We start from the raw sequence: 121,373 nt of genomic DNA, 5'->3' as shown, positions 1-121,373 counted from the left end.
GACTTCTCCCCCCAGCACCCTCTTTGTTGAGACCCACTCTCTCTCCTTGCTTGAAAATTGCTAACGTAGCTTGGGTGTGTGAGCTGGGAGAAGAAATCAGCCCACCCCTCTGCTCCCCAGGGGCACAGGCTGCTGGGAGAACGGGCACAGGCAGCTTGCAGAAACATGGCTGGGTGGAATAGCTGCCCACTCAGCAATGCCCAGGTCAGGGGAGGAGGGGGTTGCTGTGTTCTGAAGCCAGAGCCATTGAACCAATGGGCTGATCCGGTCCGGCAAACGCTATGTTCTTATGGCGGAGCGGGGGCCTGGTTGTGACAGACCACACACCTGGGTGCTCAGCTCTGCAGAATGATGTGTGCTCGCTCTGCACAGGAGGGAACAGGAGATGACTTTTTCTAGCGATCCACCCCGAGGGGGTAGGTTGTCCCTGCGGGTCACACAGCTCCCGTGGTGGAGCATTCAGACAGGCATTGGCCCGACTTCCCTTCCCAGTGAATTCACTTGCCAAATACCCGTTTGGGCACAAAGCCAGTCGGGTGTTTGCCCGCAGTGAAGGGCAGCCAGAGGAAGCAGCATGCCTGATCCAAGCTTTACCTTCCCCTCTAGGGCCCGGCAAAGCTGCGGGAATGAGGCTGCAGCTTCCCTGCTCCTGCAGCATATGTCAGGTGTGTAAAGTTCCCGGCTTAGTTTCCAGTAATTGCTTTCACTCTTCTCCTGTCCTGGCGGTGGCTTTTAGCAAAGCCAGGGATCCTCAGCCTGACGTACACAGGTAGGGTGCGGCTTTTTCTGCAGCTGTCCTGTGAGAATAATCTGCAGCTCAGAGACAGGGACACGAGAACATGTGGCTGGGGGATATTGAGCTTGGCACCAACTGGTGCAAGCCAATGGCTTCCAAAATAACACGGGGAAAGAACTCCACCCTCTGCGAGAGAAACCCGGCGCGCCCGGGACTGCTGCCACCTCCCAATGGCACAGGCGCACGCAGCACGGCCCCTTGTGCTGCTCGTCCGGCCGCAGCACCCGTTCTGGCACAGAGTCCGACACCCCAGGCAGAGGAAAAGCAGATTCGCTCTCCTCTCTCCCTTCTCAGCACCGACACCCCCACCAAGCCTTCGGAGAGTGTTGTTATATAAACTATGGGGCTTGGCCCAGTGCATGGAAATGGGACCAAACCCAGCGCGGGTCTAGAAGGCTGCACAGAGCCTGGGCTTGATGACCAGGTGGAAAACCGGGAGCTCACCTGGCATTTGAGTTCCTGGGATACGTTGTCAGCTTCAGAGCTAACAGGATGTCCGTGTTAACGCTGGAGGGCAGGGCTGGCACGGGGGCACCAGACCTCTTTGCCTCCAGGTCACTGGGCCATATTTGGAGCTGCTGGGGCTCAGGAGTCCGTCTGGGGACCTCAGCTCAGCTTCTGGCAGCCAGGTGTCCCCATCACAAAAGCCACTTCTGGGGCCAGGCCTCTTGTCAGCAGCCTCAGCAGAGGGGCCAAGCCCTGATGAGCATGGAGGATGAACACCCCTCTCCCACCCAAGGAGGAGGAGTCATGCTGGCAGAGGGACTAGGCAAAGGGAGTTTGCCCTGGCGTTGTCCCATCATGCCGCAAGGAGTTCAGACTCCAGCCCCATACTCGCCACAGCTGAAAGGGGCGTGGCTGCTGCACGGCGGAGACAGGCGCCTTCCAGCCACCTCCTCTTGACCTAACCCTGGGGCACCATGTGGGAGTCCGACGTGGGCTGAGAATACAAACTCCCAGCCCTTCATGGAGAGCTGGTCCCTAGAGCTCAGGGATTGTACACACCACGCAGGGTCTTATCAGGGTGACATTTCTGTGGCCCCTGCTGCCGGTGCCGGCCCTGCTCTTTGACGGCCCGCTCTAATGAAGCAACCTAATCTATTTTCCGATGTGTTCGGCTGCCAGCTGGGCAGTCACTCTCCTAGGGGATGAGGTCACGAATCAAAGGGAACGCTGCTCTGCTGAGCGCTCCACTCTCGCTTATTAGCTCCAGCCCGTGCTGCCAGAACCCACCTCCTCTGAGCTCAGAGTTCATGGCAGGGAGACGGAGGGGCTGCAAAGGGGCTGAGCAGGGAGGAGGACTGAGCACCTACTGAACTCAGCGCCTCTCAGCATCTGGTCATGGTCCCCAGGCCTCCCCTGCGCAAGACTGGGTCGCACGTTTCAATCAACTACACGCTCTGGGGAACCATATATCTGGCTGGACTGGCGCTGGCAGGGTAGCATCCTGGGCTTGCCCCAGCCTCTGCACATATGGGGAAGGCTTTGGGCCCTGCCGTGTGTATCTTGGGGTGGACAGATCCCATTAAAAACTCAAAATTAACCACACTGCTGAGAAGGGCCTCAAATCCCAGGGCTCAGCTGAACCCTTTCACAAGGCAGATGGAGCAGAACAGCACAAGACTCAGGATGTCAGGAGAACTGGGCACGATCAGAAAAATTCAAGAAGGTCCCAGCTGCGCAGCACATCCACAGCAGAGTCACTCGCCTACCCAGGCAACATGCAGTGTCATGCCTGCCTCATGCCACTGCTTCCTGGCAGGGCGTGCTCCCTGCTCTGCGCTAGGGGCATGGTGATGCCACCCCCTGCTTGAGAGGAGTCCCAGAGCCCTGAGTTCCTGACAAGGATAGTAACTTGTTAGTCGCTAAGGTGCCACAAGTACTCCTTTTCTTTTTAAGGGAACCATGTGTTTTCAGTGACCTGGTTGCGGGAGTTCTCAGCTTCCTGTTCTCAGCTCCTGGTGTGATGCAGGTCACTTTCCTCCTGGAGCTCCAGTCCTAATCTTATGTACAATCAGTCCCCCAAAGCACACGTACCCAGACTCAGGGCTCCCCAGAGACAAGGGGTCAGAATTGATCAAACTGAAACGACACCGACGACATTTAAAAAAAAGCCCCAAGCTTCTTTCCTCCCCCATGAGCAGGTCTGAGCTGGGTGTGCATGGCCTGATAGTGCCCTTATCTCAGCCCAGGGCCCCTTACGCTCCACCTTCCCCAGGCCAATTAGCCTGTAATCAGTTTTCACAGTAACAGCCGTGTTAGTCTGTATTCGCAAAAAGAAAAGGAATACTTGTGGCACCTTAGAGACTAACCAATTTATTTGAGCATGAGCTTTCGTGAGCTACAGCTCACTTCATCGGATGCATACCGTGGAAACTGCAGAAAACATAATCTGTAATCAGTGTGACCAGCTGCAGCTGTGATCTCAGATCTGCAGGGCACCTGATCAGCTCAGAGAGACCTGCCTAACCCCAACCCTTGGCGCAGTAGCAGAGCCTCCGCTGGAATCTGACAAGCCACTGCCCTGGGAGCGTCCAAAGGGCCAGCCAGGGCTCAGTGCGGGAGCAGTGCACCCTCCTGGCTGGGACAGTGCCCCACAGTAGTGAGCTGTAGCTCACAAAAGCTCATGCTCAAATAAATTGGTTAGTCTCTAAGGTGCCACAAGTACTCCTTTTCTTTTTGCGAATACAGACTAACACGGCTGTTCCTCTGAAAAGTGTGAACAGGGAGGCTCCAAACAGGCCCCACACAGCTGAGTCTCAGTGTGGGGCCCCTATCCCAGGTGGCTGCTGCTGCAGAGTGGGAGTCCAGACTCCTGTGTCACTACAGTGGGAATGGGTGAAACCTGATCCCACTGCTTCTCCTACCCGGCAACCATCCCCCACACCCACCCAGCAGGCTCCGCACAGCTGGGCTTTGCACAGGTCCCTGCCTCGGTGTCAGCCACTGAACCCCTGTGCACGCAGAGTACCCTCCTGCCATGGACCAGCGGGGAGGTCTCCTTTCCATCTTGTCTCAACTACAACTGAGTGTAGGTTTCCGAAGCAGGGCTGTTGGAACTGGCTGCCTGTTATCTGCCTGCTCCAGGTTCTCTTTTCTAGCCCAGGGAAGCAGAAGCCTCTTTGGGCAACTTTCTGACACTTTTCTGGCAAAGCCCAAGGTGAAAGCGCTGTGATTCTTCAAGCTTCACTCTTTCCTTCTTCCCGCTCCATTTGACAGCACCCCCCAACTTGTGCTTTATTCCCAACCCTGGCCTGCAGCACACACACGGCAGTTCTCCTTCCTCCGAGCTGAGGGGCGGAGGTTGTACTTTCCATGTGTACCAATTCCTTTGCTTTACATACAGAAGATCTTTGGAGTTCTTCCTTGGCTGTGAAGAAATATGAAGGGGAGGGAGTGGAGTCTTTTGGTTAGAGCCGGTCCAGAGCGTCAGGACGCCTGGGTTCTGTTCCCTCCCGTGTGACCATGGGCTAGCCTCTGCTCTCCAGGCCCTCTCTGGAAATGACAATGATGTTTTCCATAGATGTGAAGGCTAGAGGGGACCATCTAGTCTCACCTCCTGTGTAACCCAGGCCAGAGAACAACCCACGTCAATCCAGCTGGCGGGAGTGGTATCCCCTGAGAACCCCAGGCAAGAATCAGGGCCCCATTGTGCTGTGTGTGGCACAGACCACTCCTGCCCCAGACAGCTTGCAGTCTGGTGTCAGACACAGCACAGAAGGTGGAGAAAACAGGTAGCCGGGGAAGCCAAACGCCGGTCTCACCCCTGGCTTGGCTGAGTGGCTCAGCTGCTGTTTGCGAGGCGCTCCGGAGACACGGCTCTCACCTAGCTAACGGCCCGGCAATCACAGCTATTTCCCTCCTGGCACTTGTACAAGAACCCCTCCAGCTCCACACAGCACCTCAGGGCTTCCAACCCAGAATGGCTCAAGCGCAAGCAACTCCAACCCACACAAGCCAGCCTGCTTCTGATGTCACTGCCAAGCCACGCACGCTACGCAGATAAGGATGCCAAACAATGTCTGATGACAATAAAAAGCCTGGTTATTACCCCTCCCGATGCCGGCGCCATTTGCATTGCCATGGCTGGCAGTCGCGCCGTTGGGATCCTGCAAGGACAGGCAGTGGCCAGCAAGGCTCTTTGGGCTCTGGTGGACATGGCGGCACCAGCTGGCCGCAGCAGTTTTAGTCACAAGACCACACCATGCACAATGTTGCTCTACCTGGCCCCTTCAGACAGTCCAGTCCTTCCTCCACAGGACGGGCAGCTGGTCGCAATATGGACATTTCCATACAGCCCCCCACTGGGCAGGGCCTTGATGAGAGAATACAGACAGTCCCTGCCCCAAGGAACTCGCCATCCAGGTTAGAGCTGACTGGATGTGATGGAGGGGAAGCTCCCGCTCCCCCAAGGCTGTGAGGTGGCCTGGTTACTTTGTCATCCTGGGAGGGAAAAAAAGGGATGTTGTTCCTCCTCCTCCTCCCACAGAGCAACTAGCTAGCTGGGAGACTGGACCCGGGCAGGGAAGGGGTGTCAGAGCACTCCGGGCAAAAGGTAATACAGTGTGCTGGCTACAGGGTTATCTAAAGCCACATCAGCTCTTTCCTGAGGCAGCAGCATGTTTAATTAAGAACATATACTCAGTCATGGAGAGCAAGGGTACATATCGGGAAGGCAACTCTAGCAGGAATGCAAGGCCCAGAGCAGGTCTGAGCCACGTGAACAGGAAAGACACACAAACACCCTGGGCCTGTTTGTTAAAGACTCACAGCTCAGGGTCACAGACAAGAAGGTTTGTAACACTGCTGGTACCATCCCCACTACTGGCATGTGGGTTAGCCGGGGCTGTCCATGCACAGAGCCACCAAGGAAGAGAACCTTTGCTGCAGTGTGTGGAAGGGAGCGGAGAGAGGAGGGCACAGGGGCTGGAGAGGGGAAGGGTAGAGGAGCTACAGCATGAGCTGTGAGGACAGAGAGGGCAAACAGCAGAGACTGGTAGGAGCCTGGATGTGAGGGGAGAACAGGGAGGAACCAAAGCCGACCCTGAAGTAGAGATCTTCACTGGCACACATCTGGTCTGCAGACAGCATGGGAGAGGGCTGGAAGCCAATGAGAAAACGTGTTGAACCAAAGAATAGTGAGCTGGGGCACTGTCCTAGGGCAGTGCGCGGCTGGAGGCACTGGTTGAGGGATACAGGCTCCGCAGGGAGTGCACTGGCTCCCTCTGCTGGGACAAACAAACCAGACTTGTTCAATTGATGCTCTAGAGCACAACCACCCACTGCCGCTCTGTCCAGACGGGAGCCAGAGACGCCAACACAGGGCGCCAGCCCCCAGCACAGTGACTCTTGGTGCGGTTCACAGACGAGGGTGGGCTCAGGTCTGTTTTTCTTACCCATTCATTACCAGGCTCCGGCTGAAGGGTAACTATTTTTGCTCAGTATTTGCGTCACCTGCGGGGAGATGGAAACTGTGAGCACTTAGGGAAACAGACCAAGAGGTTTCCTAGCCTCAGCTGCCTCTCTGTCAGTTTCAGGGGAGATGTGATGGGGTGGGTGGCAAGTCACATGAGAGCACCATGCCCACACATCAGTGCCTTAAATAAGGAGTCACAATCCACTTTGTCGAAACAGCCAGTCAAAACCCCCGACATGAGAGAGGAACAACGAGGCAGCACTGGGAAGCAAAGGGTTACGGTTATGGCTCGTCAAACCAATTGTTTAAGACTTTAATTGTCAAAAAAACAAGCCATCCTGGCTGCTGGGGGCGGGGGACGTCAGGGCACTGTGTTATCCTGCTCTTTATTCGCAGCCCAGTAAAGTCCTTGCAGAGAGATGATCAGCTCCAGACAGGACTGGAGACCACATTAGCCCTGTGTAAACCGGCCCGGCTTGGTGCAGAGGAATGAGGCCAGAGCTATTTCCTCTGAGCCTAGGTTACAGGAGCCAGACCTCCTACCAGCAAAGCAGCACTCAGGACAGCAGTAAAATACAGCCCCAGAGCCGAGGTGTCACACCACAGCCCCCTGTGAGGAGGACAGCACGTGCACTGAGGGCGCGTGTACCACTGACTCCAAGTAACGAGTTCCCTTTACAAGGCAGAAGGGTTTTCTCTCCACCAGCCCCACAAACTCAGGCTGGGCTCTAGCACCTTGTCAGCACTGAAAATTACCTGCTGTTGACAATGGGTGTCAGCGAGGGCTGCAGCTGAATCAGTGCCCAACACCGCTTAGACAAGGGCAGGGAAGGACAAACTGTCCCGTGCTGCCCCAGAAAATACAGCTAAGACTTGTCAAGCAGAATCAAGCTGAGCTCTTGCTGTTTCACCCATCGTCACCAGGGCAGAGGGTCTGAACACCGAACTGTTCCCTCCCACTACCCATCACTGCTACAGAGCAGCCCTGTCACACCTGCTCAATCCCTCTAGCCACAGGCTGCACACCCTAGGACACAGGCTGGAAGAGCCCAGACTGTTTGTGGGGCTGGCAGTTAGAAGAGACATCTTTTCACTTACAAAGACAGACCACGAGAGAGACTTGCTGGGAATCCTTCCCCTCTCCCCAGAAGGCTGCCATCTTCACAGCCTTTTCAACGCAGAATTACAATGTAAGGCCACTAACCTGACAGAAAAGCAACCCTCAGTTTCATTAGCAATGAAGCAAAAAAAACAACCCAGTGCTGCTCTATAAATACACCTTCTTTTAATTATGCCAAATTAATTCCCAGGCACCCACCCCCACCACACCCGGTGCTGCCTGCTTCACAGTGAGCACCTCTCGTTCTTCTGCTGAGATATTTTATAACTCAAAAGCTGTTACCGGTTCAGTGGTTCTGCTCATCGCACTCTGCAGGCTGCAGAGCCTGACTCTGTGACCGGAACAGGGGTGAAAGATCTGCCCTTTGAAAGCCAAACTCAACTAACCAGCCACCAGCTGAAGAGCCATGCGATTGGCTTGCCAGTGCCTGCTCTTCAGCTACTTTCAAGGGAACTAGGGTCAATAACTGGAGTGGTTCTGCATCAGTCCTGGAGTGGTTCCCCTTGAATCTACCCAGAGCTGCTTTAACCCCTCAGATAAACAGAATCAACAGGAAGAAGAGAAAGACAGAAGATCTCTGAAGATTTCTAAGAAAAAGTCATGTCTTCAGAAGGCTTCACAGCTTCTCCTTGCCTTAAGAAAGCCAGAATACGCAGCTGCTTCCAGTCACTGCTCGATTCCAGGCCTCAAGACTGAACCTTTCAAGCTAGAAACACTTTAACAGTCAGAGGAGATGGGAAGGGAGGGTGTGCCTGTTAAAAGAACTTGACGCCTCGGCCGTCGTCGAGTGTGATAATTTCAGCCCTGTGCTCTTGTTGTAAGGCTTGCAGGGCACGAAGCAACATGGACTCTTCCAAGCCATGGAACTCTAGGGAAGGATGAAACATTCTCAGTCAATAGAAGCCACAAGAATCACACCTCAAAACCAACACAGTCTGCAACTTATGATGGCAAACTAGGAGGTGCCTTACGGAGCACCTTTCACAGACCCAAGAGCGTAACAAAGAGCACAATTAATCCAAGCTACTGCTGCCATGTCAGAAAGAGAGAAGCTGGGTGCTGTTAAACAGAGAAGGAACAGATAATGCAGCTTTCAGCAGAGACCTGAAAGCTGCAAGGGAGTCAGGCAGATCTCACAAGGAAGAAAAAACAACCCCCCTGGAGCCAGAGGAACACGAGGACAGAGCTTTGCTATGGTGAAGGGAGAGAGGCTCGGTGACAGGCAGGGATAACACATTAATGATACGGAGATCTTGGGGTGGGTAGCGAAAAAACCTTACAGCCCTGCTTCTCAGTGGTGATCAGTGTGAGCCCCAAAATACAGAGATAGCATGCAGCAACTACAAGCAATTGTAAAGAATTTCACCATTAAAATTGTCACCTGGCAGTACAAATTATTTATTCTTATAGTACTGTTGTGCTCTGGAAAGCAGCCCCAGAACACATGTGATGTGAGTTACCTTCATTCTGTGTGTCATCTCCATTGGATAGCTCGTAGAGTGTGAATACAGAGTTGGTCAGGCCGTTCTTAGACACCTGGAAAAGCAAGAGCAACGTAGAGAATTTCACTTGTGTGTCTTACAAACAGTTAATATTCCCAGCACTGATCTCTGCCAGATCTTCATTTCAATGGAGTAGAACCCAGTCAGTATTTACTGGGCACAAAAACTAACTCCTCAAACAAGGAGATTTGACTGTGGAGAAAGCAGTCTAACCCCTGTCGCTGTCCCACCATCCTTTATTCCTTCTCTCTGACGATGAGTTTTACAACGAGAACTTGTGTCATGAAGGGGACTGCAACAGCAGCTTTGTCCTCACTACTGAACTCTCACCCACACTCACAAGGAGATGGGTGTGAACAGTGTATTCACTTGCAAATCACAGCTTTTTACACAATGTAAGGTGTGCACCACTGCAGCGATCCCTACACCCCTCTGCAGCAGAGGGAAATGGGACCCACAAAGTTAAAGGCAGTGGGAAATCAGGGCCCCAACATTTGACAGTTGCATTTTTCACAAATCACAAGCCAGACTGTCTGGCAGCGTCCATCCGCCTGTGGGACTGGCAGTTAGAAAGGGTTGGTTGCGGGTGAGACGTCAAATCAGCAACTCAGTTCAGATCCTTTTGCGGCGAGTCTGAAATGACAGCTGCCCCCCACACACAGAAATTGGGCCATGGTATCAAAGCTTCTGTGGCCTCACCCACTGATAGATGAGCTTTCCCCATTCTTCTGGTCTTCGCCACATGATCAGGAAACTGGATTTGTTCTTGTCTAACCATTCTAGGTTCCCTGAAACGCAATGGAAAGGGTGTATTTACCACAGGGCCCCAAATCAAGAATGACACCTCATTACAGGTGGATGCTATGTATGTATGTAGCTCCATCTCTACCCCATCCTGTCACTCACACCAGCTTCCTACCTACCCCCACATTCAAATAAAAAATCTTTCCTGCCTCTGGGCCTGACTCTCCCTCTCCCTGTGCAGCAGCTTGCAATGCTGCATAAGGAAATGGACAAGGAGCTCTGAAAACAGAGACAACAGTGAAAAACAACCAGAACTCAGGGAGATTCCAATAGGAGTGGTACAGTCCATGCCCAGAGTGTTTTGGGACAGTCGCACAGCCAGACTCTCAGCACTAGGAGGGAAATTAGACACAGGTCTTGCTGACGCACCCCGCACAGGCAACATGAACAGTCACAGACAATTCAGCAGAGATTTCCACCCACCTTTTTTCCTGAGTTCTTCTAGTACAACTTGTATGGATTCCATGGGGAGTTTCCCTGGTTCTGAGTTAAGGAAACATTTAGTGCAATTTAGCAGTACAGACAAAGCTCAGAGGATGATGTCAGCTGTGTGACCATCTCTAACACTGTTCACAGCAGAAACTGGTTGGGGGAAGGAACCGAAAGCAAAGCATGCCCTGACACAGTTCTAAATAACTGAAATAAGCAAAGCTCTAAAATAATAAGTCCACGTAACATTTCCATGGCAGCTTTCATCACTGAAGATTCCACTGTGCCTCACAAACCGCATACAAGCCAAAAACCACATTCCCATCAAAATGCAGCCATCTCTGGGGTGGATGGCAGCACATGACAAATACAGGGCAGGCTGGATGAAAGTGAGGGAAGGGGGCAGGGTCAGCCTTAGGGGTAGGCAAAGGAGGACCTCACCCAGAGCGCCATGCTCACAGGGGCACCGTGCACAACTCAGAGGTGCACTGCGTGGTATCTCTCACCTGACCTGCTGAGACCCAGCTGGGCTTATGGAGGCAGCTAGGCAGGTGAGCGGCAGCATTTAGAGAGGGTGGACTGACAACCTGAGCTGTAAGGGGGTGGCTGGACCAGCCAAGTGACTCCTCTGCAACAGGGGAGCCCCTCCTCCCACCTCCTGCTCCATTGCCATCTGCAGCCTCTGCTGCTCCTGCACCCTCCATCCCACCCCAAATGTAGCCGCCCCTGGCCAAGCGGCTCTGGATCAAGGGCCTGCCTCCTGTCTGCTGCATAGAGCAGTGGTTCTCAAACTAGGGCCGCCGCTTGTTCAGGGAAAGCCCCTGGCAGGCCAGGGTTATTTACTGCCTAATGCTGCAGTGCTAACAACAGGAATGAGCCTGCTGGTCCGGGGCCAAGGGGCAGAGCTGTTGACCTGGAAGAATGTGCATCTTGCAAACAGTTCTGCTCTGTAAGTACCAGAAGTAACTGAGAGTCCCTCGCTGTATTCATGGAGTCCTGGACAGAGCAGCCATCTACTACTGTAGGGAACTGCGCCACTCAGCACACCCTGGTCCCAACCCAAACTGTTCTCCAGGATTCCCCTCCAGCAGTTACCGATTGCTTTTTAACCTAACATGCTTTACAGAGATAGTAAAATCCACCTCAAACTATTGCTTTAGATTAGGGCTGTCAAGTGATTAAAAAAATTAATCACGATTAATTACACTGTTAAACAGTAACAGAATACCATTTATTTAAATATTTTTGGATGTTCTCTACGTTTTCAAATATATTGATTTCAGTTACAACACAGAATACAAAGTGTGCAGTGCTCACCTTATTTTATTTTATTTTGATTACAAGTATTTGCACTGTAAAAAAAACAAAAGAAATAGTATTTTTCAATTCACCTAATATAAGTACTGTAGTGCAATATCTTTATCATGAAAGTTGAACTTACAAATGTAGTATTATGTACAAAAAAAACTGCATTCAAAAATAAAACAATGTAAAATTTTAGAGCCTGCAAGTCCACTCAGTCCTACTTCTTGTTCAGCCAATTGCTCAGACAAACAACTTTGTTTACATTTGCGGGAGATAATGCTGCCCACTTATTGTTTACAATGTCACCTGAAAGTGAGAAGAGGCATTCTCGTGGCACTGTTGTAGCCGGCACTGCAAGATATTTGAGAGCAGTTATGTAACAAAAACAAATATGTGTAAGCTGCACTTTCAGGACAAAGATTGCACTGCAGTACTTGTATGAGGTGAATTGAAAAATACTATTTCTTCTGTTTATCATTTTTACAGTGCAAATATTTGTAATAAAAAATTATATACACTTTGATTTCAATTACAACACAGAATACAATATATATGAAAAAGTAGAAAAACAGCAAAAATATTTAATAAATTTCAATTGGTATTCTATTGTTTAACAGTGTGGTTAAATCTGTGATTAATTGTGATTAAATTTTTTAATTGCAATTAATTGTTTTGAGTTAATCGCATGAGTTAACTGCGATTAATTGACAGCCCTAGTTTGCATTAAAGCCACCACAGCAACCTGGGCAAGGAAACAGCATGGGAGTGAAGGATACGTTGCAGCTTCCTGTTGTTGAAAAGTGGGCTTTCTTGGGCCTCCATGACCGTCATTGTGTACTGCTTGTTGAGGCGACAGTACAACAGAACCAAGGAGCACCAGGCTGTCATCTGCTTCTGCCGGGTGTCCACATTGGGCTGCAATCTAGAAACAAACCCAGAGGTGCTCCAGGTCAACATCTGGTTCCAGGCACAGCAAGATCTGGGCTTAAAGAGGTGTAAGTGGGTGACAAATGCAGCCAGACAGGCCACTCCTACATGCAAACCTTGCCATAATGTTGGTGGGACCTGAAGCGTTAACAAACAGCAGCTACATCAACAGATGAATCCCGAGGCAAGCCTCCAGCAGCGCTCCTGACACCTACCCCCACTCCAGATACCACCTGGCTGGTACGCCGAGTTGTATCAGCCCGTGCTACGCTCTCACTGCCGGAGAGGGCCAGGGACACTCCGCAGGACACGAATCAGGCTGTGGCCAGTTCACAATCTGCTCCACTGGCCGGAACTCGGTCCCCCGTCGCACAGATCGAGCGGCTCAGGAGAGAGGTGCAGGGGTAGGAGTGACGGGGGGCACAGGGCAGGGGTCGGTGGGGAGCCCATGGGGGACCATGGCCACCAAAATGCAAGTTCGCCCAGGGTGCCATTCGGCCCTGGGTCCATGCACACGCCACAGGGACGTGTAACGCGGGCCCCGGCACCGGGCAGGGGCCAGATCCACGGGCGCAGCGCCCGATTCTGGCACGGGGGGGGGGGCTCAAAGGGTGGGAGGGGCCTGCCCGGTGCAGGGCTGGCAGAGGACATTCAGGGGGACCCCGTCAGCCCGGGGGCGGCTCCTGGGGGGCCCATCGGCAGTTCCGAGGGCACGGGGGGCTCTGGGGGGCCGGGGGCAGTTCCGAGGGGGCTCCTGGGGGCGGTCCCGGGGGGACGGTCCCGGGGGGATGGGGGTGGTGCCGGGGGGCCCGTAGGCAGTTCCGAGGGCGCGGGGGGCTCCTGGGGTTGCGGGGGGCGGTTCGGGGGGGGCTCCTGGGGGCGGTTCCGAGGGGCCGGGGGGCTCCTGAGGGCCCGGGGGCGGTTCCGAGGGGCCGGGGAGCTCCGGGGGGGCCGGGCCAGCGGCCGGTCCCGGGGACTCACGTGAAGAACGGGGGGAAGCGGTACTGCCAGGGCCACTCAAAGCTCATCGCCGCCGCCCCGCGAACCCGGAACCGCGGCACCACCGACTTCCGGTTCTCTTCACTGACTTCCGGTCCGCTGCATGGGCTCCCGGCCCTCCCTCAGCCTCGAAGGAAGGTTCCGGGCAGGGTCCGTTCCGCCCCAGGTTGGGGGTGGGGGGAACTCAAGGCCTCCTGATCACTCGGGCCGGCTGGGTGGCCCTAGCCCAGCGGGCAACGCCTCAGGGCCCAGTTGCGTTCCCTGAAAGCTCCCGGCACTGAGGGGTGGCCCCTGCGGGGGGTGGACGCTGGGCCTGGTGGGGCGGAGGGGAGCGGGAGCGGGAGCTATGGCTGCGGGAGGTGGGTGGGACGGTCTGTACAGAGCTGTGCAGGGCCCCAGCCTGGCAGCCGGGACGTCAGGGGTCTGTGCCCTGCTCTGCGATCTTGGGCACGTCCCATCCCCTCTTGCTACCTCAGTTTCCCTGGGCCACAGCGGGGACGGAATCGACTGCTCGGGGGCAGCGTGAGGATACATGCGTATCTGTGCAGAGCGTTGAGATCTGCACCTAAAGCTGCCCTGGAAGGGCCATAAGGCGGCTCAGCCTTGGGGGGCGCTTGGACATGTGCCTCAGGCTTCAGCGCAGACCGGGTACTCCAGAGCTGCAGGCGAGGAGTGGGGCCCTGGCTGTGGGCATGTGGGGTGACTGTGCCAAGCATCAGTCTCATAACTTGGGAGAGGCAGCTGGAGCCTGGCACATCAGTGAGCTGACAAGCATCTTGGGGTTAGAAACCAGCTTGTGAATATCCTGGGAAGAGGGTTTCTCATCAGATTTCAGTTTTTTCTCTCGTCCTGGCCAGGCTGGAAATGCAGCTGCAGCAGCTCCCAGCCCCATCCCAGAGGCCTGGCTGCAGGGACAGGGCTGGGGCCTACGTGCCCAGCCGCACAGCAGTTCCATTCTTGGGCCACTGGCAGACTGTTCTCTATTGGGTGTTTACTGTCTCTCTGTCTAACTGCCCTATCCCACGTGACGGGACAGCTGCCATCATGGGGAGGAGGAATGGCAGGGTCACGGGTGGGCACTTTTCAAACTGATCCCGCCAGCTCTGCCCACACCCATCCAGGTGCCTTTGGGCCCCTCGCCTGTTCACCATTCCTTCCTAGCCTTCCTCTCATGAAGCCACACCTGCTTCATTCCCTCTCACAGAGTCCCCTGGTGCCCTGCGGGAGGGGAACCTGCTGCTCTCAGTGACTGGCATTGGGAGGGATGGCCCCTCCAGGTGCTTGGAATGGGCCGAGTCCCCACGCTCCCAGCACTGGGCATGTCCATCCCAGCGAGGCCTCATCCCGGACCGGGTGCCCCAAAGGCCTAGGATTCCCCTGGGTGGTTCCAGAGTCACCCTGCTTCTTCCCCACAGCCTCTGGTGCTCACAGCTCCATGCCTCTGGTGCCTCTCAGCCCTCTCCCTGCCACCTGGCTCCTTTCCTGCCACCACCAGGCCTCCAGATCACCCCTGGGATGGGGAGTACAGGAGGGACAGGAATCCAGGGAGCTGCTCTCTCCCATCAGGGACAGGTGGTAGCACTGGGGTGCACTGGTCACTAGGGGGCAGCGTTGCCCTCCCAGCCAGAGCCTGGCGCATTGGCAGACGGGGTGGGGGTGAGGTGACTGACCTGTGCGTGGCACTGTCTGAGGGCCGGGGCTGGGCTGGGCTGAGGCACTGCGGCGAGCAGCGACTCCCCAAATGTTCCATCTGGGCTGCAGCTGCCACCAGCTGCCTGGGAGCTGGAGCCTGTCCCTGTCCTCAGTGCAGTGGCCACGTGGGCATGGACCCCGGGTTCCCTCGGGGTGGGGGAATCCATGTGCCCGATGAGGAGGGCAGAACACCAGTACCTGGCCCGTTCTGCCCTCTCTGGGCCCCTGCACCCTGCCATCGCTGCAGGCCTGCACACCCCAGAGCGAGCTACATGCACAAGGGTTGACAGCAGCGGCATTTACTCCCCTCATCACCTTGGCCCGAGGCTCTGGGAGGAGCCAGGTGCCAGCAGGGAACCCTGCTCTCGGGACAGGGGGTGCCACAGGCTGGGCCCAGCCTGGAGAGCCTCCATCCCCTGTGGCAGACTCTGCCCTGACTGCTGGGCGGCAGAGCTGTTGAGGGCCCTCTGGAAATGCCCACTGGGGTCCTTCCCCCTTCCCCTGCCCAAGGGCTCATTCTGAGGCTACGTTGGGCCCCAGCTGTCAGCTAAGCAGGGGCTCTCCCAAAGGTCACAGCATAGGGCGTTCCTGGGAGCTGCAGAGACCTGGCCAGCTCCCAGTGTCGTGTTTTCCGTTCACTGCGAGGGAGTGGCCGGTGGACGAGAGGAGGAAGGAAGGAGCCAGCGGAGTGGGCCTCGGGGGCTTTGTTCCCCGACTCTCCGGGCAGGAAAGGGAACGGCAGAGGCAGCCTCACCTCCCTCCTGCACACGCACTGCTGCCTTGCTGGGCAGGAGGGAGGCCTGGTGCCCATCCAGAGCCCTCGAGAGCGACTCCTGGTCAAGGGTTGCCCGAGCCCAGACACTAAGTGAGAGGGCTGGGAGCCTGGTGAGGCTGGGAGCATTAGGGAACAAAGCCAGGGAGTCATGGCCACCCTACACACCGACCCTAGCCAGAACGAGCTACCTCCTGGCTCCACAAAGGGAGTGACGTGGGGCCCAACCCAGGAGGGAGCTGACTGTGGGCGCACCCCACCTCACCGGGTGGATGCAGGCAGATAAGGGGCCCAGCTGGGGCAGGACCCCCGTGGGTGCTTCCCAGGCTCCGTGACATGCCTGCCTGGAGCCACCATCCCCACGTTCGAGGGCCCATGGCAAACTGGGGCCAGGCTGCGCACTGGAATGGGACTGACTCTCGGTCTGGATCTGAGCACGAAGGGCTGCTGCAGAGGGGCTCCCTCCTTGCCCTCCCCCCCCCCGGCTTCGGGTGCCACCCAGACTGGCAGCAACCCAGGCGGACAGGAGGGGCCTGCTAAGCCACACGTCCCATGCTCTGCTGGAGGAGGTATTGACATTTAAACCAGGGGCCTTTTCAGGGCGTAGGCCACCCAGTGACTAGACCAGGAAGAGCAGCAGGGCTGGCAGGAGAGAAGAGGCCGGGTCTGGGCTACCAGGCACGGATCCCCAGACGGGAGAGCCAGCTACAGAGCAGCCACCGGCAGGCTGGGCCTCCCCAGATACACACGCAGGCTCGCAGTCGCCAGGCGCGCACAAGCACACACACAGCGATTGCCACAGACTTGCCAAACACAGATCTGCCCACAAGTAACCTGTGCAGCCCTCAGCCAGCACCGATTCTCTCCTAGCCCCAGTGCCCTGCTCCCTGCACTGCTCCAAGGGAACCTGGTCCCACCCTGACCCCGGAGTCTGCCTTGCTCCAGCCCTGATGGAAGGGGACCCTGTTCCCTAGCGCTTCCCCAGTGCTGCTTGGTTTGAGGGACCCAGGCCAAGGCAATCAGGGAGTCCCCCTGCATGACGAGGTCATTGGCAGCTCACCGGGCAGGTCGCTGGACTCAGTGTCATTATCCAAAAGAGGGAACCGCAGGGTCTACATGTCACCCAGCAACGTGCCATGGGCCAAGAGGCCTGTAAGCCACCAACTGGTCCTGGAGGATCCTATGACAGGCCCCAAGTCCCTGCTCAGTACCATAAATTGAAGGGGAGACAGAATCAAGTTCCACCCAACTCCCAATGGGACTGTGGCACAGTGCGCCAAGGGGGGCACTGCCCAGCTGGTATGGGGGGGAAGGGCTGGGGTCTATCTCTAATTCCCACGTGTCTGCAGGAGCCAAGGCAAGAAACCGAACGGCCAAAGGACGCGCCCAGGGCTCAGGAAGGGAAGATCTTTAATCTCCAGCTGGTTAACCAGGGAGCCTGTTTGCAAAGGGGATCAGAAAAAGCCCGTAACGCAGCCTCCGGTGTCACATGGCGAGGGAGCCTGCCCCAGGCATCAGAGCCCCATAAACAGGGTGGGGAAACCTGCTGCTCTGGCACGACATCCTGTCCCGAAACACAAGGCTTTCTCAGCAATGCAAGGCGAGGGGCCCCCTTCATGCACCCATGACGCCAGCCCGAGCACAGCAACCTTTTCTTGCTGGCGGGGCCTAGCAGGCAAAGCGGCCGTGTGAGGAGAGGGGGTTTCTCCAGAGGATGTGGGCGCGTCCGGGTACATCTGGCCCCTCTTCGCATGGAACTGCGGCCACTCTGTAAATCAGTCCACCCGGGGCTTCCCTCGCCAGCTGCTCAGTGCAGATCAGGGACCGACAGGAGGGCGTCCTCCCCAGGGCACTGGGGCAGCTGGGACTCAGCAGAGCCCTTGTCCTGGAAGGGGTTTGCACTTGTTAAGCTGTGGGGAGCTGCGAGTGGGACCCCAGCAGGGGGCTACGCAGGCGTGAGATCCAGAGCAGAGTCGCCCACGGGGCTCTCCCCTCCTGCCCCGCCAGCGTCGGCGAGGTCTAGCAGGCCTGGGATTGGAAGCCCAGAGCTGTAACCGCATTTGAGCAGGCCCAGCGTGGTACAAACCCTGGGTGTTCAGCCAGAGATAGAGGATGCTCCAGGCGCTCGGAGGGGGCCGCTCTGGGCTGGCTCTCCGAATGTCTCCGAACTGTTGGGCCTGGCCTGGCAGTCGGGCCTGTAAGACGGGGCCTCTGCCAGCTCCTGCTTGTGGCCAGGTTGGAAGCGGCGGGAGCAGGGCAGTGGTTCCAGTGGCAGCCGGAAGCGAGTGCTGCAGGGGTAGGGGTGGAGCACTCGGGTCTCCCAACTCTCCGGCGCTGGAGCTCAGCCAGCAGGCAAAGGCCTGGCGCTGGCTCCCGGGGGACAAGGTCAGGTTGGGTCAGAAGTTCGAGCCCGGTCTGGTTCTCTAACACACTGGGGATGCCTCCAGCACCCTCCGAGCCCTGTGGTGCTCAGGACTGCATCTTGCCGTCCTTGCTCCTCCACACCACCAGTGTGACCAGGAAAGGGATGAGGCAGATGGGGGCGAGGATGAGGGCCAGCAGCACATCCTCCGGGGGGTCGAGGAACACGGGGTGCTCCTGGGTGCAGTTCAGGAAGTAGGTGCGGTGGCTCTGGACGATGCATTCCTCCGCGATGCTGTTGGGGTAGCCGTAATTCTGTTTTTCTGCGAAGGTCTCCAGGCAGTGGCGGAGGTCGCTGTATGGCCTGCGGGGGGAGAGGGGACAAGCTGGGGAGTTTCCTTCGGGACCGAGGCGTTATCTGGTGCCGCAAACTGGCTGTGGACCAGCAAGAACCGCAGCTGAGGAGCCGGGTCGGCTCACCATGCCAGGACGGTCCCTTTCCGCCATGCTGGCTGCTTTGCCCTGCCGGAGCGGGATAAAGGGGCCTCCCCCTGGAGGAGTCCTGCCCCCAGCTTACAACTGCCTCGTTCCCAACTGCCCGCTACCCTTCACCTCACACAGCCGTGGGCACCCGGCAACATGGGCGGGACGCTGCTGTGTGCTCTGGCGGCTCTTTGCCGGTGCTCTGCGTGGGTGGAAATGGGGAACCCAGGTCCAGGCAGCAGGGACCTGGGCCCATCCATTCTCATGTGTGAGGCTCCCTGACTCGCCTGTTGGGTCGTACTGCGGGGGGCTGGCTGGGCAGGGTGGGTGCCTAATAATACTAGAGCCTGTCTCCTCTCGCCCACTGAGCTGCCTAAAGGAGGCAGCCTCATTGTGACGAAGTGGGACTGTTCTTAATGTTTCCTCTGAATAGTGTGGGGGTGCCTCAGTTTCCCCTAGGCAGTTCTTAAGTATCTAGGGGGTGGGGTAAGTGTGTATGATCATTGCAGAGCCCTAGAGGGCAGGTGTGTGCAGGAGTCTGGACACAGAGAATGGCCGACACCCTGTTTCCTGGCAACTGATGGCCTGGGCCCTTCCCCCCTGCAAGGTGAGAGCTGAAGGGTTGGAGAACAAAGGAATCAGGTGACCACCTGGCCCGGGAAAGGAACAAAGCCCAGAGGAGGAGGGGCTGGAGGGGGTTTTCAGTTTGGGGCTGGCTGGGACATGGAGTGAAGTGCAGACGTGGTTGTCTGGCTCACTGCCCCCCAAAATGGACCCAGCTGAGGGGTCCCGTTCTCTGCACCTGCAAGCTCTGTGTTAGACCATGTTCCTGTCGTCTAATAAACCCTCTGTTTTACTGGCTGGTTGAGAGTCACATCTGACTGCGAAGTTGGGGTGCAGGACCCTCTGGCTTCCCCAGGAGCCCCGCCTGAGCGGACTCGCTGTGGGAAGCGCACGGAGGGGCAGAGGATGCTGAATGCTCCGAGGTCAGACCCAGGAAGGTGGAAGCTGTGTGAGCTGTGTGTCCTGAAGACAGGCTGCTCACAGAAAGGCGACTGCCCCAGAGTCCTGACTGGCTTCATGGGGAGCAGTTCCAGAGCATCGCCCAGGGACTCCGTGACAACTGGTGGCAGCGGTGGGATGTACTGCACCCCGTGGATGGCGCTTCCTGCAGTAAGTGACTGGGGAGCAGTAACACGAAGGGGGATTGCCGAGGACCAGGCCTGCTGAAGGCTCAGAGAGGATCGGTTTCGGGGGGCGGTTAACCCCTAGGAGTGTGTGACCATAGAGAAGGACTTTTGCAGTAACAGGGTTCCCCTGGGGACTGCAGCGAGCAGTCTCAGGGGCGGAGGAGTCTGCAGCTCGACCCTGGCAAAGAGGTGGTGACCTCGAGAAGGGCTGGCACACTAGGGGTTCTCCCTGGAAACCGTGGGGAGCTGAGAACACACGGGCCTGTGAGTCCACAACAACTTGGGAGAGCGGAGTGATGGCCTGTCCCCGTCTCCTTAAGAAGGACAGTGTAACCCTGTGCAAAAAGAGAGGGTTGAGCGTTGGAAAGTTCACCAAAGCAGAGTTAATCGTGCAGCTGGAGGAGGATGACCGCTCTAAGGAACAGATTCCTGACCCCAAATGGGGCTATAGCAGGATCTGGGAGCAGCTGGAGCGGGAGCCAGGCATCGCCAAGACTCCTGTCCCCGACCAGACGGGGGTCTTCACGATCGGGTTCCCCATCGGGGGATCGAGACGGACGGGATTGGAGCTGAGTCTGAGAGAGCAAGAGGACTGTGGGAGACAGCGAGAGCCCGAGAAAGAGCTGCAGAAGCAGCAGCAGCATGAACTGGCGGTGGGGGAGCGGAGAGGCCCAGGGGACCTCCCCGGGGTGAGTGGGGATAGATCCCGGGGGGCCAGTTCCGCAGGGAACCTCGAGACTAAATTGCTGCCCCTGGTTAAGGAGGGGGGGTGTGTGGATGCCCACCTCACTGCCTTTGAGCAGGCTGACGATTTGAACCAGGGGGACCCTGCGGAAAAGCCCCGGTGTTTAGCTCCCTTGCTGGGTCCCAAGGCCATAGACTCCGTCAGCCAGATGGTTGGGGATGTGGACAGGCTCCCACTCCTGACCCCAACCTATATGTCTGTGTGGAGTTTCCTGGGGCCAGGCCCCTCGGACCTCCAGTGGGAGCAGAAGGTGATGGTCAATGGGGAGACATTCTTGGGGTGGCCAAAGGGCATGGGCTGCATAAACCTTCCCACATGCGGCCTGCGAGTGCTATCGACCACCCCTGACCTAAGGGAGGGTGTGAAACTGGAAGGGCCTGGTGTAACTCCTACCAAGGAATGGGAGAGATGCTGGGGCATCCATGGGAACGTTGGTGGCTTCGAACTTCCCCAGGTCACCGGCTAAAGTGACCCCGCTCAGTTCGATCTCGAAGGGGGGAGAGATGTGACGAAGTGGGACTGTTCTTAATGTTTCCTCTGAATAGTGTGGGGGTGCCTCAGTTTCCCCTAGGCAGTTCTTAAGTATCTAGGGGGTGGGGTAAGTGTGTATGATCATTGCAGAGCCCTAGAGGGCAGGTGTGTGCAGGAGTCTGGACACAGAGAATGGCCGACACCCTGTTTCCTGGCAACTGATGGCCTGGGCCCTTCCCCCCTGCAAGGTGAGAGCTGAAGGGTTGGAGAACAAAGGAATCAGGTGACCACCTGGCCCGGGAAAGGAACAAAGCCCAGAGGAGGAGGGGCTGGAGGGGGTTTTCAGTTTGGGGCTGGCTGGGACATGGAGTGAAGTGCAGACGTGGTTGTCTGGCTCACTGCCCCCCAAAATGGACCCAGCTGAGGGGTCCCGTTCTCTGCACCTGCAAGCTCTGTGTTAGACCATGTTCCTGTCGTCTAATAAACCCTCTGTTTTACTGGCTGGTTGAGAGTCACATCTGACTGCGAAGTTGGGGTGCAGGACCCTCTGGCTTCCCCAGGAGCCCCGCCTGAGCGGACTCGCTGTGGGAAGCGCACGGAGGGGCAGAGGATGCTGAATGCTCCGAGGTCAGACCCAGGAAGGTGGAAGCTGTGTGAGCTGTGTGTCCTGAAGACAGGCTGCTCACAGAAAGGCGACTGCCCCAGAGTCCTGACTGGCTTCATGGGGAGCAGTTCCAGAGCATCGCCCAGGGACTCCGTGACACTCATTAGCCCCCTTTTACAGATGGGGAAACGGAGGCACGTGAAGGGCTGTGCCTTGCCCAAGGTCATGCAGCGGAGCTGGGAGTTAACCCAGGACCCCTGAGTCCCGGTGTGGTTCCTTGCCCACTAGAACCCCACCCCAGCCCTGCTCACAAGCCACAGGGGATGCACAAAGCCAGGCACGCGCCTTCAGGCTGTGCCATGGCAGCGTGCCGGGGGGCTGGAGAGGAGCTGGGGGGCAGCAGGAGGCAGGCAACGTGTGACGAAGTGGGACTATTCTTAATGTTTCCTCTGAATAGTGTGGGGGTGCCTCAGTTTCCCCTAGGCAGTTCTTAAGTATCTAGGGGGTGGGGTAAGGGTGTATGATCATTGCAGAGCCCTAAAGGGCATGTGTGTGCAGGAGTCTGGACACAGAGAATGGCCGACACCCTGTTTCCTGGCAACTGATGGCCTGGGCCCTTCCCCCCTGCAAGGTGAGAGCTAAAGGGTTGGAGAACAAAGGAATCAGGTGACCACCTGGCCCGGGAAAGGAACAAAGCCCAGAGGAGGAGGGGCTGGAGGGGAGTTTCAGTTTGGGGCTGGCTGGGACATGGAGTGAAGTGCAGACGTGGTTGTCTGGCTCACTGCCCCCCAAAATGGACCCAGCTGAGGGGTCCCGTTCTCTGCACCTGCAAGCTCTGTTTTAGACCATGTTCCTGTCATCTAATAAACCTTCTGTGTTACTGGCTGGCTGAGAGTCACGTCTGACTGCGAAGTTGGGGTGCAGGACCCTCTGGCTTCCCCAGGAGCCCGCCTGGGCGGACTCGCTGGGGGAAGCGCATGGAGGGGCAGAGGATGCTGAATGCTCCGAGGTCAGACCCAGGAAGGTGGAAGCTGTGTGAGCTGCGTGTCCTGAAGACAGGCTGCTCACAGAAAGGCGACTGCCCCAGAGTCCTGACTGGCTTCATGGGGAGCAGTTCCAGAGCATCGCTCAGGGACTCCATGACAACTGGTGGCAGCGGTGGGATGTACTGCACCCCGTGGATGGCGCTTCCTGCAGTAAGTGACTGGGGAGCAGTAACACGAAGGGGGATTGCCGAGGACCAGGCCTGCTGAAGGCTCAGAGAGGAGCGGTTTCGGGGGGCGGTTAACCCCTGGGAGTGTGTGACCAGCGAGAAGTACTGTGCAGTAATGGGGTCCCCCTGGGGACTGCAGTGAGCAGTCTCAGGGGCGGAGGAGCCTGCAGCTTGGCCCGGGGAGAGAGAAGGACTTTTGCAGTAACAGGGTTCCCCTGGGGATTGCAGCGAGCAGTCCAAGGGGCGGACGGAAGAGTCTGCAGCTCAACCCTGGCAAAGAGGTGGTGACCTCGAGAAGGGCTGGCACACTAGGGGTTCTCCCTGGAAACCGTGGGGAGCTGAGAACACACGGGCCTGTGAGTCCACAACAACTTGGGAGGAGCGGAGTGATGGCCTGTCACTGTCTCCTTAAGAAGGACATTGTAACCCTGTGCAAAAAGAGAGGGTTGAGCGTTGGAAAGTTCACCAAAGCAGAGTTAATCGTGCAGCTGGAGGAGGATGACCGCTCTAAGGAACAGATTCCTGACCCCAACTGGGGCTATAGCAGGATCTGGGAGCAGCTGGAGCGGGAGCCAGGCATCGCCAAGACTCCTGTCCCCGACCAGACGAGGGTCTTCACGATCAGGTTCCCCATCGGGGGATCGAGACGGACGGGATTGGAGCTGAGTCTGAGAGAGTAAGAGGACTGTGGGGGACAGCGAGAGCCCGAGAAAGAGCTGCAGAAGCAGCAGCAGCATGAACTGGCGGTGGGGGAGTGGAGAGGCCTAGGGGACCTCCCCGGGGTGAGTGGGGATAGATCCCGGGGGGCCAGTTCCGCAGGGAACCTCGAGACTAAATTGCTGCCCCTGGTTAAGGAGGGGGGGGGTGTGGATGCCCACCTCACTGCCTTTGAGCAGGCTGGCGATTTGAACCAAGGGGACCCTGCGGAAAAGCCCCGGTGTCTAGCTCCCTTGCTGGGTCCCAAGGCCATAGACTCCGTCAGCCAGATGGTTGGGGATGTGGACAGGCTCCCACTCCTGACCCCAACCTATATGTCTGTGTGGAGTTTCCTGCGGCCAGGCCCCTCGGACCTCCAGTGGGAGCAGAAGGTGATGGTCAATGGGGAGACATTCTTGGGGTGGCCAAAGGGCATGGGCTGCATAAACCTTCCCACATGCGGCCTGCGAGTGCTATCGACCACCCCTGACCTAAGGGAGGGTGTGAAAATGGAAGGGCCTGGTGTAACTCCTACCAAGGAATGGGAGAGATGCTGGGGCATCCATGGGAACGTTGGTGGCTTCGAACTTCCCCAGGTCACCGGCTAAAGTGACCCCGCTCAGTTCGATCTCGAAGGGGGGAGAGATGTGACGAAGTGGGACTATTCTTAATGTTTCCTCTGAATAGTGTGGGGGTGCCTCAGTTTCCCCTAGGCAGTTCTTAAGTATCTAGGTGGTGGGGTAAGGGTGTATGATCATTGCAGATCCCTAGAGGGCAGGTGTGTGCAGGGGTCTGGACACAGAGAATGGCCAACACCCTGTTTCCTGGCACCTGATGGCCTGGGCCCTTCCCCCCTGCAGGGTGAGAGCTAAAGGGTTGGAGAACAAAGGAATCAGGTGACCTCCTGGCCCGGGAAAGCAACAAAGCCCAGAGGAGGTGGGGCTGGAGGGCGTTTCAATTTGGGGCTGGCTGGGACATGGAGTGAAGGGCAGACATGGTTGTCTAGCTCACTGTCCCCCAAAGTGGACCCAGCTGAGGGGTCCCCTTCTCTGCACCTGCAAGGTCTGTTTTAGACCATGTTCCCATCGTCTAATAAACCTTCTGTTTTACTGGCTGGCTGAGAGCCACATCTGACTGCGGAGTTGGGGGGCAGGACCCTCTGGCTGCCCCAGGACCCCGCTTGAGCGGACTGGCTGTGGGAAGCGCACGGAGGGGCAGAGGATGCTGAATGCTCCGAGGTCAGACCCAGGAAGGTGGAAGCTGTGTGAGCTGTGTGTCCTGTGGCTTCATGGGGAGCAGTTCCAGAGCATCGCCCGGGGACTCCGTGACACCTGCCACCCCCCATCGCATCACCCAGAGGCAACTGCCCTCTGCTGGGTTCCCAGCCTCCTGGGTCTGAGAGCCCTGTGTGCTTTGCCCCCCGCGTCTCTGCTGGGCTGGTCGTCGCTCTCTGCAGCTCACAGGCTGGTGCATGGTGGAAAGGGCTCTGCCGGGAGCCAATGAACAAACTCCACAGTGTGGCTTCATGCCTGGGGCTGATCAATCCCCCAGCCCCTGCAGTACCTGCTGATGACTCTCCATTCGCACAGCTGCGCCCTGGTTATGTTCATCATCCAGTGACTGAAATTGTCCCAGCACATGTAGGCTATCAGATTGTACTTTTCATCTGGAAAGAAGAAAACCAGAGCTCTTGGCAGCTTGCTCAGGCCTGGGAGCCAAGTGCTACCCGCTGGGTACAGGTCCACCCCTTGGGACAGGCAGCAACAAGGACAAAGCTGGCAAGGCTGGTCTCTGACTGATTCAAGCAGCTTCCCCCCAGCCCAAGCCTGGAGTCCCCTTCCCAGCTATCCCTCCCCATTGCTTGCACACCAACTCCCAGCAGGGGTGGCTCTAGGGGCCCCTCTGTGACGCTGGCAGGCCAGGTGGCAGCTCATGCCAAGTTCCCATGTCTCAACTGACCACTGACAAATACACAGCAGGGCTCAGGCTGGCTCCCCTGTGTGTTCGTGGTGTTAAAGTAGGTAGCAGAGCTGTAAGAATGGGTTTTGTGTTTATTGGATGCTCGTGAGCAGCTGCTGGCACTGATCTCACATACGTCTGTAAGGGAATAGCTGAGTGGCTGTATGGAGAGCCACTCTGACTGTGTAAATGCCCAGTCAGGAGAGAGACTTTCACTAGTGCAGAGTGCTGATGTGCAGCATGGGTGTTACATTCTGCCCAGTGACACCAGACACACTATTGTGGGATGTTGAAGAGGACAGATGACTTTGTGACTCTGCTCTTGCCCCGCCATGGAGATGAATCGTACAAGTGGATTCCTCCCATCAGCTGAGTTTGCAGCTCAGAGCACAGGGGAAGAGGGGAATAAAAGACCCTTACAAGAAGGAACTGGATTTCCATGCTGCTTGGACTCTGGGGGCAAGTTTTCTAGGCAGAACCACAGGCTTCCCCAGCTGTTTAGCCTGGATTAGTCCTAAAGGACATACAGAGTTTGCTTATTATAGAAGCTTCTATTACTTTTTGAAACATAAGCTTGTGCATGTGTGTTTACCTGCTTTAGCCTCGTGAATAACTCTCGTTTCCTTTCTCCTAGTTATAAGAACTACTTTATGTAGTTTATTATCGGATTGGCTACAAGCGTTGTCCTTGGTGTGAGATCTGAGGTGGTAAGTGACCTGAATGTTGCTTGTGGCACCTTAGAGACTAACAAGTTTATTTGAGCATAAGCTTTCGTGAGCTACAGCTCACTTCATCGGATGCATGCAGTGGAAAATACAGTGGGGAGATTTTATATTCACAGAGAACATTTTCCACTGCATGCATCCGATGAAGTGAGCTGTAGCTCACGAAAGCTTATGCTCAAATAAATTGGTTAGTCTCTAAGGTGCCACAAGTCCTCCTTTTCTTTTTGCGGATACAGACTAACACGGCTGCTACTCTGAAACCTGAATATTCCTGTGATTCTTGGTGCAAGGGATCATCTCTCATACAGCCAGGCTCCCCTGGGTGGCCAGACAAAGGGTATCCCAGGGACTGTGACTCCCCATTAAGGCTGCGATGGTGCTGGAGGAATGCACACCGGATAGCAGGCTGGGGAGATCGAAGCATGGAGCTCAACCACTCCGGGGCTGGTGCCCCGCTTCCGAACAGGCTGCCCTGAGGCTGGTGCTCGCAGTCCTGAGTCACTGCAGGCAGCTTGAGGCTCTCTATGCAGTCAGGGCTGAGGGTGGGCCACGGTGCAGGGCGGGTGCAGTATGGCCCTTGCCCAGTGGCAAAGCCCCAGCCTGAGAGACTGGCAGGATGGCACCAGGCGGTGGGCTGGGGAGGGGGCCTGCAAGGGCTGGAGGGGTTCAGCAGCGCCTGTGAGCCCCGGGGACCTGGCATTCACAGGGCATGTTACTATGCCCATCCCTGCTGTCTCCAGGTGCCACGTGCAGGGCACCAATTTCCTCAGGAAGGGCCCTGCCCTTCTAGAGTCTCCTCCCTGGGAGCTCTCAGGCCTGCAGGGTGGGGCAGGACACACAGGCCATGGAGACGACACGGGTCAGTGGTGCCCGGGTCTCCCCAGCCCCTGCCAGCCCTGACGGAGCCGGGAGACGCCCGGGGCGATGGCCCGGCTGCGCTGCCCATTCGTTGACAAAGGGAGACGGGTGCCAGGTGGAGACTTGCTAGCCAGCGGCAGGGGCGGGATCCCTTGAGTCCCGGCTTGGTCCTGGCACGGCAGGCTCTGTCCTCACTGCCCTGCCCACGGCCGGGCGCTCCGGGCACTCACCCGCAGTCATGTTGAGGAGCAGGCTCTTGTACGGCTGCTCAGGCTCGGTCGCCGTCTGGTTCTGGAGCTCAGCCAGAGACTCGTTGTCTCCCGACGTGGTGGTGCCTGCGGGATGGAGCTCGCTCCCGAGAGCCGCTGGAGGAGGGGGACACATCAGTGAGACACGGCCCGCGGGTATGCTGCTGCCCGGCCCGGTGCCCTGCCCCGAACTGGGGCTCATGGGGGGCAGTGACATCCCTTGGCCGGTCCCTGGGGCGTGAGGGGGGGATTTTGATTCTAGAGGAGATGCCCGAGAAGGGGCAGCGCTGGGGTGGTTCGTGTGGGCTAGAGGCAGGCCTGAGCCCGTCACCCCCTGGCTCCAAGCCCTCCCACCCACGGCGTCTCCATCGCTCAGCCCAGCACACCCGGGGCCTGCGTCTCACTTGTGGCCAGGCCGGGCGGCGGGGCCAGAAGGAACAGCGTGAGGTCTCCCCAGGCCCTGTCAGAGCGCTGCCCCGAGCACCCGCCACGCGCCCGCAGCCCAAGCAGGCAGCTGCAGCAGGGGTGGGCGTGGGAGCAGAAAGGGGAAGCAAAGGGGGTGCAGGCTGGAGCCACCGGCAGGGCGGAGAAGCTCCAGCCCCACACGGCGCCTCCCGCCAGCGCCTCTCCTCTTTGCACATGGGTTAGCCCAGCTCCCCAGGCGGGGACCACCCCGCCCCACTGCAGAGGGCTCAGTGGCCCTGCCCTTCTGCTCTCTGCCCGGGCTGCCAGCTCCCCACGCATTGCCCCATCAGTGCCTCCTCTGGGGCCAGCTGCCGTGGCGTTAGGCAGATGAGCCTCCCCCTTGGTCCGGGGTTGGGGAGTGGGGCGGGGCCTGGTGCAGCCCATCTCACTGCCCCAGAAGTTCCACCCCCACCCCAGCTTGGACGATTTATAGACGGCCCCAGTGACCAGTTTGGTAGCCGGCTTCCATAGGGCTGGCTGTGGCTGGGGGTCTCTGAGTCCCTGTGGCGTTGCGGGAGGGGGCTTCACTGAGGGTGCTAAGGGTCTGGGACCCCGAACAGGAGACTTCACTCTGTAGGCCGACCTGCTTGGCTCCTCCTTGGACCCCCCTCAATTTCCCAACTGCTCCCCCTCCCTCACCCGTTCTCAACTGGGACAGGGACTGTGGGGCGGGATCCATGTCCTTGGGCAGGGCAATAAATACCATGACTCAGAGGGGCTCTGCGAGCCTGTGACACCCAGTGCTGATGACACCCACACCCCTTGGGGCCAGACTGGGAACGTGGTGACCCCCACAGAGAACCTGGAGTCACCCCAGCTCGTCCCCAGGGCAAGATGAGAGTCTGGCCAGGGGTTTACAGACAGCAAAAGGAGGGCCTCTGGTTTGTGGCATGGCAGGGCTGGGGACTGGTCCAGGGCTCAGTGGGGCTGGGCGATGGCTCAGTGGGGCTGGAGGTTGGTCTGGGATTTGCTGGGGCGGGGCGGGTTGTTCTGTGGCACAATGGGGCTGGTCCAGGGCTCAGTGGGGCTGGTCCATGGCACAGCAGGGCTGGGGGCTGGGCTGTGGGGCTGGGCTGGGGCTCAACAGGGCTGGGGGCTGATCCATGGTTCAGCGGGGCTGGGGGCTAGTCCAGGGCTCAGGGCTGGGACCTGGCCCCTTGCTGTCTTTCCATCTGTTCCTGGATTTGCAGGATCTCACAGCAATCGGCTCTTCTTGCTCCCGTCAGCATGTCCCTGTAGGAGCAAATCCAACCCAGGGACAGCTCTGGGCTCCTGGGGCGAGGCAGCCAGCCGGTGAGATGCAGGGGCCCTGTGAGGATGTGACTCAGCAGGGAGGGGGGAGTGTTGACCTGGGAATGTGCCCTGGGGATGGGAGACCTGAGAGCCTGTCACCTGAGCCAGGTGGAGGAGGGGGAGGTGACACCTCTACCCAGGAATGTGAACAGAGGCTGCAGCAGGGAACCTGCTGGGGGGGTTTAGTTTTCAGTTTGGAGCTGGGTGGAGGAACACAGGGAACCCCGGGGCTGGGGTCTAAGCTCCCTGCTCCCCCAGGACTTGACTGAGGGGTCCTGGTTGTACCCACAAGCTCTGTTTTGGACTGTGTTCCTGTTGTCCAATAAACCTTCTGTTTTACTGGCTGGCTGAGAGTCTCAGTGGATCCCAGGAAGAGGGGGGCAGGGCCTGGACTCCCCCACACTCCGTGACAACTGCTCAGGTGACAGGCTCTCGGGTCTCCCATCCCCAGGGCACATTCCCAGGTCAACACTCCCCCCTCCCTGCTGAGTCACATCGTCACAGGCCCTAACGGACATGTCTCCAGCACCTCTCAGGCCAGGCCACGGGCAGCCGTTTCACGCAGCCCCTTTGGCTCGTCCGTCCTGGGGCCTTTCCAGCTTTGACTGGGAATTCTCTGCCAGTCTGAGCTTCGTTAAGGTCCGTGAAGGTTTGTGCCGCTAATTAGCAGGGAAGAACCAAAGGCCTTGAGGCTGGGGAGGGGGCCTACGAGGGCTGGAGGGGATCAGCAGCGCCTGTGAGCCCCGGGGACCTGGCATTCTCAGGGCATGTTACTATGCCCATCCCTGCTGTCTCCAGGTGCCACGTGCAGGGCACCAATTTCCTCAGGAAGGGCCCTGCCCTTCTAGAGTCTCCTCCCTGGGAGCTCTCAGGCCTGCAGGGTGGGGCAGGACACACAAGCCATGGAGACGACACGGGTCAGTGGTGCCCGGGTCTCCCCAGCCCCTGCCAGCCCTGACGGAGCCGGGAGACGCCCGGGGCGATGGCCCGGCTGCGCTGCCCATTCGTTGACAAAGGGAGACGGGTGCCAGGTGGAGACTTGCTAGCCAGCGGCAGGGGCGGGATCCCTTGAGTCCCGGCTTGGTCCTGGCACGGCAGGCTCTGTCCTCACTGCCCTGCCCATGGCCAGGCGCTCCGGGCACTCACCCGCAGTCATGTTGAGGAGCAGGCTCTTGTACGGCTGCTCAGGCTCGGTCGCCGTCTGGTTCTGGAGCTCAGCCAGAGACTCGTTGTCTCCCGACATGGTGGTGCCTGCGGGATGGAGCTCGCTCCCGAGAGCCGCTGGAGGAGGGGGACACGTCAGTGAGACACGGCCCGCGGGTATGCTGCTGCCCGGCCCGGTGCCCTGCCCCGAACTGGGGCTCATGGGGGGCAGTGACATCCCTTGGCCGGTCCCTGGGGCGCGAGGGGGGGATTTTGATTCTAGAGGAGATGCCCGAGAAGGGGCAGCGCTGGGGTGGTTCGTGTGGGCTAGAGGCAGGCCTGAGCCCATCACCCCCTGGCTCCAAGCCCTCCCACCCACGGCGTCTCCATCGCTCAGCCCAGCACACCCGGGGCCTGCGTCTCACTCGTGGCCAGGCCGGGCGGCGGGGCCAGAAGGAACAGCGTGAGGTCTCCCCAGGCCCTGTCAGAGCGCTGCCCCGAGCACCCGCCACGCGCCCGCAGCCCAAGCAGGCAGCTGCAGCAGGGGTGGGCGTGGGAGCAGAAAGGGGAAGCAAAGGGGGTGCAGGCTGGAGCCACCAGCAGGGCGGAGAAGCTCCAGCCCCACACGGCGCCTCCCGCCAGCGCCTCTCCTCTTTGCACATGGGTTAGCCCAGCTCCCCAGGCGGGGACCACCCCGCCCCACTGCAGAGGGCTCAGTGGCCCTGCCCTTCTGCTCTCTGCCCGGGCTGCCAGCTCCCCACGCATTGCCCCATCAGTGCCTCCTCTGGGGCCAGCTGCCGTGGCGTTAGGCAGATGAGCCTCCGCCTTGGTCCGGGGTTGGGGAGTGGGGCGGGGCCTGGTGCAGCCCATCTCACTGCCCCAGAAGTTCCACCCCCACCCCAGCTTGGCCGATTTATAGACGGCCCCAGTGACCCGTTTGGTAGCCGGCTTCCATAGGGCTGGCTGTGGCTGGGGGTCTGAGTCCCTGTGGCGTTGCGGGAGGGGGCTTCACTGAGGGTGCTAAGGGTCTGGGACCCCGAACAGGAGACTTCACTCTGTAGGCCGACCTGCTTGGCTCCTCCTTGGGCCCCCCTCAATTTCCCAACTGCTCCCCCTCCCTCACCCGTTCTCAACTGGGACAGGGACTGTGGGGCGGGGTCCATGTCCTTGGGCAGGGCAATAAATACCGTGACTCAGAGGGGCTCTGCGAGCCTGTGGCACCCAGTGCTGATGACACCCACACCCCTTGGGGCCAGACTGGGAACGTGGTGACCCCCCCAGAGAACCTGGAGTCACCCCAGCTCGTCCCCAGGGCAGGATGAGAGTCTGGCCAGGGGTTCACAGACAGCAAAAGGAGGGCCTCTGGTCTGTGGCATGGCAGGGCTGGGGACTGGCCCGGGGCTCAGTGGGGCTGGGCGATGGCTCAGTGGGGCTGGAGCTTGGTCTGGGATTTGCTGGGGTTGTGGGGGCTGTTCTGTGGCACAATGAGGCTGGCCATGGCACAGCAGGGTTGGAGGCTGGGCTGTGGGGCTGGTCTGGGGTTCAGGGGGGTTGGGGGGCTGGTCCATGACACAGGGGGACTGGGGGAGTGGCCCATGGTTCAGCGGGGCTAGGGGCTGCTCTGTGGCTCAGTGGGGCTGGGGTCTAGTCCAGGGCTCAGTGGGGTGGGGGGCTGGTCTGTGGGGCTGTCCCCTTTCTGTCTTTCCATCTGTTCCTGCATTTGCAGGATCTCACAGCAATCGGCTCTTCTTGCTCTCGTCAGCATGTCCGTGTAGGAGCAAATCCAACCCAGTGACAGCTCTGGGCTCCTGGGGCGAGGCAGCCAGCCCGTGAGAGGCAGGGGCCCAAACGGACGCGTCCAGCACCTCTCAGGCCAGGCCACGGGCAGCCGTTTCACGCAGCCCCTTTGGCTCGTCCGTCCTGGGGCCTTTCCAGCTTTGACTGGGAATTCTCTGCCAGTCTGAGCTTCGTTAAGGTCCGTGAAGGTTTGTGCTGCTAATTAGCAGGGAAGAACCAAAGGTCTTGAGCCAAGAGATCCGTCCGGCGGCGACGCAATGCTCGCCAGGTGCCAATGGCAGTGCTGACAAGACCCATGGGCGCGGAATAGCGAGGGGCGCCCCAGCAGGTCCCAGGGAGCCGCGTCTCCTTGAGACATGTCCCTGCCCCTCCAGGCAGGAGCAGGGTCCTGGGCCCAGTCACATGCATTATACTAGTGTTGCACAAAACCCAGCTACCAATCCCCCTGCCCCTCCGAGACTCCAACCTCCGTCCCGTCCCATGCACGACGATACTGAACCACAGAAAGGGCAGGGACCTGCCCGAGGATGCAGGGTCCGGGCCCAGACCTGGGAATGGAGCCCAGGGGCCCAGGCTCCCAGCAGGGGAGGGAGGGTCCCAAAAGCCTTATCCTCCACACAGGGATTACCCATGCCACTCAGATCCCTGAGGTGAGGGCTGCGGACAGCTCCCTTCAAGCCCCCCTTTCACACAGTCCAGGGCGGAGGGGTAACTCTGAGCCCAATAGCCAGTTCCTTCCCTGGGACCTCTTGTGCATTACGGAGCTAGACCTTGGGGCTGGGTTACTGCTAGCTATGAGCCCCTCTGGAGCCCCCCTCACACACAGAGTACCCTGGAGCTCCAGAGGGGTCTGGCTTGCGGAAGCTGGAGCCAGGTCTTGCTTTGCCAAGTGGCCCAAAGCTTCAAACTCCCCAGCTCCACCCCCAGACTCCTGGAGCTGGAGCGAACCCAGCCTGCCTCCAGCACTTACCCCAGAGCAGCAGCAGCAGCAGGAGCCCAGGGCAGAGCCTGCCAGAGCCGGCCTCTCTGCAAAGTGCCATCCTGCAAAGCCTGCCTGCTAACGGCCAGGACGACTATTTCAACGGAAATAACAGGAAGCAAACTCCTTTCCTCTGACAGGGCTGGTAGTGACTACAGAAGACGTGTGAAAAATGAGATTACTCAGTGCTGCCTTAAACCAGACCTCCCCACGGGACGCCCGTCAGGACCGCCCGCCTGCCGGGCCCAGCTCTGCTAGGTGTGTGCGCCACCAGCTGGGCATCGCTCCTTGGGGGCACCGAGCCTTTGCCAGCCCCCAGCGGCTCCCCATGTCGCCCCTGGCAGCTGGGGCCGGTGGGAGAGGCTCCGCTCCCTCCACCGACCGCACAGCAGCGTTTACGAGGCCCACTGTTTGTTTACTTGTATATTTCCCTTTAATCCCGTCTGGGCTGGGTTGTGAAATCCATTGGCTCCAGGGAGCGGACACGGAACGTGTACTAGCCCAGGACGGGCTGTGGGACTCGCGGGGCTGCGGGCACGGCATGGCTAACGTGCCCAGTCCTTCCAAACACCACCTGCCCACGCCCCATCAGCCTGGGGAAGAGCCAGTCCCCCCACCACCCCGTGGAAAGGAGCGAGATGGGGCACCACTGCGACACCTGCCCAGGGTGCCAGGAGGCCTCACAGTGCCACCAGGACCTCCCAGGGAAGTTACCAAAGTGGGGGTGGGGTGCTAACTGCTGCTTAGTGAAGACAAATGTGCTCTGTCGGTGCCCCTCCGTCCTGGCCCGCAGCCCCCCTGCTATCCCAGCCCGGGGCTCCCTCCACACACAGCTCTGCCGGCGCCCTTCCGTCCTGGCCTGCAGCCCCCCTGCTATCCCAGCCCGGGGCTCCCTCCACACACAGCTCTGCCGGCGCCCCTCCGTCCTGGCCCGCAGCCCCCCTGCTATCCCAGCCCGGGGCTCCCTCCACACACAGCTCTGCCGGCGCCCTTCCGTCCTGGCCCGCAGCCCCCCTGCTATCCCAGCCCGGGGCTCCCTCCACACACAGCTCTGCCGGCGCCCCTCCGTCCTGGCCCGCAGCCCCCCTGCTATCCCAGCCCGGGGCTCCCTCCACACACAGCTCTGCCGGCGCCCCTCCGTCCTGGCCCGCAGCCCCCCTGCTATCCCAGCCCGGGGCTCCCTCCATACACAGCTCTGCCGGCGCCCCTCCGTCCTGGCCCGCAGCCCCCCTGCTATCCAGCCCGGGGCTCCCTCCACACACAGCTCTGCCGGCGCCCCTCCGTCCTGGCCCGCAGCCCCCCTGCTATCCCAGCCCGGGGCTCCCTCCATACACAGCTCTGCCGGCGCCCTTCCGTCCTGGCCCGCAGCCCCCCTGCTATCCCAGCCCGGGGCGCCTCCAAGCAGAAGTGAACGCTTCAGAACGACACCGCACTGTGCAGCAGTTCTGTGATGCACTCCTGCAGGGATCGAGCTGAGACCAACCAAACTCATGTCACTTGTGGCCTGAGACAGCATTTGAGTCCAGCGTTTCCCCTTTAAAGTCAGTCTCTGGGTCTCCCATACTGTGTGTAAATTACAGGGCAAAGGGTTCGCAGTGAGGAAGATCCTATCGCTCTGTGCATTGGGCTTTCACTGGAAATGTCCTTGAGTCACTGGCCAAGTAGCGCTGGGCAGCACCAGAGGACCTCGTTCCGGGAAGCTCCCAGCCATTCACTGGAAAGCAGCCGCATCTGGAATGGATAACGCCCCAGCGCATGAAGCTGCCCGGTGTGGATTCGGGGTTAGAGCCCCTGGATCCTGTTCTTTGTTGTCTGGAGCCGAGGCTGGAGTTCAGCAGATAGTTTCCCTGCCAAGGAAACACCCACTGATGTCAGCTGTAGTGCTGGAGTTTAGACGGGGCCATGCTGTCACTTGCTCATGTGATTCTCCTCCGCCTGGCCCAGCAGCAGCTCCAGAGCTCACCCTCTCTCCCCTACATTCTGCCAGCCAAAGCCTGTTCTCCTGACTCCTGCCCCGGGGGATTCGAGACAGGGCAGGGCAAGCGGAGGGCTGCAGCAGGGCCTGGAGGCTGCTGAGGGGAAGAGCCTGCGATTGCTGCCCCACTGAACTTGGGATCTGCTCCAGGTGTGTCCACACTGGCTGAGTGCTCTGGACAGGCCAAGGCTGCAGGGGTCTGGGTTCAGCTCCTCTAATCACCCCTGGGCCTGCAGAGCAACCATCATTCCCACTGTCCCTCAGCCCCTCGCAGGGCCCCGAGTACTCCCCCTCCCCAGACCAGCCACCCCCAGGACCGGGCAGCACTGCTCGCCCCTGTACAGCAAGGGGAGGGGCTTAGGGAGTCTGGAGCAGACCTAGGAACAGAATTCCTAGCCCCCCACACTCTAGCCACTAGTCCCCACTCCCCTCCCCAAGCCAGGGATAGAACCCAGGAGTCCTGGCTCCAAGCACCCCCCCAACCACTAGTCCCCACTCCCCTCCCCGAGCCAGGGATAGAACCCAGGAGTCCTGGCTCCCAGCCCCACCCCCTCTAACCACTAGACCCCATTCCCCTTCCCGAGCCAGGGATAGAACCCAGGAGTCCTGGCTCCCAGCCCCACCCCCTCTAACCACTAGACCCCACTCCCCTCCCCAAGCCAGGGATAAAACCCAGGAGTCCCGGCTCCAAGCACCCCCCAACCACTAGTCCCCACTCCCCTCCCCGAGCCAGGGATAGAACCCAGGAGTCCTGGCTCCCAGTCTTCACGGAGTCTCCGGGCGATGCTCTGGAACTGCTCCCCACGAAGCCAGTCAGGACTCTGGGGAAGTCTCCTCTCCCCAGAGCAAGAAGCTTACACAACTTCGACCTTCCTGGGCCTGACCTCGGAGCATTCAGCATCCCCATCCACACTGTGCATTTCCCCCAGCGAGTCCGCCCAGGCGGGGTCCTGGGGAAGCCAGAGGGTCCTGCCCCCCAACTTCGCAGTCAGACGTGACTCTCAGCCAGCGTAAAACAGAAGGTTTATTAAACGACAGGAACATGGTCTAAAACAGAGCTTGCAGGTACAGAGAACGGGACCCCTCAGTCAGGTCCATCTTGGGTGGCAGGGAGGCCAGAGCCCCATCTGAGCCTCCCCCCATTTCCCCAGCCAGCTCCAAACTGAAACTCTCCAGCCCCTCCTCTCCTTTGTCTCTTTCCCAGGCCAGCAGGCCAGCTGATCTCTTTGTTCTCCAACCCCTTCAGTTGGCATCTTTGCAGAGAAGGGTCCCAGGCCAACAGGAGACAGGATGTCGGCCATTCTCTGTGCAGACAGCATCACACTGGCCCCCTAGGGCTCTGCCACAATCACACACCCTTATCCCACCACCTGGATATTTAAGAACTGTATAGGGGAAACTGAGGCACCCACACAGTATTCAGAGAAAACATTAAGAACATTCCCACTTCGTCACACCAGCACCCCCCCCAACCACTAGACCCCACTCCCCCCCCCCCGAGCCAGGGATAGAACCCAGGAGTCCTGGCTCCCAGCCCCACCCCCTCTAACCACTAGACCCCACTCCCCTCCCCGAGCCACGGATAGAACCCAGGAGTCCTGGCTCCCAGCACCACCCCCACCCCCGCAACCACTAGACACTCTCTCTCCCTTTCCAGTTGGTGCCCAGGACTGCACGAGAAGAAGCCCGTTGTCTGCTGAGCACAGGTGGTGCCGCTGGGAGGGGCCAGTCTGGCTTTGGCTCTGGCTCAGCCTTCCTGGCCTTGCGGAGCGTGAGAGCAACCCCAAGAGGGGTCAGGCAGGCAGCCATGGCAGCCATGGCTAGGACAGGCCCCAGAGGTGGCTGGCTGGGCTGGGAGCTGGCAGGCATGGTGCAGTTGGTGAAATATTCCATGTGGATCTGCAGGAAGAAGGAGTCAAGAGCGGGGCTGGGCCAGGGGCAGGACAGAGCCTCGGCCATCAGCACCGTGCAGTTGGAGAGGTCGCTGTAAATCCTGGAGAGGGAGAGGAAGAGATGTGAGGCTGAGCCTGGCTGGGTCTGTGGGGTTTGGGGCTTCAGGGCTCAGCAGCAGCCAGCGAGGTGGCCAAAACAAGCCCCAAGCCAGGCAGTGACCGTGCATCCGGTAATGGCAGTGACGGGGGCACCGTTCACCCGCGGGGTCCTCCTGGGCCTTAAACTGCATCCACTCAGCACCTGCTGGGAGCCGAGCAGCCACCGGCCGCAGCCTGTGCCACAGGCAGCCGATGGTGCGTCGCACCCCCACCCCACCCCGCACGCGGGACGCTGCAGGCAGCCGATGGTGCGTCGCACCCCCACCCCACCCCGCACGCGGGACGCTGCAGGCAGCCGATGGTGCGTCGCACCCCCACCCCACCCCGCACGCGGGACGCTGCAGGCAGCCGATGGTGCGTCGCACACACCACCCTGCACCCAGGACATCGCACCCGCCAGAGGCACTGCATGTTGTGCCCTGGTCTCAGCGTGCTGACAGCTGTGTGCAGGGAAACAGGACACACTGCAGCCCTGACTTGTTTGAAAATCCCTTTTCTGCACGGGGTCGCTACCAAGCCGGGGCCCTTGGGGTCCCGGAGCCCATCTAAGAGCAAACCCCAGCGAGGCGATGCTCTGTCCCGGCACCTGCCCTTGCCCCAGCGCTGTGTGCACTCGACTCCCAGCCCCAGAGCGCCTCAGAAGCAAGGATCTGTCTGGGGCGGACGGACGTCCAGACCTGCTGATTTGGTCCCACTGACACCGGCTCCACTCTGGCGTGGCCATGACTGTGGCGTGGAAGGTGGTCCAGCAGTATAGGGAGATCCACTCCAGGTAGGTGTCCCTGCAGTGGGCCGACCCGCCCTCCCCAGCAAAGGGGCCTAGGGGAAGAGATCTGCCTGTTAGTCACCCCGGAGGATCTGCGGCAGAGCTCTGGGCGGGGCAGAGGCCCTGGCACTGCTAGGCTGGTGTCTGCTCTACCCCAGCTCCTTACAAGGCACATAGGCTGGGGGAATGAAGGACCCCAACCAGCTCCGTCCTGTGTTTCCCAGCTCCTTCCACTAGCTCTGCCCCCTGCAGCGCAGCTCCCGTCCCCTCCCACAGCCCAGCGGAGTCCAGAGCGTGCCCCTCGCCTCGGCCCGGCTGCATCGGACCCAGCCCAACCCAGCCTCGGGCTCCCTGGAGAGGCTGTTCTGAGAGCCCCAGCTAAGACACGAGATCCCAGAGGCCTGGCCAGACACTCAGCTCCCCCAACTGGGGGCAGGCTGAGCTGGCCTGGGTGGATCCAGAAAAGTGCCGTTGTCCCTTGCCTCCTAGCAGGGCTGGGGCCCAGAGAATGAGCCTCAGAGTTAGCAGCCTGCTGGCTCGGTGCTGGGACAGCAGCTCGTGGGTCTGGGGCCTGCCCCCAGGCTGAGCCAGTGCCCGTCAGCTCCGGGCACCATCGGCTGCTTTCTAGCGACAGCTGGTGTTGCTGGGAGCGGGGCTGGGAGCCCTGCAGCCTGGCCCAGTGTCCCCATCTCTGCCCAGCCCGGGCACCCCCCCCGCTCCTGCCTGGGTCTGTGGCCACGCCGGAGCGAAGCGCGTGTGCTATGGAAACCGAAGTGTGGTGCGCAGTGCCGCCGTGCAGAGCCCCCCAGTCCTGATGGGGGGACCGACACCTAGGCATGATGGGTGCAGGGGGGCATCACTCACCGTCCTCCTCCAGATACAGGTAATGACCTGCAAGAGCAAAGGGGAAGGATCAGTGCAGGGAGTGGAGGGAGGGGGCGAGCCAGTGGGGCCTGGCCAGGGTGAATCGGTCCAGCTCCCGTCTCAGCTGTGTGGGCACCATCAGCAGCAGTGGGCACCGTCTGCCTCCAACTCGGCCCAGGCCGCTCTACCCACTAGCCAAGACCTTGGGGAATCCTCCAGGAAGGGACCCCCAGGAGCAGGGTGCCCTCAGCACTGGGTGGGAGCTATGGGGAAACAGGTCACTGCTGGAGGGAGACCCCCACGTGCCCGCAGTTCAGCATCCCTGACAGCACCCCACCTCAGGGGCAGGAGTGGGGGCACTGGGAGGGCAGGGGGGAAGGTGCCATTTGGGGCACAGGGTGGAGGAGGGAGCTCAGGATCAGGCCCCCAGAATTCTTCCCGGGGTCCCACCTTGGGAGGCCAATACAGGGGTCTCTTACTTTCATCCTCGAGGTCTCCGTAGGTCAGCTCCCCGCACCCTGCAGCAGGAGAAGAGAGCGGTCATGGCAGAGCTGGGCTTGGCCCCACAGGCCATTCCACACCCAGCCCTGTCACCTGCTCAAGCTGAGATGAGCTCGCAGAGGAGGCCCCGGCTTTGGAGGGAGACGCCAAAGGGAATGGGCTGGGGCTTCCCCCTGGGCCCTGGGGAGACTCCCCGTGGGGAGCTGTCTGCGGGGGCTGGGCTCCAACGTCGGGGGCGCTGGTGCCGACGGGCTGGTTCCTGAGCAGACAGATCGATTTTCCGGGCCGAGGAAGGTGAGCAGCAAATATCGGCTCCGAGGCACAGGGATGGGGCAGAGCTGGGGCACGGGTCTAGCAGGGTGGAGATGGAGGCAGAGGGTGGAAATGCCCAGGGACTGACCGCGCCACGGGAGGGGCTGGCGTGTCCCTCCCTGGCACATGCCCACTCATACCCCTAGGAGCCATTCCCATCCACTCCCAAGGGCTTTGGATACGGGCCCCATGGCCCAGCACTGAGCCCAGCGCCAGCCCACCAGGACCCCCTCACACCCCACCCAGCACAGCCCCAGTGCCTCTCGGTGCCTTGGCTCAGGACGGGCTTACTCAGCACTGCAGGACAGGCCCTAGCTGGGAGCATGAAACGCTGATCAGCCCCCGGGGCCTCCGACTAGCCATAAATCTGCTCAGGGCTCCCGGGGAGGGGTCCCCAATGGGACAGCCCGGCAGAAAGGAACCCAAACCCAGGGGAGATGTGAGAGCCAGGAGCGCCCTGCCCGGGGGAGGAAGATGAGCTGTACCCCCTCCCAAACAGTATCTAGCCCTCAGATAGGAGTCAGCCCGATGCAGCTGACCCCCCTGCCAACCAGCCCTTTGGGGCTCTAGGGCCTGGATGCAAGGAGAGCGCTCATGCCCCCCTGCTCCTCTCTCCCTGCTGGGACCTCCCAGCCGGGCGCTGAGGGCGTCAGAGGAGCCGGGTGGGGGCTGTGTATGCGGGAGGCAGCGATGGGCCGAGGGACGCGCCCTTACGTGGACACGTCTGACTCCATAGGGCCTGCCTACGGGAGACACGCACACGGCCAGGTGCTGCACGGAACCCCTGGGCCTGCAGCGGGGACCCCCCCGGGCACCCGTCCCCTCCAGAGCAGCAGGGAGGGCTGGTGACCACACAGGGTGCTGGGGATGTGGCACGGCCCCCCGAGGGGCTGGGCTCTTCATGGTGGGGGAGGCCAGCCTAGGGGACACTGCTCCCTTCAGACCATCCCCACTAGCAGAGCCACATCCCTTGAACCAGAAGGGCCAAGCTGTAGCAGCTGGTCACAAAGAGGCAGCACCTGCCCTGGGGAGGGAGAAGAGACAAATGCAGCAGCTGGAGCCAGGGCGGTTGGCCAGGGTCGGCCGCTCTCTGCCTTCCAAGGGGCTTCCCAGGCAGCATGTCAGGCCTGGAGCCAGGCTCAGCATCCAATCCGCTGGGGATCAGACCGCAAGGGGCCCAGCGGGAGCTGCCAGGCCTGGGCTCTTTGGGAAATCTGGCCCCACAAGCAGGACCCGGGGAGGGGCAGCTGCCTTACCCCACTGCAGGAGAGGGATTAGCAGCCAGTAGCAGAGGCGTGGCCGGGGCTGGACGGGCATTCTCCCCACCGGTGGGGCCAGGGCACAGACGTTCCCCAGGAGAGGGGCAGCAGGGCCCTTGCCCAGATATCCCCCAGCCACTTATCGCCCCATCTAGCACCTGGGCTATTGGCGGCAGCCCAGCCAATGGGAGGGAAGAGGGCAGGGAAAACATCCGCTCACCAGGGCTGGATCTTACAGCCTCCAAAGTCATCAGATAAGAGGTTGAGTGAGATCTCCATGCTGCGGGTGACTGTACAGGGAGGGATAGGGCAGGGGTCTGGGGGGTTGGCAAGGGAGCGCTCCAGGGTCTGGGACTGGGGGACAGGCTGATGGCTGAGTGGTACCATGCATTTCTGCTCACCTGCTCCAGTGTCTTCCTAGCTTTGCTGGATGCATTTTGTTACGAAAACAGCCCCACCCCTGGAGAGCTTGGACACTGGCTGAAGGAAGCAGAGCAGCCAGACCCAGGTCCTGGCTCTGGAGTAGCCACACAGAGCAAAGACAATTGAGGGGTGAGAAACCCACACATGGAAAATCTCCCGGGACCAAATCTGTCTCCCACGGGAAGAGGCAGAGCTGGGCTGGCCCTACTGGGATTTCAGCTGGTCGTTATACATGCGCCACCGAGCAGGGAGAGGGCCAGCTTAGATCAGGGTGCCCGAGAAGACGGGGCAGGATTCCATCAGTGTCAGCAGCTGGGAGCGCCTCCCCTTCCCTGCGGGAGAAATTCCGGGCAGCACAAAGCAAAGCAACCAGCTCCAGCAGGTAAAGCTGGGACCATAAGCAGGGCCCCGATTCACTCCAGAGAGGAAGGAAAAGTCCAAACAAAACATGCAAAGAAGGGCGATGACAAACCAGTACAGGGATCAGAGGGGGCACGTGGGGAGAGAGCAAGGAAACAAACCCAGGGGGCCAGACCCTTGGATGGAGTGAATCGGCTCAGGGTCACCCACGTCACCAGAGGAACACAGCCACTCATGGCAGATGAGAATCTGGCCTTTTGATGCAGTCTAGGAGAAGGGAGTGCAGGGGATGTGCTGGAAGCCCATGTGGGAGCACCGGAAAGGGCTGGTCTCTCTCACCGGCTCAGACCGGGGTGGCAGGGGAGGAAGGAACAGTCTAAGTGAAACATCAGGGAAAGTTTCTACCAGGGCAACTTGGGAGGGAAGTGACCCCCCTGCCCCCAGGGAAGGCAGGAAACGTGCTGGCTGGGATGTTGGCTGCTGTGTGGGACGTTTCACGGCTGGGAGTGGGTTAAGGGAGGAATGCAGCAGGGTCTAGTGTTTGGAGCTGGAGACAGGGAGCAGGGCTCAAGTTCCATTCCCATCTCTGCCAGGGCATCATGGTGTCACCTTGGGGAAACTGAGGCCTCTCCACCAGCCCCATAGCGCTGAGGCGGGGTTCACTATTGAATGGTGGCTGAGTGCGAGGAGATCCTAGAGGGAAGGTGGGGTACAGGTGCAAAGCTGTACTCTATCAAAGTGAGGGGCACCAAGGAATCCACTTCCCCAGGCTCCACAGAGCCTCTCCGCCAGTGCCTTGGCTTCCTCTCGGATGAGGGGTGCATAAGAACATAAGAACGGCCATGCTGGGTCAGACCAAAGGTCCATCTAGCCCAGTATCCTGTCTTCCGACCGTGGCCAATGCCAGGTGCCCCAGAGGGAATGGACAGAACAGGGAATCACCCAGTGATCCATCCCTCGTTGCCCATTCCCAGCTTCTGGCAAACAGGCTAGGGACACCATCCCTGCCCATCCTGGCTAGTAGCCATTGATGGACTGATCCTCCATGAACGTGTCTAGTTCTTGTTTGCATCTGAGCCAGGCTCTTATACGAGCCAGTTTGCTGTGATTGGAATCTCAGCCCGGCGTGCTTGTGACCTTCAGCCCAGCCCAGCAGCAGGGCAGGAGCGGCTCCAAGAGATAAGCGGCTTCCCCAGGCAGGGACCATGTTCCCTGATCGGAGCCGCACACACACACCAAGCTTCCTGCACTGACGCCAAAGCTGGGCCAAAGAGGGACCGTGGGGCCGTTCTTGCAAAAGTTGATTAATCCAAGCCCCAGCCCAGCCTCCCGCTCAGCTCATGTGACAAAAGCCGTAGCCGGTGCCAGCTTGTCCCAGCCCCAGCAGCGGTTCGTCGCTTCCCCCTCTGTGCTCCCATTAATTGCAGAGGTGTGGGAGGCAGCCCTGCAATGCAGGAAAGCTGCTGCTCTGTGCCTGCACCCCGCACTGCGCTGGACAGGGATCGCATAGCCCCATTCTTATCTTTGAGGTTCTAACCAACCATGCAGCAAGCCCTGGGGGGCCCTCCAAACACAGTGACGCTAATGATCTCTCCATTTCCCTTCAGCACCCCCTCTCGCCCACTCTCTGATCACTTGCACTGAGAACCTGTCTACACTTGGGAATTTACTAATGGAGCTATTCTGGAATAAGGGTGTCCACACGAGGGCTCAGTCCAGAATAGCTATTGTGGTACATTTCCAAGCGCAACCCCTGAGATACAGGAGGGTGGGGGACATTGGGCCTCCCTGCCCTTCACAAGATGTTTTGTCTCCGCCCAGGGTAGCGCAAAGAGCTCTTCTCACACCATGGAATTCCCCAAAAGGTTCCAACTGCAGGTTGGTGCTTCCTCAGCCAGGGGATCCTGTCCAGAGGCCCCTGGCAACACTACCGAAGCCAGGGCCACCCTTGCAGGCTGCTGCCGTGCTGAGTTTCCGGTGGTCTTAGCTCAGATCATTTTGGGAGACGGGGGTGGCCTCTCACTGGGAGTCACAATCCCTTTGTTCCCCTTTCAGCAACTGTGTTTAGCTGCTTGTTCAGGCAGTGCCTGCTGTTTAATCTGGAGTCCGTTCCTATTTAGATGCTGCTGCTGGCAGACTATGGAGCTAGATCTGATTTACATGCAGAGCCTCTCACAGGAGGACCAGATGTGCAGATGGGTGAGAAGTCACTAGGCACCATCCGGGCTGGGGGCCTCAGGAACAGCTAGAGCCTGTAAGTTTGTTTGGTTTGTGGGAGACGTGTGTGTGGGGCTCCAACCCCCTGCCCCTGTATGCTGCAGTTCTGCAAGCTAGCAGGGCTCTGAGACACACAAGAATCTTACTCCTGCCCCCACTGAAGTCAGAGGCAGAAGCTCCCATTGACTTGGGTGCAGACTGGGGAGCTGCGAGGGCATTACAGCATGGAGCAATGGCAGCATCAATAGTGCTGAGCCTGGGCCTCGCCTCTGGGGCGGCGGGAATGTGCTAAGGGGCACGAACGTCCCCCTGTTCAGCCATATCCAACTGGTAATAAGAAAAACACGGCTCTGAAGCCAATAAAGATAAAGCAAAATATAAACAACGGGAGATTTTTGTTGAAGATACCGGAGCACAAATAATTCCTGTTTCCCTGGGAGAGCAACATGAGCTGATGCTAATCAGCTTTTGTTCTGCTGCTAACGCAGCCCCTGCCCACGGGCTGGAAACCCAACCCCAGCAAACAGAGCGTCGTGTTTCTGCAATGCAAGGCAGGGGGTTATTACTCTGAGCGGGGGCCAGGCTCCTCCAGGATGAAATCCTCCTGTCTGCTTGCTCAGCACTGGCTGCTCAGGTTTCCCAGTAGGACTCTCTTAATGGCAGATTACAAAACTTGAGACAGTTCCTGACTTCCCCCTGCGGGATCCAGGTGAGAAAGGCAGTTCTCGCTACCCCGCAACTGAATGGCTGACACCCCTCTCACCATGCCCAGCTCTCTCAGCTCCTAATTCAGGAGGAAATTCACCCCTGGGCCTGAGGCCTAGCCCCCCCCCCTTCCCCCCAGCTCCCCACCCCTGGGCAGGGCCAGCACAAGGCCTTGGTCCCAGCCCCTCATCCCGGGCAGGGCCCAGCATGAAGCCTAGGCATGACTTAAGTCCTGCTGCAGCCCTATGGGTTAGGTTTTGGAAAAGCTTAGCATGTGTCAGGTGCACGTCGAGTGCTGAGCATGGGCCCCAGGGGTCTTGAGATACGCAGCTCAGCGCAGCACAGGCCAGGAGTGATACTCAGTACAATATCCAGCTCCAGCCGGGCAGAGGCTGAAGTTAACAAGGATCAGAATGAGGAGTATGGAGGGGAGGGGTCGGCCTTCAGCTGCATTCCCAATAGCTGAGCTGTGATTCTGGCCTGACATGTGAAGGGCAGGGGTGGGGGTGGGGGCGAGCGGATGTGATGTGCAATTCCTTTTCCTGGCATAGTTATTACTGTGTGTGTCGGATGCTCCCAATACCCCATCTCCAGGCACAAGGGCAACATGCAGTATAGAAGCTTAGGAACAAAAACCTGTCAGGAAAAGAATCCCTGACACAGCAGCCTGGCCAACCCTTCCGCCCCTCCCACACAAGCCAAAGGAAACAGATGGGCCCTTGACCATGCCCAAAAGATCAACAAACTCGGCTCTGTCAGACCCCTGGAGGAAGTGCACTCCAGAACCAAGCCTGGCAACCACCAGAACAACCTGCATCCAATCCCCAGATGCTTGATTCTGGGGGCTGTTCGCTTGAATGTCCTGGCTGATCTGGCTCCTAATCAGAGGAGTCTCTCAGCTAGCCAGCACACAAGCCACATTGTGCTTTGTTGATGAAAGGCAGCACCTGGAAGCCAGGAACAAGTTGGTGTAATGTACCCTCTAATGCTACCAACCAGAAGGGCAGCACAAATTACAAAACAAGATGAGCTCCATGCTCCACAGGGGCCAGAGTGAACTCTAACAAAGGTGCATGTTGTCACTGGAGTAAATCCAAGCATTTGGCGTTACCATAACATCATGAGACTGACTATCTCTCACAGAGCCGGCAGCCAGGAAAGGCTTTAAATTCCCTCTTTGTCTCAACAAGAGCTTGCTCTACAGGAATTGAAAACAAGAACAGAAAAACTCTGCGAGTCCTTCACCTGGGAATCTTCCAGGCAGGTAGTTGTCAGGCCCATAGAAACTGCCCTGCAGATTGGAAATAATATACCAAAGTCACCCAACCCAGGGTTTCTAAAATCTAAACGATATCTCCTACGGCTCCCATTAGTTCCAAAAACCCTGTCCTGGAAACCTGTCCTCTGCATGGTTTGAGGCTGGACATACCCTATTACAGCCCCAGTAACTAGCTTCAAAGCACCCTAAAGCTGCAAAGTCAAGCTTGAGAAAAAATTATACATGATCATGTCATTAAAGGCTGTAACAGAAATTACAAGGCACATAGGGCCTGGCGTAAGATTGCACAAGCTATCTTGAATTCTGGCATTTCCCAATGTGTGAGTGCTTGGCTTTGGCAGCATAACCTTCTGCTAACGTACTGTGTATGGTACTCTCCTACTCTAGCGACACCATCAGAGGACATAACCACATTAGCCACGCCATCAGGGGCTCATTCACCTGCACATCTACTAATGTGATCTGTGCCATCATGTGCCAGCAATGCCCCTCTGCCATGGACATTGGCCAAACCGGACAGTCTCTACGTAAAAAAATAAACAGACAGGAATGGTAACATACAAAAGCCAGTAGGAGAACACTTCAATCTCCCTGGACATTCAATAACAGATTTAAAAGTAGCCATCCTTCAACAAAAAACTTCAAAAACAGATTTCAAAGAGAAACCCCAGAGCTACAATTCCTCTGCAAATTTAACACCATTAATTTGGGCTTGAATAGGGCCTGGGAGTGGCTGGCTCACTGCAAAAGCAATTTTCCCTCTCTTGGTATTGACACCTCCTCATCAAGTATTGGGTGTGGATCACATCCACCCTGACTGAATTGGCCTTGTCAACAGGGCTTTGGAGCAGAGCCCGGAGCTGGAATGCAGAGCAGCCCCGGAGCAGTGGAGCTGCAGGTTTTCGCCTGGAGCTGGAGCGGAGCCGGAGCACACCTCCAAAGCCCTGCTTGTCAACACTGGTTCTCCACTTGTGAGGTAACTCCCTTCTCTTCATGTGTCAGTATATTTATGCGTGCATCTGTAATTTTCACTCCATGCATCTGAAGAAGCAGGTTTTTCACCCACAGAAGCTTATGCCCAAATAAATCTGTTAGTCTTTAAGGTGCCACCGGACTCCTGGTTGTTTTTGTGGATACAGGCTAACATGGCTACCCCCTGATACTTGGTACTATTTGAATTTAATTTTCAAATAAAAAAAAATGAAGAAAACAGAAATTTCATCACGAGGAACATAACTGACCCGACATGGGTCATCAGCAAGGTTGGGACTTTGAGATGGGTTAGAGCAGGGAGGCAGGACTCCTGGCTTCTCTCCCCCAGTGGGGGTGAGGGGTGGTGCTAGGAGCTAGGACTCCTGGGTTCTCTCCCCCGAGGGGGGGTGCTAGGAGCTAGGACTCCTGGGTTCTCTCCCCCAGTGAGGGGGAGGGAGCTAGGACTCCTGGGTTATCTCCCCCAGGGGGGGAGAGGTGGGGGTGCTGGGAGCTAGGACTCCTGGGTTCTCTCCCCCAGTGGGGGAGAAGTGGGGGTGCTGGGAGCTAGGACTCCTGGGTTCTCTCCCCCAGTGGGGGAGAAGTGGGGGTGCTGGGAGCTAGGACTCCTGGGTTCTCTCCCCTGAGGGGGGGTGCTAGGAGCTAGGACTCCTGGGTTCTCTCCCCCAGTTGGGGTGTGTGTGCTGGGAGCTAGGACTCCTGGGTTCTCTCCCCCACTGGAGGAGAGGTGGGGGTGCTGGGAGCTAGGACTCCTGGGTTCTCTCCCCCGAGGGGGGGTGCTAGGAGCTAGGACTCCTGGGTTCTCTCCCCCAGTGAGGGGGAGGGAGCTAGGACTCCTGGGTTCTCTCCCCCAGTGGGGGAGAAGTGGGGGTGCTGGGAGCTAGGACTCCTGGGTTCTCTCCCCCAGGGGGGGAGTGGTGGGGGTGCTGGGAGCTAGGACTCCTGGGTTCTCTCCCCCGAGGGGGGGTGCGTGCTGGGAGCTAGGACTCCTGGGTTCTCTCCCCCAGTTGGGGGGTGTGTGCTGGGAGCTAGGACTCCTGGGTTCTCTCCCCCAGTGGGGGAGAAGTGGGGGTGCTGGGAGCTAGGACTCCTGGGTTCTCTCCCCCAGTTGGGGGGTGTGTGCTGGGAGCTAGGACTCCTGGGTTCTCTCCCCCAGTGGGGGAGAAGTGGGGGTGCTGGGAGCTAGGACTCCTGGGTTCTCTCCCCCGAGGGGGGGTGCGTGCTGGGAGCTAGGACTCCTGGGTTCTCTCCCCCAGTTGGGGGGTGTGTGCTGGGAGCTAGGACTCCTGGGTTCTCTCCCCCAGTGGGGGAGAGGTGGGGGTGCTGGGAGCTAGGACTCCTGGGTTCTCTCCCCCAGTTGGGGGGGGTGTGCTGGGAGCTAGGACTCCTGGGTTCTCTCCCCCACTGGAGGAGAGGTGGGGGTGCTGGGAGCTAGGACTCCTGGGTTCTCTCCCCCAGCGAGGGGGAGGGGTTGGGAGCTAGGACTCCTGGGTTCTACCCCCCGTTTGGGGGGTGTCTGGTGGGTTAGAGCAGGGGGCTGGGAGATACTGAGGGATTGTTTCTAATGTTTTCCATGGGGCCCGCCCGCCGTGGTACAGCCCATGCCCCCCTCCCGATCCCAGTGGTATGATCCCTTCCCCCCTCCCCTCGCTTGGTACATCCCAAGGCGGGTGAGAAAACGGCGTTCGCTTCAGGGGGCGGAGTCTCTTGACGTGGGCGGGGCCCCGAGCTGCGGCGGCCTTGTGGGCGGAGTCTGAGAAAGTGGGCTGGGCTTTGAGTCCGGACACGGCCCTGAGGGGAGGAGCCTCCTGGAAGGGGGCAGGGCAAGTGAGCGGCGGGGGCGGGGCGAGCTGGTTGGCGCAGGCGCAGAGCAGACGGGGTGCTGCGGCCTCCAGGTCACCTGAGCGCGATGGATGAGGAGTGAGTAACGGGTCCGGGGCTGGCCCCCTCCTGAGGGAGGGGCGAGGCGTGGGCTGGGGGGGGCTCCGGGGCTGGCCCCCTCCTGGGGGAGGGGCGAGGCGTGGCCCGGGGGAGGAGTGAGGCGTGGGCCGGGGGGGCTGGCCCCCTCCTGGGGGAGGGGCGGGGTGTGGGCCGGGTGTGGGGCTGGCCCCCTCCTGGGGGAGGGGCGAGGCGTGGCCCGGGGGAGGAGTGAGGCGTGGGCCGGGGGGGCGGGGTGTGGGGCTGGCCCCCTCCTGGGGGAGGGGCGAGGCGTGGGTCGGGGGGCGGGGTGTGGGGCTGGTCCCCCTCCTGGGGGAGGGGCGGGTGTGGCCCGGGGGGGCGGGGTGTGGGGCTGGCCCCCCTCCTGCGGGAGTGGTGGGTGTGGGGCTGGCCCCCCTCCTGGGGGAGGGGCGGGTGTGGGCCGGGGGGGCGGGGTGTGGGGCTGGCCCCCCTCCTGCGGGAGGGGCGGGGTGTGGGGCTGGCCCCCTCCTGGGGGAGGGGAGGGGCGGGGCAGGGTGTGGGCCGGGGGGGCTCTGGGGCCTCCGACAGTGTGGGAAGCAGGTATATGGGCTGACTGCCCTGTGGGAGAGGGGTTTGGAGGGCCTCTGGGTGTGAGGAGAACTGGGGCAGACCGATTTGTCTGGGGGCTGGTTGCGGCTGGGGTATGGGGAGTGGATTGGTTTGGGGTTCATCTGTGGGGTTTGTTTAAGGATGTCTGGGATGGGAGGCTTAGGGTAGGTGTGGTGGGGAGAGTGGGGTGCTGGAATAGGGGGTACCTGTGCAATTGGGGGGGTATTGGGAAGTTGCTGAGCTGGGATGGCCTCCTGAGGTCCCTTCCAACCCTGACATTCTGTGACTCGAAAAAGTAGCCACTAATCTGTGGTGCCTCCATTTCTGGCTGACCAGTTTGAAACATGATGGGCCTTATTTGGGGGGAGGGATAGCTCAGTGGTTTCAGCATTGGCCTGCTAAACCCAGGGTTGTGAGTTCAATCCCTGAGGGGGCCATTTAGGGATTGGGGCAAAAATTGGGGATTGGTCTGAGCAGGGGGTTGGACTAGGTGACCGCCTGAGGTCCCTTCCAACCCTGATATTCTATGGGGGGGTCAGATTGCTGCGTGCCATCATTTTGCCTCCAGCTACTGGGATGGCACCCTCACCTGTCCTATTTCCTTCGTTTGGAATCTGTAACTAAAACATCTGTGTGTCTGGGCAGTAGGTGTCTGCTGTGCTTTTGACATTGTTCCTTCACTCCTGACTTACTGGGGCTAGAACATGGGCTGAAGCCGAATGATGTTCCCCACTGTCACATACGCACGTAACGCCCCACTGTGCTTGTGGCTGACGCTGCTGCTGACTCTTAATTACAGTTAAATGCCCCTTTGAAATGCCCCTTTCTTGGTCTAACTCTTTGGTTTCTGCCAGGTAGTTTATTTTAACCCCATCACTCACAGGAGGCTTATTCCAAGCAGTAGGGAAAGCTGCCCAGGGTGCTTCTGAGGGCGTCTAGTTTTTTAGGTTTGAATGGCAGTACCTCTTGTAAAAGAGATGTTTGAATGCTGGGGAACTATATCTTTGAAACTGTACCGCAAGGGGAATTGGACCGTTAAATCCCAGTAGATGAAAGGAAAACAAAAGTATAATCCTGAAAACCTACTTGTATGCCTCAGAATCCTAATTGTCCAAAGACTTCTGTATTGTTACAACGGGATCCAGGCTGCCTGGAAGTGAGGGGATCGGATCCCTAGCTATGCCGCTGGGCTCTTGGGTGAACTGGAACAACAATAATACAAACAGAAGGGTTAAATGATGAACCGGAATGGACTGTAACTCACTGCAAAGGCTAACCTGACTCCCTGGGACAGTCAGGCTTGCACCTACAGTTTGCATGAGATCAGAGCCTTGTTTAGTGTTGCTGCAGTGTGTTTGTGTGTGTGTGTGTTAGAGAGAGACACCGCTCCTTCCATTGGATAGGAGAGCAGGTTCGTTCACAGTTCTGCAGCCAGGTTTGTTACATGAATGTTGTGATCATGTCTCCCACCCAGAAGACGAGATCCGGAGGAAATGTGCACAGTTGGCACTGGGTGAACTTTAAGGAGGTTTAACCCTGCAGAAGTATGTTTTGTAACCCTGCAGTCCCTGGGGACAGCCCCGGACCCTCTTCTTGGTGTGTGCGATTGGCTCTTAGTTTTGATTTTTTTGCTGCCTCAGGGAATGTTTGGCATCTTTAATAAATAACCCTTGGCTGTGCACTCCTGAGGAGGAAAATGCTAGTGGGGGAAAGGTCCCAGCTGAGCTAGGAGGGTCACCTGGAGGCACAAGCTGTGATTCCAGTCTGTGTATAATGAAGCCAGTGTCACCTTTGCATTCAGTCTGTTACTGCCCGGGGCAAATGGAACAGAGGAGCTGCTCAGAATATTTAATGAAGTGAGCTGTCACTCACGAAAGCTTATGCTCAAATAAATTTGTTAGTCTCTAAGGTGTCACAAGGCCTCCTGTTCTTTTTACGGATACAGACTAACACGGCTGCTACTCTGAAACCTGTCAGAATATTTAGTGGAAAAAGAGGTCACCCAGGCTCATGCTGTTGGGACCAGGCATTCTAGGGGCACTGATAGGTGAGGCCCCTGCCAATGAATGATCTGTCCTGAGCACACAGTGCCCTCTTGGCTCTAAGAACTTTCTGTGCCTCTCTTAGGTACAGTTTGCACCATAATTGTTCCCTAAACAAACAGAACCAATGTGGCCCGTGCAGGCAGTTACTGTACTTTTTTTGCCAGATAAACTTGGTGATGCACTGAGAATCCCAGCACTCCGTTTTTGTTAGGAAACCCCTTGTGTTTGCGAAGAAGCACTCTGCCATTCGGGTGCTACCCTTTCTGTTTTGTTTTTCAGGAAAATGGAAATCCCAACTCCTCCAACGTCTAAGTGCAAAATTATTTACTGGAAAAGGAAAGTCAAGTCTGAATATATGCGTCTTCGGCAGCTCAAGAGGTTTCAGGCAAACATGGGAGCGAAGGTAGATATGTTCTCTGGGGCCAGACCTCGTATGTATACACAGGAATATCGAGTAGGAGTAGGGAGATTATATGTATTTGGCACTGTTGTGATGGCTGCTGGAACACCGTGTCCAGTTCTGGTGTCCGTAATTCATGACGTAAGTTGAAAAATTGGAGAGGGTTCAGAGGAGAGCCATGGGAATGGTCCCTTCAGGCTTTATAATCTGTGGAGTTTTTTCTAATTGTTCACATTCTGCTGTTAGACTAGACCGTGATCAGTGTCTGTGTGTGGCGTAGATAATCTTTCTTTGGTGTTCCTTGTGACAGAGTGATCTGGTGATCAGGGACTAGAGAGCCTAGGTTCAGGGCCCTGCTCTGCCATACACTTTCTGTATGACCCTGAGCAAGTCACTTAGTCCCTCTGAAACTCATTTCCCTGTCTGTAAAATGGGAATAATATCCTTCCTTGCCTTTGCTGAAAGTGGCAGCTGTGTTGACTCTATAGCCTGCTGTGTGTCACACATTCGGATTTCAGTAACTTGAGTCTAAACTTGCTTTGAGGATTGTAAGAACTTCTCTCTCTAATTTCAGGCTCTGTTTGTGGCCAATTTTGCAAAAGTTCAAGAAAAAACTCAAATTCTGAACGAAGACTGGAAGAAGCTTCGAGTTCAGCCAGTCCCACTAATGAAGCCAGGCACTGGGCACCCTTTCCTGAAACAGGTACAGAAGAATGAGGTGGAAATGGCAGGGCAGCCACACAAGCTGATTACAACCCAGGGCTTTGCAGGGAAGGCTGAAGAGGGCTGTACCTTTCTTTGCTCTCTGCGTGTCAGTCTCTTACTGCACCTCGTGCTCCCCCCAGGCTGCAGAAATGGGGTAAAAAGAAAACCCTGTGGCTAGTGTCCAGGGAGGACTGTATGTGACTGTGACTGTAAAGCTCAGCAGATCAGTAGCTGTACCTAAGAGATGGGATCAAAGTGTATGTTCATGTCTTGCAGTCATTGTGTCTGAGCTGCCCTTTGCTTACTGTCCCTGTGTTTGCTTGTTCTCCAGTGTACCGTTGAGAGCAATTACCCTGGATTCCCAAACCAGACCATCTTCATGAGGTCCCTAAACACAGTAGCGTTGGTGCCTATTATGTATTCCTGGTCCCCTCTTCAGCAGAATTTCATGGTATGTGAGAGCGCATTGTGGTGTGAGACTTTTGAGACGATTAATGCGTCATCCCTACATGTTTGCGGTTGCAGATACCTTCCTCAGCTTGCTCCTTTTGAGTCTCTTGCTGCTCCCAAGGCATTGGAAGGGAAAGTTTTTGTCTCGTGTTATGCTGTATCCCTTAATAACAGAGCTGGCTCACCAGTTCCCCTGAAATCCCAAGGGCTGGCCAAGCCTGACTGCTGCCTTTGCAGGATTCAATGCCTGAATTTAGTGGCTGATTTTAGTAAACTGTGGAATTGTTTCTGTTTAAAATAGGGCTGTTGATTCATCACAGTTAACTCACACGATTAACTAAAAAAAAAATTAATTGTGATAAAAATATTAATTGTGATTAATCGCACTGTTAAACAATAGAATACCAGTTGAAATTTATTAAATGTTTTTCTACATTTTCAAATATATCGATTTCTGTTACAACACAGAAAACAAAGTGTACCGTGCTCACTTTATATTAGTTTTATTACAAATATTTGCACTGTAAAAATGATAAACAAAAGAAATAGTATTTTTCAATTCACCTCATACAAGTACTGTAGTGCAATCTCTTTATCATGAAAGTGTAACTTACAAACATAGAATTATGTACAAAAACCCCTGCATTCAAAAATAAAACAATGTAAAACTTTAGAGTCTACAAGACCACTCAGTCCTACTTCTTGTTCAGCCAATCGCTCAGACCAACAAGTTTGTTTACATTTGCAGGAGATAATGTTGCCTGCTTCTTGTTTACAGTGTCACCTGAAAGTGAGAACAGACGTTCGCATGGCACTGTTGTAGCCAGCATTGCAACATATTTACGTGCCAGATGTACTAAAGATTCATACGTCCCTTCATGCTTCAACCACCATTCCAGAGGACATGTGTCTCTGCTGATGACGGGTTCTGCTTGATAATGATCCAAAGCAGAGTGGACTGATGCGTGTTCATTTTCATCATCTGAGTCCGATGCCACCAGCATTTTCTTTTTTGGTGGTTCGGGTTCTGTAATTTCTGCATTGAACTGTTGCTCTTTTAAGACTTTTAAAAGCATGCTCCACACCTTGTCCCTCTCAGATTTGGGACGGCACTTCGGATGCTTAAACCTTGGATCGAGGGCTGTAGCTATTTTTAGAAATCTCACATTGGTACCTTCTTTGCATTTTGTCAAATCTGCTGTGAAAGTTTTTCTTAAAACGAACATGTGCTGGGTCGTCATTCGAGACTGCTATAACATGAAATATACGGCAGAATGTGGGTAAAACAGAACAGGAGGCACACAATTCTCCCCCAAGGATGTCAGTCACAAATTTAATTGACACATTATTTTTTTAATGAGCATCATCAGCATGGAAGCATGTCCTCTGGAATGGCGGCTGAAGCATGAAGGGGCATACAAATGTTTAGCGTATCTGGCACGTAAATACCTTGCAATGCCTGCTACAAAAGTGCCATGCGAACGACTGTTCTCACTTTCAGGTGACATTGTAAATAAGAAGCAGGCAGCATTATCCCCTGTAAATATAAACAAACTTGTTCGTTGTAGCGATTAGCTGAACAAGAAGTAGGACTGAGTGGACTTTAGGCTCTAAAGTTTTACATTGTTTTGGTTTTGAGTGCAGTTAGGTAATCAAAAAAATCTATATTTGTAAGTTACACTTTCACAATAAAGAGACTGCACTACAGTACTTGTATGAGGTGAATTGAAAAATACTATTTCTTTTGTTTTTTACAGTGCAAATATTTGTAATCAAAAATAATATAAAGTGAACACTGTGCACTTTGTATTCTGTGTTGTAATTGAAATAATTTTCAAATATATTGTAGAAAACATCCAAAAATATTTAAATAAATTGATTCTATTATTGTTTAACAGTGCAATTAATCGCGGTTAACTTTTTTAATCACTTGACAGCCCTAGTTTAAAATAATTAAATGTTCAATAAATAAGTCAGGCAGCTCCTACCTTTGTGACTGACCCCCCAGCGGTGCTGCTGAGGGTTAGTTGAGAGAACAGGACAGCGCAGAATAATTGAAATACACTTTCAGGCACAGCATTAATGCTGTGACCTTCTTCGTTTAAAATTATTTATGAGACAAACGTCAATCTGTAGCTATTTCCTACTGGCCGTTTGCTTGCTGCAGGAGTGTACCGATCTGCCTGCTGCAATAACTCTCTTAATGCCAGTGGGGAGCAGCTCTGGCAGAACCGAGTGACGAAAACCGAGTGTAGCACGGGAGTATGCAGAGTGCCTTTGTCCCCACTGCATGTAATGAGAGCATGCTCCTCTAGTGTGTACTGTATTTCAGACAGGGCTGAGTTACCGTGTGCTCCTGGTTGTGTGCCAACCCAGTACTGTCCTGCTCATGAGCCCCCTGATACTTATTTGACCACTTGCTTGGCTTTATCCTGTGTCTCTGAACGTCTCTGGGCTCTGGAGACACGACCCTTCTGTGGCAGGGGGTATGTTACAAACAGAGCACCTCACAGTGTTCTGGGTAGCAGTGAAGTCTGGGAAGGGTGAGTCTTTGCAGCCCTGCATGTGAACGGGAAGGGGAAGTCACAAGGCTGCCCTCTGATTGGCTGTCGGTGAGCGCTAGCTGCCTGACCTGTTTGCAGGTGGAGGATGAGACTGTGCTGTGCAATATCCCCTACATGGGAGATGAGGTGAAGGAGGAAGATGAAACCTTCATTGAAGAGCTAATTAATAACTACGACGGGAAAGTTCACGGCGAGGAAGGTAACCTGGGCACAGGGGTGCTCTCCATTTCCCACTGGACGGCTTGCAAGCAGGGAGCATGACCAGGCTTTCTGAGCAGCTGAGGAGGCAAAGAGCAGTACCAATAACCAGCCTCTGCCGAGGGTCCCTTAGAATAGGGAGCATGTAAAGCAAGAGCACCCCTGCTGGCCTGGTCCCGTCTCCCTGCCCTCAGCTCTGCCAGAGCACCTCAGGCCCAACCTTCCGCGTCCCAGGCAGGTCCAGCCCTGGGCCTCTCTTGAGCAGCACTGCCATTTGTATAACGATGGCAGATATCCATGAAGGGTTAGGGTGAGACAAGCAAACTCATTTCACTTGTGACCTGAGCCAAGACCTGAATCCAGTTCTTCCGTGGTGAAAAGCCTGTGTGTTTTCCCACCAAGCTGCCTAGCCCCTCACAAGGCCCTGCCTGGAGGTAGGAGACACTGAAAAGCTGTCTCCCATCCCACGCCCCAAATGGCTTAATTAGTGGGTGTCTGTGTCTATAGCAAAAAGAAAAGGAGGACTTGTGGCACCTTAGAGACTAACCAATTTATTTGAGCATGAGCTTTCGTGAGCTACAGCTCACTTAATCGGATGCATTCAGCTCTCGAAAGCTCATGCTCAAATAAATTGGTTAGTCTCTAAGGTGCCACAAGTACTTCCTTTTCTTTTTGTGAATACAGACTAACACGGCTGTTACTCTGAAACCTGTGTCTATAGCAGTTATTACTCAGCTGGGAAGAGGGGCTGGCTCTGTTGCTCCATGTGTTGGCTGCCAGGTGTGATTAAGAGTGATGCACAGTCAGCATCTCCCCACCTCCCCAAACACACCCTGCCTTGGCAAAATCCTCTCGTGAAAGCGCTGTTCCTAACAAGCAGTCTGTCCCGTGGCTGACTTAGGGTTGCCACCAAACCCCAGGCTGGAAGATTGCAGCACGCCCACGAAGCAGCTGATATATTGCTGTGTTTCAGAGATGATTACAGGGTCCGTCCTTATCAGCGACGCTGTGTTCCTGGAGCTCGTTGACGCTCTGAATCAGTACTCAGATGAGGAAGAAGAAGGGCTCAATGAGTCGGAGGGTAAACAGGAGGATGGGAAGGAGGAGCTGCCAGTCACAAGAAAAAGAAAGCGAACCACAATGGAAGGTGGGTTTGGCAGCAGAAGCTGGGACAGTCTCTGGTGGCCTCCATCCTCCCCAGCAGTCACTGTGCCCTCCTGCACTCATCATGTTGATTGCTAATAAGGGTAGTGAAGTGCCAGGTAGAAAGTTCCGTGGCCTGTCCTTGCTCCCCCTGGGATGCTAGCTGGAGTGTTTCCGTGGGATGGGTTGCAGTGGGAGGAAGCTAGAACAGTGGGATTTTCACGTGTGCTGTGTAATTGCAGGAAGCTTTCGTGGCAGATTTCATCTCGGACTGCTGTATGTGGTGCTCTGAGTGACACCAGTAGCAGGGAATATCTCTCGTCTCAGCTGCAGAGACTCTACAAAGTATTAGGTCTTGGCGATCGCAGCTAACGCATCTTCTTGCTGATACTTTAGTCTGGTTATGAAACATCCAAGAGTAAAACCCGAGTCCAAGCAGAGTCCTGCTTCTCTAAACCCCTCTGGCATTTGGGGAAGGGTTTTTGTGCACTCAGTCCCCTTGCAGCACAAATTAGTAATTTTTCCCTTATGAATCATCACTGAATCTCACTGATGGCGTTGCTGGTGGGTAGAAGGGGCACCTCTGGAACTGTGTGTTCCTTATGCTAGCTGTTGGATTAAGGAAGGATTCTCTGTTGGATGACTGTGTGATCGTCTCTCTGCCTTTTAAAATGGGATCCAAAGCATCCCTGGAGTAACCCTACCCCTAAAAGGGAAAGGTGCTTTCAAGTCCTGCTTAACTTAAGAATCTTCTGTCATTTTGGTTTAGGCAACAAAAAGTGTTCAAAGAAGCAGTTCCCAAATGACATGATCTTCAGTGCTATTTCTTCAATGTTTCCTGAGAACGGCTTCCCGGAAGACATGAAAGAGCGGTAGGAGACATTCCTGGTTAAATTGTCTAGCAGAACCAGTTCCAGTTTTTAACAAAGATACTTCAGCAAATAATAGTACGCTAGTCTGACTAGTGCAGTAGACCTGTATCTGCCCTGGACAGTGTCAATGTTCAGGGAAACTGCACCTCTGTTCCCCCTCCAGGGTCCCTCTAGGGCACCTACACTAGACTCCCGGTTTCTCAGCTGTCACCTCTCTTGGCTAGAGACCCGTGTCTCTCTCCCTCCTGATGGGTTTTTCCAGGCTGCACGGTTCCCTGCCTGTGCTATGAAATCCTCCCCTGCAAGGCAGACTGCCTAAAAGGCCAGCGTCTGTGCTTTGCTTTCTCTCCAGAGGCAGTGAGCACTGTCATTGCCACAGTTACAAGTTCCCACACTCTTTATAAGCAAGCACATTTATTCTTAAGGTGAAAGTGTTACAGAGAAGACATGCTGAAAACAAGAAAAGAACCTAGACACAGGCTAAAGCTTACTAGAGGTCATGCCAGCTAGAACCTTGGGCTCTGGTAGTGTCAGTCCTTCAAAACTCTCACCTGGGTTTTCCCCAGGGTTACAAGTCTCATTTTCAGAACCAGAACAACAATGAAGATTTCAGTCTTTCCCTTATGTAGCTTGGCCTCAGTAACAGGTGATCAGCAGACAATGGCCCACCCCTCAGGGTTTAGCTTCCAAAGGCTGGGGTTTGGCATAACCAGAGGTGGGGAATTTGCATTTACCTCCCACTAGCTATTTCCCCAGGAAAACCACTTCACACTGTTGCAAGAGTCCATTCTTGTCTGGGCCATTGTTCAATATAGTCCATTGAACCCCCAGGCCTCTCATCTGTCACATCTGCCTCCTGGAGAAGCTCTGTACAATCCTGGCCCATAAAGCATTCATTTCATACAATGGATCCCAAAAACGCTTAAACTTAGTTCAATAAGGTCTCCCAGGATATTGCAATAAATTGCCATGTCTGTCACACACTGTCTCTATGGGAGGAGGGGAAACACTGTACAAAGACTTCTGGGAAATAGAATGAAAGTAGCCTAATGAGAACTTGCTAGGAGAAAACCCAAGTTCTGACTGTTTCAACCCCCTGAACTCAGCCCTGTTGTACAGAGCTGATCAGCACGCCGAGCGGCTAGTTGCAGTGACATAGAGCAGTGTGTCCAGACACTAGGAAAATACACATGCATGTTTTTTTGTTTTTTTTTTAAAACAGGTACAGGGAACTTACTGAACAGTCTGATCCGAACGTGCTGCCCCCCCAGTGCACTCCAAACATTGATGGGCCATGTGCAAAGTCAGTCCAGCGGGAGCAGTCCCTGCATTCTTTCCATACGCTCTTCTGCAGGCGTTGCTTCAAATATGACTGTTTTCTGCATCGTAAGTTGAGACTCAACTGGAAACTCCCCTGGAGGTTCTGGTGCCTGTTCCACCATTTCCACCCCTTTCTTTACCATGCCTCGCACTCCAGACTATACTGGGCAGGTGCCTCTGTCTTTTCCTGGTGCTCTGCACTGTGTAGTATTGCAATCCTGGAGAGCCAGATTGAAAAGACATTCAGGCACCTAAAGATGCGGATAGGGACCTACTTGCATTGTTAAAGTGGCCGTGAGTCTGTATCTTCCCCAGCAATCTCCACAGATGGACGGGTTAGCTGCAGTAGGTTGGAGTCCCAGTCCTGCTGTGTGAGCCCCCTTGTTCTGCACCGTGGACATGGCACAGCACAGACCGGACGCACATTACACTGACAGCTCACTGTGGTCTGCCCCTGCCCCCACATTTTACTACTTTATCGTAACGAGTCGCTGGGCCCATTCCTCCAGCGTGTCGTGCTAAAGCCTTGTGAGCATTGCTTTGCCAGTTAGACCTGGAGCTTTGCTGTTCCTGGGGGTCACTGCGGAGTTACAGGAGTCTCTTCAGCTAGACTCTGTTATTAAACACTGGCATACGACCATGAGTTAGTATATGTGTGTCAGTTTAAAAGTAAACCTTCCCGTTAAGTCTCTTTTCCAGGAATGGGAGGTGTTCGGGTGTCCCAACATCACAGATCTAGGTTTCCTTCCATTGTGAGTGGGCGGGGAGGCCAGGGGCTGTGGCTAAGTTGCCTGGTAGTGTAGGACTCCCGGTCAGTGCCCATGGTGCCTGGTCAGCATTGCATTTCGGTGCATTTCAGCACCTTTCACCATGCATGCTGGGCCGTCGGCTGCCTCCTCCACTGTGGGGACGAATGAGCCTCTCAGTTGGAAGGTGCCTGGTGCTAACATGATGAAGGTGGCTTGTATTTTTCAGCTTTCCATGCGACTCCTAATGTCTATAAACGGAAGAACAGAGAGATCAAGATTGAGCCAGACCCCTGCGGGACAGATTGTTTCCTTTGGCTGGTAGGTTTTTGGGATACTCTCCTGCCTTACCTGCAGGACCAGCTGGTGCCTTTGTACCGTTCCAGTGATCAGACAGAGTTGGTGAGCACAAGTCCAAATAAAAACCTCACTTGAGACCCACGTTAACGAGCCTCCAGCCACGGAGTGTTAGCTGGTCTCAAACGGGTGAGGCCCTGCAATACTGGGTGGTACCACAAGACTGTGCAGTGTTAGCATGGGAAACTGTGTTTAAAATAACCCGGCTAGGTTCCCTAAATCCAGCCACCCGTCCCCAACCCCCACAGCCAGGGGCACTGGCAAACAGCACGTGACTCGGCAGCAGATGAGCCAGCTGAGAGATGAGCCAGCTGTGGAAAGGACTTAGTGCTGGACATGCATACAAGGGGACGTGGTCTTTGCCCCTGGGAGCTCACCCTCTAGCTGATGCTGCACTAGCTGGAGGTGTACAGGGGAGCTGTCTGGGGACAGGAGGAGAGGCCAGGGGCTTCTGGAAGCACAAGGCAGTGGAGATGGGCAGGTTACAGTGTGAGAGGCTCACCAGGAATAGTCTCACTGCAATGGAGGTTGCAGAGACTCGTCACCCACAGGATTTGTAGGCACCTCGCCCAGAGAGCTGAGGGTCCCTGCTGCAGCGCAGAGCCCTGGGCCCGTGGAACAGAGCTTTGTGCGTTCCTTGCGTGGCTCTCATGTGCCACGTGCTGTCTGATTGCAGGAGGGAGCCAAGGAGTTTGCAGTGCTGCACAATCCCAGGTCCAAATGCTCCGGTAGGCGACGCCGTAGGCACCATGTGGTGAGTGCTTCCAGCTCAAACCCCTCGGCCTCCTCCACCACTGAGACGAGGGAGGGAGACAGCGACAGAGACACGGGCAACGACTGGGCCTCGAGTTCCTCAGGTATGATGCCTGGGAGCCTCCGCATTTCCATAGACCCTCCCCACTGCCATCTAACCAGGCTGCTGCAGACCTGGCACTGGAGGGTTGCCAAGGCAGGTTTTCCTGGCTGCACCGGCTAGCCTAGCTCCTCTCCCTCCTTGGCTCAGCCCAGTAGGCAGGGGGAGCAGGAGCAAACGGGCTCATCAGAGCATCCCCTTCTGTCCATGCATCGAACACAGGCCTCTGCCACGGCTCTGTGTGTCCGGCCACCGCGAGTCAGGCCCCCTCTGAGAGGGGGCTCTGGGGTAGAGTGCTTCCCTGCCAGCGGTGCCACATGGCTTGGTCTGGGGCTCAGGCTGCTGAGGGCCATGGAACAGAGGGAGCAGCTTGCGTGATTCTCTGCTGCCCTACACAGACAGACACGCGGGGTGGTGCTGGGCCCTGGCGGGAGCTCTGCTGGGAAGATTGCCACGAGTGAGAGGAGTTGGAGGCAGGAATAAGGAGGGGGGCCATGGGAGGAAGGGGCTGGCTCCTGGCAGACCCAGACTCCCCAGCGTGGGTGTCTTGTGTATTTGTTGCTGCCCTGACTGCTGTGTTTCCTGTCATCTGGGTCTTGTTAGAGGCCAACTCCCGAAGCCAGACCCCCACCAAGCAGAAGGGCAGCCCTGCCTCCTCTCAGCTCTTTGTGATGGAAGCGCCGCAGGAACTCGTCGAGTGGACGGGGGCTGAGGAGTCACTCTTCCGCGTGCTCCACGGCACCTACTTCAACAACTTCTGCTCCATAGCCAGGCTGCTGGGCACGAAAACCTGCAAGCAGGTATGGCCTGGCATCCTCGCCTGGCCGCTTCTGGGCGGGCGGGACAGGAGGGGAGGGAGTCTTGGGAGCCTCGCTTTCTCTTGCTTTGCCTTCTGTGCCACAGACAGACCAGAGGAAATGTGCCTTGAGGGGCCAAGTGAGGTAACTGCATCGTTTATCTGCCCAGGCTGTGCGAGGGGCTGGTGCCCAAGGAATTGCTTCCTTGGAGTGCCATAGTCTGTTGTTTCCTCTGCTCCGTCTCGGAGGATGCCGGCTGCCTCTTTGGTCTGGTAGCTTCCCGCTCACCTAGCTGTTCCTGTTTGACGTGTCAGTCACGGTCGTGAGGGAGGAGCCTGGAGCGGTGCAGCTGCAAAGCAGTTTGCTTGTCCTAAGGATAGTACCACAAGGCCCTGGATTCTGCCCCTGCCTCCGACCCACTAGCCTGCTCCTGATTCTCTGCAGAGCTGAGGATTTGGTGCCTAGTACCTGTGTCATGACACTGTTCAGTCCGCCTCCACCATCCCACTGCCCTGACTGCTTGGCTCTGGTTTCAGCCCAGCCGGCGTGCTCCGCTTCCTTTGACTGTGGAGTAAACTCGAAGGGATGTACAAGGCCTGGATCAGGGCTTCCCCTGACTCTTCTCTTTCCTGGGCAGGGCCAGGTTTTCAGAGGGCCATGTGTAGACGAGTACCTGCCTACTCCAGCATGCCTGTGTGCAGACAACTGTGAGTGGGTTTTTAGGAGGCCCTTTGAAAATGCTGCTCACACCCTTTAGCACTGCAAAGTCACGCCATGTACATTCTCCCAGCCTGGAATCCCTTTTGCTGCCCTTTTGGGATTTTTCCATCTCCCTTCTGAAGAATTAGGGACCCCAGACCCAGTGGCGGATTCCACTCGATGTGCTCACGCAGTCACGCATCCATCTTGGCTGGGTTCACAGCTACGCGTGGAACCAGGTGCAGAGGGAAGGAGCATGGGAAAGAGGGAGCCGCAGCATCCCGGGCCCAGCCCAGGCTTTGTGAGGATGAGCTTTCATCGCTCAGCTCTAGGCACATCGAGTCTCGTGAAGTTTAGTGCTGGATGCGCACATGCTCCATATGGTGAAAATCACTGCAGCCCCCAGCCCAGCTAGCTGCAGCCTGTCATTGCCCAGAGCTGTCCCTGCCCTGCCGTCATGCTGGAGCTTCAAGGGTTGGTGCTTCTGATGGTCCCCCAAGGACGAGCTCTGCAGGGAAGTGTTTTGGCAAGAGGGAGGGGTTTGCTTTCCAAACGAACAGCAGCAGCAGCAATCTCCACTGGCTCAGTGAGGGCAAGAGCGGGTGCCTGGCCTGTGGGAGCTGGGCCTGTCCTCCAGGGTATGATTTGAAGGAGCTGAACTCTTTTCTACAGGTCTTCCAGTTTGCGGTGAAAGAATCCCTTATAATGAAACTGCCGACCAGCGAGCTCATGAATCCGTCCCAGAAGAAAAAAAGAAAGCACAGGCAAGTGCTCCGCGAGCTTGTCTTGTTCTTAAAATGCTGGCAGAGCCTCTGCACACCCGGCTGGTGTTCCCGCTAATCCACACCTGCCCAAGTGGCTGTGAGCATGGGGGGCTTGTGCTGGTGGCTGGGAATTGGTCCCTGGCCTTCTCTCTGCTACTGCTGCGGTGTCCGTGGGCCCTGGTACCCAAGGCGCTGGCAATGGCTTGGTAGCCACTGAGGAACAGCTGCCTGTGAGCGTCAGTCCCAGGAGCCTCCCTCCAGGCCCAGCTGGAAGATGGCTGGCTTCTAACCATCTTCTCATGCACTTGTTCTGATCCACCCTGCCAAGCGGTTTGTCTCCCGTGGGGTTTTGCTTGACTTTAGGGTTTGCCCTAAGGAGCGTCTCTCCTAGACGTCTGATTCTGTTCTGCCCTCGCCTCTGTGATCAGTAGCTGATGGTTATTAGCACGCAAAGCTGACAGGCTGGCTGAGCTCATTGGGAGCCCCGAGGGTCCAGGCACAGACGCTCTGTTGGCCGTTCCTCAGGTGGGCGCCCGTTTCCCACGTCTCTGTTTCTCTTTCAGGCTGTGGGCTGCACACTGCAGGAAGATCCAGCTGAAGAAAGGTACCGTGCGGTGCCGGCCGTGATCCGGGGGCGGCTTGCACGGCCTGGGTTTGAGAAGCATCAGTGCGCGGTGTAGTGCTGAGCATGTATCCAGCCTGCCAGCTCGAGCTGTGAGCACCAGGCCAGCAGCAGCCACAGGAGCCGGTGCTTTTGTTGGCTCCCCGGCTGCACCTTGTTTGGCTGCCGTGGAAACCTGTGAAGTTCCCATCTGCTTGTGCTGGGGCTTCGTCCCGGTGGTAGCGTTCTGGGGTGGGGTCAGTGGCGCAAGCTCCCTCTCGTTTCCAGGCGGAGGTTTGGAGCAAGGGCCGGGGGGTAATGGGGGCTGTTCAGGAGCAAAGTAAACGGATCATGTGCTTGTGATCCCGGTGCAGTGTCTGTAAGGCCTTCAGCACAAGGGGCACGCTTGCCTGCTGCTGGGCTGCCCGCCCTCTGCTGGCAGACTGGAAATGGCAGGCTCTGATGCTCCAGAGCCTGGTGCCCAGTGACTCCTCATCCATATGTGTTTGCGGGGCATGGGTTGTAACCATGGCATTTCCCCTCTTCTTGTAGATAATTCACCTACCCAGGTGTACAACTACCAGCCCTGCGACCACCCCGACCACCCCTGCGACAGCTCCTGCCCCTGCATCATGACTCAGAATTTCTGTGAAAAGTTCTGCCAGTGTAATCCTGACTGTAAGGACACAGATGAGACGGCCGGGCACAAAGCCCGTCGCCCTGCTGCCGGCACAGCGGCGCGAACAGGGCGTTACAGCGGCTCCCTCGCGTTCCCGCATCAGGCAGCTCGCGCAGGGTGGCTGGAGTCTAAACACACAAGGGCTGGCTAGCAGTCTGCCCAAGTCAGGGGAAGTGGTGTGTTCTGTGGTAAATCGTGGGCTGTCAGTGGGTAATGCGCACTTCCATAGTGACAGGCTTCAGAGTAGCAGCCGTGTTAGTCCGTATCCGCAAAAAGACCAGGAGGACTTGTGGCACCTTAGAGACTAACCCATTTATTTGAGCGTGAGCGACAGCTCGCTGCATCGGATGCAGAGGGGTGCTGTTGGGTGGAGAGAGGGCAGCAGGGAACATGCGTGCCTGCTGCTGCCGGCGGTGCTCTCCGGGGGTTTGCATTATTCCCTTTGCAGTGCTGTCTCTCCTTCCTTGGAACCTGAAAACCGTGTCATGTGTTTACTGGTGCAGAGCCCCAGCCCTGCTTCCCTTTGTTCCCTCATCAGGTGGGCTGGCAGGGCAGCTCTGGGCAAAGGCAGGCTGACCTGTCTCCGTCTGTGGGATACTTTCTCAGCGTGTTACCCCCCTGCCTCAGCAAGTGACTCTCACTGGTTCACTCCCTGACTAGACACCTCTCTTGGATGGTCAGACACAACACATCCTGCATCTTGGCAGGGGGTCAGACTAGATGACCCTTGCAGTCTCTTCTGACCCTGTGGTTCTGTGACACCCCCAAACAATCTCCCCAGGATCACTTGATGATGACCTGTTCTGTTCATTCCCTCTGGGGCACCTGGCATTGGCTGCTGTCGGAAGATAGGATACTGGGCTAGATGGACCTTTGGTCTGACCCAGTGTGGCCGTTATATTCTTATGCCAGTCCCCACTTTGCCTTGCAGGTTAACACTTGATGCGCTCAGTCCTCAAAATCCTCCAAAACTCCCCCTGTGGTATCCAGCCCCTGTCGGTAATTACCAGGTTCCCTCGTCCCAAGGGAACAGTCTATGCACCAGCTTGTTTAATTCAGCTGAGGGTTCACATTTGACTTAATACCACAGCACTGAGACGGATTTAAAATAAAATCCAAGGATCAGGTTATTAACAAAGAACAGAGTTTCAAAGACTCATGTGAACAGTGAGTGAGAATATTGGAAACACGCGTGAGTATAACACGCTTCTTGGAGTTTTAACTTGAACAGGCTGAATTCCTTGTCTGAAGTAAGTTCTTGCCTTCCAGTGACTCTAGCTCCCATGGTCGGGACCCAGCGCTCACCTTCCTGCTTCCTCAGTGATGGGGGGTGGTGCTGACTCTGCCCTCTAGTATTTGAAGTGCATCCTTTAGCTATGCACCCCCAGATAAAACTCTTTGCCCCGCTGCTTGGTGTCCTGCATGCTCCTTTCCTGTTGACTTGGGGTGAAAACGTAGCTCCCATGTCTTTGGCTTAGAATGGTTAATGTCCATCTGAACCAAGGCTGGAGAATCAGCATCCGATGCCTGGCAGCAAACTTGTTCGTCCCCGCTCTGCCTCCAGAGCACATGTTCGGGACGGATTTTCAGCGTGCGCGTGGCCCCGACACATCACCCGGAGGTACCTCCTGCAAGGAGTGTGAGGTTGTCTGATGTAAGCGTTCATTGGACACCTCCCACGCCCTTTGGAATAACCGCTGTGAAAGCAGCGGGTTAGGTGTAGAGAGTTTGTCAGGCCTGAAAGGCAGTGCTGGGACAGGAGAGCGAACCCACTGAGGGGTTCTTTGGGCCACACCGCAGCTGAGCAGCCTCTCCAGCTGGGATGTGTCCCTAGGGTGGAGTCCTGGCGTTTGAGGCCAGCAGGGATCCTCTAGCCTGACCTGTGTAATCTGGGTGTCTCTCGCTGCAGGTCAGAACCGCTTCCCGGGCTGCCGCTGTAAGACCCAGTGCAACACCAAGCAGTGTCCATGCTACCTGGCTGTGCGGGAGTGCGACCCTGACCTGTGCCTGACCTGCGGGGCCTCAGAGCACTGGGATTGCAAGGTGGTCTCCTGTAAGAACTGCAGCATCCAGCGCGGCCTCAAAAAGGTAATTTGCTGTCCCCCTCCCCCGGTGTGCAGAGCAGCCTGGCTGGAGAAAATCCACCCCTGCTGCTCTGTCCCCCCTGGGCTTCCCCAGGCCGCAGCCGCCCCAAAGATCAGGCCTGAGGTGGGGGCTGGGCTGTTCCCCAGGCTCCCAAAGCGTTTTCAGATTCAAAGGCAGGGTTTGAACTAATGTGAAGCAGGAAGAGGCCCCGGGAACTGGAGCTACCTGGGGCTAAGCGTAGGAAGGGACAGAACTCAGGGGACGCGGTGAGAAAACAGGCCAGGGTTCAACGGAACTAATGAAGCTGCAAGGAAAGTGGCTGTAAGAAGCCGGGGGCCACTGCTCACAGTGGATGGCTCGTAGCCATCCTTCTGTCCGGGGCGTTTGTCGTGTCGGATGGTAACTCCCTGAGGCTGGGACTGTGTCTCGATGGGGCCTGATCCCGGTCAAAGCTGGACACAGCGGTAATACCAGCAATGCATAAACGGGCACTAAGGAGCAGGGGAGCCGATTCCCCGGGGGGCTCTGGGCTTGTCTGCATGATGTCGGGGCGTTTTCCTTCCATTGCGCACCCTGCTGGGCAGCAGCTCTGCAGACTCAGCCAAGTCTCTTGCACTCTAGCATTTGCTGCTGGCTCCATCAGATGTCGCTGGCTGGGGGACGTTCATCAAGGAATCTGTGCAGAAGAATGAATTTATCTCTGAATATTGTGGTGAGGTTAGTAAAGCCGTCTCGGCCCATCCCCGCGGGGTCCGGGATGACACAGACGTGCCTAGCTACTGTTCCTGGGGCTGCAGCCGCACAAGTGTCACAGTACCGGTTAACAAGCAGTCCCTGCCCTCATGCTGTGGGGCAGTTCATGTGGCATGTAGCCTCTAGCAGGATTTTCTCAGCTTTCCCCACCCTCAAAGATGTGTAACAATGAGTGAGGCTTAAACAAATAAACCCCTTAACCCCAGGGGCCCAGTGAAGGCTAAGGGGAAGGGCTGGGACAGAGCAGGGCTGGGTCCTGGTCCAGACTCACTGGGTGTCCTTGGGCGAAGTTTGTGAAAATGGCCTTGGATTGGGGAAACCAGTTTTCAGGAATCCAGCCTGAGCCCCCACAGGTAGGGTCTGTGGAGGGGGCTGAGCGACCGCCCATTGAAATAGCTGAGAGCTGTGGGTGCTCGGTATCCTCTGCAGCTGTGGCCCTAGGGCTGTAAATGGGAAAGCTGCTCCTGTCTCAGTGGGTAAAAGCACTCAGCCCCTCCGAGGACACGCATTGTCTGAATGCCTGGCATGGCAGAAGTGGAGCGTGTGAGCCAGGCTTCGTTTGACGTGGTCGGCCATCTACAGAGGGAGGCTATGATAAAGGTCCTGGCCCTGGCCAGCGGTGCAGAGGGAGGCTCTCCCTGAGGAGGCCAGCCAGCAGACTCTACCCTATGCAGAGGGGTTGTTCCCTGGCTCTGGAGAGCCCCATCCCTTGGGACACTCAGTGTAATGCCTACCCATTTCCCAGCTTATTTCTCAGGACGAGGCCGACCGGCGAGGAAAGGTCTATGACAAGTACATGTCCAGCTTCCTCTTCAACCTCAACAATGGTAACTTCCCGGGTGGGGACCCAGGTTCCTTAGGGTCATTCAGGGCAGGGCCTGGCTGTGGGGAGGGAGGAGCCCACAGCAGCTATGCCTGGAGGAGTCTCCCAGGCTCGACACTGGCTTGGCCCAGGCACTGTGCTTTCGGGATCACCTGGGGTATCTCGCAGCTGCCACAGCTCCTGGACGCCTGCCTCTGCAGTGCTGGGCCAGGCTGGTCTGACACGCCACTGTCCGAGCTCCCTGTAGCCACCGGACACTTGGCAGCGCCAGGGGCTCAGTTGCTGCTTGGTGGTTTTTGAGGACAGAATTGAACTCTAGAAAGGCAAAGCTGCGAGCCCCGAGCCAGTGCTGGAGAGTAGCCAGTCCCGAGGGATTTGCTTCCTGAGCTCACAGCTTGGCTCCGGGCTGTAGAACCAGGCAGTGAATGCAATCAGCCCCCGGTGGTGCTGGGATCAGTGTCGGAGTAGCCAAGGGACGTGACTCCATTACAGGTTTCGGGTGAGCTGGGGGATCTGGCCCCAGGTGTCTTTTTGTGAGGAATAAATTCCTTACGGGAAAGACCCTCCAGAACCCAGGAGGATTTTGTGTGCCCAGCTCTGACGAGCAGCTGAGTGCAGAGGCCATTGCACTGGTCTGGCTCTGGGGCAGTCTACCCAACTCACTGAGTCTCACCCAGCTCTGGAGCTAGATGGGGGGACGCCGAGCCCCGGAGCCATGGGGGAGAGGGGAGAGACATCGAGCCGAGCCCCAGAGCTAGTGGGATCTTGGTCTGACAGGAATCTCAGGGTTCTGTGGTTTCCTTTCCTAATAGATTTCGTTGTTGATGCCACCCGCAAAGGAAACAAAATCCGCTTTGCCAACCACTCTGTGAACCCCAACTGCTACGCCAAAGGTGAGAGCCTGTGCCCAGCTGCAGCCAGGCCGGTCAGGTGATCAGATGTCCCGTTTTTAAAGGGACAGTCCCGTTTTTTGGGACTTTTTCTTATACAGGCACCTATTAGCCCCCACCCCCGTCCTGTTTTTTCACAGTTGCTGTCTGGTCACCCTAGACAGGGAATCCCCTACTGTTGCTCCAGGAAATGCCCATGGAGCCCTGGGTTACGCAGGGTCTCCTGAGCCTCTTGGAAGCATCCTCTGGGTCTGTGAGCTCTGGAGGGGGCTGAACGTCAAAGGAAAGGCCGAGCGTTGGGTTTCCAGGCACTCCCCTGCAGTTGGGCCCTCTCCGGTGTGCCGGACCCTCCTGCTGCTCAGTGGGAGCTGAGTGCCCGGAGCAGAGCCTGCTGGCCAGCCATGCCCCCAGGCGATTCACCAGCGCTCAGGCAGGCTGGTGGGCTGTGGTGCTGTGGGAGAGCCGGGCTGCGGGAGACGAGCCCTGACTCCTTTCTCTGCCACAGTGGTGATGGTGAACGGAGACCACCGGATAGGAATCTTTGCCAAGAGGGCCATCCAGGCTGGGGAGGAGCTCTTCTTTGATTACAGGTGAGCCAGGACCTGGCCGCTCCGATGCATGGTGTGAAGCTCTCCAGAGCAGGGGTCTCCAACTTTCTTATGCCCAAGATCACTTTTTGAATTTAAGTGCAACCCAGGATCTGCCCCGTCCCTCCCCCAAAGTCCCGCCGCACTCACTCCATCCCTCCTTTCTCTGTCACTTGCTCTCCCCCACCCTCACTCACTTTCACAGGGCAGGGGGTTGGGGTTCGGGAGGGGGTGCGGGCTCTGGGCTGGGGCCAAGGGCTTTGCAGTGTAGGAGGGGTCTCCGGGCTGGGGCAGAGTGTTGGGGTGTGGGCTCTGGGAGGGAGTTTGGGTGCAGGAGGGGGCTCCGAGCTGGGGTGCAGGAGGGGGTGTGGGGTGCTGGCTTTGGGAGGGGGGTCAGGGCTGGGGCTTGGGGTGCAGCGCTTGCAGGCAGGAGCAGCGCGTGGAGGGAGACGCCTGCCCCAGAGGCCACGCTGGCCACTTCCCCACTGTGCCGCTGGAGATCGTGATCGACCGGTTGATGACCGCTGCTCTAGAGATGGGCTGTGGAAAAGAGGCTGCTGGGGAAGCGACTATGCACCGGTGTCCCTGTCGTGCAGGTACAGCCAGGCCGATGCCCTGAAGTACGTGGGCATAGAAAGGGAGACGGATATCATCTAGCCCCCTGCGGGCGTGTCCCCTGCTCCTGGCTGCCGCGATGCCATGTCCATTCCATGCTCCGTCGTTGCTGCCCCTGTTCCCGTTGCTGTGTGTCCCGAGTGCTCCGTTCCAGCCAGGCGCCTGGGAGCAAAGCCCAGGGCAGGAGCAGGAGCCAGACGCTGCCTGGGGCTAGCAGGAACCTGGCTCGGTTCCAGGGCAGGTGGGCGCTCCTGGGCTGGGACGACTCCAGAGACTGAGGCTGTTGGACTGGAAGTAAGAAGAGTGGCCAAGAAATGCTCAGTCTGTTTCTAAAGCTGCCTGAGCAACCAGCTGCATCTGGAGCTAAGGGACCTTGGAGCGACCAACCTGCATGCAAAGAGCAGGTAGCTGGTGCTTGATGTTACTCTGCTCACAGCACAGCCCTTGGAGTGAGCTTTTAGCCCTGGGGCGACTGTTGCTACCTTTCGGTTTCCTTCCATGCTGAAGTGCTGGGGACAAGGCTGCTAGCACATGGTCAGACCCCGTGGAGGGTCAGTCCCGCCTCCCTGCGGCGCAGTTCCAGGGGCCCCAGGCGCTCCCCGCTGCCTGGCGAAAGGGGGGAGCCGCCCAGCACAGCGTGTGGAAGAGTCCGCCGGGGCGAGGAGCCATGTTGGTCCCGTGATGCGATGGTGCCAGGAGAAGCTGTGTGTGTATCTGTCGTGGGATTGCCCCAGGAGATGGTGGGAGGGGGCAGGAAACATGAGGCCGGCTGGGGCGTGGGAGGCCCCAGCTCCCACCTGCCTGGCTCTGCAGACCCACAGGTGCGTGATGTCTATTTCTGCCTCTTGTGCTGGAGGGGCCCTTGGAGCCTGGTGTCTCGCACACCCCCCTGCTGTGCAGGAGTGGGGCGCCACGGGCCGCGGCTCCAGCTCCCTGTGCCTGGGGTTAGGGGCGGGCACCCTGGGCCCTTCCCGAGTCAAGCCTTCAGGCCGTAACAGGAGGGCGGGCACTGCTGGGATGGCCCTTCTGGGCTGCGGACCCTTCTCGGCCCCTGGTGGTTTCTGTCCTGTTAGCCGAGTGAGTGGTGCAGACGCTTTAATCCGCGTCTCGGTAGGGCCGAGCAACTGCCAGTGCCGCCAGGGCTGGGACTCGGGCTGCTTCACTCCCCATCCTCGAGAGGGGCTTTCCCCTTCTGGAGCTGCCCTCCTGTGGGGTGGCATCAGCCCCAGAGATGCCACGCTGGAGCCAGCCAGCACTGTGAATGCTGGGCACTGAACTACCGGGCACTGCTCCACGCTGACCAGCGAGTGGGGCTGGGGCCTCTCTGGGGGGCTGCCAGTCAGCGTAGGTCTGCTGGGGCTGGAAGTGTGGGTCTCCCCGGGAGATCAGAGAGCTGCTGGCCTGCAGATCGCCGGCAGCGCAGAGGTTCCAGCCTGCCCAGTGCTGGGCTGGGTGCTCCAGCATCGGACTGTTGAGCTGGCAGGTTCCCCTGGGCCAGGCTGACCTAACAGTACCCCTAAGGCACTTTACGAGCCCTGCGTGGCTCCCTGCTCCAGCCTGGAGCCTCTGCCATTGCACAGAACTCGTGGGGTGGCGTTTGGATCATTGAGAGCTTTGCCTGCTGTAAATACGTTGCTGACTGCCAGCAGATCTGTCACGCCAGGCCCTATCCTGGCAGTGCAGACCCGAGGGGCAGGCTCCCCAGAGATGGTTCCTGGACTGGAGAGCAGGGCAGGGTCTGCTCTCAGCACCCCATGCAAAGAAATCAAGTGAGCACTTTAAAATAAGCCTCCCACCCAGCCAAGGGGCTGGGACCAGGGCTGTTCCTGGGCAGCTCTGGGTTTGAGGACACACCTGCCAGCCCAAGGTACCATCCTTCAGTGGGGCATGTTCCCGTGTCCCTCCCTCCCCAAGCACAGCTGGCGCTGGGTGGGGTCAGTTCAGACACCAGGGTCTTGACCTGGAACAGGAATGAAAGCAAGGGGTGGCTCGTGCCTGGGGAGAGGGGGCACAATGTTCTGGGGCTGACACACAGTGAGAGGCACCCAGGGGACAGGGCCTCCAGCTAAGGGCAGCTACCTTACAGGTTTCTGGCTCCCAGTGCCCCGGCTGGTCTCCTCTCCAGGTCACTCGGTGCAGGGTAGCATCCATGGGAAATGCCTGTGTGCTTGGGGCAGGGGACTGGCAAGAAGCTGGGTGGGTGTAACAGAGCTGGGAGCTGGGGCAGGTCCAGGAAGATCAGCCTATCGGCCCAGCAAACAGCTGAGCCCCATGGCTAGCTTGGGTCCCGAGAGCTGGATCCTGAGTGCCAAGCTGCCGTGGGCCAATGAGGCCACGAGAACAGAGCGCAGGGCTTAGCTGAGTCCATTCGCTGGCCAATGCCCTTGGACTAGACTGGGGGGGAGCTGTCCGTAGCACGCAGGCCAAGGGGCAGCTGGCTGAGCGCTGTCTCGCTCTGGGCGGAGGGTGCAGGCAGGCTGGAGGAGAGCCAGAGTCTTGGGCCTGGCGCCTACTGACGCAGGCTTGTTCCTGTTCTCCAGCACCCAGGCATCTGGTACTGCTGCTAGCAGCTGCGTGGGGCCGAAGGCCTGTCCTGCCTGCGCGGCTTTCCGCCCAGGGCTGTTAGGCCCGTCTCCCTCCCTGGGGCTGGCAGGACTGTGAGCCTGGGCCCCCTTTGTGTCTCACCGAGAGAGCCACCCCTCCCTGGCACCATACCGCCTGCCCCAGCTAGTGGCTTTGTGTCTGTGGTCTGCTGCCCGTGAATTATATGCACTTTAAAACTGATGTGGCTTGTAATCTTTGTCCGAATAAAGTGGTAGTGAATATCCTCGCTGGTCTGGCCGCCAGCCTCCCTTCTCTTACACCAGCCTGAGCAGGAGCTCGCCCCTGCGCCCCGCTGGCGGCTGCGCTGCGGCCTGGATGCACCAGAGCGCTTCAAAGGAGCGGAGAGCGGCCGCTGGCCCGATCCTTGGCTTGGCTCTGGCGAGAACTGCCCTGCTCTGGAGCTGCCTGGCTGCGGTATTGTTCTGCTCTCGCCTGCGAGCTCGGAGCAGGCCTGACGGGGCTCACAGCAGCTAACTGCAGTAGGGGTGGGGGGCACAGTGGCACCTGGTGCTAGGGCTGGGCACAGAACGGGGCTATAGTCTGAGGGGCTGGCCCCGTTCAGTGACCTCTGTCTCTGTGCCCGCGGGGACAGGGGCATTGCCCTACCTGGCACTCCAGTGACTAGCGCCCCACCAGTAGCCGCAGGGAGGGGGAGGAGCACTCGCCCTGCACAGCGTCGTTCTGCCGGGGGGCCGTTTCCACTGATCCAGACCCGGACCTAGAGAGCAGAGGCTGGGAGGGGGAGGCTCCTGCTTCTCTCCCCCTGGACCTTGCTCTGAGCTTTCCTTGGTTCAAGGAAGCAGCCCCGTAACCTGCCCCACTCCCAACCCCCCCAGGCCTGGCTCTAGATCTGCCCCATGCCCGTAGGCAGCAGCAGCAGGACGCTGCCCCCTGCTGGCAAAGGGGCCCGTTTCACTGCCAGCGCACACAGGGTCCCTCGGCAGGGAAAACCCCTTCTGCTGCACAAGCGAACCGGAGGCTGGGGGTGTTGCACTCTGTCAGTCTGCCTTTATTTGCACATCGTCATGTGTCAGTCAACAAAACAGCTGTACCAAATAAAACGCCCGGCAAGGCCAGGCCTTTGGGTCACTCCATGCATGGCTGCCCCAGCGCGTGAACTGGGGCGGTCCCGGGGTCGGCTGCTCTCAGCAGGGCTTGACCCTCTGGGAGAGACGTAGCACACGCTGGCCTGTGCCCCAGGACCCACGCAGCCGCCCTGGTTGCTTTTTGTTTTTTATACAAACAGAATAAAAAGACGCAGTGTGTGTCAGCGACTGGTCAGCAACAAAAATGGTAGAAAGACTCCAAAGATCTTTACCTGGTTGTACGAGAGCAGCGAAGTGCGGGGGGAGGGGGCGTGCACGAGCGAGTGCCGTTGCAGACTGCGGCCGGGGCGCAGAACACGCTCGCTGGCCGTGCTCTATAGTGCATGGGTCACTTCACGGCTTTTGCTAAGCGAGCAAACAAGCGGGAAATGTAGCTGCTAGCATCGCCAGCCGGCCCCCCGGAAGGCCAGGCTGCCCCGCCCAGGTTCTCTTGGCACAACCGCGTCTCCTCCAAGGGGAAGCTGCGGTGGAGTTTATAGGGGCGGGGGGTTGGCAGCCCCCATACGTGCCTCACTGCCCAGGCTTGGGCGCAGATGGCGTCTCGGGGTCGGCCCGTATCACCCCCCGGGGCTGACGTCCTGTCCGTGGGGGGGCAGGAGAGATTGCAGCAGCTGGTTCCAGGGGCACCGGGGCAGGGGGTTGTTCTGCGTGGCCCCTACCTTCCACTCGGTGCGCAGGGCAGGGGGGTTGTTACCGCGCCAGCCAGGAGGGAGACGTGGGCCCTGCCCGTGGGGCTCCCAGGCTAGACGGTGCTCGGCCCCAGGCAGCCCCCAGAGTGGCGCGGGCAGGGGAGGTGCAGCGGGAGGGGAAGGAGCAGGTGCCCCAGCCGGAAGCTGGGTTCTGGCAGTCCTGGGTTGCTTGGCCCCTTGGGGCCGGCAGCGCTCGTTCCCCTCCCAGCACCGAGCAGGAGGGGCCAGCGCCAGAGGCATTAACCCCTTCCTCCCCCCGCAGCCGGTGGCTATTCGCCTTTCGCCTCCTCCAGGATCTGGGGCAGGTTCTGGTCCTTGTGTGGGACCAGGGGCTTGCTGGGGCCGTGGTAGTCCTGGACGGCCTTGGGCTCGTTCGTGCGGTAGGAGCCCTTGTAGCGGTGGTGGTGGAGATACAGCAGCAGCAGCAGCCCGGCCAGGAGCAGCAGGAAGAAGGTCACAACTACGGGGAAGGAGGAAAACAGCCGTGAGTGCGTCTCGCGGCCTGAGCCCTCTCCCCTGCCGCAGCACGGCGGGGCACCCGAGCCAGGCTGGGCCCTGGAGGGCTGGGCCCGCGACCTCCCCCGGCTCAGCTATGGGCCCAGCCCCGTGCAACCAGAACCAAGTCCTCCTCTCACCTGCCCCGCTCCCCCGAGCCACCCCTGCGGGCAGCCCCTTGGCATGAGAGCGGGTGCCCTCGGCAGCCGGCAGAGAGAACCCAGCCCTGCTGCCGGCTGATCCAACGCGCGGCCAAGTCACTTACAGCCGGTGACGATCCCGATCCAGCCGTCATCGTGCACGTGGGGAAACTCTGCAAGAGAGACATGGCCGGGGGTCAGCTGGGGGGGTCAGCCGGGGGGGCAGGGCCACGGGATCAGCCTCAGGAGAGTGGGCAGGTGGGGCAGGCTCTTTGGGGGTCACTGCCTTTGCTAGGCTGATATGTGGTGCATGGCACAGGCCCGCCCCCCCCAGCCCACAGGCACCCACGGGGAGGTGGTGGGGCCAGGATGCTGCAGCCACGGACCTGCCCTCAGCCCTCCCGCTGCTGGCTGGGGCTGGTGCCGGGCTGCCCGGCAAGAACAGCTCCCCCCAGTGCTGCAGGGCAGAACCCAGGAGTCCTGGCTCCCCACCCCCTGCTCTAACCAACTAAGACCCCGCTCCTCTCCCAGAGCTGGGACTAGAACCCAGGAGTCCTGGCTCCCTCTAACCCACTCAAACCCCCCCTCCTCTCCCAGAGCTGGGACGAGAACCCAGTGCCGATGGGCAGGGTTGGCACGAGCCCTCCCTACCTGTGCCCATGTACCAGGGGTCCATTTCGGGAGGGATGTCCAGGATGCTGAGGGGCATGGAGCCGCAGTTGGACTCCACCAGCTCCCCCTTGATGTTGTAGGGCACCAGCCTGCCGCTGGGGCGGAAGATGGCTTTGAGGGGCAGGATGCTGTTGAACTTCACCCCCGACAGGCAGCCCGAGAAGCCAGGCGTGTTGTACTTCTGGATCTCGGGGTCAATCACGCCTGTCTCTGCAGAAGCACGGACAGGATGGGGTTAAATGGGGCAGAGCTGGGAGGGGCCAGGGGTCTCCCCCAGTGGGGAGGGGGAGCAGGCTACCCTGGCCCCATAAGGCTGGTTAGGGGTTTCAGCTTCCACGAGCCGGGCGCAGGTGAATGGTTCCCAGTCTATTCAAGGTGGCCACAGCCAGGGGCCCTGAGCTGCCAAGGAGCAGGGCAGTTCCCAATGGGGGGGCAGAGGGGGCAGGGTAGTTTCCTGGGGGCGGTGGAGGAGGACAGGCAGTTCCCCAGGGCCCTGCTTACCCATCACGCGCCCAAGGTATAGGTTCTTGGGTGAGTCCAGCTTCCTGTCCACGAACAAGGAGAACTGCTGTTCCGTGACGGGGAAATAGTCCACCTGGGGTGAGAGTGAGAGGCCTGGTCAGCCCCCCCCCCGAGCCTGCTGCCCCCCAAACCCGTTCAGCCACCGACCCGGCAGCTTCACTGTGTCCGTTCAGCACGTCCTCGCGGGAGCCAATCTGGGGTCCGGCCACTCAGCGCCGGCCAGAAAGTCTCATGTCCCCCCCGATCACAGCAACCCTGCCTGGCACCCACCTCCCCCCTGCCTCCGCGGCCCCTGGAGCGGGTCTCTGCCAGGCAGGCCTGGCCCCAGCCCGTGGCCCCGCCCGGCGGTACCTGGGTGTAGAGTGTGCGGTTGACGCGGGTGATGTTGATGCGATGGGGTCTCCCGTCCGTCACGGGCGTGGTGGTCAGTGGAAAGATGTAGGGGCTGGTGCCCAGCTGGTAACGCAGCTGCAGGCTCCCTGCCGAGGCAAGGCCCAGAGCGATGAGCAGGGGCCAGCTGGGAGCGACCCAGAACCCAGCGCGGGGAGGGGCCGGCTCCACGGTTAGACCCCCCTGTAAGGCGCCGGGGCCTGAGGATCCCTGACAGGGAGGGGGCGTCAGCTCTGGGCCAAGACCCAGGGAAGGTGGGGAGGGGGCGACGCCAGTCTGAGGTTGTGGGGGGAAGTGGCCTGGCTCCGGCCCCGGGCAGGCAGGGTGTGGGGGGGGCCCTGGCTCCGGCCCCGGGCAGGCAGGGTGTGGGGGGGCCCTGGCTCCGGCCCCGGGCAGGCAGGGTGTGGGGGGCCCTGGCTCCGGCCCCAAGCGGGCAGGGTGTGGGGGGACCCTGGCTCCGGCCTGAGGTCCCCGGGCTCTCACCGTCCTCCCGGATGAGCACGGCCAGGTAGTCCCTGCGGAAGGAGCTGACGTAGAGCAGGACGGCGGGCGCGGTGCTGGTGCGGAAGCTGAAGCTGAGCTCCTCGCTGGTCAGGTTGTAGCCCGGCAGCGGCTGGCTCACGATGCTGGCGAACTCGCGGGCGGCCGAGAGCTCGGCCGGCAGGATGTTGTAGCGAACCCAGGTGCCCGGCTCGAAGTAGGCGCCGATGTCTGCGTGGGGGGCACGGAGGGAGTGAGGGGGCCTGGCCTGAGGTGGGGGGCAGCTACGTGCCCCACAACCCCCCCCTTGCGCCCCAGCACCCTTGGATACAGGATCCCCCTGGGGCCCCCCCACGCCCCCAGGGATCACCCCGGGGAGCACAGTCTGCCCCACTGCTGGCCCTCTGGGCCTGTGCTACAGGAACCTCGACACAGCTCCGCTCAGCCTGGCCTGTGGGCAGGCAGCCCTGACCCCGCACGCCCTGCCCCTCACCCCGGCCTCTGGGCGGGCGGTGGGACTCACCGCGGTTGCAGAAGGGCCCGTCGAAGGCGGAGAGGCTGCAGTTGCAGGTGTAGTGACTGTAGCGCTCCACGCAGAGCCCGCTGTTCTGGCAGGGCACCCGCGGGTCCTGGCAGTAGCCGGTGCAGTTCACCCGCACGCCCGCCGTCTCGTTGGCCTTGCCCTCCAGGTTCAGCGTCCGCCCGTTCACGCGCAGGGCCCGCAGGCAGCCCAGGAAGGGGCGCAGCCGGTGCTCGGCCGAGCCTGGCCCGCGGGACAGAGCGCGTCACGCCCGGGATGAGCCAGCGGCGCGGCTGCCCCCACCGTGGGCCCTGCGCTGCCAGGCTGGGTTGGACGGTCGACCCCGAGGCCACGGGTTCAGTGGCCCCAAGGGGGGATCGGCAGAGCCCCAAAGCACCGACTCCCCCAGGGAAATTGACCTTCACCCTTCGCTAGCATCCCTGCTCAGGGCTCAGAGCCAGGGAACACCCCGGCCCCCAGGAGAGGCCCCGGTTCTCACCTTACGGGGAAACTGAGGCACGGAGAGACAAAGGGACGTGCCCAGCACCACAGAGGGAGTCAGTAACAGAGCTAGGCAGAGACCCCAGGAGTCCTGGCTCCCAACCCCCCGCTCTCACCACTAGCCAGTGCTGCTCTGAGACTGAAGAAGTGGTTTGAGCATTGGCCTGCTAAACCCAGGGTTGTGAGTTCAATCCTTGAGGGGGCCATTTAGGGATCTGGGGCAAAAATTGGGGATTGGCCCTGCTTTGAACAGGGGGTTGGACTAGATGACTCCTGAGGTCCCTTCCCACCCTGAGATTCTAAGTGCTGAGGGGAATGTGGGCTCTGGGGCTGGCTTGTGTTTCTGTCTGTACGGTTGTAACGTTTGAACACCGCATCTGAGCAGTTCCCAACGCCCAGGGAACATTCTCCATTGGAACAGTCAGAACCTGGGGGATTCTGGGAAAAGGGGGCCCCAGGGGGATGCATGGCGCCCCTGCCAGCTGCCTAGCACAGCCGCAGGGTCACACACCTTGCAGCTCTCTGGGGATCAAATCAAACAAAACCACAAACAGCTGGGTGCCACACGGTTAACCCCTAGCAATCCCCTGGCCCCAGGGCAGTGCTCGGGCAGGAGGGGAGGCCAGGCCCGGCCCTGCCCCATTGCTCACTGCCTACTGAGAGTCACTCCATGCGGGGGCACCAGCCTGTGCTCGTTGCTTCCAAACCAGAGGGGAGCAAGGTACTTTGGGGAGAGAAAAAGGAGACACCCAGAGGCCCCGACTTGGGGGGGAGGAAAGGGGGACCTTGCTGCAGAGGGGCATGGAAAGGGGGTACAGAACCTAGGGGGGGAATGAAGGGAGGTCCATGGGGACTCATGGGGGGATGTTAGGAGCCCAGGGTGTGCAGAAAGCTGGGTGGGAATTCTTGTCTGAAAAGCCCAGTGACTCTGGTTCCCCTCTGGCGATGCACCGCTCCCCCTGGGTCATAGAATCATAGAATATCAGGGTTGGAAGGGACCCCTGAAGGTCATCTAGTCCAACCCCCTGCTCGAAGCAGGACCAATTCCCAGTTAAATCATCCCAGCCAGGGCTTTGTCAAGCCTGACCTTAAAAACCTCTAAGGAAGGAGATTCTACCACCTCCCTAGGTAACGCATTCCAGTGTTTCACCACCCTCCTAGTGAAAAAATACTAATCACCATCTCCCCAGGCCAGGGGCAAGCGGGGGACTGGGCTGGGCTGGGCTGCTGCTCTCAGACAGACCCGGCAATGACTGAGGGAAGTTGCCAGAGCTCCAGGGAGATGAGGCTGAGGGATCGGATGGGGTGAGGGGCTCTGCTGGGCAGTGGGGGAACCTGAGGGCTCCTCTCGCAGCTGCAGGGCTCCCCCTTGCAGAAAGGGGGGCAAGGGCCTGGCACACTAATGGGGCCCTGGCCTGGGGCTGGTTACAGATCTGAGCAGAGCACTCTTTAATGCCAGGACACCCCCACCGGTTGGCTAAGGAGCAATGCAGCCAGGGCAGCCCAGAGAGGCCCTTAGCCTGGCGCTAAACCTGCCGTGCCAGCTGCAGGACTCCTGGGTTCAGGGCAGCCCCGGTCTCTAAGGAGAGGAGCTGGAGCATCCCGTATTTGCTGTTGGGCTGGGGAAGGGGCCCCAGGCTCTGCCCTTCGCTCACCGACGTAGAGGGGCCTGTCGAACTCCAGCCGGACGTAGCTCTGGGGCGGGGCCAGCCGCACCACCCAGGGCAGCTTGTCCACTCGCAGCCGCGCCAGCTTCACGTTGATCTCGGCCTTCACCTGGTGCCACTCGTCATCGCTGAAGGGGACGGGGGATCTCACCGTCAGGTTCTCGTCTCCATTCCCAATGTCGTACGCGAACACCATGTCTCTGGTGGCTGGGGAAGCAGGGGAGATCAGCTCTCGGGGGCTCCCGGCCCCCCGAAGTCCTGCCCAAAGCCCCTGCAATCCCAGCCCTGGCCCCCGCTTGTCACCCTGCAACGGCTCCACTGGTTCCCCTCAATCCCAACCCGCAGCCCCTGCAATCCCAGTTTCGCCACCCACCTCATCACCCTCTGACAGTCCTGCCAGTGCCCCGCAATCCCGACCCACAGCCCCTGCAATCCCAGCCCCGGACCCCACCCGGTCACCCTCTGACAGCCCTGCTGGTGCCCCTCAATCCCGACCCGCAGCCCCCTCACTACTCCAGCCAAGTTCTGGAAGATCTCGTCTGCGACTCCCCGGCCCCGCGCCCAGCCCCTACTGTTGAGCTCGATGCGGATGTAATTCCTGCAGCCCCAGTTCTCCAGGAAGACCCCGGACAGGGCGGTGGTTCGGAAGTAGAAGGAAATGTCCAGGCTCTGGTTGGCCAGGAAGGTGGGGAAGAGGAGGGAGGCGCCTTTGTTGAAGGAGACGGTGTTCCAGGTGTTCCCTGAAAGAGACCAGGGCAGGGTGAGACCCGGGCCCCGCAGAGCCAGCAAGGGGGTGACCCGGGCCCAGCCCCTCCCCCGCAGGACAGAGGGCCCCAGCCGTGCCCCCCGCCCCGCCGGGCACTCACGGTCTCCATGGCAGCGCAGAGGCCCCAGCAGGAACTGGGCCTCGGACTGGGAGCGGTTGGTGTCTCCCACCACGACCTGGGTGACGGGCAGGTGGTCCACGAAGTTCAGCAGCCCCTTGTCCGTCCTCCTGGAGCCGGAGCCGGGGCGAAGGAGCAGGGATCAGAGAGGGACAGGAGCCCCCCCCCCCCCCGCTCCACGCCCCTGCCCCCCTTTGCCACCCCCAGCCGGCTGCATCCCGCTGCCCCCCCTGCTCCGCCCCCCACTGCCCCAGCCTGCTCTATAACCCCTGCCCCTCTTGCCCATCCCCAGCTGGCTGCCTGCCACTGCCCCGCCTCTCCGCCCCCCACTGTCCACCCCCAACTGCTCCCCCTGCTCCACGCCCCCCCTTGCCCCACCCCCAGCTGGCTGCCTCCCACTGCCCCGGCCTGCTCCGCCCCCACTCAGTTGCCCCCCACTACTGCTGCCTACTCACCCCCCAGCCCGCTGGCCACCCTGCACCGCCCCACTCCACCGGCCCCCCCCCACCCTGCACCCATCACCTCAGGCACCCCCTCCCCAGGCACCCCACCTCCGCCCTGTACTGCCCCCACGAGTGCCTCAGAGCCACCCCATGCTCCAGCCCCGCCAGGGGCTCACCACTGGGCGTGGTCGGCGTCACAGTTGCAGAAGTACTTGGGGTCGGCGCAGTTCTTGTCCAGGCCGCAGGCGCAGTGCTGGACGCCCGGCGGGGAGCCCCCCCAGTAGTAATGGCGCTGGTCGTGGCGGCCCATCCAGAAGCTGAAAGGCAGCCCGGCTGGAGGAGGGGACGGAGCCGTGGGTGAGGCGGGGGGAGGGGGGAGCAGCCTGCCGGTGGGGGGAGGGCTGAGCTGGGCTAAGGGGCTGGGGGAGCGAGCTCCGTCCTGGGGGAGCATCAACCTCTGCAACCGGACAGAGAGCAGCCCAGGGGGCCAGGCTGCACCTGCCCAGGCGGGAGGTGCGGAGTGGGTGTGCAGAGACCATGAGATTCACCCCATGACCCTCCCCTCCCCACTGCTGGGGCAGGCCAGTGCCCCCCCAGCACCCCGCACTCCCAGGGGCAGGGCAGCACCCCCCCATTATCTCCCATTGCCAGGGTGGGGCAGTGCCCCCCACTCCCCTCTGTCAGGGGCAGGGCAGCACCCCCAAATTACTCCCCACTCCCAGAGGTGGGGCAGAGCCCCCCCAGCCCCCATTGCCAGGGGCCGGGCAGCAGCCCCCATTTCCCTCCCCGCCAGGGGCAGGGCAGCGCCCCGTGGCACTCACAGGGCGTGTTGAGCAGGCGGGAGCTGTAGCAGGAGAATTCCAGGTGCTGTTCGCAGTATTCGGAGCCATTGGCCAGGGCCTCCACCTCCGCCCACGAGGCGTTCCAGTACTCCACCACGCCCAGGAAGGGCCGGTCCAGACTGGAGCCCCTCACCCGCGTGGCGTAGTGCCGGTTGTGCCGGACAATTGTCCAGGCCCGATCCTCTGGGGGCAACGCGCGGGGAGAAAGGACAGAGTCAGCGAGGGAACAGCCTGGGAGCCCCTGGCCCCTCTACCCCAGCCCCTCCCTCTGGCTCTCTCCTGCATCACTAGAGGGCAGGGGGAAATGGGGGCACCATGACAAGGTCCAACCCCCTTCCTTACCAATGGGCCTCAGCCCTGGCTGCCCCGAGGGCCCCTCTGCAGGCAGGGGGCAGTCACTCTCGGGCCTGGTTCTGGAATGGACACCGTCACCGGCCCTCCAGGAACTGGGCTGAGACCCCACCACATAGGTGCTGCATGTGGTCTCCACTGCCTGGGGCTGGGTCAGAGCTGGCACCCCCTACAGGGGAAAGGCCCCGTGCCCCAGTCCCTGCCCCCTGAGCCAGCCCATCCCACTGTCCTGGGGCCAGATGGGAGCTGGCGCCCCCTAGAGGGGAAAGAACCCATGTCCCATTCCCTGCCCCCCTGAGCCAGCCAGGCCCCCACCCTGGGGCTGGGTCAGAGTCAGCGCCCCCTAGATGGGAAAGGCCCCATTTCCCAGGCCCTGCCAGAGTCTTTGGCATCTCTCCTTCCCCACCCGGCTACCTCGGATGTCGCAGTAGACGGTGAAGGGTTTGAGGGGCCCACTGCCATCAGGGTCGATGGTGAAGTTCCCAGACGTTTTTCCACTGAGCCGATAGGCGTCACACGACTCTTTGTAAAGGGCTGGAACAGGCAAAGCAGGGGGCTGGGTTGAGCTGGGGCCAGGAACCCGCCCTCAGCCCTCCCGTCCCCCTGGCTGGGCCGGAGCTCACATTTGTGACAGGTCTCTCCCTTGTATCCCGTCAGGTCGCAGACGCAGGTGAAGTCATCCCAGGACTGCAGGCAGCGGCCGCCGTGCTCACACAGGTTGGGGGTGCACCTGGTGGGGACAGATGCAGCTGAGGATGGCCGGGTGCATGGACACCGGGGAGAACAGGGTGTGCAGCCATCGGCAGAGCTGCCCAGGCAAACCCGTCCTCTGCCCCAGCAGAGCCAGACCCTGCCTCAAGGATGCCATCTCTCAGAGGATGGCTCTGCCCCAAGGGCAAATTGTGCTTAGAGCTGTTATCAATGGCCGCAGCGCTGCACGGATGGCGGCTGAGACCGCGGCCCCCCGTCAGGCCGGGCACTGCGCAGACACAAGTCCTGCCCCGACCAGCTCACGCTGAACCAAGCAGAACGGGGTGGCTGAAAGCTGGCGGCGGGGCAGAGGCTCGAACTCGGCTCCCTCCAGGCCCAGCCCTAGGCACCAAGGACAAGCCCATGCCACTCCCCCACGGTTTGCTCTGGGGCAGCCGTAGCTGGAAGTGGGGCAAACCCCCAGCGCAGACGCAGCCCGGCTGCTGGCGTGGGTCAGGCAGCTGTGTGGCCGGCCGGCCGGCGGGCACGTACCTGTCGGTGATGCTGCACATGTTGAAGAACACGTTGGAGTATTTTCCCAGCCGCTCCTGCCTCAGCAGGTCCAGCTCCACGGGCTGGGCATCGACGCTGAGGGTCTGCAGGCAGCCGTGGAAGGCCGTTTGGTTCGACAGGCAGCCGGTGATGGCAGCAGGTTTGGGGCAGCCTGGAACACACACAGGGGCGGGGTGGGGTGAGTGCTGCCTGCCACCTGCCCCCCCAGCTGCCCCCCCGGCCTGGGCCGCCCACCTCCAAAGAAGTACTGGGTCCCGGTGCGCAGCTGGAAGGGGTGGGCCACCCGGAACTCAGCCCCGTCGTTGTCGTCGATGGTGATCACGGCCGAGCCGTCCCGCGCCACCAGCTCCACCATGTGCCAGAAGCCGTCATTCAGCCGATACCCTGGATGAGGGGAGAGGGGGTGCGCGTGGGCCCACAGGCTGCTGGTTCCCATCACCTCCTGCACCCCCTTGGAAGGATGATTCAACGCCGGGGCCTGAGACCCCCAGCAAGTGGCCATGGGGAGACAGGCCCTGCCATCCCCCCAGCTCCTCCTCCCCCAGCCCCACTTTGGTCGAGAGAAGGGGAAGGGGGGACGGGATCCCAGCCTGTAAGTGCCGAGATGGGAACTGATATCTGGGAACAGGCTCTTCAGTCTAGCAGAGCACGGTCCGACACGGGGCCATGGCTGGAAGTGGAGGCTAGACAAACTTAAGGGTGTGCAGTGTTAACGTGGGAGTAATTAACCGTTGGAACAAGGCACCGGGGCCATGGAGGATTCTCTAGCACTGGCCATTTCTAACCCAAGCCTGGCTGTTTTCCTTCACGCTCTGCTCTGGGAGCTAACGGGGGCAGGGGGGAGGGTCCCAGGGGCTGCACTGGGCAGCAGGTCAGACCAGCCTGGGAAGCTAAGAACCTGCAGCGAACTCCAGCTTCTTGCGGCCGGGCTGGGCAATGGAGACGTTGACCTGGCCATTGCTCAGCACCATCTCCAGGGAGCCCAGCTGCTCGGCGAAGCTGGTGTAGAGCAGCAGCCCCACCGTGTCCCAGGAGCGGAACTTGAAGCTGACGGATAGGCGGTTCCGGCGCGGGATGCCTGGCACCTGCAGGTAGTTGTTGATGCCAGCGAAGGTGATGGGCATGTAGGGCTGGTCCTGGCAGTAGTGGCTGACGTGGCCCTGGGAATAACCACACGAGAGCTGGTGAGCGCCCAGGCCCCTGGCACTGCTGCTTCCCCTCTTGCTGTCCGGGGCGGGAGTGGGGCAGTTACAGCCCAGGCCCATTCATGTGGGCCCTGCCCTGGGGCTCTCAGGGATCACAGCTGGGCCTGGAGCCTCATTAGCCTGAGCCAGTCGCTAATGCCCCCAGCTGGTGGGCAGGGGACCAGCTGGGTCTCTCCATCCCAGAGCCTTAGCCAGGGAGCTGCACTTGTGGGGTGGGGTGGGGTGGGGGAGGCAGGGTTGTGGCAGAGGCTCCCCTGGCTGATGGGCGGGAGGTGATGCTCCCGGGGCAGCCCTGGCCTGAGCAGGCTGCTGCCAGCTCCAGGCCGGGCGCCGAGAGGAACCCTTCGAACCTCCCGCTGAGGGGTTGGTGCTGTCTAGGGCACCGGGCTGTGCATGGGGTTGCCAGGGTGACAGCATCGACTCCCACACAACTGGGAAGCCCATGGCCCAGGGCAGGCTCCGAGGGGTCCAAGGCCAGGGCACTGCGGGGTCAGGCAGGAGGCCTCCCTTGGGCCCACATGCAATACCCCCTTCCCCAGGGGGCACCGCTGCCCCCTTGGCCCGTCTTGGATTTGGGGCATCGGGAGGATTGTGGAGAATCCTGTAAACACCCAGCTGACCAGGCAGCAAATGACCTGCAGCTACATTGGGCTGGTTCCCAAGAGCCACTCGGCCTCTGGCTGCCCTCTGATCTCCATCACACATGGGCAACACGAGGGGGCAGGAGGGGCAGGGGTGGCAGAGCAGGAATTGGGGCACATCCCTACTGCTGGGCTGCCTGGCAGGACCCTCCCGCCAGGGCCGCTGGGGAGCATTTCAGTCTGGGGCCCATCTCCTGAGTGTAGCCAGTGATTTTAGTTGATTATTCATTTGTGTGGTTGTGACGAAGTGGGACTGTTCTTAATGTTTCCTCTGAATAGTGTGGGGGTGCCTCAGTTTCCCCTAGGCAGTTCTTAAGTCTCTAGGGGGTGGGGTAAGGGTGTATGATCGTTGCAGAGCCCTAGAGGGCAGGTGTGTGCAGGGGTCTGGACACAGACAATGGCCGACACCCTGTTTCCTGGCCACTGATGGCCTGGGCCCTTCCCCCCTGCAAGGTGAGAGCTAAAGGGTTGGAGAACAAAGGAGTCAGGTGACCTCCTGGCCCGGGAAAGGGACAAAGCCCACAGCAGGGGGGGCTGGAGAGAGTTTCAGTTTGGGGCTGGCTGGGGACGTGGTGTGAAGTGCAGATGTGGTTGTCTAGCTCACTGCCCCCCAAAATGGCCCCAGCTGAGGCGTCCTGTTCTCTTCACCTACAAGCTCTGTGTTAGACCATGTTCCTGTCATCTAATAAACCCTCTGTTTTACTGGCTGGCTGAGAGTCCCGTCTGACTGCGAAGTTGGGGTGCAGGACCCTCTGGCTTCCCCAGGAGCCCCGCATGAGCGGACTCGCTGTGGAAAGCGCACGGAGGGGCAGAGGATGCTGAATGCTCCGAGGTCAGACCCAGGAAGGTGGAAGCCGTATGAGCTGTGTGTCCTGCAGACAGGCTGCTCACAGAAAGGAGACTTCCCCAGAGTCCTGCCTGGCTTCATGGGGAGCAGTTCCAGAGCATCGCCCGGGGACTCTGTGACATGCAGTAGAGACACATCTGTCTCTAACATGTGTCTTAACACGTTCTGTTTGCCAGAAGCTGGGAATGGGCAACAGGCGATGGATCACTTGATGATTCCCTGTTCTGTTCTCTCCCTCTGGGGCACCTGGCAGACAGGACACTGGGCTAGATGGACCTTTGGTCTGACCCAGTCTGGGGGTTCTTAGTTCTTAACCACAGAATGCAGGCTGTGTGTCAGTGCTAATGAGAATAAAGAGACCTACACGACCTATGGAAATCGGGGGTCTTAAGTGTCATGGGGACACCAGACTGATAAGGAAAAAGAGGGGTGACACTTACATTCTGCGCATGTCCATGAAGGTATAGGCAGAATCACATTACAAAAGGGGGGTGCCCAGAGTGGGAAAATTGAGCTTCCTCTGGGAGGATCCAGCAGGGACCATCCCTCTACCCCCGAACACTGTCTAGGAGGATGTGACTCTGTCTGTAGCTATCACTGGTGCCGGGATAGCTGCGAGACTCCTAACTGTGATAGTAACTTTCATTACACTGATAAGAGATAGTGGACCTTGTTCCTGTGATTGGCTGTTACTTGCCTCTGGTTTCATGTGTTCCTATGAGCTCTAGATCCAAACCAGGCAGCGAGAGGTCTGCTGAACTCGAGCCTGTAGCCACCAGAGCCGAACCCATGAGGCAGCCGCAGCCGAGGCCCCCGCTCTGAGCTTGCACCCGTCGCCTGGTGACAGCAGCCGGTGGCCCCAGGCCCAGAACGACCTCACGCTATCGATCTGGGATGGATGAGTGAGGGCTGGAGCAACCAGTTCCTGGCCCATGGCCAGCTGCAATCCTAGCCCCATGGCTGGGCTCGGGTCACTGAGCTTCATCCTGGCAGCCAGAGATGCCTGCCTCACAGAGTGCCTGGGACAGCATCTGCCAAGGCCAAAAGGACCCCATGTGCACTCCCCAGGGCCCCCAACCCTTTCCCTGAGCTTTCCCACCCCTCCCGGGCTGCCCGCGCCCCACACCTCAAAGCGGATGTTGGGCGCTCTCCTGCGAGCCAGGTCGGCGATGTTGACCCAGTTGAAGAAGATGTTCTCCATGCATCCCCGGAAGTTCTGTCGATAGACCAGGCTCCGATTCTTCTGACTGATCACGCCGCCGAAGAACAGCTGTGGGGAGTCAGCAGGATTGGGCTGAGCCCCAGCGGTCTGGGGCACCGCTGCCCCAGTGCGGATGGGACATGCCCCCTACCCATCAGGGAGAGGAACGACGTGGAGCTCAGCACCAGTGGGGCTGGGATGCATCCCTCTGGGCTCCCAGGGACGGGGGTATCCCACGCTAGCCCCCTCCAGCACAGAGCAAAGCCCCACAGGGGGCAGGGAGGGGCCTGGCTGAGATCTGCCGCTGGCTTAGCCCCTGGTCTCAGCTCAGAAGGCATCACACGGGCGCAGCCTGAGGCCACTGGGCCCCGCTGCCAGCGGTTCTCAGCACAGCAATGTGATGGGCCGCTTCCGTCCCCGCAGCAGCTGCTCCTGGGAGAGGGCTGGGAGCCCGGGCAGAGCTGCGCTGGGCATTCCCCTCCAACACTGTGTCCAGCCAGGCCGCCCCAAGGAGCAGGCCCCCCGTCCTGCCCCTGCCACCCCAGCTGGGCAGCGGTGCCCCTGGCCGGCCCCGCTGGCACGGGACAGGCTCTACCTCGGTGTCCAGGTCCAGCTGCTGGAAGTCCCCGTTGCAGCGGAAGCGTTTGACCTCCCCGTCCAGGCTCAGGTTGACGTGGTGACCTTGGCGCTCGATGCGCAGCGAATGCCAGTGCTGGTCGTCAAGGAGGCTGCCCACCGTCACCGTCGTGTGCCCCTGACTGGAGTGCAGCGGGCTGCTGCCTGGGGAGGGCGGCCAGTCACCTGACTGACAGGGAGGGGCCCCAGGCCTGCCCTGTGCCGCTCAGGGGTCATCCCAACCCCTCTACGAGGTATGGACCGGCCCCAGCCAGCCCCCATCCTACAGCCCAACCCTCATGACCCCAATCCTCCCCCCAGTACGAGCCAGCCCCTGCTGATCCCGATCCCACTGCCTGCCCCCCATGGCCCCAATCCTACCCCAGTACGGACCAGCCCCTGCCGACCCCCATCCCACTGCCCAACTCCCAAGGCCCCAGTATGGCTCAGCCCCAATCCTACCCCACTAGGGACCGGCCCCAGCCAACCCCCATCCCACTGCCCGCCCCCCATGGTCATAATCCTACCCCTAGTATGGGCCAGCCCCAGCCGACACCTCTCCTGCTGCCCAACCCCCAAAGCCCCATTTCCACCCAGTATGGACCAGCCCCAGCCAACCCCCATCCCACGGCCCAAGTTCTCCCCCAGTATGGACCAGTCCCATCCCACTGCCCATGCCCATGGCCCCAATCCTCCCCCAGTACAGACCAGACCCTGCTGACCCCCATCTTGCCACCCAAACCCCCAACAATACTCCCCCCAGAGTACAGAACAGCCCCTGTCAATCTGCCCCCCCATACTGTGCAGCTCTTCCTAACCCCCATCCCCTGTCCAAGCCCCACCATCCCCAGTGCCCCTGCAGCACTGAGCAGCCCCACAGCACCCTGGCCAGGCCCAGGCTCACCTAAGCTGATATGCAGCACGAGCTGGGCCTGTTTCAGCTCCACGGTGACGTAGTCCCCCTGGGAGCCCTCGCCGTGCATCAGCAGCCCGTCCTGCTCCATCGTCCTGAAGCTGAAGGCGAAGACGTCCTGGACAGTGCGGACAGTTTTGCCGCGGAAGCGGTAGGAGATGGCATCGTCCCCGTCGAAGTACAGCACGTCAGACCCTGGGGGACAAGACCCAACGTCACCTGGGGCACTGGCCAAACCTGCTCACACCCCTCTGCCTGGCCTCTACTCTCCCTGCAGAGAGCCAGAGCCAGGGCCCGACCCTGCAGAGAATAGGCTCCTTGGCCACAAGCCATAGGAGCGAGGCCGGTCGTGGGGGGCGCTCTGCCAGCCACAGTTCACAGCCCTGGCCCTGCATTCCCACCTAGCAGAGTCCAGCCCCGGCCTGCCAGGGGAGCAGCGGAGAGGCCTAAGAATCGAAATAAGCTCCAGACTGGAACAGAGTCCAGACAAACGTGGCCCACTGGAAATCCAGGCAGCTGGCAAGCGTAACGCCAGCCCAAGGACTCAGGAACTAGCCCATTTAACATTCCCTCGAATCGCATGGGCTGGCCCGACCCCAGCTCCCGGCTGTTCCAGGGGCCATGCTAATTGCAGAGCAAACCCGCTAGCCTGGACTCGGACTGTCTCTCGTTGACTGGAACGGGCTACCCAGGTAAGACAAGACTTCCCAGTTGTCTCGGGGGTGCCTGTTTGCAAACATCTGCCAGGCGTATGGTTTTCTAATTGTTTCAGGTCTGTACTGCAGTTTCATGAGTCACTGGCCGGGTTATCCAGGTGGTGTCAGATGCTCCATGCAGGAAGGAGCGCAGGGTCCTGAGTTTCATGCCATAGTCATTATTTCAACCACTATTTGATTTCCTCCTGTCTGTAGGATTTTCCATTATGTCGGAGCTGGAGTAACGCCTGGGGATTCTAACCTGCAGCTCCCAATGGGTAAAACATTTAACAGTGCTAAGGCGCGTTCCCATGGCTAGACCAATCCACAGGACCAAATCGGAGCAGAGGCTGTGGGCTGGGGCTGTGCATTCGTCTCAGTGATCGGCTGTTGATTAAACAGTTCGTGATCCGTACCGATTGAAGGGCTAGCTCCTGGGCTGTAAGCCGGGAGTCCTGGCCCAAAGATCCAGAACTGCCAGCAAGCAAGGAGGTTTCTGGGTTCCATAACAAGCAGTGGCCCTTTAAGGTCACTTGAGGGGCCAGTTACCCTCTTCCAGGCGTCTGGAATAACGGAAAGCAGACACCGGGGGAGATGAAGATGGGCCAGGGAAGAGTTGGTATCTGAGGGGGAGGTGTAGGGAAAACCCAGGCCATTGTTCCTTTGGGGGCCCAGGAGCCTTGGAAAAGGGGTGGGGCAAGGCTCCCCCAGCTGGTTTTGGGGTGATTAGACCGCCCTGGGCAGGGTCAAGGTGGTCAGGTGACTCCAGCCCAGTCAAGGAGAGAGCTGTGGAGGAGAGAGCTCGGCCTGGACCAGCCCCAGGAAGGAGGGCTGTGCACCTCCAAACCGAGGGAGAGTCTCCAAGCCAGGGGGCCAGGACTGGGGGCACCCAGCTCCCCAGAAGGGCTGGGAAGCCCTGAAGTGAAAGGGGAGCTGATAGATTTGAGTAGATTAGATCCCAAGAGGGGGGAAGATTGTTTAGAAGACACTGGTGACGGTGAATTATTTTGGGGAAACTGAGATCAGAAGCCTGCAGGCCCACCCTGGGGCACGAGGGCAGCCCTGGGATGGCCCCTGTCTACAGCTCCCCAGGGCTGTTTTTGTGTTTTGGTCACCAGATTTGTTTCCAAATAAAAAAAGAAATTGAAACTGTCCTGAGTGGGGCAGGAGAGGAGGGGTCGGGGCAGAGCAGGGAGGGGATGGGGAGAGCTGGGACAGGAGCCTTGGGGCAGCCGGGGGAGGAAGGGGAACAGGTCCCCAGGCTCAGTGGGGAGGGCTGGGGGCAGTGGGGCAAGACTTGGGGGGGTCAGAGCTGAATTCCTGGGGAGCCGTATGGGCCCCAAATCACCCGAGACCCGATGGGCTGAGCAGGGCCTGGGGCCCCAGGGCTCTGTGCCACACAGCGCCCAGCCAAGCCAGGCCCATTGCTCAGAGTCTTTTCGCTCTCTAGGAAACCCCCAAGCCCCCCGCACCGCAGCAGCAGGCCGGCCTCCCCCTGCCCTGCCAGCGCCAGTGGCCCCCCTGGGCGGCCTGGGGCCAGGAGCCCCGCTCACTCACGGTAGGGGCAGCCGTAGAGGCCCAGACGCAGGCCGATCTTGCCTCGCGGGTTCCAGGCCGTGGGGATGATGCGGACGTAGCGAGCCAGGATGGGGTAATGCAGATCGTGTCGCACCACCCCGCTCTCGTTCACGTTCCCAAAGAACGTCTGGCAGAGAAACAGCCCCTGTCAGCGCAGCCCACGCAGCGCGCCCAGGCCCCCCTCCCCTGGGGTGACTGGGCCCCCCACCAGCCCCTTCCCACCCGGGGTGACCACGCTCCCCCGGGCCAGCCGAGGCTGGAGCCGACCTGAGGCCTGCCTCTGCCAGTGGCCTCTCTCTGACCGGGCCCAGCACCAGCCCCTCAGAGGAAAGAGGATCTGCCCCCACGCTAGCTCTTGGCCTGGTCTCAGATCAGCCGAGGCAGCGATCAGCCTGGGGCAGGAGGGGTGACGCTCCCTCCCACGTTTGTTACCACAGACTGCCCGTAGAACTGGCCAGCCCACCTTCAAGCCTTATTGAGTTCTTGGCCTCACCGCCGTCCTGTGGTGTGGAGTTCCACAGGCCAACGGGTGGGAGAGTTTCCCCTTGGATCAGTTTTGAATGTCCCCCTGTCAGCGACTGTCCTCTCGTTCTTGTCTCATGGGGCAGAAAAGTCGGCAGGTCCCACTGCCTTGTTTGGACTGGCACGATTTCATAGACTTTTGTCCCAGGCCCGCAGAGCCGTGTGCAGACAGGGGTGCTCTGGAGCCAGGCACGGCACCGATGGGAGCCCCCCCGGATGTATCGCCAGTGGCTCCTTACCCAGTTACTCCCTAGCTGGAAGAAGGGCTTCCAGCTGCTGGGGTGGTCCCCGTACAGCACGATGTAACGTGTCACCCAGTCGTACGTGTTGTACGTCCCCTGCGTGGCCACCGCGTTGATCTTGTGCTTCTGCATCAGGTCGATCTGGAGCCAGGGCTGCTTGTCACTGGGGTCTGGAGACCAGCCGCTGCTGCCTGTCCCAGGGGGCATGGTTAGCCCCGCTGCCAGCCGCAGCTCTGGCCTTTCCACTCTCTGCTCAGCTCAGACATGGGGCCAGAGCTGCCCGAGGGCAGCAGGGTAAAGCTCTCCAAGCTGCCTCAGGGCCTCGCACCACCCGACGGGGACCCCGGGGCATCACGGACAGGGGGATCCCCTAGGAACCCTACTAACCTCCCCACTCTGCCCAGGCGCTGCTCTGGGGTATGTGGGGACCCTCCCTCCTTCGCCAGCACCGTGTACACCCAGGCCACTGCTTTGTGGGGTCTCCAGTGATTGCCCAGTGGCTGGGGCAGGCTCGCTGGGCCCAGCTCTCCCCGGGCCCGGGCAGGCAGGACTCACTGTGCAGCCGGGCGAAGCTGGACGAGTAGAAGATGCTGTAGCGGGAGGAGGCACCGATGGACGAGGAGTAAAGGGGAGCAACCAGCTCATCGTAACACTGCACTGCAGGGAAGAAGCTGCGTTAAAGCCACTTTGCCCAGCCTGGCCCAGCTCCAGCCCTGGCCCTGCTACCTCTCCCCAGCTGACAAACGCGCTGCCGGAGCCCTGCAGCCCCTGGGACCTTCCCCCTCTGTCTGTCCCCCTGGCTGGGCAGCAACAAGGCATGGTCCTTCCTTGGGACCCCCTCCCCTTCCTCAGCCCTTGGCCTCAGAGTCTGCCACCGGGGGCAGGGCTGGACCCTTGGACATGAGGGGCCCATTAACTCCTTTGACGCTGGCCACAGGACAGCTTGAGACTGGAACGGCTCACAGTCTCTGCGTCCCCAGCAGCTGTCCGTTGCAGGTGAGTAGCTGAGATGCCACCCTGGCGGGGAGAGGTAGCCCGATGGCTCCCCCCAATGCCCCCTATGGCCACTCAGTTAGTGCGTGTGCAGGGTCAGAGCAGAGCTTGTGGGCCAGGCTCCCACCCCCACCCCGTGGAACCTGGGGGCTGAGCCTGTGCGATACTCCCAACCCATCTAGTCCCCCCAGTTCACCAGCATCCCCAGCCCCTTCAGGTCCTTGTGTCATGCCATGCAAACCCCTTCACCCACCCGTGCAGCACCTACAGGCACACGAGTCCAGCCGCAGGCCCCTACAGCTCAATACGGCCCGTTGCAAAGCCCTGGAGATGAAGGCGCTCGAGGCCCGAGGGGGCAGGGCGTCGGTGGAAATCCAGCCTCGCAGGGTATAGCAGGGCAGTTACCCCGCGCCGGGGGGAAAAGGGAGGCTGACTGGGGAAGTGCCACGGCTGGGGCCACACCTAATGAGGCCACAGCTGGCCCTGATAAGAAGGGCTCAGGGAGGAGCTGGGTCAGAGTCTCTCTCCAGCCCTGGAGGGAGAAGGGCCTGGCTGCCTGGGAAAAGAGGGTACCTGATGCAGAGCAGGGCTGCGGAAGGGCAAGAGGACCCGGGGAGCTCCAGCCTGGCAACTCCCCAGGCTGAGGCCTTGTTTAAGGCCTAAAGAGGTACCGGGGCTGAGCAGGGGCCGTGGGTCCTACCCCCTTGCCAGGGATGAGTGGCCATTACACTGCAGTCTGTCCCAGAGAACGGGGGCTAGATGATGACGGGCAGTAGCCACTGAGGCAGGGTGGGTGTAGAGGGTTGGGGGTTCCCCTGGAAGGGGAGACCCAGCGTGAGGGGTACTGCTGGGGCAGAACCCTGAGGTAAAGGGCATTGGGGTCTGGGAGGGACATGGGGGGGCTGTGGCAGGTGAGACACCGGCCAGCAGGAGGCGCTGCACCGGTGAGTGATCGATCTGCTGTACAGGGAACCAGGGGTACACCTATGGATTACTCTGCATTTGTGCATCCCTCCTCCTAGCCCCTGCTGCTACCCCAGAGCCATCAGGGCTGCGATGCCCAGGGAACGCTGCCCCTGCCATGTTCTCACTGTGATTTCCCAGTGAGCTCTAAAGGCTGGCTGTTCCCAGGCACCTGGACCCGGCAGGGGGAGGCTGTGCCAAACGCAGGAGGGGAAAGCCCAGCTGTGGGGAGCGGTGACACTGGCCATGGTCCCGCGGCAGCTGGCAGGGCAGGATGGTGCCTAACCTGGGGACATTTGGTGCTAGAGAGCGTGGCCCTTGGGCCCTGCCCCAGAGACCTTGACCATTGCTGCCTGCACAACAAATGATCAGGAAGGGTCTGCCCCAAACAGGGCTCCGGGTGGCTCAGCTCGGCTGGGCTCCCTGGGACAGCCGGGCTTCCCTCTGCTCTTGCTCGCTCTCTCTTTTTCCCTCCCACTGCAGAGAGCTGACGCCCTGCAGCTCAGCGGCTGCCCGCACCAGCCACACGACCGGCTGCATGGTCTCTCTGGGGAGACCCTGGCGGGGGGGATGGAAGCCCCATGTTTCTGCTGTGTCAGTCGGGCACCCAACACGCTCCCAGGGCACTTGTGAGGCCTGGGATGCCAGGGGGCTGGGTGGGCACAGGCAGGGGAGAGCCCAGGGCTGGGCTGGGAGGGTGTTAAGCCTTTTGGAGGCTCCAGATGGGGCCAGGCAGCCCCTGCCTAGTATCAGATGGGGCAGCCCCAGCAGGCTCCCCACACAGGCTGATGCGCTGGCCTCAGGCCGGATCCCACGGGGCACCTACCTGGCGAGCCTCTTTCTCCCCCTCTCCTGCGCCCCAGCTGATAGCTGCCTTGGGCTACAGCTCACCAGCAGAGCAAGGGGCTTCGGGAGGACCAGCAGGAGCTGTGCTCACCTCCCCCATTTTCCAGCACTTTGGGGACCCTACTGCACGCTCTCCTCTCGCTGTGGGGAGGGGCCAGGCTGGGCTGGGGCACAGACAGGTGGGAGAGCAGCCGGGGCAGTTACCCAGGGCCCTGCACAGGCTCAGGGTGGCGCCCAGCAGAGATGGAGGCTCCTCATTCAGCCCCCCGCCACGAAAGGCTGGGGGGGGGGGTCCAGAACCATGGCCCTCACCCCATGACATGGGGGGTGTCAGTGCTGGAGCCAGAATCTGAATGCAGGATTCCCCACCTCCCCGTCCTGTGCTCACACCCCTCAGCCTCACAGCCTGGGTATCGGAGGGGCAAAGGGCCCCTCACCAAGGCACCTTGCCCTCGGGTACCCAGCCCTTCTCCATGCCACCACCTTGCCCCAGCTGAGCCCAGGGAGTCAGACAGGCCCAGGGCCAGGCTGAATCTAATCCTCCCGTCCTGGGGGGAGCCAGTGCAGCTGGGGTAGGTCACTTCAGCCCAGTGAGGGGCCCAGGGTGTGCAACCCCAGCCAGCCCTACTGTGTTCTGCAGAGACTCCTTGTGGCACCCACAGCCCCTGGGCGCCTCTCCCTGGGGACACCTGGCAAGTGACGCCCCAGAGCCTCTTGGGCTATGGCAGAGCAGGCATCCCTATGGGAGAGGGGCTGTGCCCCCCCCCCCAGATGCAATCCTGGGACCCCCAGCCACCTGCCAGCATCCCAGGCATCAGCAGAGCCTCTGGGCAGGACTCCGCACAACCCCTGAGGGGGGCAGGGGGCACTGGCAGCATGGCACAGCCATACAGCTGGGAGGAACCCAAGGGGGCTCTGCGCCCATCCTGCAGCCCCAAGCCAGGACAGGACTGCTGAGCCCTGGCCACATGCTCCTCCGCAGCACCCTGCGGCCTCCTGCAGCCGCCTGGCCCAGGGGCTGAGCAGCTCAGAAAATCCGGCCCATGCGCCAGAGCGCAGTGCCAGGCGGCAGGTCAGGAAGACGCCAGCCCAGCCCAGCCCTGCCCTAGAACACGGCCACCCTGTCTCCGGGGGACTGGCCCAGGATCCTGCCCTGGGGGGTATTCCTGAGCGCCCCCGTCCCCACCCGCAGCAAAGGCGTGTTGCTGGAGCCTCTTTCACAGCAGAGGCCCTGGCAGCTGCCCTGTGTCCCCTGCAGCCCCGCTCCAGCCAGCATGGCAATGACCTCGCACGCGGGCTCCATGCTCCACCGAGAGGGCACAGCACCTGGACGCAGCCAGGGCCCAAATCGCTCTGCATGGGCACCCAGGGGGCACGACACCAGCTGGGCACCCCCATGCCCTTCAGCTGCCAGGGATGCTTTTTGCAGCAGCAGCTGCTGCTCCGGGGTCCAGTGGAGAAGTAATTTGGGGAGGGGGACAGGGTGCAGGGGCTGTGCACGCTCAGGGGCAGGTGGGCTGCTGGGAGTTCTGGGCTGGGCAGGGCAGCTCCGCAGGGATGGAGCTGGGGACGAGCCTGTCTCCGGCTGCTGGTCTCAGGACTGCAGTGAGCGCAGGCAGGTGCTGCAATGGGGTGGGCCCAGCCGCTCTGCATCCGCCGGGCTGGGCTGGATCCAGGGCACAAGAACTATTGATCCCAGCGTGGGAAGGAGCCCTGGGGCTCGGGCTCAGGGCTCCGGGGGTCTATTCCTGACCTTGCCGCCACCTGGCTAGGTGACCTTGGGAAAGTCCCTTCCCCTCGCGGTGCCTCAGTTTCCCTGTCTATACCGCGGGGGAGCGGGGAGCTCACTGGGTACCGGGCGCTGGGAAAGGGCAGGGAAGCCGGGGGCTGCTCCGGGCTGGCAGCGGGGCTGGGGGGGCCGCGGCGGCGCCTCGTCCCGCATTGCGGAGCCGGGCAGATGCCGCGGAACTTACGTGGCGGGCAGCGGCGGGGGTCCAGCGGCTGGGCGGCCGCGCAGGCGGCGAGGAGCAGGCAGAGCTGGCGGCTGCCCATGCTGGAGGCGGCGGGGAGCGCTCGGTGCCCGCAGCTCAGCCCGGGGCTCGCCTCCCCCGCTGCCGCACGCGCCGATCCCGGGCCCCGCGCGCGCACCGCAGCGTCTCCCCGGGGCCGCACCGGGCTGAGACCAGGCTCCGGCCAGGCGCCGCGGGGGACCCCTGCGCCCCGCCTCTGCTGCAGCCCGGACCCTGGGCTCGTCCTCCCCGCCCGCCCGCTCCGCCTCTCCGCAGCCGGCTCGGGGCTCGGCTCCTCTCCGCCCCCCGCAGGCTGCTTGCCAGGCACCGAGCGGAGCCGCCCTGCCCTGCGCGACGGGCTGCCCCGGGCCAAAGCCAGGGATGTCACCGCCCCGGGGGGGGTCCTGGCCGCTGCTCGGCGGGGGGGGCGGGGGGGACACCTGCTCTATGTGGGTCGGGGCGGGGGATCCTCTCGACCCCTCCCCAGGCCTGCTGCACTTGCCGTTTACCCCGGGCACCTCCCTCGCTCCAGGGACCAACCCTAGGTCCCGCCCCGCGGTGCTTTTGCCCCCATCCCTGTCTTGCTCTAGTCAGCAGGGACTAGCCCTCCCCCCCCCCCCATGCCCCACTGTGCTCATCTTGCCCCTGGCCCCTGCCTCACTCCAGCTGGGGACCAATCCTCCCCCCCACCCTCCATGTCCCACTGTCAGAGGTTCAGGGCAGCCCTCAGTTTGGGGGCTTCTGCTGGAGGCTGAAACCTGCTGTGACTAAGCGGGACTGTTCTTAATGGTTCCTCTGAATAGTGTGGGGGTGCCTCAGTTTCCCCTAGGCAGTTCTTAAGTATCTAGGGGGTGGGGTAAGGGTGTATGATCCTTGCAGAGCTCTAGAGGGCAGGTGTGCAGGGGTCTGGACACAGAGAATGGCCGACACCCTGTTTCCTGGCAACTGATGGCCTGGGCCCTTCCCCCCTGCAAGGTGAGAGCTAAAGGGTTGGAAAATAAAGGAATCAGGTGCCCTCCTGGCCCGGGAAAGGGACAAAGCCCAGAGGAGGAGGGGCTGGAGGGAGTTTCAGTTTGGGGCTGGCCAGGACACGGAGTGAAGGGCAGAGGTGGTTGTCTGGCTCACTGCACCCCAAAATGGACCCACGTCTGACTGCGAAGTTGGGGTGTGGGACCCTTTGGCTTCCCCAGGAGCCCCGCATGAGCAGACTCACTGCGGGAAGCGCACGGAGGGGCAGAAGATGCTGAATGCTCCGAGGTCAGACCCAGGAAGGTGGAAGCTGTGTGAGCTGTGTGTCCTGCAGACAGGCTGCTCCCTGAGAGGAGACTTCCCCAGAGTCCTGCCTGGCTTCATGGGGAGCAGTTCCAGAGCATAGCCCGGGGACTCTGTGACACCTGCCATTCACCCAGCTAACCTCAGCACTGGCCAGCATGGGGGAAATGGAGGAGAACAATCTCCGCAGTCTCTGTTATCCCACCTAGTGGGTCGGGGACAGGCCAGATCCCTTTCCAAATGAGCCCTTCCCCTCTGGTGTGTCTCACATACAGGTCAACTCCTCCTGTGTCAGATAGAGAGTGGGGGGGACCCAGTCCTGCCCTCTACGCCGAGTTCCAGCCCAGGACCCTGTGGATAGCAGCTGTCTGCATCCTCTCCTGTATCAGCGGCCTGAGAGCTAAAGCTAAAACTCCCTGGGCTACTTCCCCATGGCCTCCCCCAAGCCCTTCTTTATCCCCACCGCAGGACCTTCCTCCTGAAGCCTCCGGGAACAGAAAACTATCCATCCAGTGGCCAGTATATTTGCCTTCGACCAGACTCCTGCACCCCACTGGTCTGGGTCTCTCACAGTGGATAAAAATCAATGATTTTTTAAAAATGGATTTTTTTTTAATTTAAATCAGATTTTTTTGATAAAATGCTTTTGGAGGAAAAAACCTATCTAACGATCATTTTAATTAAGATACATTGTAGAGCAAAGATCTCTCATCATGGAATAGGGATTATAAATTATAATTCTGTAGTACGAGACAATATAGTCATGTCATGTTTAAGAAAAGTTTTGTAAATGAGTTCCAATCGTTCATGGATGAGGGACTCAATTTTATGGGGTTCCAGGGACTTCTGTATAGATTATTTAGGTTCATCTTTCTATCTACCCAATGGGACTCGGTGCTAAGTCCAGAAGATACCATCCGAGATGCTTAGTTTTGCAGTTCTCAGACTGTGGATTTGTGTCTCCAGAGGTAACGTGCTTGTTAACAGCAAAAATGTTTTTAAATAATATATAGAGATGAGAAATATCAGACCTCAACTCTATTGTCCCTCTGCAAATTTGTGTACACAGACTCAATCCCTTACCTCTCTCTGAAAGTGAAAAGTTTCAAAAAGTTCAATGAATAGAAGATTGTGAGGGGCGGAATAGATCTGGACAAGGAGAAGAAGTCTGGAGATAAATGTGAGAAGTGAAGGATATATGCTTGTTTTGTTAAAATACTCTGTTTGCTGTTGAAAAAAAAATCCAGAATACTTATTGTTGTCATTTTAGTTAAATAAAACAATTGAAATGTCTGTCTGGTGATGTTCTCCTCCTAATACAGCCTGGCAAGAAAATCCTCCAAACATTAAGGATTAACCTCTTGAATTGAAGATAGTTCACCTCCCAATGACTTCATAAATATCTGCTTCAATTACCTTTGGTAAATGAAATAACCAAACAATCCTTCGTTTTCTGACATAGCTGTAAAACTCATCTGAAAAGCTTTCAAAATAAATCACTGTTTAAAAAAGCAGAGTGTGTACCTTCTAAAAACAAAACCTATGTCTCTGTCTGAGCTGTGAAGAATATGTACTAAGGTTAGAACAACCACGAAGAATGCACTTCTATGTAGAAAAACCCATGATTAAATCAAATCTTCCTGACTAGTGATTTAAATCAAATCAGATCCACCCTGCCCACTGTGCTCTTGCCCCGACCCCTTCATTCCCTTGGGGGGCCCACAGCGATGGTTGGCGCTAGGCCAAAAAGAAGTTAATCCAGCCCTGGGGAGAGGCACCAGAGGTGGAGGGACGGAGTGCACAGAGCAGTGGGGGGGGTGCAGAGCAGTGGGGTGGGGGTCACAGAGCAGGGGATGGGGGTGCAGAAGGGGGTGGGGTCACAGAGCAGTGGGGTGGGGGCACAGAGCAGGAGATGGGGTGCAGAAGGGGGTGGGGTCACAGAGCAGTGGGGTGGGGGCGCAGAGCAGTGGGGGGTCACAGAGCAGGAGATGGGGGTGCAGAAGGGGGTGGGGGCACAGAGCAGTGGGGTGGGGGCACAGAGCAGGAGATGGGGTGTGTGACGATGTGACTCAGCAGGGAGGGGGGAGTGTTGACCGGGGAATGGGCCCTGGGGATGGGAGACCTGAGAGCCTGTCACCTGAGCCAGGAGGGGGAGGGGGAGGTAACACCTCTGCCCAGGAATGTGGACGGAGACTGCAGCAGGGAACCTGCTGGGGGGGTTTAGTTTTCAGTTTGGGGCTGGGTGGAGGAACACAGGGAACCCCAGGGCTGGGGTCTAAGCTCCCTGCTCCCCCAGAAGGACGTGATTGAGGGGTCCTGGTTGTACCCACAAGCTCTGTTGGGGACTGTGTTCCTGTTGTCCAATAAACCTTCTGTTTTACTGGCTGGCTGAGAGTCTCAGTGGATCCCAGGAAGAGGGGTGCAGGGCCTGGACTCCCCCACACTCCGTGACAACTGGTGGCAGCAGTGGGATGTACTGCACCCCGTGAACGGCGCTTCCTGCAGTAAGTGACTGGGGAACAGTAAAACGAAGGGGAATTGACAGGGACCAGGCGTGCTGAATATTCAGAGAGAGACAGTTTCGGGGGGCGGTTAACCCCTGGGAATGTGTGACCAGAGAGAAGGACTTTTGCAGTAACAGGGTCCCCTGGGGGATTGCAGAGAGTGGTCCCAGGGGCGGAGGAGTCTGCAGCTCGACCCTGGCAAAGAGTCAGTGACCTCAAGAAGGACTGGCACACGAGGGGTTTTTCCTGGAAACTGTGGGAAGCTGCCCGGCCTGCGAGTGGCCAGCAGGGAGATGTACGCTAAACGCCTTAAGTGCAACCTGGTGGAGCTGTGCAGGCAGAGGGGGCTGCGCATCGGGAGGTCCACCAAGGAACAGCTGATCACCCAGTTGGAGGAGAGGGATCGCTTGGATGACCCGATCCCTGTCCCTGAGGGAAGCCGCCCGGCAGACGCAGCGTGGGCCCCGGGGCCTGACCGGGCTGGGAGGGGTCAGACTGCTGCCGAGGACATCCCGAGACCCTTCCTACCTGGGCCTGGGGGAGGGGTTGGGGGAAGCCCAGCGAATACCGAGGGCACCCTGACCCCAGCAGCCAGCAGGGGATCCTCCCGGCGGAGCTCCCCATCCCTGGAGCGGAGGCGGCTGGAGTGGGAGAGGGAGATGAAAATGAGGGAGCTGGAGGATCATGAAAAACAACGTCAACATGAGGAGAAACAACGTCAACATGAGCAGGAGGAGAAGGAGAAACAACATCAACATGAGCAGGAGGAGAAGGAGAGGGAACGTCAGGAGAAGGAGAAACAAAGACAGCATGAACTGGAGCTGGCCAGGCTGAGGAGCAGTGGGACCCCGGCTGTGGTGAGTGAGGGGGGACCCAAGACTGCAAGGAACTTTGATAAGTGCTTCCTGGCCCAGCGTAAGGAGGGGGAGGACATAGATAGCTTCCTGACGGCCTTTGAGAATGCCTGCGAGATGCACAGGGTTGACCCCGCAGACAGGCTCCAGTTCCTCACCCCCTTACTGGACCCCAAAGCCGTGGAGGTGTACAGCCGGATGACAGGGGCGGAGGCAGGGGACTATGAACTGTTCAAACAGGCCCTGCTCCGTGAGTTTGGGCTGACCCCCGAGATGTACCGGAGAAGGTTCCGGAGTCAGCGTAAAATGCCTGAGGTCACCTACCTACAACTGGTCAACCGGATGCAGGGGTATGCCCGCAAGTGGACAGCTGGGGCCCAAGCTAAAGAGGACCTGCTTGACCTAATTGTACTGGAGCAACTGTATGAACAGTGCCCTTCCGACCTGAGGCTGTGGTTGGTGGACAAAAAGCTCGAGAACCCCCAGCACGCAGGGCAGCTGGCCGACGAGTTTGTGAACAGTCGGTCAGGGGGTAGCCGGGAGGAGCCCCAAAAGAACAGACCCCCCCGATGCAGAGAGAGAGTCACCAGGGGACCTCCAAGCGGGGAAATAGGGAGAACCCCCTCCAAAGGGGAACGCCTGGAGTCGGGCCCCTCCGACCTGCTCGAGGGGACCAACGTGACCTGAGCTGCTATCACTGTGGCCAGAGAGGCCACATACGGTCCCAGTGCCCCGGGCTCAGGGACAAACTGAGCAGACCCATCCTACCCAGGGTTAACTGGGTAGGGACCCAGCTGGACGAGGGGCAGAAGACCCAGGAAAGGGGGCCTACCAGTTTACCACTGTGACGAAGTGGGACTGTTCTTAATGTTTCCTCTGAATAGTGTGGGGGTGCCTCAGTTTCCCCTAGGCAGTTCTTAAGTATCTAGGGGGCGGGGTAAGGGTGTATGATCATTGCAGAGCCCTAGAGGGCAGGTGTGTGCAGGAGTCTGGACACAGAGAATGGCCAACACCCTGTTTCCTGGCAACTGATGGCCTGGGCCCTTCCCCCCTGCAAGGTGAAAGCTAAAGGGTTGGAGAACAAAGGAATCAGGTGACCACCTGGCCTGGGAAAGGAACAAAGCCCAGAGGAGGAGGGGCTGGAGGGGGTTTTCAGTTTGGGGCTGGCTGGGACATGGAGTGAAGTGCAGACGTGGTTGTCTGGCTCACTGCCCCCCAGAATGGACCCAGCTGAGGGGTCCCGTTCTCTGCACCTGCAAGCTCTGTTTTAGACCATGTTCCTGTCGTCTAATAAACCTTCTGTTTTACTGGCTGGCTGAGAGTCACGTCTGACTGCGAAGTTGGGGTGCAGGACCCTCTGGCTTCCCCAGGAGCCCCGCCTGAGCGGACTCGCTGGGGGGAAGCGCACGGAGGGGCAGAGGATGCTGAATGCTCTGAGGTCAGACCCAGGAAGATGGAAGCTGTGTGAGCTGTGTGTCCTGAAGACAGGCTGCTCACAGAAAGGCGACTACCCCAGAGTCCTGACTGGCTTCATGGGGAGCAGTTCCAGAGCATCGCCCAGGGACTCCGTGACAACTGGTGGCAGCGGTGGGATGTACTGCACCCCGTGGATGGCGCTTCCTGCAGTAAGTGACTGGGGAGCAGTAACACGAAGGGGGATTGCCGAGGACCAGGCCTGCTGAAGGCTCAGAGAGGAGCGGTTTCGGGGGGCGGTTAACCCCTGGGAGTGTGTGACCAGCGAGAAGGACTTTTGCAGTAACAGGGTTCCCCTGGGGATTGCAGCGAGCAGTCTCAGGGGCGGAGGAGTCTGCAGCTCGACCCTGGCAAAGAGGTGGTGACCTCGAGAAGGGCTGGCACACTAGGGGTTCTCCCTGGAAACCATGGGGAGCTGAGAACACACGCGCCTGTGAGTCCACAACAACTTGGGAGGAGCAGAGTGATGGCCTGTCACCGTCTCCTTAAGAAGGACATTGTAACCCTGTGCAAAAAGAGAGGGTTGAGCGTTGGAAAGTTCACCAAAGCAGAGTTAATCGTGCAGCTGGAGGAGGATGACCGCTCTAAGGAACAGATTCCTGACCCCAACTGGGGCTATAGCAGGATCTGGGAGCAGCTGGAGCGGGAGCCAGGCATCGCCAAGACTCCTGTCCCCGACCAGACGGGGGTCTTCACGATCGGGTTCCCCATCGGAGGATCGAGATGGACGGGATTGGAGCTGAGTCCGAGAGAGCAAGAGGACTGTGGGGGACAGCGAGAGCCCGAGAAAGAGCTGCAGAAGCAGCAGCAGCATGAACTGGCGGTGGGGGAGCGGAGAGGCCTAGGGGACCTCCCCGGGGTGAGTGGGGATAGATCCCGGGGGGCCAGTTCCGCAGGGAACCTCGAGACTAAATTGCTGCCCCTGGTTAAGGAGGGGGGGGTGTGGATGCCCACCTCACTGCCTTTGAGCAGGCTGGCGATTTGAACCAAGGGGACCCTGCGGAAAAGCCCCGGTGTCTAGCTCCCTTGCTGGGTCCCAAGGCCATAGACTCCGTCAGCCAGATGGTTGGGGATGTGGACAGGCTCCCACTCCTGACCCCAACCTATATGTCTGTGTGGAGTTTCCTGGGGCCAGGCCCCTCGGACCTCCAGTGGGAGCAGAAGGTGATGGTCAATGGGGAGACATTCTTGGGGTGGCCAAAGGGCATGGGCTGCATAAACCTTCCCACATGCGGCCTGCGAGTGCTATCGACCACCCCTGACCTAAGGGAGGGTGTGAAAATGGAAGGGCCTGGTGTAACTCCTACCAAGGAATGGGAGAGATGCTGGGGCATCCATGGGAACGTTGGTGGCTTCGAACTTCCCCAGGTCACCGGCTAAAGTGACCCCGCTCAGTTCGATCTCGAAGGGGGGAGAGATGTGACGAAGTGGGACTGTTCTTAATGTTTCCTCTGAATAGTGTGGGGGTGCCTCAGTTTCCCCTAGGCAGTTCTTAAGTATCTAGGGGGCGGGGTAAGGGTGTATGATCATTGCAGAGCCCTAGAGGGCAGGTGTGTGCAGGAGTCTGGACACAGAGAATGGCCAACACCCTGTTTCCTGGCAACTGATGGCCTGGGCCCTTCCCCCCTGCAAGGTGAAAGCTAAAGGGTTGGAGAACAAAGGAATCAGGTAACCACCTGGCCTGGGAAAGGAACAAAGCCCAGAGGAGGAGGGGCTGGAGGGGGTTTTCAGTTTGGGGCTGGCTGGGACATGGAGTGAAGTGCAGACGTGGTTGTCTGGCTCACTGCCCCCCAAAATGGACCCAGCTGAGGGGTCCCGTTCTCTGCACCTGCAAGCTCTGTTTTAGACCATGTTCCTGTCGTCTAATAAACCTTCTGTTTTACTGGCTGGCTGAGAGTCACGTCTGACTGCGAAGTTGGGGTGCAGGACCCTCTGGCTTCCCCAGGAGCCCCGCCTGAGCGGACTCGCTGGGGGGAAGCGCACGGAGGGGCAGAGGATGCTGAATGCTCTGAGGTCAGACCCAGGAAGATGGAAGCTGTGTGAGCTGTGTGTCCTGAAGACAGGCTGCTCACAGAAAGGCGACTACCCCAGAGTCCTGACTGACTTCATGGGGAGCAGTTCCAGAGCATCGCCCAGGGACTCCGTGACAACCACCTGCTCAGGAGGGAAGAGTACCCCAGGCCAGCTCCACTAGAGGGCTGGAGGCTCTGGACTCAGGGTGCTCGGTTTACAGAGTGGGCGCGGGGCTGTCCCTCCGGAGAGAGTGCCTTGTTCCCCTGGAGGTGGATGGGAGGAAGGTCAATGGATACTGGGATACGGGCGCGGAGGTGACGCTGGCCCGGCCCGAGGTGGTGGCCCCAGATCGGGTGGTGCACAACACCTACCTGACCCTGACAGGGGTGGGCGGGACCCCATTTAAGGTGCCCGTGGCAAGGGTACACCTGAAATGGGGGGCCAAGGAGGGCCCAAGGATGTGGGGGTACACCACCATTTGCCCACTGAAGTTTTGATGGGGGGAGACTGTGACGAAGTGGGCCTGTTCTTAATGTTTCCTCCGAATATTGTGGGGGTGCCTCAGTTCCCCCCTATGCAGTTCTTAAGTATCTAGGTGGTGGGGTAAGGGTGTATGATCACTGCAGAGCCCTAGAGGGCAGGGGTGTGCAGGGGTCTGGACACAGAGAATGGCCGACACCCTGTTTCCTGGCAACTGATGGCCTGGGCCCTTCCCCCCCTGCAAGGTGAGAGCTGAAGGGTTGGAGAACAAAGGAATCAGGTGCCCTCCTGGCCCGGGAAAGGAACAAAGCCCAGAGGAGGAGGGGCTGGAGGGAGTTTCAGTTTGGGGCTGGCTGGGACATGGAGTGAAGTGCAGACGTGGTTGTCTGGCTCACTGCCCCTCCCCAAAATGGACCCAGCTGAGGGGTCCTGTTCTCTGCACCTACAAGCTCTGTTTTAGACCATGTTCCTGTCGTCTAATAAACCTTCTGTTTTACTGGCTGGCTGAGAGTCACGTCTGACTGCGAAGTTGGGGTGCCGGACCCTCTGGCTTCCCCAGGAGCCCCGCCTGAGCGGACTCGCTGGGGGAAGCGCACGGAGGGGCAGAGGATGCTGAATGCTCCGAGGTCAGACCCAGGAAGGTGGAAACTGTGTGAGCTGTGTGTCCTGAAGACAGGCTGCTCAGAGAAAGGCGACTGCCCCAGAGTCCTGACTGGCTTCATGGGGAGCAGTTCCAGAGCATCGCCCAGGGACTCCGTGACAACTGGTGGCAGCGGTGGGATGTACTGCACCCCGTGGATGGCGCTTCCTGCAGTAAGTGACTGGGGAGCAGTAACACGAAGGGGGATTGCCGAGGACCAGGCCTGCTGAAGGCTCAGAGAGGAGCGGTTTCGGGGGGCGGTTAACCCCTGGGAGTGTGTGACCAGTGAGAAGGACTGTGCAGTAATGGGGTCCCCCTGGGGACTGCAGTGAGCAGTCTCAGGGGCGGAGGAGCCTGCAGCTTGGCCCGGGGAGAGAGAAGGACTTTTGCAGTAACAGGGTTCCCCTGGGGATTGCAGCGAGCAGTCCAAGGGGCGGAGGAGTCTGCAGCTCGACCCTGGCAAAGAGGTGGTGACCTCGAGAAGGGCTGGCACACTAGGGGTTCTCCCTGGAAACCGTGGGGAGCTGAGAACACACGGGCCTGTGAGTCCACAACAACTTGGGAGGAGCGGAGTGATGGCCTGTCCCCGTCTCCTTAAGAAGGACATTGTAACCCTGTGCAAAAAGAGAGGGTTGAGCGTTGGAAAGTTCACCAAAGCAAAGTTAATCGTGCAGCTGGAGGAGGATGACCGCTCTAAGGAGCAGATTCCTGACCCCAACTGGGGCTATAGCAGGATCTGGGAGCAGCTGGAGTGGGAGCCAGGCATCGCCAAGACTCCTGTCCCAGACCAGATGGGGGTCTTCACGATCGGGTTCCCCATCGGGGGATCGAGACGGACGGGATTGGAGCTGAGTCCGAGAGAGCAAGAGGACCATGGGAGACAGCGAGAGCCCGAGAAAGAGCTGCAGAAGCAGCATGAACTGGCGGTGGTGGGGCGGAGAGGCCTAGGGGACCTCCCCAGGGTGTGTGGGGATAGATCCCGGGGGGCCAGTTCCGCAGGGAACCTCAAGACTAAATTGCTGCCCCTAGTTAAGGGGGGGGGGTGTGGATGCCCACCTCACTGCCTTTGAGCAGGCTGGCGATTTGAACCAAGGGGACCCTGCGGAAAAGCCCCGGTGTCTAGTTCCCTTGCTGGGTCCCAAGGCCATAGACTCCGTCAGCCAGATGGGTGGGGAGGTGGACACGCTCCCACTCCTGACCCCAACCTATATATCTGTGTGGAGTTTCCTGGGGCCAGGCCCCTCGGACCCCCAGTGGGAGCGGAAGGTGATGGTCGATGGGGAGACATTCCTGGGGTGGCGAGACCCTGGGACAGAGAGAACTGGTGTCAGACCCTGGGTGGTGCAGCCTCAGAGGCTGAGGGCCTGGGTGAGCTGGGTGAGGGTCCCAGGGACGAAGCCCCTCGCCTTCCCTATGGCCCAGATCCCTGTGCAGACCCAGGAGGAGTGGGGCTGGCTGGTCGTTGGGGTGCCCCAGGACACCAGCTGCGAGACCCTGTTGTGGGGTGACTGTGTCTCTTTGGGACAGGATCCAGGCCCTGTTCCTGTAACTGCCAAGGGTTTGAATTTGAATCCAGGGAACCAATCGGTGGAGAGGGAAATGGTCAGTGAAAATGCAGATGACCTGGCTGGCAGCAGGGAGGAGCCGCTAGGCTCAGGCTACCTGCCTGCCTGTAACCAGACCCCTGGGGCTGGGTGGGACAGAGAGATGCTCCCTGCCCCCTTGCACACCAGAGCGGGGACTCTCGCTGGCTCTGATGCACTGAGGAAAGCAGCGAGCTGGCTGCCTGCCCCCACTGGGACAGCAAGGGCAGTGCTGAGCACAGTGGGAGCTGAGACCCCAGCTGAGTGGGGGGAGACACAGGCAGGGCAGGGGATCTGTGGGGAGTGGCAAGGTGCTTGGTAAGGAAAGTCTGGATGAGCCTAGGCAGCCTTGTGAGCTGATGGCTGTGTCCAATCAGCAGGGTGGGAAGGCGAGGAGAGTGGAAGATGAGAGTCCCTGGACCTTACCTGTTAGCTGGGTGGAGAATTGGGACAGTGAAGGAAATGGGTCTCTGTCTGTCAGGGGTATTGACTTGCCTATGGAGGGAGCTACCCTGATCTCCAAGCAGTTGTCTGTGACCAGCCTTGTGTGCTGGGACAAAGGGAATGAGATCCCAACCTGTGTGTCCGGGAAAGGAGAAAGTGTGTCCGGCTCTTCTTGGTCTGTGGAGCAAACAGAACGGGCCTTTCAGCCTGTGATGGTTGAGGGTCGTGCAGTTGTCTCAGAGTTGGTTCTGGATTCAGCTAAAGCCCAGGAAGGGAAGGGTCCTAAGTTTGTGTCTGCTCGGGAGAATGGCCCTGTAACTAGGTCGCATCCAGTTAGTGTCTATGTAAAATCCCAGAGCCCAGACAATTCTGGTGCTTGTATTTTGCCTGTTGCTAGTGTGTTGTTGGAAAGGGTGGAGCAACTCTGTCTAATCAGGGTGAGATCCTAGCCAGGGCACAAGGAGAGCATGAAGGTGTGTGATTGTGTTACCTACTGAGGGTGTGGAAACCTGTAGCAAGGAGGAAAAGATTCCTGAACTTGTGTGTGGCAAAGGGAAGGAGAATGCTTCTAACCTTTTATCTAGAAAGTCTGTAAGTTTGCCTGAAAGGGGATTGTGTAGGAATCCGTCTGATGGGCCAGAGGTGATTCTGGATGTAAGGGAGACCCAGAAAGAGTCTGTTGTTGCTCAGGAAAGTGTTCCCCTAGAGCAAGCCCTAGGTAAAGAGGGTAAGAGCAGAATTTCTGGGAGGGGTGAATTGTTGCATAGAAAAGCCCTCGAGAAAGGAATCCTCATGGAGTCTTTGCAAGCAGTTTACTGCAACTGAAGGGTGTGAAAATGATTTAATCAAGAAAGTTTCAGTTCCTAACAGCCAGAAATTTTCTGTTGTGAATGGATCCACTGACTTTCCTGTTGAAAGATCCAGTGTGGAGAGCTTTGAGAAGGTCTCAGATGGAGTGAAAGCTGTTAAGAAAGGTATACCGTCCTATAACCAAGTGGCTGTGTTTGGCCAGCTTGTTGGGGAGACAAGGTTGTGGAGAAAGGGATGTCTCCATGTTAGTTCTGTAAGTGAACAGTATGTGGCCCAGGTCAAGATGGGGGCCCTTCACCAAGAGAGCCCGAATTGCAGCCCTCCAGACTGGAGCTCTGGGAGAAAACCCAATCCCAGTTTGACCCCCTGGGGTTTTGGGGTGGCCAAAGGGCATGGGCTGCAGAAACCTTCCCACATGCAGCCTGCTAGTGCTATCGACCACCCCCGACCTAAGGGAGGGCGTGAAACTGGAAGGGCCTGGTGTAACCCCTACCAAGGAATGGGAGAGATGCTGGGGCATCCATGGGAACATTGGTGGCTTCGAACTTCCCCAGGTCACCGGGTAAAGTGACCCCGCTCAGTTCGATCTCGAAGGGGGGAGAGATGTGACGAAGTGGGCCTGTTCTTAATGTTTCCTCCGAATATTGTGGGGGTGCCTCAGTTCCCCCCTATGCAGTTCTTAAGTATCTAGGTGGTGGGGTAAGGGTGTATGATCACTGCAGAGCCCTAGAGGGCAGGGGTGTGCAGGGGTCTGGACACAGAGAATGGCCGACACCCTGTTTCCTGGCAACTGATGGCCTGGGCCCTTCCCCCCCTGCAAGGTGAGAGCTGAAGGGTTGGAGAACAAAGGAATCAGGTGACCACCTGGCCCGGGAAAGGAACAAAGCCCAGAGGAGGAGGGGCTGGAGGGAGTTTCAGTTTGGGGCTGGCTGGGACATGGAGTGAAGTGCAGACGTGGTTGTCTGGCTCACTGCCCCTCCCCAAAATGGACCCAGCTGAGGGGTCCTGTTCTCTGCACCTACAAGCTCTGTTTTAGACCATGTTCCTGTCGTCTAATAAACCTTCTGTTTTACTGGCTGGCTGAGAGTCACGTCTGACTGCGAAGTTGGGGTGCCGGACCCTCTGGCTTCCCCAGGAGCCCCGCCTGAGTGGACTCGCTGGGGGAAGCGCACGGAGGGGCAGAGGATGCTGAATGCTCCGAGGTCAGACCCAGGAAGGTGGAAACTGTGTGAGCTGTGTGTCCTGAAGACAGGCTGCTCAGAGAAAGGCGACTGCCCCAGAGTCCTGACTGGCTTCATGGGGAGCAGTTCCAGAGCATCGCCCAGGGACTCCGTGACAATGATGGGGGGAGACCTAGAGGACTGGCCAAGCAAGCCCCAGACTGCCCTGGTTGTGACCCGTAGCCAGAGCCGGCGAGGGGCACTGCTCCCTGACCTCGGGGAGGGTACCGCACCGGAGGCGCAGGACCCTTCCCTGGTGGGGAGGGAGCGCCGAGGGGCACGGCTCAGAGAGGCTGAGGCCTCAGACCTGGCCACTGAGGGGGAACCGGGCCCCGTCCCTTCCCCAGCCGCTGAGTTCCAGGCCGAGTTGAGGAAAGATCCCTCCTTGAGGAAGCTCAGGGACCTGGCCAACCTCAGGGTGGTACGGACCATGAGGAGAGGCTGCCAGGAGAGGTTCCTGTGGGAGAAGGGGTTCCTGTACCGAGAATGGGCTCCCACAAGGGAAGTAGAGTCCTGTGGGATCAGGAGGCAGCTGGTGGTCCCCCAGAAGTATCGCCGCAAGCTACTGTCCCTGGCCCATGACATCCCCCTCGCAGGGCACCAGGGAATCCGGCGCACCCGGCAGAGGTTGCTACAGAACTTTTACTGGCCCGGGGTCTTTACCACCGTCCGGCAGTATTGCCGATCCTGCGACCCCTGTCAGAGGGTGGGGAAGGCCCGGGATAAGGGGAAAGCGGCTTTGAGATCTTTGCCCATCATAGAGGAGCCTTTCCAGAAGGTGGCCATAGACATCGTGGGGCCTCTCAGCAAGACGACCCGGTCGGGGAAGAAATACATTCTGGGGGTGGTAGATTTTGCCACCCGCTACCCCGAGGCAGTGCCCTTAGCTTCCATTGAAGCAGACACCATGGCCGATGTGCTCCTGACCATTTTCAGCCGAGTGGGGTTCCCCAAGGAAGTCTTGACAGACCAAGGCTCCAACTTCATGTCGGCCCTGCTCCGGTGCTTGTGGGAGAAATGTGGGGTCCGGCACGACTGGGCCTCAGCTTATCACCCCCAGTCCAATGGGCTGGTGGAGAGGTTTAACGGGACGCTAAAGATGATGCTGAAAACCTTTATGAACCAGCACCCGCAGGATTGGGACAAGTACTTACCTCACCTGCTGTTCGCATACAGGGAGGTGCCCCAGGAGTCGACCGGATTTTCGCCTTTCGAACTGTTATATGGCAGGAGGGTGAGGGGCCCCCTGGACCTGATGAGAGACGAGTGGGAGGGGAAGGCCACTCCCGATGGAGAGTCAGTGGTGGAGTATGTTCTGATCTTCCGAGAGAGACTGGCTGAACTCATGGGCCTGGCCAGGGAGAATCTGGCCAGAGCCCAGAGGAAGCAGAAGGTCTGGTATGACCGCACAGCGCGGGCCCGTGCCTACGCCACCGGGGATCCGGTGATGGTTCTCATCCCAGTGAGAAAGAACAAACTACAGGCCGCCTGGGAGGGCCCTTTCAAGGTCGTCAAGCAGCTCAATGAGGTAAACTATGTGGTGGAGCTGTCGAACCGGGCGCACCACCGCCGGGTGTACCATGTGAATATGATGAAGCCATATTATGCCAGGGGGAATGTGGTGTTGGCCGTGTGTGGACAGTGGGAGGAGCAGGGAGATGACCCTTTAGTAGATCTATTCCCTGGGACCAGAGCTGGTTCCCCCCTGGAAACAATTCCCCTCTCGGATCAGCTACCCCTGCCCAGCAAGCTGAGGTCAGGGGGGTGCTGCATCCGTACCGACAGCTGTTTTCCAACCAGCCTGGACGCACTAATCTGACTGTCCACCGGGTGCAGACCGGGTCGCACCCGCCGATAAGATGCTCCCCCTTCCGAGTCCCAGGGAAAACTGCTCAGGACCTGGAAAGAGAGGTCCGGGACATGCTGGCTTTGGGGGTGATCCAGCCATCTGCCAGCCCTTGGGCCTTGCCGGTGGTGCTGGTCCCCAAAAAGGATGGGTCGGTCCGGTTCTGCGTGGACTATCGGAAGCTCAATGCCATCACTGTATCTGATGCCTACCCCATGCCCAGGCCGGACGAGCTCCTAGACAAACTGGGAGGAGCTCGGTACCTTACCACCAGGGACCTTACAAAGGGCTACTGGCAAGTGCCGCTGGATGCAGATGCCCGGCTGAAATCGGCCTTTATCACCCCTCTGGGGCTCTATGAGTTCCTGACCCTGCCTTTCGGCCTCAAGGGAGCGCCGGCCACCTTCCAGCGCCTGGTGGACCAGCTCCTGAGGGGGATGGAGAGTTTTGCCGTGGCGTATATTGATGACATCTGTGTCTTTAGCCAGACCTGGGAGGACCACGTGTCCCAGGTTAGACAAGTGCTGGACCGACTCCAGGGGGCTGGGCTGACTGTAAAAGCGGAGAAGTGCAAGGTGGGGATGGCGGAAGTATCTTACCTGGGCCATCAGGTGGGGAGCGGCCGCCTAAAGCCGGAACCAGCCAAGGTGGAGGTGATCAGAGACTGGCCCGTTCCCCACACCAAAAAGCAGGTCTAAGCCTTTATTGGGATGGCAGGATACTACCGAAGATTTGTGCCCCACTGTCACGGAGTCCCTGGGTGATGCTCTGGAACTGCTCCCCATGAAGCCAGTCAGGACTCTGGGGCAGTCGCCTTTCTGTGAGCAGCCTGTCTTCAGGACACACAGCTCACACAGCTTCCACCTTCCTGGGTCGGACCTCGGAGCATTCAGCATCCTCTGCCTCTCCGTGCGCTTCCCCCCAGCGAGTCCGCTCAGGCGGGGCTCCTGGGGAAGCCAGAGGGTCCTGCACCCCAACTTCACAGTCAGACATGACTCTCAGCCAGCCAGTAAAACAGAAGGTTTATTAGACGACAGGAACATGGTCTAAAACAGAGCTTGCAGGTGCAGAGAACTGGACCCCTCAGCTGGGTCCATTTTGGGGGGCAGTGAGCCAGACAACCACGTCTGCACTTCACTCCATGTCCCAGCCAGCCCCAAACTGAAAACCCCCTCCAGCCCCTCCTCCTCTGGGCCTTGTTCCTTTCCCGGGCCAGGTGGTCACCTGATTCCTTTGTTCTCGGACCCTTCAGCTCTCACCTTGCAGGGGGGGAAGGGCCCAGGCCATCAGTTGCCAGGAAACAGGGTGTCGGCCCTTCTCTGTGTCCAGACCCCTGCACACACCTGCCCTCTAGGGCTCTGCAATGATCATACACCCTTACTCCACCCCCTAGATACTTAAGAACTGCCTAGGGGAAACTGAGGCACCCCCACACTATTCAGAGGAAACATTAAGAACAGTCCCACTTCGTCACACCCACTTTAGCGCCATAGCCACCCCCATCACTGAGCTATGCAAGAAGGGGAAGCCAGACAAGGTGGTCTGGACCGAGCAGTGCCAGGAGGCTTTCCGGGCGCTGAAGGAGGCTCTGGTCAGTGGCCCAGTTCTGGCAAACCCAAACTTTGACAAGCCCTTTGTGGTGTTCACCGACGCCTCAGACATGGGACTGGGGGTGGTGTTAATGCAGGAGGATGAAAAGGGGGAGAGACACCCCATCGTGTACCTGAGCAAGAAGTTGCTACCCTGGGAGCAACACTACGCGGCCATCGAGAAGGAGTGCCTGGCCATGGTGTGGGCCCTCAAGAAACTAGAGCCCTATCTCTTCGGGCAACACTTCACCGTCTACACCGACCACTCTCCCCTGACCTGGCTGCACCAGATGAAAGGAGCCAACGCCAAACTCCTGAGATGGAGCCTGCTCCTGCAGGATTACGACATGGACGTGGTCCACGTGAAGGGAAGTGCCAACCTGATAGCGGACGCGCTGTCCCGGAGAGGGGGCCCCGAACTTCCCCAGGTCACTGGTCACAGTGACCCCGCTCAGTTCAGTTCGAAGGGGGGAGAGATGTGACGATGTGACTCAGCAGGGAGGGGGGAGTGTTGACCTGGGAATGGGCCCTGGGGATGGGAGACCTGAGAGCCTGTCACCTGAGCCAGGAGGGGGAGGGGGAGGTAACACCTCTGCCCAGGAATGTGGACGGAGACTGCAGCAGGGAACCTGCTGGGGGGGGTTAGTTTCAGTTTGGGGCTGGGTGGAGGAACGCAGGGAACCCCAGGGCTGGGGTCTAAGCTCCCTGCTCCCCCAGAAGGACGTGATTGAGGGGTCCTGGTTGTACCCACAAGCTCTGTTGGGGACTGTGTTCCTGTCGTCCAATAAACCTTCTGTTTTACTGGCTGGCTGAGAGTCTCAGTGGATCCCAGGAAGAGGGGTGCAGGGCCTGGACTCCCCCACACTCCGTGACAGGGTGCAGAAGGGGGTGGGGTCACAGAGCGGAGATGGGGTGCAGAAGGGAGTGGGGGCACAGTGGGGTGGGGGTGGCACAAGGGGGTGAAGGCACAGAGCAGTGGGGGGCGCAGAGCAGTGGGGGGGCGCAGAGCAGGAGATGGGAGTGCAGAAGGGGGTGGGGGCACAGTGGGGTGGGGGGCATAAGGGGGTGGGGTGGCAGAAGGGGGTGGGCGCACAGTGGGGTGGGGGGCACAAAGGGGTGGGGTCACAGAGCAGGGGGTGAGGGCACAGAGCAGTGGGGGGGCACAGAGCAGGGGGTGGGTGCAGAAGGGGGTTGGGAGCTCTCACTTCTGTGCAGCTGAGCATGTTTTCAGAAGTGGTCAGTGTGAGGAAGTGGGCCTGTTCTTAATGTTTCCTCCGAATATTGTGGGGGTGCCTCAGTTCCCCCCTATGCAGTTCTTAAGTATCTAGGTGGTGGGGTAAGGGTGTATGATCATTGCAGAGCCCTAGAGGGCAGGTGTGTGCAGGAGTCTGGCCACCCCAGGAATGTCTCCCCATTGACCATCACCTTCCGCTCCCACTGGGGGTCCGAGGGGCCTGGCCCCAGGAAACTCCACACAGACATATAGGTTGGGGTCAGGAGTGGGAGCCTGTCCACATCCCCAACCATCTGGCTGACGGAGTCTATGGCCTTGGGACCCAGCAAGGGAGCTAGACACCGGGGCTTTTCCGCAGGGTCCCCTTGGTTCAAATCGCCAGCCTGCTCAAAGGCAGTGAGGTGGCATCCACACACCCCCCCCCTTAACTAGGGGCAGCAATTTAGTCTCGAGGTTCCCTGCGGAACTGGCCCCCCGGGATCTATCCCCACTCACCCCGGGGAGGTCCCCTAGGCCTCTCCGCCCCACCACCGCCAGTTCATGCTGCTGCTGCTTCTGCAGCTCTTTCTCGGGCTCTCGCTGTCTCCCACGGTCCTCTTGCTCTCTCGGACTCAGCTCCAATCCCGTCCGTCTCCGATCCCTAGATGGGGAACCCGATCGTGAAGACCCCCGTCTGGTCGGGGACAGGAGTCTTGGCGATGCCTGGCTCCCGCTCCAGCTGCTCCCAGATCCTGCTATAGCCCCAGTTGGGGTCAGGAATCTGTTCCTTAGAGCGGTCATCCTCCTCCAGCTGCACGATTAACTCTGCTTTGGTGAACTTTCCAACGCTCAACCCTCTCTTTTTGCACAGGGTTACAATGTCCTTCTTAAGGAGACGGGCACAGGCCATCACTCCGCTCCTCCCAAGTTGTTGTGGACTCACAGGCCCGTGTGTTCTCAGCTCCCCACGGTTTCCAGGGAGAACCCCTAGTGTGCCAGCCCTTCTCGAGGTCACCACCTCTTTGCCAGGGTCGAGCTGCAGACTCCTCCGCCCCTTGGACTGCTCGCTGCAATCCCCAGGGGAACCCTGTTACTGCACAGTCCTTCTCGCTGGTCACACACTGTCACGGAGTCCCTGGGCGATGCTCTGGAACTGCTCCCCATGAAGCCAGTCAGGACTCTGGGGCAGTCGCCTTTCTGTGAGCAGCCTGTCTTCAGGACACGCAGCTCACACAGCTTCCACCTTCCTGGGTCTGACCTCGGAGCATTCAGCATCCTCTGCCCCTCCGTGCGCTTCCCACAGCGAGTCCGCTCAGGCGGGGCTCCTGGGGAAGCCAGAGGGTCCTGCACCCCAACTTCGCAGTCAGACGTGACTCTCAGCCAGCCAGTAAAACAGAAGGTTTATTAGACGACAGGAACATGGTCTAAAACAGAGCTTGCAGGTGCAGAGAACGGGACCCCTCAGCTGGGTCCATTTTGGGGGGCAGTGAGCCAGACAACCACGTCTGCACTTCACTCCATGTCCCAGCCAGCCCCAAACTGAAAACCCCCTCCAGCCCCTCCTCCTCTGGGCTTTGTTCCTTTCCCGGGCCAGGTGGTCACCTGATTCCTTTGTTCTCCAACCCTTCAGCTCTCACCTTGCAGGGGGGGAAGGGCCCAGGCCATTAGTTGCCAGGAAACAGGGTGTCGGCCATTCTCTGTGTCCAGACTCCTGCACACACATGCCCTCTAGGGCTCTGCAATGATCATACACCCTTACTCCACCCCCTAGATACTTAAGAACTGCCTAGGGGAAACTGAGGCACCCCCACACTATTCAGAGGAAACATTAAGAACAGTCCCACTTCGTCACATCTCTCCCCCCTTCGAGATCGAACTGAGCGGGGTCACTTTAGCCGGTGACCTGGGGAAGTTCGAAGCCACCAACGTTCCCATGGATGCCCCAGCATCTCTCCCATTCCTTGGTAGGAGTTACACCAGGCCCTTCCAGTTTCACGCCCTCCCTTAGGTCAGGGGTGGTCGATAGCACTCGCAGGCCGCATGTGGGAAGGTTTATGCAGCCCATGCCCTTTGGCCACCCCAAGAATGTCTCCCCATTGACCATCACCTTCTGCTCCCACTGGAGGTCCGGGGGGCCTGGCCCCAGGAAACTCCACACAGACATATAGGTTGGGGTCAGGAGTGGGAGCCTGTCCACATCCCCAACCATCTGGCTGACAGAGTCTATGGCCTTGGGACCCAGCAAGGGAGCTAGACACCGGGGCTTTTCCGCAGGGTCCCCTTGGTTCAAATCGCCAGCCTGCTCAAAGGCAGTGAGGTGGCATCCACACACACCCCCCCCTTAACCAGGGGCAGCAATTTAGTCTCGAGGTTCCCTGCGGAACTGGCCCCCCGGGGTCTATCCCCACTCACCCCTGGGAGGTCCCCTAGGCCTCTCCGCTCCCCCACCGCCAGTTCATGCTGCTGCTGCTTCTGCAGCTCTTTCTCGGGCTCTCGCTGTCTCTCACAGTCCTCTTGCTCTCTCAGACTCAGCTCCAATCCCGTCCGTCTTGATCCCCCAATGGGGAACCCGATCGTGAAGACCCCCGTCTGGTCGGGGACAGGAGTCTTGGGGATGCCTGGCTCCCGCTTCAGCTGCTCCCAGATCCTGCTATAGCCCCAGTTGGGGTCAGGAATCTGTTCCTTAGAGCGGTCATCCTCCTCCAGCTGCACGATTAACTCTGCTTTGGTGAACTTTCCAATGCTCAACCCTCTCTTTCTGCACAGGGTTACAATGTCCTTCTTAAGGAGACGGTGACAGGCCATCACTCCGCTCCTCCCAAGTTGTTGTGGACTCACAGGCCCGTGTGTTCTCAGCTCCCCACGGTTTCCAGGGAGAACCCCTAGTGTGTCAGCCCTTCTCGAGGTCACCACCTCTTTGCCAGGGTCGAGCTGCAGACTCCTCCGCCCCTTGGACTGCTCGCTGCAATCCCCAGGGGAACCCTGTTACTGCACAGTCCTTCTCGCTGGTCACACACTCCCAGGGGTTAACCGCCCCCCGAAACCGCTCCTCTCTGAGCCTTCAGCAGGCCTGGTCCTCGGCAATCCCCCTTCGTGTTACTGCTCCCCAGTCACTTACTGCAGGAAGCACCATCCACGGGGTGCAGTACATCCCACCGCTGCCACCAGTTGTCACGGAGTCCCTGGGCGATGCTCTGGAACTGCTCCCCATGAAGCCAGTCAGGACTCTGGGGCAGTCGCCTTTCTGTGAGCAGCCTGTCTTCAGGACACGCAGCTCACACAGCTTCCACCTTCCTGGGTCTGACCTCGGAGCATTCAGCATCCTCTGCCCCTCCGTGCGCTTCCCACAGCGAGTCCGCTCAGGCGGGGCTCCTGGGGAAGCCAGAGGGTCCTGCACCCCAACTTCGCAGTCAGACGTGACTCTCAGCCAGCCAGTAAAACAGAAGGTTTATTAGACGACAGGAACATGGTCTAAAACAGAGCTTGCAGGTGCAGAGAACGGGACCCCTCAGCTGGGTCCATTTTGGGGGGCAGTGAGCCAGACAACCACGTCTGCACTTCACTCCATGTCCCAGCCAGCCCCAAACTGAAAACCCCCTCCAGCCCCTCCTCCTCTGGGCTTTGTTCCTTTCCCGGGCCAGGTGGTCACCTGATTCCTTTGTTCTCCAACCCTTCAGCTCTCACCTTGCAGGGGGGGAAGGGCCCAGGCCATTAGTTGCCAGGAAACAGGGTGTCGGCCATTCTCTGTGTCCAGACTCCTGCACACACATGCCCTCTAGGGCTCTGCAATGATCATACACCCTTACTCCACCCCCTAGATACTTAAGAACTGCCTAGGGGAAACTGAGGCACCCCCACACTATTCAGAGGAAACATTAAGAACAGTCCCACTTCGTCACACACACTCCCAGGGGTTAACCGCCCCCCGAAACCGCTCCTCTCTGAGCCTTCAGCAGGCCTGGTCCTTGGCAATCCCCCTTCGTGTTACTGCTCCCCAGTCACTTACTGCAGGAAGCGCCATCCACGGGGTACAGTACATCCCACCGCTGCCACCAGTTGTCACGGAGTCCCTGGGCGATGCTCTGGAACTGCTCCCCATGAAGCCAGTCAGGACTCTGGGGCAGTCGCCTTTCTCTGAGCAGCCTGTCTTCAGGACACACAGCTCACACAGCTTCCACCTTCCTGGTCTGACCTCGGAGCATTCAGCATCCTCTGCCCCTCCGTGCGCTTCCCCCAGCGAGTCCGCTCAGGCGGGGCTCCTGGGGAAGCCAGAGGGTCCGGCACCCCAACTTCGCAGTCAGACGTGACTCTCAGCCAGCCAGTAAAACAGAAGGTTTATTAGACGACAGGAACATGGTCTAAAACAGAGCTTGCAGGTGCAGAGAACGGGACCCCTCAGCTGGGTCCATTTTGGGGGCAGTGAGCCAGACCACCACGTCTGCACTTCACTCCATGTCCCAGCCAGCTCCAAACTGAACCTCCCTCCAGCCCCTCCTCCTCTGGGCTTTGTTCCTTTCCCGGGCCAGGAGGGCACCTGATTCCTTTGTTCTCCAACCCTTCAGCTTTCACCTTGCAGGGGGGGAAGGGCCCAGGCCATCAGTTGCCAGGAAACAGGGTGTTGGCCATTCTCTGTGTCCAGACCCCTGCACACACCTGCCCTCTAGGGCTCTGCAATGATCATACACCCTTACCCCACCACCTAGATACTTAAGAACTGCATAGGGGGGAACTGAGGCACCCCCACAATATTCGGAGGAAACATTAAGAACAGGCCCACTTCGTCACAGTCAGTTATTTGGGGTGCCCAGGGCAACCCCCAAGGGCTGGAGTTTGGGGAGGTGGGTGCCCAGCCCCTTCTCAGGTCTCCAGCTTGTTCCCAAATGGCTCCCCCTGCCTGAACATTTTGGGCTTCCTCCTTGCAGCTCCTCTGCCAGTGCATTGCACCTCCCCCTGGGGTGCTGCCCCCCCCGGGTGTGCTGCCCCCCCCCACTCCGTGCTGGGGATGAGGCCAAACACAGGGCACCTTGTTTGTGGCTCTGGGGGCTGCTGCTCAAGGTCCCCAGCCCGAGCTCTGGGGCCTTCTGGACCCAACGGGCTCGGGGGCAGGGAGCAGGCAGGGGGAATGTTCCTGATTCATAGGAGTCTTGTCTGGACAGGGCCAGGGGGGCACAGTGATGTGCCCTGAGAACTGCAGATCAGGGCAAAGGGGTTGAGCCCCCGAGGCAGGTTCCACTCCCTGAGGGCCCCTTCCCCCACTTCTGGCTGCCCCGGTGCTAATCGTGGGCGGGAGGCCTCATGACACTTCCGTGCTGGGCCTCCCCCTTGCAAATGTGTCAAACTAGGGTGATGGAAGGGGGGAGGAAACAGGAAATGGGGGGTCCATGTGGCTGGAGGGGGGCTGGGCATGGCAAATGGAATGGGGGGTCCTTGTGGCTGGTGGGGAGGGGAGCCATGCTGTGTGTCCTGCTGTGACGTTATTGACCTAATCTGGGACCGTATAGATCATTGTTGCAACCAAGGTCCTGTCGTGGCACCAAATCTTATATAAGGGGGGTCAAATGAGGTGTCTCAGACACGGTTATGGTTTGCTGGTTAGGATGATGCTGTCTATATGTGGGTATCATTTTTGTAGTTGAAGTTATGAATATTGGCTCTACACTGTCTGAAGTTCAAACTTCTGCTCTGCTTCTGGGTGACACCCCAGACAAGTTGGTGTCAGCTCTGCCTAGCCTGCCTGATGGCCCATTAAGGACCATCAGCGACACAACTGACCCATTGAGAGAAGGCAGACACGCCTGGGGACTCAGCCGAGGGACAGAACTCTGAGGTGTTTCCAGGCCATGGGATGGGCAGCTTGTCCTTGGGACACAGACAGCAGAGACCACATGGCAAGAGACTGTAAAGAGCTGCTGCAGCTCCTCCATCTTGTCTTCAGTCCTGCTTCTGACCTCCGGAGGGACTTGGCTGCACTGACCTCTGAACTAAGGACTGAAAGACCCTCCCAGTTGGGGCTGTTCTCCAGGGACTTGATTTGAACCTGCCGTTTATTCCATCCCTGCTGCAAGCCTGAACCAAGAACTTTGCCATCACTGGGTGTCATTGATTCCATTTCACCCATTCTAGCTCTCATCTGTATTTCTTTCCTTTTAGGAATAAACCTTTAGATTTTAGATTCTAAAGGATTGGCAACAGCGTGATTTGTGGGCAAGATCTGATTTGTATATTGACCTGGGTCTGGGGCTTGGGCCTTTGGGATCAAGAAAACCATTTTTCTTTTACTGGGGTATTGATTTTCATAACCATTTGTCCCCATAACAAGTGGCACTGGTGGTGATACTGGGAAACTGGAGTGTCTAAGGAATTGCTTGTGTGACTTGTGGTTAGCCAGTGGGGTGAGACCGAAGTCCTCTCTGGCTGGCTGGTTTGGTTTGCCTTAGAGGTGGAA

General features: G+C 59.1%; 5 protein-coding genes across 6 annotated transcripts; 1 reads left to right on the top strand and 4 right to left on the bottom strand.

The window, feature by feature from the left end:
- Positions 1–7,472: 7,472 nt before the first annotated feature.
- On the bottom strand, positions 7,473–13,385 carry VPS25 (vacuolar protein sorting 25 homolog). The gene is made up of 6 exons (XM_048830073.2): positions 13,281–13,385; positions 12,149–12,294; positions 10,062–10,115; positions 9,534–9,622; positions 8,793–8,868; positions 7,473–8,200 (listed from the first exon to the last, which is right to left on the bottom strand). The coding sequence occupies exons 1-6, from the start codon at positions 13,325–13,327 to the stop codon at positions 8,088–8,090; spliced, it is 525 nt and encodes a 174-aa protein (XP_048686030.1). The 5' UTR covers positions 13,328–13,385; the 3' UTR covers positions 7,473–8,087.
- A 3,770-nt stretch (positions 13,386–17,155) lies between these two features.
- Positions 17,156–33,165, bottom strand: RAMP2 (receptor activity modifying protein 2). Its single transcript, XM_048830061.2, has 5 exons — positions 32,984–33,165; positions 30,220–30,354; positions 27,298–27,432; positions 25,089–25,191; positions 17,156–18,487 (listed from the first exon to the last, which is right to left on the bottom strand). Exons 1-5 carry the CDS (start codon positions 33,051–33,053, stop codon positions 18,232–18,234), a joined length of 699 nt encoding a protein of 232 aa, XP_048686018.1. The 5' UTR covers positions 33,054–33,165; the 3' UTR covers positions 17,156–18,231.
- Positions 33,166–36,524: 3,359 nt separating this feature from the next.
- Positions 36,525–40,848, bottom strand: LOC125626721 (receptor activity-modifying protein 1-like). Its single transcript, XM_048830068.2, has 5 exons — positions 40,718–40,848; positions 39,128–39,166; positions 38,649–38,675; positions 37,696–37,837; positions 36,525–36,960 (listed from the first exon to the last, which is right to left on the bottom strand). Exons 1-5 carry the CDS (start codon positions 40,776–40,778, stop codon positions 36,600–36,602), a joined length of 630 nt encoding a protein of 209 aa, XP_048686025.1. The 5' UTR covers positions 40,779–40,848; the 3' UTR covers positions 36,525–36,599.
- A 7,677-nt stretch (positions 40,849–48,525) lies between these two features.
- Positions 48,526–72,975, top strand: EZH1 (enhancer of zeste 1 polycomb repressive complex 2 subunit). 2 transcript variants are annotated; one of them, XM_048829984.2, is made up of 20 exons: positions 48,526–48,614; positions 51,527–51,650; positions 52,222–52,350; positions 52,684–52,803; positions 55,445–55,565; positions 56,538–56,711; positions 57,477–57,579; positions 58,802–58,965; positions 59,875–59,966; positions 60,679–60,859; positions 61,459–61,655; positions 63,024–63,115; positions 63,679–63,719; positions 64,269–64,394; positions 66,305–66,483; positions 67,102–67,197; positions 67,979–68,060; positions 68,869–68,949; positions 69,452–69,536; positions 70,130–72,975. In XM_048829984.2, the coding sequence occupies exons 1-20, from the start codon at positions 48,604–48,606 to the stop codon at positions 70,188–70,190; spliced, it is 2,259 nt and encodes a 752-aa protein (XP_048685941.2). In that variant the 5' UTR covers positions 48,526–48,603; the 3' UTR covers positions 70,191–72,975. The 2 variants fall into 2 exon arrangements, with proteins under 2 accessions (XP_048685941.2, XP_074979811.1); XM_075123710.1 differs by having other exon boundaries at positions 59,857–59,966.
- Positions 72,976–73,738: 763 nt separating this feature from the next.
- Positions 73,739–97,108, bottom strand: CNTNAP1 (contactin associated protein 1). Its single transcript, XM_048829927.2, has 24 exons — positions 96,952–97,108; positions 92,732–92,833; positions 92,174–92,367; positions 91,392–91,539; positions 89,131–89,334; positions 88,207–88,391; positions 87,537–87,680; positions 84,616–84,877; positions 83,952–84,101; positions 83,697–83,868; positions 83,078–83,184; positions 82,869–82,988; positions 82,083–82,286; positions 81,438–81,594; positions 80,801–80,928; positions 80,507–80,674; positions 79,923–80,141; positions 77,770–78,009; positions 77,250–77,477; positions 76,728–76,855; positions 76,356–76,449; positions 75,834–76,064; positions 75,308–75,355; positions 73,739–75,007 (listed from the first exon to the last, which is right to left on the bottom strand). The coding sequence occupies exons 1-24, from the start codon at positions 97,028–97,030 to the stop codon at positions 74,817–74,819; spliced, it is 3,903 nt and encodes a 1,300-aa protein (XP_048685884.2). The 5' UTR covers positions 97,031–97,108; the 3' UTR covers positions 73,739–74,816.
- Positions 97,109–121,373: the final 24,265 nt, after the last annotated feature.

The sequence above is a fragment of the Caretta caretta genome, chromosome 27 (assembly GCF_965140235.1).
Source record: "Caretta caretta isolate rCarCar2 chromosome 27, rCarCar1.hap1, whole genome shotgun sequence".
In the NCBI taxonomy this organism is placed as follows: domain Eukaryota; kingdom Metazoa; phylum Chordata; order Testudines; family Cheloniidae; genus Caretta; species Caretta caretta.
This window is presented reverse-complemented; position numbering and strand designations above follow the sequence as displayed.

What these genes read in the sequence shown, in the direction of transcription:
- LOC125626721 (XM_048830068.2), bottom strand. Translation starts at nt 40,778, where the DNA reads ATGCCCGTCCAGCCCCGGCCACGCCTCTGCTACTGGCTGCTAATCCCT. An exon ending in CCTGTATCTGGAGGAGGACG is followed by an intron (nt 37,838 to 38,648) that starts GTGAGTGATGCC and finishes CTCTTCCCCTAG; the next exon opens with GCCCCTTTGCTGGGGAGGGC. An exon ending in CAGTGGGACCAAATCAGCAG is followed by an intron (nt 36,961 to 37,695) that starts GTCTGGACGTCC and finishes CTCCCTCTCCAG; the next exon opens with GATTTACAGCGACCTCTCCA.
- CNTNAP1 (XM_048829927.2), bottom strand. Translation starts at nt 97,030, where the DNA reads ATGGGCAGCCGCCAGCTCTGCCTGCTCCTCGCCGCCTGCGCGGCCGCC. An exon ending in CCTCTACGGCTGCCCCTACC is followed by an intron (nt 89,335 to 91,391) that starts GTGAGTGAGCGG and finishes CTTGTCCCCCAG; the next exon opens with GGTCTGACGTGCTGTACTTC. An exon ending in GGGAGAGACCTGTCACAAAT is followed by an intron (nt 82,989 to 83,077) that starts GTGAGCTCCGGC and finishes TGCCTGTTCCAG; the next exon opens with CCCTTTACAAAGAGTCGTGT.
- VPS25 (XM_048830073.2), bottom strand. Translation starts at nt 13,327, where the DNA reads ATGAGCTTTGAGTGGCCCTGGCAGTACCGCTTCCCCCCGTTCTTCAC. An exon ending in AGAAGAACTCAGGAAAAAAG is followed by an intron (nt 9,623 to 10,061) that starts GTGGGTGGAAAT and finishes ATTGCGTTTCAG; the next exon opens with GGAACCTAGAATGGTTAGAC. An exon ending in AGATGACACACAGAATGAAG is followed by an intron (nt 8,201 to 8,792) that starts GTAACTCACATC and finishes ATCCTTCCCTAG; the next exon opens with AGTTCCATGGCTTGGAAGAG.
- EZH1 (XM_075123710.1), top strand. An exon ending in ATATGACTGTTTTCTGCATC is followed by an intron (nt 58,966 to 59,856) that starts GTAAGTTGAGAC and finishes AACATGATGAAG; the next exon opens with GTGGCTTGTATTTTTCAGCT. An exon ending in CTGGGCCTCGAGTTCCTCAG is followed by an intron (nt 60,860 to 61,458) that starts GTATGATGCCTG and finishes GGGTCTTGTTAG; the next exon opens with AGGCCAACTCCCGAAGCCAG.
- RAMP2 (XM_048830061.2), bottom strand. Translation starts at nt 33,053, where the DNA reads ATGGCACTTTGCAGAGAGGCCGGCTCTGGCAGGCTCTGCCCTGGGCTC. An exon ending in GCTGCTGCTGCTGCTCTGGG is followed by an intron (nt 30,355 to 32,983) that starts GTAAGTGCTGGA and finishes CCCCTCCTCCAG; the next exon opens with CGGCTCTCGGGAGCGAGCTC. An exon ending in GCTCCTCAACATGACTGCGG is followed by an intron (nt 25,192 to 27,297) that starts GTGAGTGCCCGG and finishes TCTTCTTTCCAG; the next exon opens with ATGAAAAGTACAATCTGATA.